General features: G+C 32.0%; 4 protein-coding genes and 1 pseudogene across 5 annotated transcripts; 3 read left to right on the forward strand and 2 right to left on the reverse strand.

The window, feature by feature from the left end:
* The first annotated feature begins 3,395 nt into the window (after positions 1–3,395).
* LOC143075173 (uncharacterized) lies at positions 3,396–121,280 on the forward strand. Of its 2 annotated transcripts, none has more exons than XM_076250511.1 (15): positions 3,396–3,435; positions 82,061–82,121; positions 87,216–87,287; positions 92,717–92,835; positions 93,213–93,423; positions 94,078–94,226; positions 108,450–108,510; positions 109,010–109,056; positions 110,072–110,343; positions 113,502–113,623; positions 114,598–114,679; positions 115,092–115,201; positions 117,204–117,416; positions 119,241–119,431; positions 120,715–121,280. In XM_076250511.1, exons 3-15 carry the CDS (start codon positions 87,216–87,218, stop codon positions 121,157–121,159), a joined length of 2,094 nt encoding a protein of 697 aa, XP_076106626.1. In that variant the 5' UTR covers positions 3,396–3,435; positions 82,061–82,121; the 3' UTR covers positions 121,160–121,280. The 2 variants fall into 2 exon arrangements, with proteins under 2 accessions (XP_076106626.1, XP_076106625.1); XM_076250510.1 differs by having other exon boundaries at positions 3,411–3,435; positions 93,210–93,423.
* LOC143075174 (uncharacterized) lies at positions 8,870–23,094 on the forward strand. Its single transcript, XM_076250512.1, has 11 exons — positions 8,870–9,522; positions 11,786–11,893; positions 12,776–12,883; positions 13,484–13,591; positions 14,276–14,383; positions 14,847–14,954; positions 16,375–16,482; positions 17,355–17,462; positions 18,066–18,170; positions 19,301–19,452; positions 22,808–23,094. Exons 1-11 carry the CDS (start codon positions 9,069–9,071, stop codon positions 22,970–22,972), a joined length of 1,632 nt encoding a protein of 543 aa, XP_076106627.1. The 5' UTR covers positions 8,870–9,068; the 3' UTR covers positions 22,973–23,094.
* On the reverse strand, positions 37,413–46,820 carry LOC143075175 (carbonyl reductase [NADPH] 3 pseudogene; annotated as a pseudogene).
* On the reverse strand, positions 69,891–74,378 carry LOC143074334 (carbonyl reductase [NADPH] 3-like). The gene is made up of 2 exons (XM_076249838.1): positions 74,229–74,378; positions 69,891–70,906 (listed from the first exon to the last, which is right to left on the reverse strand). The coding sequence occupies exons 1-2, from the start codon at positions 74,250–74,252 to the stop codon at positions 70,049–70,051; spliced, it is 882 nt and encodes a 293-aa protein (XP_076105953.1). The 5' UTR covers positions 74,253–74,378; the 3' UTR covers positions 69,891–70,048.
* On the forward strand, positions 95,329–107,665 carry LOC143075171 (uncharacterized). Its single transcript, XM_076250502.1, has 9 exons — positions 95,329–95,768; positions 97,556–97,656; positions 98,960–99,067; positions 101,141–102,284; positions 102,539–102,646; positions 102,967–103,142; positions 103,615–103,810; positions 104,312–104,646; positions 105,587–107,665. The coding sequence occupies exons 1-9, from the start codon at positions 95,375–95,377 to the stop codon at positions 106,358–106,360; spliced, it is 3,336 nt and encodes a 1,111-aa protein (XP_076106617.1). The 5' UTR covers positions 95,329–95,374; the 3' UTR covers positions 106,361–107,665.
* Positions 121,281–121,896: the final 616 nt, after the last annotated feature.

Here is a 121,896-nt window from a genome sequence, read left to right on the forward strand (position 1 = left end):
TGTTTGAATTACAGACAACAGTTCCTAGATCCCCAATGTGTGTTCTTCTATTTATGCTATTAAAATACCGGGTCTAAAGAATTTTTGTTTGTTTTTTTCTTATTGCCAAACATTAGACTTTTTCAGATATTGTCTCATATACCTTTATCTGGAACGCTCAGACCCTAAAATAAAAAGAAAAAGAGGATTTTTTAAATAATATCTAAACCCGTTCAGAGCTATATGAGCAAACGGGACCTAAAAAAATACCCAAATTCTCAAAAAGACAATTTAGCCTGAGGGTGTTTGAATCTTAGTTTCTCCATTATTTCTAAATTTTATCAACGGAGATTTTAAAAATAAAAACAACACGTTACATATTTGATGAGTCAGAAGCGCTTTTCTGATATTACCTCAAAGCCGAATATTTGAAAGCCAATGATGTACATAGAGGAATCCAGGGATGCCAACGGTCCCCCTTTTCTGTGAATAAATCGACTCTTCCCGGTCTGCGTTTGAACTCTCACGGTCGATTTCTTTAACAAAAATAATCAGACAACAAGCTGGATTCAAACAACTAAGCTGTAAAGTGCGGGTGTAAATTACAGCATATACAAACCATATATGTACATTGCCGAAAAATATTAAAAGCAAAACGATTTATGTTAATGTAACTGGTTTACTCATGAATATGAATTGATTAATGTCTCTGCATGGTGGGGAGAGAGTTAATTTATTGAAAATCATACAATATCTTGATATGTATATGATTGTAAAATGTATGTATTATAAATAAGTTACATTATGTGCACATGCATATCATATGTATAATTTATGCAAATGTTCAAAAAGTGATATTTACATGTACAGGTGCGGATCAAGGATTTTAAAAATTTGAAGGGGCTGACAAGCAACGTCTGGGGTGATACTTGTAAAAAGTCTTTGCATTAATCATACACGAATTCCATAAGGGGCCTCTGATTTCGATGAGATTATCTCGCATATACGACCAGCTAGACTTGCTACATGTCCCTTCCTTATTATTTGTTTTTCAATTTTGCCGCTTTAACAATTTTACTGCTATATCTAAGAGATTACCATGAAAACTGACAGAAAGGGCATTGCCGCAATCAGTAAACTGGCAGTTTTCAGTCAACATATAAATTAGTAAGAAAGAAATAAGAGAAAGGGGAGTGTAGCAAGTCTAACGACCAGCATGTTCCGTTTAGCTTTAAGTTTCATCAATATCAGTTCCAAGTAATTTCAAAAGAATGAACAGGTTTCATTAAATATGGTAACAGGTAATTTACAAGTCTGGTAGTTGAAGAAGTTGTTCCGTCGACTTTGTTTTCAATGCAATAGTTTTCATACTGTTTTTACACCAGTATTCTATAGTTTTGTTAAGTTGAAAGCAGTTGCCAAAAAAATGATATTTAAACGTGCAAAATATATTAAAAGGAATAGAATTATATAGATAACTTTTCTATCTCAAATGACAGTAATTCGTATCAGTCGGAAATTATTACAGGTGTGCAAATAAACGCATCAAAGATACGAGAATTAAAATTGTATATTACGTCAGACGCGCGTTTTGTCTACACAAGACTCCTCAGTGACGCTCGTAGTTTATCTATATATTTTCTCAAAAAAATATTAAGCATGTGACCTTATTATTTTCTTATGCAATGAATGGCGTACTGTTTAAATCATGCTATATCAAAATCGCCCAAAAAGAAGAGGAAAAAGAAAGGGAACATAAAATAATGAAACTGTTATTTCTCAAAAAGTAAATTATATTTTCCTTTGTATATATCACATGTACATTTGAAAAAATAATGTGAAAAGATCTTCTCTGTATCGTTTTCCCTATATATTGATTGATATTTGTTTGCTTTAAACGTTCAGCGGCAGTTTATGCTTAAGTTCTATCTTTCATATGGGGAAACAAAATACTTGAATATTTAATATACAGAACATATGACGTAAACTTACTTTGACTGTGACAGTTTTTGACATTAACACGTGTATTTGACACATCAAATTATCATTATAGATTCTCAGATACTGCTCAATACCTGTATTTGTTTCGATAAGTATTGGTCCCATACAACAGTACTATACCGGTCGATTACCATATTAGTTTTAAAGAAGTAATAAGAATTAAAATAATTTACCACTGACACTTTCAATCCACCCATATTATCTCACCTTTTCAGAAGGCTGTTATCAGGTACGATAACAAAGTGTTATATGTTATCAATTGTGTAACAAAAGTACGCAAGATAAATCTTTGGTACGAATGACACAACTAGTGCAGTAAAATTGATACGTTTATTCTAAGCAAGATTCTAAGCCAGAGTCAGTGTGAATCTAAACATCGATCGGTCCCAGTACGTAAAATATTTGAATCGGTTACGGAGGATTAAACATATAATTAAAATTCAAAAATAAGAAAGCAATGCATAATATTTTTTTGTTTTATTGGGATTAAGACTACTACATCAAAATAACGTACTGTTTAGTAAAATGAAATGACGTCATACTTACGTAGTTTCTCCTCATAATGCTACTTATTACATGTATATCGTTTTCTCTAAATATTGATGGATTGCTGTTTCAGTGTTTAACGTTCAGTGGCAGTTTATCCTAAAGGTCTATCTTTGATATAAGGAAACACAATACTTGAATATTTAATAATATTATGAGTTTATGAGTTTATGAGTTTGAATGTCACTCTGCCGGGTATATATACAAATGATATATCGCCCGTCTTGGATAGCAGGGACAAAAAGTCAGCCCAACAACAGTCTATCAATGGTCCCTAAGATAGTTGTTGTGATGTTGCTTTAACAAACAGAAATCATATGCCAGCAAACACAATTACGTCAGTTCAAATAAATAGTTTGAATATATAGATTTTTTTATTTTTTTTTAGCAATTTTTTGGCCTTTAAATCTAAAGTGTTTTCCTTATACTCTAAACCGTATGACTGACATGTCAGTATGCTACGGTGAACAGCGGTATACTACTGTTGCCTTTATATGTCCCTCTGTGAGAGACACTTTGCTCTAAACCTATTTTACACAGTTCAAAATCATAAAGTTACAACAACCCTTGACATCTGCAATGATACCGGCATAATCTTCAACTATATGATTATTTTTTCAACTTATCAGATACACACGTATTTCATTCTGTTGGTTTATTATAATCACAAAAAGACATTTCTTGTTGTATTTTCTATTCTCATAAATACGTATTTCAGTAACGTTACGAACACAAGTCTACAACTCATGATTTGTGATCGTATATCTATGCAGGACCTTAATTCATAGCCGGGACCATAATTACCCATTTTAGGTAATTTAAACATTCGGAAGTGCATATGTCGGAACTCTCGCGACTTTTCCAACAATATCAGTTCAGTGAGAGAACGAGAATAGAAAATACCCCTGAAAATACTCATCATAATGTTTGATTACTAGCAAATTTAATTTAAATTTAATTATTAATTGTTTTTGGCTTTTAACTAGCTGTCAGTAACTGCGAGTACTCTCAAATCGTATTTTCTTGTTAATTCGACCTGTTGATACTATTTATAATGTTTTTTTGTTATTTTATATTAATATGGATCTTGTCTATATACATTATTTGGAATATCTTCTAATTTTCACTTCTTCATACAACATTTGTATGAACTTCAGGATTAATCTCCTTAAATATATACAGGGACGTTTTAGCTTCATCTTCTTCTTCTTCTTCTTCTTTTTCTTCTTCTTCTTCTTCTTCTTCTTCTTCTTCTTCTTCTTCTTCTTCTGATATACAGTTACAGCTTCATTGATTGAAGATTACGAACTGTTGCATGCGCGGAGTATATGATTAAAAAATATGAACAACAAGAATGTGTCCACAGTACACGGATGCCCCACTCTCACTATCATTTCCTATGTTTAGTGGACCGTGAAATTGGGATAAATTCTCTAATTTGGCATTGAAATTAGAATGATCTTATCAAAGGGCACATGTATACTAAGTTTCAAGTTGATTGGACTTCAACTTCATCAAAAACTACCTTGACCAAAAACTTTAACCTGAAGCGGGACAGACGGACGAACGGACGGACGAACGAACGGACGGACGGACGAACGGACGGACGGACGAACGGACGGACGAACGGACGCACAGACCAGAAAACATAATGCCCCTCTACTATCGTAGGTGGGGCATAAAAATTTATCTTTAAATTTGTGGAATACTTGGTGATATTTACATGAAAGAAAACAACAAGTGATTAAAAAGTATGTACATTGTTATTTATAGAATTAAATTATGTTGTGGAGAACAGTTGGAGTCAACTGATTTCTATAGGTTTCAATGGTTTGACATGCTACGACAACTTGTGGTAACAAGTTCCATTGGATGATTGTTTGTGGAAAGAATGACCATTTGTAGCTGTCTTTAGAGGTGGATATTTGCCGAAATGTTTAGGTATGTAATTTTCTTGTTCTAGTATCGGATGGTATGAGGACTAGTGATGGGATTGCAATGAGTCCATGGATGACCTTGTAGAAAATGATAAGTCTGGTTTTGAGGCGGCGCTCAGTGGGTGAGGGCCATTGTAGTTCGTTTAACATGGATGTAACACTACTGGTGTTGTGGTAATTGATACATGCATATCGGGCCGCACGCCTCTGTACCATTTCAAGCTCATTTTTATATTCTGCTGTGTGTGGATCCCATAGACTACAGGCATATTCAAGTTTTGGTCTCACTATTGATTGGTAAGCACGGGATTTGATACTGGTGTTAGAAATTTTTAAGTTTCGCCTCAGAAAGCCAAGAGATTTATTTGCATTTGATATGATGTTGTCGTAGTGATTGTTCCATTTTAAGTTAGACTGTAGGGTTACGTCGAAATATTTTGCAGATGTTACTGGTTCTAAAATATGGTTATGTAGGATGTAATCGTGTTTAAATGGTTTCTTTTTTTGTGTGATGGTTAAGATTGTGCATTTTCCTGGATGGAAGGCCATGAGCCAATCAGCCTCCCATTTAGCTGCTGCATTAAGATCTTTTTGTAAATTTGTGCAGTCTTGTTGACATGTAATTTCTCGGTATATAATACTATCATCAGCGAAGAGTCGTAATTTGCTGTGTTCGAGGTATTCTGGAAAATCGTTAATGTAAATTAAAAAGAGTATAGGCCCAATGACGGTTCCTTGGGGGACCCCTGATGTTACTGGTGCTGTATTTGATGTTATTCCGTCTATTACCACTGTTTGCGTACGGTCTGATAAGAAAGCCTGAATCCATTTTAGAGTGTTCCCTTGAATGCCATAGTATTTTAGTTTGTACAGTAGACGTTTGTGTTGAACCTTATCGAAGGCCTTGTCAAAATCCATAATAATGAGGTCTGTTTGTATATTTGTGCTGTTGTTGTTATGAAGTTCTTGTATAAATTGAATTAGTTGTGATTCACATGATCTCGATTTTCGGAAACCATGTTGGAAGTCGTAGAGTATGTTATTTGCCTCTAAATAGTTCATAATGTTACTTGTCACAATATGTTCCATCAATTTACAACAAATACATGTGAGTGAAATTGGTCTATAATTTTCAGCCTTGTATCGTTCGCCCTTTTTAAATGCTGGTGCAACAATTGCATGTTTCCAGTCTTTTGGTGTTATTCCCGATTCCAGAGATTTTCTAAATATGGTGGTAAGGATAGGTGCTATTTGTGCTTTAAGTTCTTTTAATAAACGTCCACTGATGTTATCTGGACCACTTGCTTTGTGTGGATTTAGTTTATGTAACAGTTTTTCGACACCTGGTGTAGTGATGTTCTAACAAGTCCAAACAAAGCCATGGCAAGGCATCAGTGTGAAACCCTTCGAAAATAATCACTTTTGAAAAAGAAAACAGTTTTAATAATTTATAGCTAAATGAAAATAACTTTGTCGTTTTAGGTATACTACGTATGTGTATAAAATTCTCCCAATAATTAGGAATACCAAGAAAGTTCTGTCATATAAATAAATAACTTAACACTAGATACAAATTAGGGTGAATATCAACAATAAAACTATACAATTAGAGCTAGCTAAAACTTCCCTGTATATATTTAAGGAGATTAATCCTGAAGTTCATACAAATGTTGTATGAAGAAGTGAAAATTAGAAGATATTCCAAATAATGTATATAGACAAGATCCATATTAATATAAAATAAGAAAAAAACATTATAAATAGTATCAACAGGTCGAATTAACAAGAAAATACGATTTGGGAGTACTCGCAGTTACTGACAGCTAGTTAAAAGCCAAAAACAATTAATAATAAAAAAAAATCATGCATCAGACACTATAATCAACTAACACACATCCCAGGGATTTATTATTTTAACGTCATAAACAGTCAGAGAAGACATGACTTGTGCAATCTAAATATTTAATATTTTATTATTCCAAAATCATATCTTTGGGTGGGCACACCATGAAGAGTATTTCACTCTCGGTCGATTGATGTTGTTTTACCAAATAATGAACTGTTCTATAGTCATGACCAAATCTAGACGCGCAAACTTACATTTCTTATAAGTGTTGAACAGCTCCATAACGCAACACACCATATAGTAAACACACATATAAATTTTGTACGTAATTCTAGCAGGCAATTCAACAAATGCTAGGGTTTCCCCCATCTATTTCATATAACAAGGAAGATGGAAAACAGTACTTCAAATAGTTAAGTATGCAAAAACGTCTGTAAATTAGGTTAAGTGTATGACACAAGTCACTCCACTTAGTTTCTTTTTCAACTTCGTAAATTAAAAAGTAGCCAGCGTTAAAGTTTAAATAGATCATTTTTTGTATTATATAATGAACGTGTTTCAACAGAGGGTTATTGATAGCTCACGTTTGTAATTTGTCATTGTTTAAACATAAGTTGAGGAAAATTCTGTTTAAATATCGGAACATTTTTAAAAATATCTTAGCTCCATATCTATCTTACATTCGATTAGCTAGACAATTTAGAACCTTATTATCTGTACTTTGTGTTTTGTCCTTTTGTCAAAATGACTTCAGTCGAATGTTAAGAATTAATATTCCTAAATAATTCATCACTTTATCAAAATAAACTTCTTGGTTGTTGTGGAATGGAAAAAATGTATGTTCATTATTGAACAGAATTTCCAATCACGCTATAAAGTTGTTACATCAATGCAAATCTGGGGCCGGTTTCACGAAGCTATCCTAAGACATGTCATAAGACATATCTTAGGACATGTCTTATGATCCTCTTATGACTATCCTAGGATATATCTCAGACCTCGTCTAGAAGCTGTCTTAGGATCATCTTAGCTAAGACATCCTAAACCTGTCGCAAGTTCTTTAAATTTTCAAATATAAATATGATCTACGGGAAAAAATCATGTAAATGTAGTATGACTTACCATAAATTATTCTTAAGGTATTGATTAATATAATGACATAATTTGCAAAATAAATATAAAAAATATATATAAATTATCTTTAAATAATACATCAATATAAATATGAAATTGTCAATGCAAAATTAAGCAAAAAGAATATAAAATTATGACATTGTTTTGGTACAAGTGAGTTGAATTCAATTTCGACTTTATTGGTTATAAAAGGTTAAGAGATAAAATCGTGCAATTTTTATATCAATACATCGAACTTTTATTGTTGACAAATCCTGATAATCCGTCAATGTATATATGTTTTAAGCAGGAACAGGAGAATAGATAATTAGATATAAATAATAAGATATTTTTTTTCAAAATTAATATAAAAAATGAATGTAATTCATATAAATAAACGTATAACTACCTAAGACCATCATAAGACACCTCTCGCGTTGTCCTAACTTTATGACCAACTTTAAGAGATGTCCTAATTTAGGACCGCTTTGTGAAACCCATTTAGGACTAAGATATGTCGTAAGACCATCCTAAGACATGTCTTAGTCCTAAGACAGCTTCGTGAAACTGGGCCCTGGTCATATCGGCAGAATAGCTTGACAAACCACGTTTTCTATACTAATGGCTTATTGTCTGACATTTTACATCTTTCATATGCATTTTTGCAGTACACACATTTTGTAATAACTACTTAAATATACCATTAAGATTTGTTCACGCATGGGTAAGTTCATCAAATTGTATGTGCATAAATTTATGAATCTGTATTCATCAATGTTGCGGAATTGGTCCACTTCGTGTTATGCGGAATTGGTCGACTACATATGGTGCGCAGATTTGTGCAGTTGTATTTGTTGAGAATAACATGTCGTCATTTTAAGGTTATGCAGTCATGGTATTTTCCTTTTTACTTATTGTCTTACGACCAACGATATTGCAGTCATTTGATCTTGATCCCCTTCTTATGGTTCAGTCTGCAAATTAAGTGTTCGTGCGTAGGTCAGTTTTCAGATACATGGTCTATTTATATGTAAGAAATAAGGAAAGGGGTTATCGATGTCTTACAGTTGTTTTCCATTCTTTTCTGCATACTTTTATTTTACTTTTTTACTTATGTATTGTAATTTTGAAGTTCTAAATAGTAACATAATATAAAATGTATTCAGTAAAAGTGTTTCACGGAAATATAAAATAATTGTGATGTAATTTCAACTTAGCTATGAGATTTTAATTCTGTCATTTAATTAAAGATTTTAACTTTGAAAGAGTTTTTGCTCAAGATTTCGGGTTTTCCATTCTTTTCTGCATTGTTTAATTTTACTTTTTTACTGTTTTTACTTATTTTTTGTAATTTTGAAGCTCTAAGTAGTAACATAATATCAAGTGGACTCAGTAAAAGTGTTTCACGGAAATATTAAATAATTGTGATGTAATTTCAACTTAGCTATATTGTGATCTTAAGAGGGTAACGAAAATTGGATTTTTTGCAACGTTTTGGCTTATCAAGTGTAATATATATTTCTGTACATGATAGGCTCATTATTTCCTCATGCAACGTCTTGTGTGCAACATTCTACTTGCAAAGAAAGAAATTATCTCGTTAATGTGAATTTAAGAATCCTTATTTACAAGTTTAATTGGCTGAAATGGAAATGCAGTTAGTTCTTATAGTATCTTTAGTCTCGTGCTACTGCACCAAATATGTGATTGGTGTTACTACTCAAAATTCGGAGAATGCTGTAGTTAAGGTGAAAAACCTCATAGCGGAAGTTACCGTGATGAAAAACAATTACCATGAATTACTTAAGAGAGTTATGAATATTGAAATTGAAATTGTAGATTTGAAAAATCAAGAAACATATTGGAAAAATGAACTTGAAAACATTAAGAGATACATGACATGTCAAATGGAAGAGTTGAACGATATTAATACAGAGAACAATGACAAGCTGAATGAAACAAAAGCTGTGTTGATGAAAACTATGATTTCATTCAGTCACTCATTGGCGTTAATGAATGAAACAATACAAGAACTGAGTCATAGTTTACCGGAAAAGGTTCGGTGTGAGGAAAATCTTACAGAATGTAGATCTACATCAGGTTCGTATGTTTATCATGTTGTAAATATAGTATGATTGTCTTACATATTTATCTGAAACCTAAGAAAACAAACACTGATCATTAAACAAGACATGACAATTTCTATTATTACTATGTGAAGAATGAGTATCAGTGTGCTTTACTTATATGTGTGCTGTACAATCTGTGAAGTATGCTTTTAATTTATTATTTGTTTGTCAAACTAGCTGGCGACAAGAGCCGGGTTCCTATAGCCAGTTCCCCATGTCAATTGTAATGGGTATGAAATTGATAAGTAAGTAAGTAAGTTAGTTAATTTTATTTATTTAGAGTCGGGCATGATATGTACAGATTAACATAGTAAATATGAGCTCTACAGAGCTCTTCACCGACTTAATATTTAAAAACAAATAATAAATTAAAAGCATACTTCACAGATTGTACAGCACACATATAAGTTAAGCACATGTATTATACAATAGATAAGCATAATGCATACATTTACATCAAAGCAAGCAAGCTACAAAAAAGCAGCACATTTTTAATAGCTGGGTAAGATACAAATGCACAAATAAATAATTGATAAAAAGCAAACAATAAACAGAACACTTCAGCTGTGGGACAGAAGAGTCAGTGTCTACATGAGCTACGACATCCGTTATTTGAAGAACACCATGTTGAAATAAAATGTTTGAATAGTGCCAAAGTTGAGAGGCTTCGTGCATGGTTAGGCAGAGAATTCCATAAATTTGCTGTCTCAAAGCTAAAGCTTGACCGAGTATTTATATTGAATTATATGACTTATCTTAAAATTTAATATATTGTGTAAGAACTCCGGACTGGATTTTGTCACAATTTTGTAGGGTTCTCATGGTGATGTGATGGGGGAAACCAGGATCAGGCCTATTGCCTCTCTCTTTATCACGAGAAACTTTTTTTCTTCTCGTTGTTTAAGTCAAAGTGTTTTACATATTTTAGAATAATTTTAAATATAGTTTCTAAAATAGTTCATCGCAATCATAGAAAATTTCGTAATAACAATACAAATATTTAAGACCTAATTTCTTTTTTTAAAAACAACGATATACATTATCTATCAACCAAGCTCCGTTCTTTACCTGTTAATAAATTAAATCAAATTTTGGAGGAATGCAACACAATTCCATATTGCAGTCCTAAGTATAAAATCGTCCAGATTATTATTGCATATTGTTATTATAAATTGTTTTACAAAATTGATCGCCCTGAAGATCATAGAAACTAACTATTTGATAACAACTGCCATATTTCTTACTTGGTATATGACATATTTTTTTTAGAAAAAAAGGGTTGATTGAACCTGGTTTTATTGCTAGCCCAAATGACAATCTTTAAAATACCGTTAAGATGACAACATTACCTCACAGAACTAAGTAAAAATAAATTCAAGAACACTCAGGACGGAAAATATATAAGTAAATAATACAATAGTACATTTCGACATGTAAACAACAGAATAACAACGAACACCTAAAATTAATTTACGACAATACACAAATATAGCAAAATAAAATTATGAATATATGAAAAGTAAATGAAGTAAAATAAGGAATTTTGAATAGACGTTTTAAAGCAGTTTGAACAATGCAAACTATTTCAAAGAATATGTGGTCTTTTTCATGAGCGGGTTGTATTGCAAAAAGGAAGATTGTATCAATATCGATCTAAAAATAATAAATATTATATTTATTTGGATTCTAAATCTTTCAATACAATTAGTATTTATTTAGCTGTAAAAAGTGTTACTATAAATGAAATGGATCTATATTTAACGGATAATTACTACGTGATACAATTAGATTGTTTTGTTTAGTTTTTTTCCCTTGCTTCAGTGACGACATGCAACAGTAGTATGTGTGTGAATTCGGAATCATGCTTAACTGTAAATGACATCTACATGAATCTTTGTTTTTGTCCTAAGGGATACTCTGGAAAATTTTGTGAAAGTACATTACTATGATTGTATTAAATAGAAATAGCATAGAAACCAATATATACACAAATTTATTTTGATATAAGTTATAAATAAACTCATCATAGATACCAGGATTAAAATTGTATAATTACGACAGACGCGTTATGATATCATATATATTTGAAAGATCTCTATTTGTACAGTTCTGATCAGCATTAAAATGAAATCTTATTATTTTTTATTTTAAATTCTTCACATTAAAAACAGAAATTAGTGTTTAGAAAGTTATTGCATATGGGGTTGGGCTACCTATTATTATCAATTTCACAGTTGATCTGTGTGACAGCCTTCCTTGTGGAAATGGAGGGACAAACACTTTATTAGGAACAACTTGTCAGTGTTCATGTAGAAGTGGCTTCTCTGGATTATCATGTGAAGGTATGTTTTTCTGTGGATTTTTTGTTTGCTAACTATTGCAACCATTTTAATTCTGTTATACATGAAACATTTCTCAACCAGTATGACTTATCAACCACTTTTTATAACGATGAGCGATACTAGGATATATATTTTATACTCATCGGGATGACAGGGCAAAGATTTTATAATTATAAGAGTAATCATTTTATCACATTAAGGAAATGAATATTGATAGTATTTTAACATAAAGTAGTATAACATGATATACATTATATTCATTATATTCATCGTTCCGTAAAGCGATAACCTCTTCGAAGAAGCGAGGCTGCGAATAAGTGAGGGGTCTTCTCCAGGATAGATAACCCCGGAATATTAATACACTTGGATAACATTACATTTATCCTAAATCACACTTTAGAAAAACAAATAACTCAATACATTTTATTTTAAGATAGGGTAATACCATTCGACTTACGCGATTTGTTCATTGTTCATTATCGATAAAAAAAAAAAGGATTACGTCAGACGCGCATTTCATTTACAGAGACTTATCGGTGCCGCACGAAGTTAAAAAAAAAACGTTAGAAGACAAAATAAAATACAATATTAAAGAGCATACTACATTTGTCCTCATTTATGGCAGAGGGATTTTGTTTTTCCCCTTTAGTATCAATTGGCACAACGATATACACCAATGTATAAGATTTACTTTAAACATATTTTATTTGCTGAATTAAAGCAAAATGGATTAGACACAAGTAAATCATACTTATGAAGTGTTCTCCATTAAGATGACATATAAATGAAATGTTGAACAATATAGAGTCTTTGAATAATAATGCAAATGTTTCTTCTAAAGTAACAAGGGAGACTGACATTTATTTTTGAAATTGTTTGCAGTAACACCATGCACCAGCCAACCTTGTTTATATGATGGTAGTTGTTCGATATCAGGAGACAGTTATAGCTGCAACTGTTCAAAGGGATATTCTGGCAACTCATGTGAAGGTAATTTTAACGAAATATATATGAAAATGAAACTCATGACTGGAAAGAATACAAAAAGTTGACATACAGGAAAGTCCCTTATCAATGGCATAATCAATAGCTTAAGACTTTAAATGAAAGAAAAAAAAACTGTCATACTCAAGACTTGGTTTAGACAGTCTTTATGATTTTATCTATGTTACTGCTTTAGACTTTTTTCAGAAATCAATGCGATATACTAAACTAGAGATGAAATTTGTATTCTGATCAAGGATAAGTTGGTGACATTTATTCTGTATAAACAATCTTCAGTCAGATTTGCATTTACTTAATGTCAGTAGTACTATATTTGAACGGAGTATACATCGGATGTATACTTAAATTAGAGAAGAAAACAAATCAACAATAAAAAAGGCAATTCAAAGAAAATGCCAAATTTTATCGGTATGCATGTAGGTTACATCTGTAATTTCGAGACCGTATCATTATTACGATATGTTATGAATTCCCACATTCTTATCCATGCAATGTTCTAATCAATGTGAATAATGAATAAAGTTAATCTATATAAAAATTTGGAAATAACTACTTAAAAATATCAGTAAATTAATTTTGCTCTAGAGACACCATGCAGCAGTAGTCCTTGTGTAAATTCCGGGTCATGTTTGAATGTCAATGGCAGCTTTGTGTGTGTTTGTTCATTGGGATACTTTGGCAAATTATGTGAAGGTACGTATTATTGATCAATACAATAACTTAATTTTCTAAACTAATAATATAAGACTAAATTTATCAACATTTGTTTCGGTATAAGTAATATTGCTGAAACAAAGAATATTGCAATTTCTATGTAAATCAAATTATGGTCAGAGTTAACACAAAATCGTAAGTGTTGTTCAGGAAACGATGAAACACAATAATAAAGGTTTTGTATTGGACAGGCAGGTTAAAATGGCTATTTTACATGCTTATACATATGGTACAGTACAACTGAACACCAGTCGTATCTGCAAATTATTGTCGAATAATACCCTTCAAATGAGTGCAAACCACAACAGCATCAATTTACAATGGCAAAGGGTTTTTTCCTTGATATTACATTTATACAACAAATGGATATAAAAAGATGTGGTATGAATGCCAATGAGACAACTATCCATGCATGTCGTGAAAAATAAACTTTCAAATAGAAAGGGGAAAGTAAAAATCTGGTATCAGCAACTTCATGTTTCTGTATATATACTTTAAAAAAAAAAAAATGAAGAATTTCATTCAAACAGTTCATATAATATTCTATAACGGTGGGAACATTATATTGCATGAAATTTGATTCTCTTTGCGTCTGGCGTAAACATTAAATTTTATTCCTGATATCTATGATGAGTTTATTTGATATTTGTAATAATTTTACAGTTGATCCATGTGACGGGTTTCCTTGTGGAAATGGAGGAACAAAGACTGTATCAGGAACAGTCTGTGAGTGTACATGTAAAAGTGGCTTCTCTGGATCATCATGTGAAGGTATTTCTGTTTGTTGTGTTGACATTTCTGTTCATCAGAGTTGCTACCATTTCAAATGCAAACAATTGTTTTAAAACGTTTTCAAACAGATTGAATAGAAGATCATTTGATGATGGACACTGTGTATAAAACAATTCAACGAGATCAATTCGGTTAAAATTATGAGACTTGTTAATAATAGCATGTCTACCAGTTAGTGATAATAAAAATTCACCGATCATAAATTTAGGTAGCAAACCACTCAAACGGAGTACACAACAAATTTTTACAGTTTTCATTTAAAAAAAAAGAGTGATATAGGTTACACAAGAGGGTTTTCTTGTGTATTAATCCAAAAGAACGCTAAATCACATTCTCCGGTATGATATACCAGATAAATAGAAAACACTGTTAAAGTCTATGAATACATTTTAAAGAAATAGATACGCAACAAAAGATGTTGATTTTATTATGTTGCTTACAGTGACGCCTTGTAGTAGCCAGCCTTGTTTGCATGATGGTAGTTGTTCTATATCAGAAAACAGCTACAGTTGCAATTGTTCAAATGGGTATTCTGGCAAATCATGTGAAGGTTCGTTTACCATAATATAGTTGACAAAGAACAGATTTAATTGAAAAATACGGTCGTATCTATACCAATGCTTGGAGATATTTCAAAACAAATTTTTCAATAAACTGAACATGATTTTCTTAAAATTTCGAATAACAGTACCTTAATTAAAAATATCGGATCATCCATACATATGCATTCTACCATAATGCTGATACTTGCATAGTTTGCAAGTTTGAGTCGCATTTTTACTTTCTTTTTTGAAACAAATTTGAACAATACAAAAAATCGTTTCAAGGTAAGTATAATAATTTCTTTGGCAGCTTATATTTTCAATATGAAACAGTAGCTATATAAAGGCAATGAATAATGAATAATTCTCATATGACTTACTTATCTACAAATATTTGAATAGGATTGATCAGTTTGAGTTTTACACCTCGATAAACGGTGTTGCCAAAACTATTTTCGTAACTTATATAAACACTAGGTCAATGTTTACTGTTATATTTTCATGCACGATGAGATATACACATGCTTAGAATCAACAGGTTGCAAGAAAATCAAAATTGAAAAAAGGTACAGAAATATATTATATCCTTTTATAATGCATATGAAAAATTCATAAAGCATTACAGCTAGATTTATATAATTCTGTTTCACACGAGAAACTCTCCAAAAACAATTACGCCAAATTGGAATTTGTGTTCCCTTAATGGGTTTTTTTTACGGACGGTAATGTTTCTATTGTAACATTTCATGCTAGACTCGTTCGCTATGCCTGTGTCTTATTCGAAACCACAAATTACTAAAAATCCTTTACTAAATTATAAATTCGTTAGATGTGTTTGATCTTTTCGTATTGCCATTTGCTTTAGAATTTTGTTCTAATGTCTTATATAAGACAACTATGAGGTGAAAACTTCATCTACTTAATCTAAAGTTTTATTTTCTTGATATGATTTTAGTGACACCATGCAGCAGTAGTCCATGTGTAAAGTCAGGATCATGTTTAAATGCTAATGGAAGCTATGCATGTTTTTGTCCCAAAGGATTTTCCGGCAAATACTGAACTCCGATGAAAATTCAAGTCCCTAATCAAATGGCAACATCAAATGATAAAACACATTAAACGAATGGACAACAACAGTAATATTCCTGACTTGGTACAGGCATTTTCAAATGTAGAAAATTTTGGATTGAACATGATGACTAAAATATTTTGCACTAGACTTAAACTTAGCATCAATCAATCAATCCGTGATAAATCATCTGATCCGCAGATAACCCATTAGATATACTGCTACCGCAAATAAACTCATCATAGCTACCAGGATTTAAATTTAATATTTTAAAACTATACAAAGTGATAATCTTTACATATAGTATTTTTCTGTAATTAATCCATTTGTTTTCATCTTTCGAATTTTGTATATTTCAGTAACGCCATGCATAAGTAGTCCTTGTCTTAACTCAGGAATATGTTTCAATTTGGATGGCACTTATACATGTGCATGTCAGCCAGGATACTCAGGCACACGTTGTGAAGGTACAAGGCTATTTTAGATCTATACATCAAATTCAAATTGTCTAAAATACACAGGTATTGCTTGCACTTAACGAGCAATAAGATATTTTTTTTCTATTTTTCAAGTTATATTTATATCTCAGACAGATCATTTCAGGAATGATTTCAGTACTCTTAAAATAGGGGCGACGTTACCAGAGGGACAGTCAAACTAAAATATCGAAAATAAACTGACAATGCCATTGCTAAACAAACAAAGACAAAACGACATATAACAGTACACAAAACACAACATAGAAAACTAAAGACTAAGCAACACGAACCCAACAAAAAACTGGGGGATCACATGTGCCCCGGAATGGTAAGCAAATCCTGCTCCACATGTGGCACCCGCATATTTTGCTCATGTTTATAACAAACCCGGTAATTTGGTAAGTCACATTCGTTGTGATAAGTTAAGTGCATTGTAGTTACGACATAAGGAACATATCCGATATAATGATAGCATTAATTGTAGTTAAAACAATTGAAGTTTCAATGCAGATTAATTGCAGTCAATAATGATAGATCATAAAGCTTCAAAGAATTGAGCGATAACAATCCCGACTAAACTGAACGTGAACACAAGTCATCAGGAAACAATTTCTGATTCATTAAAAGAGGACCGAAAGATACTAGAGTGACAGTCCAACGCAAAAATTGAAAATAAACTGACAACGCCATTGCTAATAATGAAAAAGACAAACAGACAAACAATAGTTCACATGACACAACATAGAAAACTAAAGAATAAGTAACACGAACCCCACCAAAAACTAGGGGTGATCTCAGGTGCACTAAATGATAGAAAAGAATGAAAACAAATAATGTAAGGATAACTTTTTGTGTTCCAGTTACACCTTGCAGTGAAGACATCTGTTTGAACCAGGGAACTTGTTCCATTGTGAATCGTGACTTTAGATGTACGTGCAAGTCTGGGTTTTCAGGGAGATTTTGTGAAGGTAAACTTTTCACCAGATTTGTCATTTATTTCTAAGTGTCTGTTTCAAGTTATGTAGCATGACAAAACGAAAAGTCACAGAAACATATATCGTGTTCATTGCAATAGCATTCAATAACAGAAATTGTACCTATCGTAAATCGAGATATAAAGCTGTATCTTGCACTACATGATACTGTATACTCATTACCGTGGGAAATTGATAGTTTGCCTCTCAAAAATGAAAATCGACCATGCAAATATGACATATAATCGAATGAAACTTATCAAACCTGATGTTTACGTATACTTAACAGCGTTATCGATGAAACTTGTGTTGTGTCATTTTTATTTTTATCATTGCGTTGTTTGAAGAGCTATGGTGTACAAATTTAAACTCCTTTTTGGTATCTAAATAGAAACGTCATATTTACTATAATGGTAAACAAAAAATTGTGTATCCACAAGACACTGACTTTCAATTTATAACGAATACCTCTGTGTCATTTTGAAATATCCATTATGTATGCAGATGAACATCACAAATTAACAAAATTAACAAGTACGCAAAATTATGCTCAGTTAATTCTGAAAAAACTCACCGTATATTTTTTGGTATTTTCAGTGACACCCTGTACATCAAACCCTTGTAGATGTGGAACATGTTCTGTATCGGGTAGTAGTTATGCATGCAGTTGTCCATCTGGGCTCCAGCGTAGTCGATGTGAAAGTAATTTGATAACCTAGTTATAAAGTGGTGAATGTAGATTATAAACAAGTGGCAAATTTATAAAAGATTAGTGTCCATCATAAATGTTTCGTTTCTTTTAAAAACAAAAATCAAATCAAATTTGAAAAGTAAATGTATCAAGGAGAATATAAATGAGAAAATTTCGTAGGACAAATTTTTAATATAGTTGTACTTTGATCTTTAAAAATGTTTAATGAAGGAAGTATTTTAAGTTATGTCGTTATTTACTGGACAACAATCAATACTATCACTCATTAAAGGTATCGTGTATTCAATTATGACGTTGCAGGGTTTTAAACAATATCAAAATTGTAATATTATTTTCCTCTTTCGTACTCAGATAAACATGAAATTGAACTTAAAATAGTTAATTTGTTGTTTAACAGTTTGGCTGTACTTTTTAAAATTTGAAGAATTCAGAGCAAAATATATGTTAACACTTCAAAGGAAAAGCTTTTAAACAAAGACAGGGTGTATGAATAAAAAGTGGATTCATCCACATATTATAGGCTTAGCACAAACTATGTATAATTGTAAGAAAACCCCTGATGAAGTCTTGAATGTATGTCAAACACTACGCTTAGTATTTGTTAAAAAAGGGATACATGGAAAAATTTAATCAAAATATACAGTAATTATGTTATGAAAATGAAATTTGATTGCGTATCCGTTATTTTGACAGTTGTTGTTAAGTCTTCAGCGTATATACCATGCATCATGGTAAAAATTCACATTAGCAAACATATTTGTTCATTGACAGGTAGAAGATCTCAAAAAAATTTGTAATGATAGAAATCACAACTTAAATTTATAAGGATCAAATATAGATTAGACAAATCAAAATGAGTAAAATGACATGCAAATAAAACCCTTAAAAGCATGTGGATAGAAGCATGTTAAGCCAAAGGTTGTTTTACAGTTTTGATAACTAGCAAAATTCCTTGTTTGTATCAATTGCTTTTTAAATGCATCGATACACTTCCTTGGAACTAACTTATCTTAAAAAAAAAATAAAGCACATAGAGTATTCTCTTACAATTGAATATTCCACTCTCATATATGGGCATTTCTATATGAACATTAAATGTTCTTTTTTAATACAATTGTAGTGTTGTTTACTGAAACGATTACTTCTCCTGACTTTCCTTTTACCTATGCCGATAATCTTAACTTAGCTTGGACTATCGATGCTGGCAGTAGAAACAGAGTCGAAATAAGTTTTACCAGTTTCGACCTTGAGGCCTGTTGTGATTATGTAAAGGTTGGTAGATTAAAAATCAAGTTTTTCATATACAATTTACAAACTGTTAAAGGTCAGAAACAAATCACATTGAGAGTGTTTTTTTTTTTTTTTTATATATATACTTTATTAATTTATCAATTCGATGATTTATGATTTGAAATGTTTGTCACTCCACAATTTTGTTATCAATAATCTCTTTTAAAGGGTATTACGAAATCAAATTATTTATTGCCAAATCATACTATTCCGGGTTTTCTTCACAATTTTTAACTAGCTGATAACTATAATGAGGTCGACGAAGATGCATAAAAGATCACTTGAATTACTATAAAATCAGCCCCTACAAACCAAGCCTGCTTTGTCCAAAGATAATAATCTGTGAAAACTGTTGATTCAAATTAAAATTCTTTACATTCGTCTCAGCTTGTTCAAATTGATGCGATTAAAGCAATTATAACAGTAACTGATTTGGTTTCATTTGAAAGTTTTCTGTCAAATTAGATAGTTGACTGGCAAAAAAAATTGCAATCAAAATTTAAGTCAAGTTTACGTAAACTATGGTTATTAATTACATGTATCAATATATCTTGAAAAATTCTAAATATATCCAATGCAAATATGTGTTAGGCCAAGGATAGTTTTTTTAGCACTTGTTAACATTCCAAACATGTTCATTTTGTTGTGTTCGACTCAAATCATAATTGTTTTTCATCTATTATGTTTACATGAGGGCAGGAATGTCTTTTTTTCCGTCAAACGTCACAAAGCCCTTTCCATGAAAAAAATATTGACAGCAACGAATAACTGCCTCCGTACTCAAGCCTCGATATTGGACCCATAGAAACCTACGACGCGAAATGCGTAAGGAGCATTTGAAGAGTTGATGGATAATCCGGATTCAGAAAAAAAGTCATAGATTAATCAGAATGAATCAGGCAAACTGCAATACCCAACCTTCTTTTATTTGAATTCCCCATTTGTTTAACATTTTTACTGCATTGTCAAATGATGATTAAGTGACCTTGGTGAACTGAGTATCAATCAAATCGTGAATACTTTCATCCGGATGGTTATTAAAATGAGTTATCCAATTTCTTGGGAACTAACCCAACAGGAGATCACCGAAGATTTGAAACCGGTTGATGTTTTGATGGGCCTGACACTTGACCTAATATTATCTCATTATTCAATTACTTTTTGTACTTCAGTAGGTTTTTGTTTTTAACAGACAAGTTCAACCGCACTTACATTATTAGGATAGAATTCCAGAAGCTTCGCGAGTTCATTAAATAAACCGGAGATGTTCGTTGAGCAGAAATATTAAACTGGTATAGGTATAGGAAGATGTGGTATGAGTTCAAACGAGACAACTCTCCATATATACATGGTCTGGATATTGCTCTGAAAACTGTAAATTATCTTTTGTTAAAACCTCCTTTGGGGTTTTGTCTATAAGCAGAGTTGGTTAGCAAAGTTGCTATGTTATTCCTCTAAAAACCTTGATGGATCAGTATTTACTTCAATGTCCATAAATCGACAACATCTTAAACCAGGATGATTAAAACTACATTTGATACATGCATGCCTGTGTTAGCAATTGCATTAATTTCAAAAACCACTTAAATTAAAAATCGTAGCATTTATAACCAACGATACCTTGTTGTTGTTTTCGAGTAATGGTAGTTAAAATGCGTAACCATAAAAAACATTTATGAATTACCCTTTTTGTGTATCATTCCTTGATACCCTCAAACGAAATTGTTGGTTATTAAAATACTATTTTTCAACAGGGTGATCAGCCACTGCGCTCCTTATTATAAACATATACGAGAAAAGTCACTTTGTCTTTCCATGATACCTTTCAAGCCCTGTGTATAAGCAATAAAAGAATCAGTCCAATCTTTAACAGAATTAATAGCATGTTTTTTTTAACAATATGTTTTGAATAACCATCATATCGTCATCAATGCCAATTGTGTTTTCATTATTTGTTTGGCTGTTAAAATTGTTACGATGCAAATCAATTTACTTAAAAGTACAAATGTTATCATTAAACTTTTGGCTTATAAATATGTAAACTTTATAAAGCGAGGTAACATAAGAGGTTCATCTAAAACTTCATTAACCTCACCTAAGGCAGCTAATTGCGGCTCATTCAATTAAATGACTACATAAGGTACACGGCCACTAACTCATTTTCTTTCTAAAGTACTTCTTCGTTTGCATCAGCTAGAGGACTATTTGCAAGAAATAACTTTCTTTTACAAATTACAGAAATTAAAATCATCCGAAAAATACAAATGTATAAAATATATATAAGTATCAATGAAACATATGTACTTATCTTATGTCTGAATCAGTCTGTTCTTTTTGTGTTCCTTCAGTTGAAATCATGAAAAGCATGCAATTTTGTATCAAATAAAAGCGGTTAAACTGATTATGAAATTCTGTTGGTAAAAGAAATACTCTCAAGTCCTTCAAAATTAAATAAAAGTTAACTCTAGTTGAGCAGACGATAATATCAATTTATTAAATTGATTTAATGCTCAAATTAAATCTTATTAATTAAGTAGTATTGCTTATTTGTAGGTATAACAAAATTATAAGTTTGTTTTGTTTTGTGGGTTTTTTTATTTTGTTTGTTTTAGCTTTTTATCATGATGAACTCTTGCCTATATTTTGTATATAAATAAAGCTTGAAATGTATACGTAGATAAGATTTTATAATGTCAGTTGGAATTGGGATATAATCACACTAACACAAAAAATATGATATGGTCATTGTTAAGCCAAAAAAGGTTTACCTTTTAAAAAAGGCAAAGTAACTGAAATAGTATTTTTGATAAAACAATCATAATAAACATTGAGAAATACAAGACCAAAAACATACACCTACACTGTGTCGTTTTAAAGACTACATAGCATGACTCACTCACTCTCCGTATTCTGAATGCTTAAGAACAATTTTCCCCTAGAAATTATTTGGATAATTCTAACCTAGCACACATTTTGACAGTTCTACCCTAGAATTGATTATAAAAGTTCTACCTGAGAAGTTTTGGACAGTTCTTAAACCAATATAACTTTTTTACAGAACTACAGCATGTACAGTAGACCAGTTCTATGGCAGAATATTCTGACAGTTTTATGAAAGATGTATCTGATAGTACCAACGAGAGTTTAGATCTCACTAAGACGATTAGGTTAATGCGGTTAATGTATTAATTTGTTTTATCTTCGTTGAAATCATCAAACTATAAACGTACTAAACGTTTTCAATATTAATAGAAAATTCAAACAAACCAGATAATATTTGTCATTCTTCATATTAAAAAAAAACAATTATTAATAATTTATGCATTTTTCTTTCAAGGTATACAATGGAGCGTCATCCAGCAATCTCCTTGGATCTTATAATGGAAAAAATATACCATCAAACCACATAACGACTGGCAGATATATGTACATTACTTTTACAACAGACAGTTCGGTTGTACGTAAAGGATTTAGTGCAAATATTTACAAAATATTAACATAATAGTATGTTATAGAAGTTCGAGGGCATATACAATACACTTCAAACTTTAAGATATACCAATGTCATAGATCTTACCATTTCTTTATTAATATCTGTAGTGGAAACAATAAGCTTTAAATGTTGAGATTATTGATTATTTCCTATTAGCTGAAGAACCGTAGCACTTAAGAACAATTGCTGGCAACTTCCGGACAATAGAACTACATAAAATGTGCAATGATAAAACTTTCGGAATTGCTACCAAGGTTCAGGACACAATTATTTCACAACACAACATTGTTGGTAGCCCAGGTGTAGCTTGGCAATATATATAGTTTTTTTGTAATTTATTTTTATTTCATCTGAAAATACACCAAGTATATATTGTGATACATAATTATATAATTAATTCATAATACATATAATGATATTAAATTTTATTTTAAATTTTTCAATAACAGTCTAAAATTAAAAAGTTAGTTATGCTAATTGTTCTAAATTTTCTACTGGATCATACACATCCTTTATCACTCTGGATTAGAATACCTGAATATGCTGATAAGGTTAATGATTGCATCAGCTCTCTCCCATAGCCACATGCATCACTGCCTATACAGTGATGTAAAACATGAGAGGTACCATGAGAGGCCACCAGAGATCATTAACAGATAACATATTGGACAACATGTTGGACAGAGTCACATAATAAATGTCAACCTAAGTCAAGGGGAGATAATTCAAATACAATCGAACAAAAACTAGTATATCAATATATATATATATATATAACAATAGCAATAAACATAGATAGTACTTTTAAGATGCACACAAATCACTGTCCAGTTGTGATGTGCATCAGCATATTATTAATTCTACATGAACTATTATAAAGCCTTAAGTAAGTACATAAATAGAAAGATCTCTCCTCAAATGTGAACTAAGTTTTTAATTAATTCCCATTTACTATCAAATTTCTCTCTTGCTCTAGGGGATCTGTAAAAGGAGGTAGATATTTTTTCTATTTGGTAGGAATTTTTAATCATAGCTATGACACCTTTAAGAGTCGGTAATTAAGTATTAAAGCGACATGTATAAATATAATATTTAACTAGAATAGTGAATAAGTTTAGGGAAATATCCCAAGACTCTGACCCAAGAACAATATTTTCCACATTAAGAATTAAAGTTAAATTATTTTCAACTAGAAAAAGTGCTGCAATTTCTAACCACAAATTTCTAACTAGCATACATTCCCAGAAAAGGTGACTTATAGTTTCTTTAGTTTCATTACAGAAACTACATAAGTTAGTTTCTTTTAACCCGTATTTCTGCAATAATGCATTTGTAGCGAGAGTTCTATGTAAAATCTTAAACTGGAACATACTAAATTTGTTGTTTTTAGTGCAACAAAAGGGTAAACTATAAAAGAAATCCCAATTTTCTATATGAGTGCCTAGTTCCTTACACATTTTGTCTTCTTGTTTTGTAGGACGTTCTGTATACATTGACAAGAATTTTTTATAAAAGAACTGACATGACTTTTTATTGTTTTTTATAAATTCAAATTTATCGTTAGATATGTGAGTAATTTTCTCTGAAGTAGTGATTAAATTTTTCCAGTCTTTTGGTATCATATGCAGCAAAGAATGGTATTCCAAGAAATTAATATTAAGATTATATTTTTCGCAGAATTCTTTTAAAGTAAAAAAAATACTGTTTTCAACAAGTAAATCACCTATAAAGAAAACTCCTGATTCAACCCACCTCTGGTAAAAGACAGTTTTATTATTAATTTTCAAACTCTTGTTTAGCAATATGGATTGTTTCATGATTCCTTCAGCAGTGCCATTAGTGACAGTGTTTAGGATATTCCAGTTTAGTAAAATATCTTTCCAGAAATTATTAAAATTTGAAGAAATCTGTTGGATACCATCAGGGGTCATCAACCATATTTTGTCTGCTCCTAATCTGTTGTATTGATCTATTAACAATGTTTTCCATGGGGATATATTCAAGGGGTCTAAAAGTTTATTTATCCATGTCATCTTTAATGAATAACAAAAGGATCTTATATCTGGCATTTTCAACCCCCCACCCCCCACCCCCCCCCCCCCCCCATTTTCAAATAACCCTATCATAACTTTTCTTTTAATCTTGTCTGGTTTTCCTGACCACAAGAAACTAAAAAAAATATTTTGAATTTCTTTTATTTTATCATCCGGAGGATGTGGCAAAACTGTCAATGATTGAATTAGAATAGGTAGAGCTAGTGATTTAATGACAGTGATCTTTCCCATATATGTTAAATCTCTATAAACCCAGGAATTTAGCAGGCTCTGTATTTTTTTTATTTTTTCTTCAAAATTTACAAGCGTTTTATTTTCACTGAACAGATCAAATTTTATTCCTAAAAGTTTAAATTTTCCTGAATGATTCCAGTTCAAATTTCTTGTAGTTTTTAGTTTATCCCTTGAGTGAATCTTTGACCCAATCCATATGGCTTCTGTTTTATCAAAATTAGCCCTAAGTCCCGCACACTCAGAAATTTTTTCTAAAGTATATAAACATTTCTCATCCTCGTCTAATAAGAGACATGAGTCATCTGCATACTGGCTTAGTAGATACTCAGAATCATTTATTTTCATACCATTTATATCTGGGTTATTTTTAAGTGCAGCACTCATAAGCTCTAAAGATAATATAAAGAGATATGGAGATAGAGGATCACCTTGTCTAACACCCCGACCAATATTTAAAAATTGAGAGCAATGTCCATTATTTATAATACAGCTCTGAGATTCTGAATATAAGGTCTTGACCCATCTACAAAAAATAGGACCAAATCCTAGAAAAGACAAAGCCAAGTATATAAATGACCACTCAAGAGTATCAAAAGCTTTCTCAAAGTCTAATAAAAGTAAAAGACCTGGTAGATTATCATCTTCTGCCTTTTCCATAATGTCAAAAATAAGCCTGGTACATTCTCCAGTATACCTCCCCTTTATGAAACCTTGCTAATGCAGCTGATGCAATTTTTGTATCAACATTTAATAAAGTGATAGGTCTCCAGTTTTTTAATTGAAATTTTGATTTACCCTCTTTTGGAATGCATGTTATTACTCCTTGTTTCTGACTAACGGAAAAAGATCCAGTTTCTAAGCTATAATTAAAAGATTTTATAATAAACTCATGGAGGTCTATCCAAAAAAATTTATAAAATTCTGTTGTAAATCCATCCATTCCTGGAGATTTACCATTTTTTATATTTTTCAATGTTTTTAAGCATTCAATAGTATTCAAATTACCCTCTGCCTGTAACCTCTGTTCATCAGAAAGTTTGTGGATAAAAGGATTATTTTCATCAAAAAATAGATTTGTATGTTCTTGATGAAGAATAGGATTTGTTGAGGAGTACAGTTTTTCATAAAATGATTTTTGTTCTTCTAAAATTTCACTTTGGTTAAAAATTTCCTCCCCATTATCTTTAATTAATTTTGGAATTATCTTTTCATTATAATTTCTTTTTTCAAGATTACAAAAATAGTTAGTGCATTTTTCACCTTCTGCTACCCATCTTGCCTTTGCTCTTGCCATAATACCTGTTACTATTTTCTCTCTTTGGTGAACAAGTTCATTTTCTAAAATTTTAATTTCTGAATTTAATAATTCTGAGGGGTCTATTTCATAATTTTCAAGTAATTTAGCTAGCTTGAGTTCTAAATCATTTTCAGTTTTTGTGTTTTTCTTTTTTATATAACTGGCATATGATATTGTTTTCCCTCTTATCATACATTTTTAGAGTTCCCAAAACATGTGTGGGTTTACTGATAATTCTGTTTCTAGGTCATTCCCAGGCAGAGAGTATTGATTTATAGTTTCCCTAATGCAATTTTTTATTTCAGTTACATATACCATATCATGTAGTAAGCTATTATTAAACTTCCATGTGCCTTTACCTTTAATTTGATTGTAAAACTGTAAGGTACATGTAAGGTACACTGGAGAATGATCAGACCTGTAACTTATATCCATGTCTACATTTTTTACAAATGGTTCAAGATCAGATGAAATCAAAAAATAATCCAAACGGCTTTGCTTAAGCCCAAGACCACGCCATGTAAATTTTTTTGTATCTGGATTTAATGCTCGCCATATATCAACAAGGTCCAGGGACTCTATCATATCTAAAATTTTATCATGTGCTCTTATATTGTTTTTAGCACTATAATTTGAGGTGTCCTTATCAAAGTCTTGCACCACATTCCAGTCTCCAGCCATAATTATGGAGCTATTTTTTATACCATATACTAGACCTTTTATATTTTCAAAAAAAGTTGGAGAGTCCCCATTGGGACCATATATTGCAACAAGAGAAAGTCGATAATCTTGAATGGTCATATCTAGATTGATAAAATTGCCTTCCTGATCCTTTTTTTCTTGGTGAATAGTAAATGTAAAACTATTTTTTATTAGAATTGCTACCCCTCTTGAGCGGCTGGAACCAGAGCTAAAGAATGCCTTATACCCCCACTCATGTGCCCACTGCTTTTCTTTTTCTTTAGTACAATGTGTATCTGTTAATATAATTATATCATATCTTTTCCTATATCTTGAAAAAAAATCTCTTCTTTTCACCTCCTCTGACAGACCCCTACAGTTAAGAGATCCTATTTTCAAACTAGTCATTTACCAAACAGTTCAATAGGTGTGATATGTAACTCTATCCAACAGTCAAATGTTTTAAGTATACTATGATGGTATGTCATTCCTGATTTTTTAACATACTGACAAATAAAGAATATCATACATTTAGACATCTGTAAAAAATATATAAAGTAAACAAGATCACAATAAGCTTGGTAGCAATTCAGGGTTTTCAAAATAATAACTCCCCGTCCTTTTGAATTCCCTCCCTTTTTACTCCCCCCCCCCCTTCCGGGTCATTATAAATAGTAACCAAATTTGCAAGACCATGAATAAGTTGTTCAAATTCATTAAGTAATAGTTAAGGTCCTGGTATAGTAAGAATTTTGATAACAGATCTGCAGGTAAATCATTTTCTTTAGAAAACTATATAGCCAAAATTAATTAAACATATATACAATTCCCCTAAATCCCTAATATTGTTGGTATAACATAACACAAAATTCACTTTATAATGAATGTGCAAATTTTACAAGCCCCTTAAGCATTTGTTAAGGCCATGATTTAATAACTTTTAAACTAAACAGTGAATTTTTGACAAAGCAAATACATGTAAAATATGGACAACACACACATGTAAACAGAACTTTACTACTACTCGTCATGCATGAGCAACAAACAGTTAAATAAATCATAAGCATAACATGCAGCAAGCAAATAAACATATCAAGCAACATGCTATCACAAAAACAAAGCTTAAACTAAAGCAGCAGAAGCAGAATGCAGTAAACAGCTCAGCGTTTTGTCAACATGAAAACACAAGATAAATAATGCATTTAAGCATCAAAAGCAGTCAGCATGCTCAACTTTGGTCTAAGCTGCCATTTAATGTAGGAGTTGATTTTGAGAAAGTTCTAAATGTTTCTAGTTCCTTAAAACTATATATTATGGTTTTGCAGCTCACTCCAAAATTGGTAGCATAATGCGTAAATAAACGGAGACCATACTTTGTTACCTAGATTAAGTTTTATCCGTAATCTGATTGTATCTAAAACAAATAGATATTTTTCTGTTTATTATAGTATTGAACAAATCATATAAATATAATTAACACTTATTGTATGAATTCGGGATCTGAAATTTGAAAAAAAGAAATAAATCAAAAGATGCATGTGTAGGACTCAGGTGGAAGGGTAAACCCTGTTCTCATTGTTTTTACCTGTAAACAGCACTTATGTGACGAGACTTGTCATATATATGTAGGACTCTAAAGTGCGATGGTACTCTAAAGTGCGATGGTCACGCTAAAGTGCGATGGTATACGCTAAAGTGCGACGGTGTCTCATGCTAAAGTACGATGGATGATTGTTTGCTAAAGTACGATGGTATAGCACGCTAAAGTGCGATGGAACAATGGGGTTAGCTTCGAGGGCTTGAAAAATTATTAATATATGGATATAAAAAAAAAAGTATTTTTGCAAAACTTAGTATGCTAAGGTATACCATAGCAAGCGATAGGCTTTATCTTGTGGAGAGTTGTCTCATTGGCAACCATACCACATCTTCTTTTTTTTAAATTTATGCTTCACTGGTACGTTTATGTGATTGTTTCTAAATTTAGAAGACTGACCACGTAATAATTGCTAAAAATGTAATTTAGATGTCAGAAAATAATATAATTCCTGTAAATGATTTTTTAACAATTCGGAGTACATGTAGATTGCTGTTCACACAGGTTTTTTTTTAATATAAATGTAAACACCTCCCTTTACAGTCGGCAGATGCAAATACAAAATTTGGTCATTGTCGGAATAAGTAAAAGGTTTTTGTGGGAAGCTTTAATTAAGATGCGAGAGAAAGGCGGAGTTCGTTGAGCTTTCTTTTTTTTTCGTAGCGAGTACAAAAATATGTTATATTTTCCAACAATGTACAAATTGATGTTTTAGTCGACATTTTATAATTTACGCTTCAAATTTTATTTAACCGACGTAACTTTTCAATAAAATTGACAATACTTTCAATGGGAAGACCAACGTCAACATTCTCAATTTTATCTTCTGGCATGTTTAAAAATATTGTACATATTTGGTTTGTGTAAACGACTGTTAACGTCATAATTAAACTACGTTTTTTACGTCTTTACTTTGCGGACCATCGGACTTTAGCGTATAGAGGCATTGCACTTTAGCGCAGACCATCGCACTTTAGTGTGGCCATCGTACTTTAGCGTCCCCATCGCACTTTAGAGTCCTACATATATATAGTTGGTTTTGATCTTTTTATGATATAATCAACCTATTCAGGTTCATTTTCATTTCATTGACACTATTATCAAATTATTACCTTTTCAATATGTCTTCGATAAATTCGTTCAGCCATTTTAAATCTCGTCATGGCGATATGCATTTCAAAAACAGATATCAGACAACATGCAGTTTTTTGTAAATAGCCGTTTACCTAGCTGAACAGCTAGTCATGCTTTACATGTGTTGAAAACAGGTTCTATTGTAATTATGATGTTTTCATTTTTTGTATCCAGAATTCGTGTATTTGGTTTTGATGTTATATTTGTTATTCTCATCGGATTTTGTCTAATGCTTTCTGTGTGTGTTACATTTTTATGTTGTGTCGTTGTTCTCCTTTTATATTTAATGTGTTTCCCTCAGTTTAAGTTCGTTACCCCGATGTTGTTTTTAGTCCATGGATTTACGAGTTTTGAACAGCGGTATACTACTGTTGCCTGTATTTAAATGATAAAACAGAATTAAAGTTTGCAAACTGATAAAGAATGTAATATTTTGGTTAAATAATGTAACATAAATGTCGCCAAACATTCTGTGTTTATTTATTAAATGGTGATGAAAGATATCAAAGGGACATTAAATCTCACAAGTAAAAATAATGATAACGCCGTTGAAAAAAAGGAAAAGGACAAAAATTAATATATAAAGCATAAAATAGAAAACAGACGTTTGAGCAACACGAACTACACCAAAACCTAGGGGTCATATCAGTTGTTCAAGAACGGTAAATAAAGACAACAGTAGTATACCGCTGTTCAAAACTCATAAATTCATGGACAAAAAACAAAATCGGGGTAACAAACTAAAACTGAGGGAAACGCATTAAATAGAAGAGGAGAACAACGACACAACATTAAATGTAACACACACAGAAACAGACTAAGAATTAAACAAAATCCTATGAGAATAAAAAATATAACATATATAACATCAAAACCAAATAGATGAATTTGGGATAGATAAGTACCGTGACACGTCTGATAATAATGTGAATTCACACTCAAAAATAAGAGAAAACAAACGACACAACGGAAACACAACGTTAAAATGTAACACACACAGAAACGAACTATAATATAACAATGGCCATATTCCTGACTTGGTACAGGACATTTTTAAAGGAAAAAATGGTGGGTTGAACCTGGTTTTGTTGCATGCCAAACCTCCCTCCTTTATGGCCACGTGAAATATAAAATTAAAATGACAACACAACATTACAGGACTACAACATAAATAAATAGGAGCACAATGGACAAAGAAACAAACGAATAATAGCTAACAAAAATCAACAAGTTTAAAATTTTAACACGCCAGAAGTGCATTTTGTCCAAACAAGACTTACTAGTGAAGCCCAGATACAAAAGTTGGAAAGCCGAAACAAGTACAAAGTTGAACAGCATCGAGGACCTAAAGTTCAAAAACGGCCAGGTTTTTCAGGTACCAAAACATCCCTATTATTTTCAATAATTTTTACTTTTGCAAACAGTAAATTTTATAAAATGACTATACAAAAGATATACATGATAAAACTGAAGTATTTACTAATTACAGGAAACAACCGAAAAACATTATATAACCCGACCAAATGCAACACAAAAAATAGACAAATCCGAATAAGTGAAAACCTCAACGCCAAGTGACGTCGACGTCACATTTGAATTTGTAAAACAGATCATCAAAAAATGAAAAATGACGTCACATTTGAATGAATAAGATAGAATTAGGATTGATTTAAGATTATATTTGAACTAAATACTGATATTACATTTAATAACAATGCACATTTCAATACTTCTTAATAGCAAACTAAGGTATCAATTAACTATATTAAATAGCTAAGTTCGGTTTTTTTTTAATCTAACTTCAAACGTAAAATATCGTACAGATTACGTTGAAATCAAATCTAATAAATGAAGGCGGTGATTAATTTTCTTTACCATAACAAATGAATATAATAGAAAAGACGTCAACATATTGACAAAATCCGATGAGAATTACAAATATAACATTAAACATTTAAACTAAATACATGAATTTGGGATAGATAAGTACCGTAACACGTCTTAATAGTAATGCGAATTCACACTCAGCAAAACGGTCACAATCGGGAATAATTCACGTTTGGTAATTAAAAGATAAGACGACGTAATGACAAACCACAATCTTCCATGTGGTAAAAATGTCCTTAGCTAGTTTGGTCAAAGACACATCGTATGGATCCACCAATTCGTGATGGTGTCCATAAAATTTACGGAGTGTCAATTTTAATCTGTCCTTCTCATAACTTTGTTGGAGCTGTTTCTGCATAAGGAGCACACTCCTGTATATGAAGTCCGTATAGTGTGAACAAGCACTAGAATAACGTATCAATTGTGATATGTAAATACCATACGAAGCGGCAGAGGGTATGTTACTGCTGAGAAATGGGAAATTGATAATTGGGAAGTTGAAATCGTCCCGTTTATCATAGATTTTCGTGTGAAAACGTCCATCTACATCAAAAAGCAAATCCATATCAAATATGAAAAGCGTTTGAACAACCAGTGGCATCCATACCCTGGTTGTCAAAAGACTTAACATACAGAAAATAAAAGTTCACAAAATCAGAAATATATCACGCGCTCACATGGTAATGACGAAAGTGTACATACGAAAGAGGAAGTAACGAGTCCTCACTATCAAAGAAATGTACATGAAAATTTCAAGAAACGAACATCTTGTTCATCATTAATTGAACGAGTAACGATAACTGTTAGAAATTATTCTAATTCTACATAAATAAAACTTAAAACTTTTAAGTTCTTTAAAATAAACTGACTTTCCATGGCAAACCTGTGTTGTTTGCATGCCTCCCGTGTGTATCTATACAAATGTATTCTATTTTCTATGAACAAAATACCAACATTGTTCTCTAAGAACCATTTACATGGTTTTTCTATGTATACATGAGTCAAATACTTGTTTCACTTTTTCAAAGGCTAAACCAATTTTAATGCAAAATTTAAAAAACTACATAGTTACTGTGAAACTGCCTATTCTAGAGGTGGAGTGAATCAGATGTGGATACAGATCTTTTAGAATACATACAATCTAAGACTCTTTCATCTTGTAATAGTATTAAAACATTTGACTTTTCTACACTGTACACACGTATTCCCCATTCCAAACTAAAAGACAAACTGGAAGTGTTGGTATTGCTTTGTTTCATAAAAAAAGAATGGCCAACGAAGTATCTTGTCTCTGGGAGAGATAAACCTTTTTATATAAAAAATCACTCTGATTTAAACAAAAAATTCTCTGAAACTGACATTATCAAGATGCTTGATCTCTTGATTGACAACATATTTGTTACGTTTGGAGGAAGTGTTTTTCAACAAACCATTGTCCTTCCCATTGGAACCAACTGTGCCCCTCTTCTTGTCGACTTGTTCCTTTATTCTTATGAGGCTGACTCCATACAGGAACTTCTTAAGAAGAAAGAAAAAAGTTAGCAGTATCCTTTAACTTTACTTTCTGCTAAATAGATGATGTTCTCTCACTAAATAATTCAAAAAAAGTAGGTTCGGTAAGGGACGATTTTGGCCCCAAATTTCAGGTTCTTCTGATGAGATTGTGGACACTTTTTAAACACTTAAGTGTCTACTGCAGTGGATTCAATTAGTTTATGGGAAAGATTTGTACTGATGCTAGCTGATGAAAAATCTATCAAATATGCCATAATATGTCACTTTTCATATGTTTTTGTCAAAAATGCAAGTGGCTGCACCCGTGTTCATTCTCAACCTTTACATTTGTTATGTATTATCATCAAATACAACTTACATTTTAATATTAAGAATGAACACGAATGCGGCCACTTCCATTCCAGACGGAACCCGTCTAAAATTTAGCTTAAATGCTAAAATTGTGAAGATTTCAGTAATTTAGCATGACTTAATGATGTTAGTACCCGATATCTGTGCATTGTATTGTCAAAAACAGCCCATATTTATGTAGCAGAAGTATTCTACTTTCCAAATTAATAGCTAAAAGTTTATATTTTAACAATTGTGTAAACTTGCTATAGTTTGGGGCCAAAAGGGGGTCTTACTGAACCTACTCCATTGGTGACTATGTTGAACGTATCTATCCCATCGAATTAGAGATAAAGAATACAACAGATACAGTTAAGTCTGACTCATATCTCTAGAAAATGACAATGAGGTTCGGTTGAAAACAAAACTTTACGACAAAAGAGATGATTTCAGCTTCGTAATTGTGAACTTTCCATTTCTATGTAGCAACATTCCAGCAGCACCTGAATATGTATCTCTCAATGGATACGATATTCCCGGGCTTGCATTTCCTATCATGCTTTCCTTGATAGAGGGTTGCTGCTCACAAGAAAGCTATTAAACTAAGAGTTCCAAAGGATGAAGCTGGAATCATCCTTTCGTTAATTTTACTGACTCCATCACGAGTTGGTTGACCGTTATGGAATATCCGTTTTACAGATAATAGCGAATATGTTCCTTGTGTTGTTACTACAATTCCGTTCCTTTTTCACGAATGCGACCTACCGATTAGACTTATTATCGGGTCTGTACTAACATTAGCAACACGACAGGTGCCATATGTAGAGCAGGATCTGCTTACCCTTCCGGAGAACCTGAGATCATCCCCAATTTTTTGTGGGGTTCGTGTTGCTAAGTCTTTTTTTCTATGTTTTGTGTTGTGTTCCTTTGTTTATCTGTTTGTCTTTTTCTTTTTTAGCCAAGGCGTTGTCAATTTATTTTCGTTATATGAGTTTGAATGTTTATACACAAACATTAAAAAGACATGATAGAGTTCGGGAGTTGTTACATATCATTTATAGGTTAAAAAAATCTACACATTTTCTTTTAAAAGTACCAATATTTTCACCTAGTTTTATTTCATTTGGTAGTATATTCCAAAGTATTGAGGAGCTATATGTGAATGATTTTTTTTCATTTCATTTGTATTAGGCCTCACTACAGCTAGATTATTATTTACAGAAGATCTCAAATTTCTGCTGTGTAGGTTTATAATTGGACAACATATGTTTCTCGGTTTTTTTTATAGATTAGACCGTTTGTTTTCCCGTTCGAATGGTTTTACACTAATAATTTTGGAGCCCTTTATAGCTTGTTGTTCGTTGGGAGCTAAGGCTCTGTGTTGAAGGCAGTACCTTGACCTATAATGGTTTACTTTTATAAATTGTTATTTGGATGGGGATTTGCCTCATTGGCACTCATACCACATCTTCCTATATCTGCATAGTTCTTTAAGGTAATTGCGTGTTATTATTGAGAACTTTATGAACAAGAATCAATATGATGAGAGATCCTAGATTTGAAATTTAACCATTTTAGCTCTTTAGATAAATTAACAGTAGGTGTTAGTATTTGTGCTTCCCGTTTAATTCTGGCAGCTCTTTTTCTGCATCTTAACAATTCTTTGAATTTCATCTGCATCACAATTTCCCAATATTGAGCAAAAAAAATCAAACATGGGCTAAATATAAGCATTTTCTACTACTTGTATCTAGATATTTCCTTATTCTAGATAACAGTGCAATACGACAAATTATGCTTTAACATACATGATTTGAAATTTCCAGTCTAAATTTTTGTCAATATATATACCTATAAGCTTTTGTGTTTCAACAGATGTTATTTGGATATCTTGTATTGATATATTTAGTTTATGACCTATCAAAGCTCGTTTTTGTATCCGTTCCAACCCGCAAAGAAGTTGTTTTTAAAGGATTCATTACCTTTTTTGATGTTTAAACACCATTTTGTTAGTATTGGCATCATGGTTTAGTTTTCTCTCTATCTTGTCCTTGTTTTTACCATGAGTATGGGGCCTAAATAAGATCCTTGAGAAACCCAATATTTAATAAAATCTTAATCTAAAGCTGTATTACCTGAGCACATTTTTGTGTGGTCTATCAGTATGACTCTAACCATTCACTGAATGATCGGATACTTTGTATAAATGTAATTTATGGCAGAGAATGAGACAACAAGATCAAATACTTTTTTCAGATTTACAAAGACTGTTTCTACAACATTGCGTCATCAATATGTTTAAGCCAGTTATCTATCAATTTGTTAAGGGCTTTTTGACATGCCGAGTGGTTTGATATAAATTCGAATTGTATATCTCGTGTAATAGTTTATAAAATAGTTTATATTTTGACAGATAAAGATCAAATGTTTTGCAACATGTATTTCAAATACTTAAGATATAGTAAGAAATATTGATATAGGCCTGTAGTTTTCTGGTATATCTTAAATATTTGGCTATTTTTGGATTTTCTGGGAATACACCTTCTAGTATACTAAAGTTGATAAAATCTGTTATACTTGGTGCTAAAGCTTCTTATCTTAAGGAAAAATGAGCCAACATCATCTAGGCCAGTTGCTTTGGGCGTTTCTAGAAAGTAATTTTTTAGTTTCATCCGTTTTGATAAATGTAATCTTAAATTTAACATTCGGGGGGATTTTATCTTGCACGAAATTATGTAATGTATTTGCTTGAAAGGATTTATTAGTTGTAATATATTTATCTCCTATTGTTAAGTTAAGTTTGTATTAAAGTGTTTTACTATATCTTGTATATTATCATATTTCTTATTGCTGAAAGTCATGGTAGATGGAATTTCATTTTTAACTTTAGGTTTTAAATCTTTGAGTAAACCCAGATTTCTTAAGGTTTTTTTTTTTTTGTATTTTCTATTGCCTGCTTGAAATAGAACTGTTTAATTTTTTTCTATCAAATTTGTACATTTATTGCACCAATAACGGAAGTTTATCCCAGTCCCTTTTGCTTTGGTAAATATTTTTTTCCTGAGCTTCTTTCACCTCATCTGTAAGCCAATCTGATTGCCATACATGTTTTATTCTGTTCACTTTAATGGGTGCATGTTTGTTAATTACTGACAGAAATAATTGATACCACATTTCCATGGCAGATTGAACATCAATAATGTGTTATATTTGTATTCTATTTGTTTTATTTAAATCTTTAAAAAACTTGTTTTCATTAAAGTTTTTAAAACATCGATATCATGTTTGTTTATGTCATAAGCTTGTCAAATCTTTTTATTTAATTTTCCTGTCATATAATATACTGGAAAGTTATCATTAAGGACTATTTTGGAGACATCTGTCTCAACTATGTTAATAAAACGATCAGCTGGATTCAGTAGATAGATAAAAACAATATAAATACTAACCATGATATTTGTTATATTGTTTCGTAATCAATCGTGTCAATTTTGTGATATAACTCTTCAATGTTTCGGCTCTTATATTCATGCCTTTCAAATATTCGGCTTTGAGCGTTCCTGATGAAGGTGAATCCAGATAAGCGCTTTGAACACATGAAATGTATAACGTGTTCTTTTAACTATATTTTTTTTATCATATTTTCATTCACATTACTCGACAGAAAGCAAAAACATAAAACTTTATTGTAAAAGCATTTGTTGTATAGATAAAACAATATTTTCTTTTAATCATTTATTTAAAGACATTTATTTATTTTTATTTTTTTTTATATAATAAGTTCATTTTTTTATTCGTTATAATCATTTAATCGTTTTGTAGCTAAAGTTTCATGCGGTTGAATCATATTCAGTAGTTATGCTGGTTTAATATTGCCTGCGGTACTGTATTGACATTTTATTTTTTGCATAGGATACAGTCATGATAAACTTTTCATTGAAGGCACCATAGACTTTATCAGTGGATTAGGCTGTAAGTTCCGTTCATCCCACTTTACTACCACCCTTTCACAAACCATTTCACCTGCTATGGATTTCTCGTCTGCTGGCAGAAGTGCAAGATAGACTGGAGTGTCAGCTCCTTGATCTACCGTCAGGGGGCCTTTATGATCGGACATGTCTGTGTCAACATACCCAGGACAACATGAATTAACCAAAATTTGTCTCTGATCTCCAACACATTACGCTGTAATATACTCGTCAACCGGTTGAGTCCCAATTTGGATACGCCATACGCAAACTGTCCAATATATAATTTAGGATTAAAGTTAGGACAATCAAAAAGATTGTAGTATTCCCATACAAGACTTGTTAGTTCTTTCACTGTAAGATTTTGACTGGCAAACTTCATTTTTGTCTCTTCTTTCATATTAAAAGCTGTAAAGTTGCCCAATCTACTTGAAACATTGACGACTCTAGCATTTGGTCTAAGGAGAGGAAAAAGGGCTTCCGAAATGTTGACAGCGCTTACATAGTTCGTCTCGATGACTTGGTTGCCTTCCTCCTTTGTATGAAATGGTATCATTATTCCTGCATTGTTTACGAGTATATCTAAGCCACCGTAAGTTTTCTCAAGAAAGTTTTTAATTATGTTAATGCTTTTTTTGTCTGTTACATCTAATTGGTGCAACTTTGGTGATAATCCTTCTTTCTCCAACTCATGAACAGCATCTCGTCCCCTTCGTTCATCTCTAGAAGTTAGGAACACGTCTCCGTGAAATTTCTGGCATAGTGCCCGAACAATACCAAATCCAATTCCTTTATTTGACCCAGTTACCTGTAAAAATATATGATAATCTAAAAATAAAAAAAACATGTTTTCATTACATAGTTAAGCACATACGCACCCATTCTCATCCAATGGGAACCTTCTATTTCTCATAATACATGGCTTTCCATGCACTCTAAAATGCTATACATGACTGATTTTTCATTGTAAACTAATCATAAAAGTGAACTCTTAAAAACTGCTCTAACTAAGTGTACAATTCCCCAAGGCAATTTCCAGAGGAAAAAAGCAAAAAAAATCATTTTGTTTGTCTAATTATTATAATAATAATAATTTATTGTATTAAAGTGTCACATACTTGTCTACAAAGTTATATACAAATTATATAATATACATTGCACAATAAATGAAATCAAATATAACTATAAAACTATAAAAGCATTTTAAGAAGAGATTTTAACATTATAAAAATGATATTTAATGGTACATATATAGTCCCCCCATAAACAAAAAAGTGGAAAAGGGGGAAAAGGGGTGGGTAAAATGCATGTAGTATTTAATCTAATTTTTATAAAATAAAATAAAAACAATATACTCATCAATAAATAAAACAAGCATCTGATGTTGAAATAATTGTAAATTAAAATTCATTGATGAAGTTTTTTCATTATTAAAAATTATACAATTTAAGAAAAGATGATTTATATACACTGAAAACATTGTGTGCTTTTTTTAAATGAAGGAATTCTAGATATATTAGATTAAATTGTACCTGAAGAAGAAAACATCTTCATTTTTGAATAATTTATCTTTTGTGTTACCACAAAACTATGTCATTGCTCTTTCATTCCATTAATAGAAATGGCCATTAGAAATGAAACACCCATTTTACTAACCATGTTAATATTTAAAGTGAGCTAATATCAAAATTTGATTATTACAATGAGAGACTAATTTTGTTATGTCACTCAAAGGTGTGAATATGTTCTAAATTGGTCAGACAATACTTGGTCATGTTTTATGAACATTTAAAACCCTCGGCTACGCCTCCCGCTTTAAAAATTCATAAAAAATTATCAAGTATTATCTAACCTATAAAGAAAGGGTTTTGAAATTTTTATTTTTTACAAACTGAATTTGATTAGTAAGGTCGATCATTTCGATTTTCCAGTAACGGAAAACATGTGTTGTCTTTTATACACAATTTTTTAAATTGTACACAAACACTAGTACAGCGTTTACATATCAATGACAGATGAGGATGATGATTAATGAAAACTATGACTTTTGATATCAGAAAACCCTCTTTAAGGTGGTATGGGTGTCTTCCTCCATCTTGGATTGTAAAAAACAGAGAATCAAGGGTCCAGATTTTCCATCAAATTTGATACAGGAATGCAGATGTTTAATGTACATTTTCATTTAAAAGTACCAATTTATAAGAATATAACTTCTAAATATTGATATTTTTGCAAATGTTAATTATTTTTGGTTGTTTTTATTTATTTTTTAAATTGGCATTTTAAGGGGAGGTAACTCTAAAAAAGTGCATTTTCTGAAGGATTCTGTATGGAATTTTCCTATTGAGTATTTTAGCCGGAAAAAACGTACGGTGACCCTATCTTTTCTTTTGATATTCTAAAAGCAGTGTCTGAAAGCTATCTTTTCCTGAAGTATTTAACAATTCTATCATTTGGTTTAGTTTCTAATCACAAAATGGTGTTTTTTCCTGTATTATCCATACAAAATGTGTGCTTTTGTCCCGTCCTGTAGCTTGAGAAAATGCGCGGTGACCTACCATTTTTATTATATTTTTCAACATGTATCAATAGATACAACGTTTTGGCAAAGTATGAACAAATTCTATCATTTTTATTTTAGACTCCCATACCACCTTAAAGTTTCAATTAGGATTCACAGTAATGTGCTTCCTCGAGTACGGAAGAACGTAGGGTCAAGCCTTGATTGGGTTGGGAAACCCAAAAACAATTAAGTTAACGCTTGCTTCATATCAACCAAGCATGTCGCATTTATAAATAAGGACATATACTGGTCGGCCAACAGTCAAAGAAATGTCTCCAGGTATAGTAACTATGGAATGCACTATCTCGTTAGAAATGATTTTCAAAGCCTGGCTCAACGTGTCCAAGCAGGATATAAATAGAGTGTACAGGTGTCACGTTATAATTATATAATGCGTCTGAGATTTAATTTGTACTAGAACACACCCGCGAAATCGCGGGCATTTAGAGCGTATTTGAAAGGATGTAAAGTGTTGTAGGAATAATTTTGTAAAAGATTTAATAACTTGAGAATTTCAGGAAAAGTATCAAAAGTCATAGGTACCTGGGGACAGGAAAATGTTTTTTTTAACCCTCCTCCTTTATTTCCAAAATTCACATTTTTTGTTTTCTATTAATTTCATTATGAACATACATTTAGTGTACATGTATTATGAACATTCCAGTCAGGAGCCTGTAATTCAGTGGTTCAGTGATATTTATTTTTCGTTCATTTTTTGTACATAAATAAGGCTGTTAGTTTTCTCATTTAAAGTTTTTTACATTGTCATTTCGGGGCCTTTTATATCAGACTATGCAGTATCGGCTTTTGCTTATTGTTGAAGGCCGATACCACATCTTCTTTTTTTGGTAAAACATTTAGTGACTTGAGTATTTCAGAAAAGGTATCAAAAGTCATCGGTAATTTGGGACAGGATAATTGTTTTTCTAGCCCGGCTCCTCCTTTTTCCACAAAAAAATCCTTTTTTTTTTGTTCTCTATTAATTTTAATGACACATGAATAATTTTAGCGCTTATCTGTATATTATGAACATTCATTAAAGGGGGGGTCGGGGCAGAGGCGAATTTAGGGCCCCCCCCCCTTTCTGGAAAATAATTGGTTGCTTATACAGGGAATCACTGAAGCATGACCGGAGCGGGCCCCTCTTAGGCAGTCAACGGGCCTCTGCGTATGAAAATTTCTGGATCCACCACTGCGTAGGGCCCTGATCCCAATATCCCGGGCTTGAAAACATGAAATCCCGAGGTTATGAATTTATTATACAAATTAAATATCTCGACATCCCGAAATTCGAAAAAAGAAATCCCGGATCCCGAAATGGTCAATCCTGAAATTTCGATCTTAAAAACACCCGTTCGAGACGTCCCGAAAGTATATTTTCTTTTTACAGTCAATTCTCAGTGTAATAATTGATCCACAGCGGTCATTGATATATTATTCAGACCCTCTATATTAAATAAACCCTGTGACTGCCGTGGATAGTAAACTTGAAAATGATATCAGACATAAAATATACACTTTATTCGTAGTATATGTATTTGTTTCAAAGTAAAAAGAAAAACGCAAACCGGAGGTCTAATCTGACTTAAATTTCGTCCAATGACGGATATAAGACAGAAAATACACTGTATTCGTAGTATTAATGTATGTTCAAAGTATGCAGAAAAACGCAAACCGGAAGTCTAATCTGACTTAAAATTTCGCCCAATGACGGAAACATATCCGGACGTCTTTTTTCTTGTTTTTCACCCAAAATAACTCAATCTGAATAATCATATGAATGGATGACAAATATGGTTATGCACTGTACCCATAGGACACAGAGGCATGATGATTAATTTATTGTGGAAAGAAGAGAAGCGACACCCAAAATGAGGTCTTCTCGTTTAATAGTATAGATTTGTAACTTAATCGTTCATCAGATATTTATCAAAATGACTGATCTTTAATTTCAGATCAATTATGGCGCAATATTTATTTCATTCTTAATCAATTCAAATCCTTCATTATTTCAAGAAAACATATACACCCCATCTTAAAAGGAGAGAGAAAACATATACATGTTCTCTTTAAAGGAGAGGGAAAAACCAAAATAAACATATACACCTTATCTTTAAAGGAAAGAGAAAAAAACTTTAAAAAAAAACATATACACCTTATCTTAACGGAGAGTAGAAAAAAAGAAAAGAAAAGCCGATATACACCTTTAAAGTTGAGGGAAATAACAAAAAAAACATATAAACCTTATCTTCAAAGGCTAGGGAAAGAACCAAAAGAAAAACATATAATACACATTATCTATAAAGGAGGGGGAAAACATACACACCTTATTTAAAGGAGAAGGAAAATATATACACCTTATTTTCAATGGAGAAGAAAAACATATACACCTTATCTTTAAAGGAGAGGGAAAACATAAACACCTTATTTTTAAAGGAGAGGGAGAACATATACACCTCATCCTTAAAGGCGAGGGAAAATATATGCACCTCATCTTTAAAGGAGAGGGACAATATATACACCTTATCCTTAAAGGAGAGGAAAAACATATACACCTTATCTTTAAAGGAGAGGGACAACATATACACCTCATCCTTAAAGGCGAGGGAAAATATATGCACCTCATCTTTAAAGGAGAGGGACAATATATACACCTTATCCTTAAAGGAGAGGAAAAACATATACACCTTATCTTTAAAGGAGAGGGACAACATATACACCTCATCCTTAAAGGCGAGGGAAAATATATGCACCTCATCTTTAAAGGAGAGGGACAATATATACACCTTATCCTTAAAGGAGAGGAAAAACATATACACCTCATCCTTAAAGGAGAAGGAAAACATATACACCTTATCCTTAAAGGAGAAGGAAAACATATACACCTTATCTTTAAAGGAGAGGGAAAACATATACACCTCATCCTTAAAGGCGAGGGAAAATATATGCACCTCATCTTTAAAGGAGAGGGACAATATATACACCTTATCCTTAAAGGAGAGGAAAAACATATACACCTTATCCTTAAAGGAGAAGGAAAACATATACACCTTATCTTTAAAGGAGAGGGAAAACATATACATCTTATTTTTAAAGGAGAGGGAGAACATATACACCTCATCCTTAAAGGCGAGGGAAAATATATGCACCTCATCTTTAAAGGAGAGGGACAATATATACACCTCATCCTTAAAGGAGAGGGACAATATATACACCTCATCCTTAAAGGAGAAGGAAAACATATACACCTTATCTTTAAAGGAGAGGGACAACATATACACCTCATCCTTAAAGGCGAGGGAAAATATATGCACCTCATCTTTAAAGGAGAGGGACAATATATACACCTCATCCTTAAAGGAGAAGGAAAACATATACACCTCATCCTTAAAGGCGAGGGACAACATATACACCTCATCTTTAAAGGAAAGGTTAAACATATACACCTCATCTTTAATGGAGAGGGAAAACATACACACCTTATCTTTAAAGGAGAGGGCAAACATATACACCTTATCTTTACGAGAGAAACACTTATGAACCACATCAACAAACGACAACTATTGAACATTTGATTCCTGACTTAGGACAGGTGCAAACAAATGCAGCGGGTTTAAACGATTTTAATAGGTATCAACCTTCACCCTTATCTGAAACAATAGTGTAACATCACAACATAGAAAGACACACTATAAAATATTAATTGAAATGGCTTTACTCAATCAAAGGACATATTAACACCAAGTGAACATATACTGAACGTATTAATTTGATCTATGACAAAATGTAAATACAAAATCAATATTCTTATATTGTATATCTCTAATGTTAAAAAAAATGGTTAACTTAAAAATTGTGTTCTCCTCGCCCCCTTTTTATTTATCCTAACGCAATACAATGTATAGTCTTACTAACCTATTTACACGACACTAGTTTTCTATCTATTCTATTCACGTGATTCAAGATATAAACCCGATTATTATCATGTTAAACAACTAAATATATAAATATGCATGTACATGAATTAGATTTAAGTCAATGAACAGTATGAAGTTACTTTTATGTATTTTTTTCAATTCATGAAAAAATAATATTTGATAGAATCTTTAATAAAATCTTAATAGTTCCTGAACGGAACTGAGTGGAGAATAGAAATATTCAAAATCAATTGCATTTGGATATTGACATAATTAACGTTTATTCATTAGGCTATTCTGGATTTAACTTTATCTGGAACGCTCAAATAAAAACAAAGCAAGACTGTTTGAATACCTAAACCCGTCAAGAGCCACATGAGCAAACGGGGCCTTAAAAAATAGCCAAATTCACCAAAGGTAAACTTCGCCTGAGGAGGTTTGAATCATGTTTCTCAATTCTTTTTAAAGTTTATCAACGGCGATGAAAACGACATGTTATACATGTCATGCGTCCAACTGAAAGCGAAATTGTCGAGTTTGATCGTCCCTGATTAATGTAAATCAAGAAAAGCGGGACGCACGAACTTTGTGAAGTGTCCTTTTAATTTTCAAGTATATACTGCTATTATCAGGATTTTTTGCAAAACTATCGGAATCTTTTGAAGATACGTTCCCTAAAAGTGAACCATATTAGACTAGGTATATATAGTCTATTGTTCAAGTTTGTACGGTGACCTATAGTTGCTTTACGTCATTTCTGGTGGAGCGGAAAGTTATTGCATTAGAAATCATATCACATCTTAATATTTTTATAAGCATTGGTAGAATTTATGGATAAGTTGCTTTATGTGCACATGCATAAAAAAAATAAGCCTGTGACCCCTATTTTTTTTTCTTTTGCAATGGTTGGCGTACTGTAATATTTTCATGTTTTGTAAATATTGACCTCTGAGAATTTGCTCAGAGAATTTGGCTTGATAACTGTTTATTTGTGTACAGAGAAAATTAATGACGCAAGGCTAATTTGACAAATAGCTAGTTTTATTATCTGCAGTTAAACTTAAGCTGTCAGATGTAATTAAGACAAGTAACGATGTCAAGGGGTAATAAAATTAGTTATGCATATTGTTTAAGTCTTGAGTGAAAGTAATTAAACTTTCTGATAAAGGTCAGTTAGTAAATATACTGGCAGCTTGTGTGTCATCTATGATACTGTAAGATGTGATTTACTTGAAAACTTGAATCAGTTAAGATTCTGGAGGACCTGTATTCAAAGTTTATATGTTTAAACTTTGTAGTTAATTTGTCAATAAGTCTGAAGTAATGTATATTGGTGAATAAACTTGTAAATATATATCGTATTATTTAGTTTTTATTTCATATCGGTTGAGAATAAGCTTCTCTTATTGGATAAAAAGGGACCACCTGACATTCATTATTCTTCAGTAATAAATTCCATTGGTCATTAACAGAACGAAACGGACCAGAAAACCGGTCGTTAACGGATTTTCACATGATAATGGTTCCATCTGGTAATGACCGCTGGGGCGTTGTTTCTCTGTTAATGACTGGTGGGGCGTTGAATCTCTGTTTAGAGAGATGTCCCTTCAATAAAACATTTTCCTGTTTTCAATATTATATTTAAGTTGTTAAATTGTTTACTATATGTTTTGGTAAATTATAGAATTATAGAGAACTTAGTATTCATATATATATACTGAAAAATTGCACTAAAATGAATGGCATTATTGCTACGACTGGTTTTAACTCTTTGCCATAGAAATCGTACAACTACTCGAGTTTGCTTTAGACATTTTGAATCTATGAGAATTTTCTGAAACATGGTTCCTCAATGAAATAAACATAATAGTTTTTGAATAACTGGTCAATTTCGTGATATATGGACTGCCCGTAGGATAGTGGTATTGACTGTGACAGCGATAATGACCTCGCCTTCGGCTCAGTCATTATCACTATCTTATTTAATACCACTGTCCTGTGGGCAGTCCATATATAACGATAATGACCAGTTATTCAAGAACTATTATATAAATAATGTTCATGGGATTTACCACAGTATATATTGTTGAGTCATAGTATGGCTATGTCCGTCCGTCTGTGTCGTTGTCGTTCCTCCCCTTGGTCACGTTATAGTACTGATAAAAACATGGTATATAAAAATCGCACAAAATGGAAAGGAAGAAGGTCTATTTTCCTTTGCCTATTTCGAGATTGCATATCACATGTACATTTGTATACAAATTTGTCACAGTTACAATGTAAAAATAATGTGAAAAGATCTTCTCTGTATCGTTTGTACTAAATATTGATTGAATGTTTGCTTAACATTCAGTGGCAGTTTATCCTAACGGTCTATCTTTCATATGAGGAAAGAAAAAAAATTAATATACAGAACATATGTAAACTTATTTTAATTGTGACAGTTATTGACATTAACAAGTGTATTTGACACATCAATAGATTTGCAGATACTACGCAATAAAGGTATTTTTCTCGATAAGCATTGGTCCCATATAAACATACAAGACCGGTCAATTACATATTAGTTAATGAAGTAATAAGAAATAAAATAATTTACCACTGCCACTTTCCTTTCACCCATATTTCCTCACCTTTTTCAGAAGGTTTTTATCAGTTGTGATAACAAAGTGTAATGTGTAAACATATGTGTTTAATTGTGTTACAAAAGTACGTAAGATACATCTTCGTTACGAAATACACAACAAGTACAGTAAAATTGGTACCGTCAATGTTATAACGATATACGTTTATAATAAATGGAAACAGTTGTTTGATTAATTGATTGATTGATTGATTGATTGATTGATTGATTGATTGATTGACAATTATTTCATGCATGTTTCGGACGAGAACAGGTTAACTATCAATACAATAAGTACGTTCTGCAAGGTATGAGTGGACCGAAATGAAGGGTGGGAAATTATGACTGAATATGTTGGATATGGACCGAAATTCAGCCCATTAATATGCAACCAACGGACCCCTTAGAGTATTGTTGTAAAAGTGCTTTCATGTACAGAGAACACAGCAAACACAATAACGTCAGTACAACAAAATTAAGATAGTCGGTAGGATAAATGTGTTACATATTTAATTAGTGACCTTATACGATCTAAACATATATACGGTGTCAGTAAATTCAATAGGGGACTCGAACTTCATTCTCTCTCTCGTACCATATGGACTTTACTGCCCCGTATGTATATCGTTTACGTTACTAGCCCACTATGTAACTAATATTGTGCTACGTTTTGTACGGGTATATTCTTCTCGTCAAGCATTTATGCTATACAGCAAAACAAGATATGTTCCTTCACAATGCTTTTCCATCAGTAGGCTTGATATCTCTAGCCTGTTAATATAACTGTATTAAATACCAAATATAGGGACTGAGATCGACATCATACGACAGCAAGTATTGTCGCTGCGGACAATGGCAGTCAACTGTTATCGTCAAATGTCTAATCATTTACTACCTTATAGTAAACAAAATGTATTTCACAGTGATGAAAGAGTTATTCCCAGAACCAAGTTTGTTTACATTATCTCTGCGGAAAATAGAAGACCACTCAATATTTCACCAATGTCCTCAAATCTAAAGTTTGGCTGATTGACCTTGTATTATGTCAAATTGCCGAAACACAGGATACGCAACTCTTCACTATGAAAAAGTCGACATTATAGGAAGGAAAAAAGTATATCAAAAATACCAAACTCCAAGTCAAATTCAAAAATAGAAAGTCCATGAAAGCTGACAGAATCAAACGCAATCAATCAACGGAAGAGATGGAAAACAACGGTCATATTCCTGACTTGGTACAGACTTTTTCCAAAAAAAATGATGGGTTAAGCCTGTCGGTGAAGGAACAGTATTAACTCTTATCATAAGACATTATAAGTTTGAACTATACTGATAAAATAATAAATTTCTCGTATCGTACATGATGTTTCGTCCTCTTTCTTCAAACCAAACCTTTGAGACAGCAAAATTGAAAATGAATCAAGCAACCGGTGTTATTCGCACGGAATTTGCATCATATGTTTTTGTTTTGTAACTACCAGTGTTGGTACGTAAGGCTGTCTATTGGCCCATTATTCTTAAAGTCACCATTTGTCAAAATGAATGTTTGTTTTGATATCGGGCTAAGTTCAGGATATATTTGTTTCTGGTCACATGATTATGTAATTGCTGTAACAATAAGTTTGCAACATTCTCATATATCATAGACAGTTGTCGTTAACTTTTAGTTTTATCTTCTTATATTTAAGTCATATGAAACTTTAAATTTTAAAAAAAATTAATACATTGTATATACGTGAATGGCTATTTTACTATAAAACAAGTGTACGTGAACTTTCATTTAAAAAAAGTCCCTTATATTATCAAAATCTTCATAAATATACCGCTATTGAATTATTGTCTTCCCGTACACTAATTCGCCGATATTTTCCCGTACGCAGTGATCTTAACTACGAGACCTCTCGTTAGAACTTCGGCCACCGCACAGCACATGCGTGAAAGGGTAACCGTGACGAAGGAATGTAAACAAACGTGCACTAGAGGGTAAATAGTAATAACAGATTCTTGAAGAACATATTTAATACAAAAATTATTTAACAACTGTTAAGGAAAAGTATAAATTAAGAAATAAGAATGCAAGGAAAATATGAAAAACAAATTATGGTTCTATCAATTCACTTCATTATCACGTGCTCTACGTGCTCTGTGTAGATTGTTCATCAATGTCACGATCCGGTAAACTTCGGCAAAAAAGTTAATTAGCTTGCGATCAACAATCACTTAATTAAATATTATTTGTCGATAATATGTTATAGATTCGTCATATGAACCGATTATCATGCAGGTTGTCTGCATATTGATAATTGTAAAATATCAGCTGCAAGTCACAATATCAAGTTTTTTGTCGAGTGAGTTCAGCGAACGAGTTCAAAAAGTGTTTTCTTTGTTATACCAGTAAATAGTTATCAAAAGTATCAGGATTATAATTTCATACGCCAGACGCGCGTTTCGTCTACATAAGACTCATCAGTGACGCTCAGATCAAAATAGTTAAAAAGCCAAATAAAAAGAAAGTTGAAGATCATTGAGGATCAAAAATTCCTAAAAGTTGTGCCAACTATGGCTAAGGTAATCTACTCATGGGGTAAGAAAATCCTTAGTTTTTCGAAAAATTCAAAGTTTTGTAAACAGAAAATTTATAAAAATGACCATATAATTGATATTCATGTCAAGACCGAAGTGCTGACTACTGGGCTGGTGATACCCTCGGGGACGAAACGTCCATCAGCAGTGGCATCGACCCAGTGGTGTAAATAGTTATCAAAAGTACCAGGATTATATTTGTTTACGCCAGTAAACCAGATGATGACGTGATAAGTTCGGATCGAACTTATCAAATTCGGTTCATTGATTATGACGTCGATGATATTTTTGGGTCAAAGTTATTAAAGCCAGGTCAATGTATTTGACGTCACAAAGCCGTGATATGCAATTTTATTAAAAGCTGAGCAGAGTGGTACAGACAGTGGGACGACCGATAGATATAAAAAACAAAGTGCATACAGAACTAAGTTTAGTAAATATGCATGCATTGGTTCAATGATTCCGATAACATCAAAATTACAAGATACTCGTTTAGACTTTAATGGACCAGAATTACATGATATATCATATCTACAGAACAACATAACAGTCACGTCGATAATAGAAAAAAATGTCTGCTAATATTGGAGAATATGGACCTAAAAATATTTTAAAGTTCATTTTCTTCCGTTATTGGTATCATATTATAATAAAATAGTATGATAACCTTTTGAACATATACTCTCTTGTTTAGAGCTCATTCAGTGTTGTCAATTGAAAGCAATTGAATGTTTCGTGCAAAATGTATTAAACGACTTTACAACTAAGTCAACTTTCGCCAATTTTAAATACATGGTGCATGATTATATTTTTATCACATAAAACTTGTCTCTCAAGAATTTTTAATAATCAAAGTACATTGAAGTATTCTGATGATACTCATTTTGTCTATGCTTCAAATTGTTTTTGTCAATATTTTTGACGTCTAAGTATAGAAAAAACTTCAGCTCGTTGTCGTTAAAACTATATTTTGCCATTAAAATTAGAAAGATCATATCATGGGAAACATGTGTACTAAGTTTCAAGTTGATTGAACTTCAACTTCTTCAAAAAATACCTTGACCAAAAACTTTAACCTGAAGCGAACGGACGCACAGACGGACGAACGGACGAACGGACGAACGAACGGAGGCACTGATCAGAAAACATAATGCCCCTCTACTATCGTAGGTGGGGCATAAAAAAGAAAATAAGTTAGCCGTATCCTTTAACTTTACTTTCTGCGATATAGATCAGGCATGGGGTAATCGTAATAAGTAATCGTAATCAGCTGTAATCGATTATATTTTTCAGTGTAATCATATGTAATCAGTAATCATGCCATTTCTGATTACAAGTTATCGTAATGTAATCGATAACATTGCAAAAAACAGGTGTAATCATGATTAATTTTAGATTACTTTAAGATTACATTCATATGATTACTTTTTAATTACAAATCTTGTATATATATGAAAATAGTTTTTGATAGACAAGATGAAAATAAGAAAATGTAAAGCTTGAATGAAAAATCATGAAACTAGTATTCACAATGATGAGACCTTGTTTCATGTGATAAATTGTATCATCTATATAAAAAAAATTATATAACCAAGTGTTTTATTTTGTTAACAGTTTACTAAAGGAAATTGCCTCTCCAATATTTCATTGTGAGATTGAGCTCTTATGATACAAGAATATGCCTTGAAAGCATTTGTTTTCCTTGAATGAAAAATCTGATATAAACTCCAATTTCATATAAGTTTACCCCATTCTATAACATAACTACATTGAAATTGAAATGCAGAAAATATTTAGTTCCAATTTGACTTGGATTGTCGACATAAATATATGAGCCCACTTAATTCAAAATGATAGTTAAAACCAGATTTCAATTATTGACAATCATCAGTATAAACAAGTACATGTACAGTGTAAACATATGGTATAATATTACAAACAATATGCATAGTAAACAATAGGTGACGTCAGAAGTTTCGTCAATACAAAATGTATATACTTTCCTAAGTCACAAAGCTGTTTTGTGTTTTCACCTGACAATAATTTTATTAATTAGATCAAGTATTAAAAATTTTCAAACAAATAATGACAATCAACCATTTCTAACTTTATTGATATTGTTATTAAGACAATAAAATTTTAATACCCAAGCTCACCTATTGTTTGTAAAAAAAATGGAAGTAGTGATTAACACCTGTAAAACATTAATGGATGTGTCAATTATGTCCCAACAGACAATAAAACTATACTTAATTAATTTTTCCTTATTTGTTCAGCTTTTTTGTTAATTAGACAGTTGGTTAAAAATTTGTAGAAAAAATAAAGTTATATCTTTTACATAGAGAAAAGACATGTACACTTGTCTATGGCTATTTTTTTTATCAAATTACACTAGTTACACTGTACTTGTCTATTTATTCTTTTTAAAAAATAATTTTTGAATAAATTAAGGCTTTAAAAAAAATCACCAAAATTAGCTTTTTTGTGAGAATAAAAAGTTATAAAAAAAACTTTGATATTGCAATATACAATGTAATCATAAGTAATCTAAAGTAATCATGATTACTTTAAAGAAAAGTATAATCGAATGTAATCGATTACATTTAATTAGCAAAGTAATTGTAATTTAATCGATTACATTTTAAAGTAATCGACCCCATCCTTGATATAGATGATGTTCTCTCACTAAATAATTTAAAATTTGGTGACTATGTTGAACGCATCTATCCCATCGAACTAGAGATAAAGGATACAACAGATACAGTTAAGTCTGCCTCATATCTCGACTTACATCTAGAAATTGACAATGAAGGTCGGTTGAAAACAAAACTTTAAGACAAAAGAGATGATTTCGGCTTCCCAATTGTGAATTTTCCATTTCTATTTAGCAACATTCCAACAGCACCTGACTACGGAGTATGTATCTCCCAATGGATACGATATTCCCGGGCTTGTATTTCCTATCATGATTTCCTTGATAGAGGGTTGCAGCTCACAAGTAGGCTATTAAACCAAGAGTTCCAAATGGTGAAGCTGAAATCATCCCTTCGTAAATTTTATGGACTCCAGCACGAGTTGGTTGACCATTATGGAATATCCGTTTCACAGATGATAGCGGATATGTTCCTTGTGTCGTAACTACAATCCCGTTTCCATTTCACGAATGTGACCTACCAAATTAGACTTATTATCGGGTTTGTACTAACATGAGCAACACGACGGGTGCCACATGTAGAGCAGGATCTGCTTACCCTTCCGGAGCACCTGAGATCACACCAGGTTTTTGGTGGGGTTCGTGTTGCTTAGTCTTTATTTTTCTATGTTGTGTTTTGTGTTCCTTTTTTTATCTGTTTGTCTTTTTCTTTTTTAGCCAAGGCGTTGTCAATTTATTTTCGATTTATGAGTTTGAATGTTTATACACAAACATTAAAAATACATGATAGAGTTAGAGAGTTGTTAAATATCATTTACAGTTAAAAAAAATCTACACATTTCTTTTGAAATACCAACATTGTCACATAGTTTTATTTCATTTGGTAGTTTATTCCAAAGTATTTAGGAGCTATATGTGAATGTTTTTTCAGCGAATTTTATTAGGCCTCATTACAGCTAGATTATTATTTACAGAAGATCTTAAATTTCTACTGTGTAGGTTTATGATTAGACAACATAGTTCTTTAAGGTAATTAGGTGCTTTATTATTGCGAATTTTATGAACAAGAATCAATTTATGATGAGAGATCCTAGATTTGAAATTTAACCATTGTATCTCTTTAAATAAATTAACAGTAGGTGTTAGTATTGGTGCATCCAGTATAAATCTTGCAGCTCTTTTCTGCATCTTAACAATTCTTTGAATTCCATCTGCTTTTCAATATACCCATATTGAGCAAAAATAATATAATATGGGCAGAATTTAAGCATTTTCTACTACTAATATCTAGATATTTCTTAATTCTGGATAACAGTGTAATACGACAACTTATGCTTTAACATACATGATCCATTTGAATTTTCAGTCTAAACTTTTGTCAATATATATACCTACAAGCTTTTGTGTTTCAGCAGATGTTATTGGGCTATCTTGTATTGCTATATTTAGTTTATGACCTATCAAAGCTCGTTTTTTATCCGTTCCAACCAGCATATACGTTGTTTTCAAAGGATTTGATAGCATTGAAATGTTTAAACACCATTTCGTTATAGTGTTGGCATCATGGTTTAGTTTTCTCTCTATCTTTTCCTTGTTTATACCATGAATATGCAGTGTTGTATCATCAGCATACATGTCAATTACTGAATTTGATGCCTATAAAGTCAAATCATTTATGAGTAAAACGAACAGTAGGGGTCTAAAAAAAGATCCTTGAGAAACCCCATATTTAATAAAATCAGAATCTGAAGCTGTTTTACCTGAGCACATTTTTTGTGGTCTATAAGAGAGGTATGACTTTAACTATTTCACTGAATCATCAGATACTTTGTATAAATGTAATTTATGGCAGAGAATGAGACAACAAGATCAAATGTTTTTTCCGATCTACAAAGACTGTTTTACAACATTGCCGTCATCAATATTTTTAAGCCAGATATCTGTCAATTTGGTAAGGGCTGTTTGGCATGAAGGGTTAGATCTAAATCCGGATTGTACCTCGTGTAATAGTTTATATTTTGACAGGTAAAGATCAAATGTTTTGCAACATGTATTTCAAATAATTTAGATATAGTAAGGTATTTCAAATACTTTAGATATAGTAAGGTATTTCAAATACTTTAGATATAGTAAGGTATTTCAAATACTTTAGATATAGTAAGGTATTCCAAATACTTTAGATATAGTAAGGTATTTCAAATAATTTAGATATAGTAAGGTATTTCAAATACTTTAGATACAGTAAGGTATTCCAAATACTTTAGATATAGTAAGGTATTTCAAATACTTTAGATATAGTAAGGTATTTCAAATACTTTAGATATAGTACGAAGTATTGATATAGGCCTGTAGATTTCTTCTTTTAAATATTAAATTCACTTTGGCTATTTTTAGATTTTCTATTAATACACCTTGTAGTATACTTAAGTTAATTAAATATGTTATACTTGGTGCTAAAGCTTCTGCTGATATCTTAACTCTTTACCATTCGGCAAAAATTGCACTATTTTTGGCGCTGAGGAACGATCAAATTTCAATCAATCATAACTTTCTTATTACTGTTAGTAGACTTATCAACTAAGACTTTTTATAGAATAGTTTTTCAGTAATATTAATGACAGGTTTGTGAGGGCCCTCATGGGGTTTTTGATTATGTGATTACTTGGCCGTTTTTTTAATGATTATTTGATTATTAAGCCAAATATTTCATGATTATTTGATTACCTAGGACTGTATTTTTAGTTTATGATTATTTGATTACTAAAGATAAGCAAATATGTAATGATTATGTGATTATATTGGCAAAAAAATGGTGATTATGTGATTACTAGGACCCCCCCCCCCCCATGAGGGCCTCGTTTGTAAAAAAAAATATCATCCTTGATCACGTGATAATCAGTCCAGTGTCACGTGAAAAACAAACAAAAAACGCGGAAAATTTCGATACAAAATGTCCTTTTTTGAAGTTTATTTATGGAAATAGTATCAACAGAGCATTCAAATGCAATATTAGAAATAACATCTCTAAGAAAAAGAACCCTGCATGGTCTATTTATGTGAGAAACAGCAATTGTTATAGCCAAACATGCTATGTGGGTGATTTGAATCAAAATTGCTATTTTCGAGCTTTCTGGGTAAAAAACGTAGTTAAACTGTGCAACTGAAGTGCATCCACACTCTAATCCCTACAATCATTTAAAAGACAGAAAAACAAAAGTCTTGCCGCTTCAGAATCCCTTAGTTATCGATTTGTAATAGATTATCTTAACATGTATGTCTCTATTATACTATAAAAAGTTAAAATCACAAAAATACTGAACTTAGAGGAAAATCAATTCGGAAAGTCCATAATCCCATGGCAAAATCAAATAACAAAACGCATCAAAAACGAATGGACAAGAACTGTCATATTCCTGACTTGGTACAGGCATTTTCAAATGTAGAAAATGGTGGATTAAACAACGTTTTATAGCGCTAACGCTCTCACTTTGATGACAGTCTCGTCGAATTCCGTTATATTTACATTGATGCGTTAAGTAAACAGACACAATAAATAAAATAGTCAAAATATGGGTACATCAGTCATTATCGTATAACAATTTTGAAAGGAACAATTTAAAAGAACACAAAAACATCTATCTACAAACACATTCATTGATTTGTGTGTCTGACGTCAGACGATTTTATACGTCACATAGATTTGTCGTTCAATGTGCAAGCAAACAATTTTAAAATTTACATAGGTAATGTTAGCATATAGGGTTAAAAATCAAAAGTATGTAAGAATAAATTTCAGAAATACACCGAGATTGAAAATAGTCCAAAAGTTATATATAGAATTTATAAGAATCCACAAATAGTTAATTCCACTACGCGATTGAATGATTTTGGCGTTTTAATGGTTCAACGTATTTTGTAATTCACAATAGAAATATATCATACTGACGGGATCTTTTAAAGTACAGGGGTAAATTCAGTAAATAAACATACGTCATCAGGGACCGCCCATTTGGGGGAGAGCTTTCTGTCTAAAACTGAAGTCATGTGCTCTTCTGATTGGTAGATAATGTTTGTAATAAATATTTTTTGGTAGATGGATCAAAACTAGAGTTGAAAAAAAAAATGCTGAATGTACTAATATTTTTCCCTCGGGTTTGAAAAGTAATGGGGGTCAGTCTAGGAATTCATTGAGAATCTACATTGTTTGTAAACAAGGCCATGTGAATGCCCGAAAATGCCGCATGACCCTATGTTTTTATTGTTGCAAAAGATAGGGCTACATTTGTACTTTCATGAATGATATATGAAAGTTTTTAATTTCTAAAGGTAGATCAGGTATAAATTTATTTCCACACATAGATTTAGGTCAATGGGAGATTTTTTACTGAATTTACCCCTATAGGAAAATATGCACTTTTTCACTGTACTTGTCCAAGGCCACACAATAATCACAAAACTCATTTCCAGTAAATGTTAATGTAATGGAAGGATTTTGGAACCATTGTTCTTGCACAAATTTCTATCTTTAACTGCGGCTATCCTGGATGCACTCAGTGTACTGTGAGAGAAGCATGGAGTATATGGTTAAAATCAGTTTTTGTGTCCAGATTGAAAGAAACAATATAAATTACACTTGAGAGTTATGATATCAATGAAAGCATAAATATTCTCCCCATTTACATCACATTTTGCACATATTTCTCCTCATAATGTATATAATCAATTATGAAAAAAATGGATTACCTCCCTTTGACATAGTGTTTTTTTTTAGCTGTGTTCCCCATGTTAAGTTATAGAACAAGTGATAAATAAGCACCTTTCTAGTATTTAACACTCGAATAATCTGACCGCATGAAAAGTGTTCATTTATTTTTACATAACGCATTGCGTTTCTTTATTTAAAAAATATACTAGACAACTTTTCATGACTACATGTCCTTCATCTATGAAACAAGTGTTCAAATGTTTGTAATTGGATTTTTATGTTAAATAATTGCTTTTAAATATTCTAAATTGTTACTTTCATCTCCCAAATGTAAAGTTTGGTCATATCTAATCTTATTTTTTCATGTTTGCCACTTTTTTCTACTTCAGTTCTGGCTGTCTAGTTTTGGCGAAGAACCCATCCTGATGTTGGGGTAACAGGAATTTCTGCAGAGTGATTGTCAATGACATTTTGTGAAATTTACAAGTAATTAAAAGACAGATTTAGTATAATGAAACATAATTGTTGTTTTATTTGGTATGAAACTGCTTAAAAAAAGCCTTTGAAAAGTCTTTTTGTGGTCTTTTTATGGTATTTAATCAAAAACTTCCATATAAGGAAAAAACTAACTAAGAGTACACCAAGACTTTAGTTTCTATATGTACTTGCAATACTGGTCAAAGCAAACACAGAAAACAATTCATATTTATTGAACATAGTATTTTACACCATTCTTTTAAAAACAGTCAATTCGCAACTTTATATACCAATTATATATTGGCCGCAGTATAAGCTGTAGTATAAATTTTGCTCTATCTTTACAAATTCAGCATTTATGAAGGTTGTATTGAAACTGGAACTTGAAAATTGGATACATTACCTGTTTATTGCAAACAAAGTGGGAAAAGAAGTAAAAAAGTCCCTTATAGGGGTAAATTCAGTAAATAAATATACGTCATCAGGGACCGCCCATGTCGGGGAGAGCTTTCTATCTAAAACTGAAGTCATGTGCTCTTCTGATTGGTAGATAATGTTTGTAATAAATATTTTTTGGTAGATGGATCAAAACTAGAGTTGAAAAAAAAAAATGCTGAATGTACTAATATTTTTCCCTACAGGTTTGAAAAGTAATGGGGGTCAGTCTAGGAACTCATTGAGAATCTACATTGTTTGTAAACAAGGCCATGTGAATGCCCAAAAATGCCGCATGACCCTACTTTTCTATTGTTGCGAAAGATAGGGCTACATTTGTACATGAATAATGTATGAAAGTTTTTAATTTCAGGTATCAATTTATTTCCACACATAGATTAGCATTAAAGACAATGGGAGATTTTTTACTGAATTTACCCCTACAGAGTCACGTTATAAGAACCAAAGAAATACAAAAAGTCGCATATACAAAACACGCCACCAAAAAATGAAAGACAATACAAACATATTGACGAGATGTATAAGTACCGAGCCACGTCAAACGGATATCACATAAAACCATTCAACAGTAAAAGTAATATTAATAATAGAAAAAAGACAAATCAAATGAAAGAACTATAAAACACGTTGTTAAGATGATAAACAACATCAGTACGCAGAATCTATACATCAAGACCATCGTGTATTATTTGTGAAGTTGAAACGGAATATTTATCAACAAGGTCTTGGTACCTTCCGATGAACTTTTTTTAGAAAAAGGACGAGACTTTCTTTGACATACCCCTGGTTCATCAACTTTCTACTCAGACACTGATGACGTTTTACAAAGTCTGAGTAGGAGCTGCAAGCTCTTGAATATCGAATAAGTTGGGAAATATATATCCCATTTGCAGGTGAAGTTGGTATATTGCTACTAAGGTTGGGAAAATTTATAATTTCAAAATTAAAATCGTCTCGTTTGTCATAGATTCTGGTACTGAGATGACTGTGTAAGTCAAATTCGAGATATAAGTCTAAAAATGAGACGGAGGAAGCCGTGTCTGTTGTTTCTTTAATCTCTAGTTCTGGGGGATATATTAATGGAACCCAATCAGAAAAGTTCGGATTGTTTATGGAAAGAACATCATCAATATATCTGAAAGTGAAATTAAATAATCTGGCTTCTTTGATCCTCTTGTTTTTGACAAGTGTCTGGAGGAACTCCGATTCATAAGAAAAACAGAAAAGGTCGGCAAGAAGAGGCGCACAGTTCGTTCCCATAGGAATGCCGACAATTTGTTGGAAAAGTCTATCTTCAAACTCAACAAATATGTTGTCGATAAGAAAATCCAGCATACTGACCACTTGTTCTTCTGTGTAACATGTTTTACCTTTTTGTTTGTTACTATAAACGAAATATGCCTTATGAAATCCCAAAGTAATAAATTTATAGCGTATGCTACCATTTTTATGTTGAAAGGCATTGTGGATTATTTCTTTAAGGCGATTCTTCAATTTCACATTGGGAATGGTGGTTTACAGGGTTGAAAAATCAAAAGTTTTGATAGAACTAATTTCAGAAAAAGACCGAGATTTAAAATTGTCTAGAAGTCCTTTAGAATTTTTAAGAATCCACATATGGTTAATACCACTACGCGAGTAAACAGTTTCACAGTATTTCTGAAGACCCTCTTTCACTGCGGACAGAATTTTAGTCAATCTAATGGACAATTCTTTAGTGGAACATGAAGATGAGCCAGCAATATACCGTTGTTTGTACGGAATTTTATGAAGCTTTGGTATCCAATACAAACAAGGTAAGTCCTCCGATTTGGTGTTCAATGTAACGTTTATTGACGCCATGAAGGACTTATGGTTTGCTAAAATCTCATCCTTGTCAAATGATATGTCTTTGTATGTCGGATTACCTGATTGCTCCTTTATACCCAATTCTTTTACAAGACATTCGTAGTAATACGATTTACATACAAAGACAATATTATTTGAAGTTTTGTCCGCAGGAACAACAACATACTTATCATGAAGAGATGATAGACATTTTATGGCCTCTTTGTCTCTCAAAACAGACTTTGGTCGATCGTTCACGCAGTTTTTTAACTTGTGAATGCGACGTTTTATCAGAGACCTGATAGTTTTAACCCATTCTGACAAAGTAAAATTGAGAAAGGAAATGGTGAATATGTCAAAGCGACAACCACCCGACCATAGAGCAAACAACTGACAAAGTGTCCAGTTCAACTTCTTCTCGCTTAGTCCATGCTCTGGCGTAGTCCTCAATGGAATCCATAATTATTTTGAAGTTATGGTTCCAACTGATGTGTTGGAGTTCTCTAAACTTAGGACCATGAGAAATCACATTCCGGAGATTTTCATGTTGAATTATGTTTAGATCCCCAGTTATAACATGACCAGAGGGGCTGTAATCATAAGGCGAGTTGGAACAGTCACATGTCGGAGGGTTTTTTTATGTATTGTTGTAAGTCAAGGTCCTGCTATGCTTGTTTATAGTTAAATATTTTAGATGGTTTTGGTGTAACTGTAGGATACAATAGGAACAGACTGATTTTGAAAATAAATAGGAATTTTAGATGTTACCTCCTTGTGATGTAGAACGTTGCAGATATTGATTGCATCAATTCCTCTATTGGCAAAATCAACAGGAAGGAATTTCCTCTTTTCCTCATGTAAAAGAGGGACGAACGATACTAAAGGGACAGTCAAACTCATAAATCTAAAATAAACTGACAACGCCATGGCTAAAAATGAAAAAGACAAACAGACAAACAATAATACACATGACACAACATAGAAAACTAAAGAATAAACAACACGAAACCCACCAAAAACTAGGGGTGATCTCAGGTTCTCCGGAAGAGTAAGCAGATCCTGCTCCACATTTGGCACCCGTCGTGTTGCTTATGTGATAACAAATCCGGTAAAAAGTCTAATTATATGGAACGCCAAAACTGTCTTGTTATGACCATTTTCATTATATGATGTGCATTTACCTTTATATGATGTGCACTTGTCATTATATGATGTGCAGTTACCTTTACATGATGTGCACTTGTCATTATATGATGTGCAAACACCTTTATATGACGTGAAAATATGCTTATATTATGTGCAAGTACCTATATATGATGTCCAAACATTTTTATATGATGTGCAAATATACTTATATGATGTGCATATATACTTATATGATGTGCATAAATACTTATATGATGTGCAAATGTTCTAATATGATGTACAAACATACTTATATGATGTGCAAACATTCTTATATGATGTGCACATATACTTATATTATGTGCAAAGATACTTATATGATGTGCAAACATCCTTATATGATGTGCAAACTTCCTTATATGATGTGCATTTTCCCTTATATTATGTGCAAACATCTTTATATGATGTGGTTATGTCATTATATTATGTGCTTGTAATCTTATACATTAATGTATCATGTGGTTCGGTTTACTCCATTATATGATGTCGAAACGTCATTATATGATGTGCTTTCGTCGTCGTTATGGTCAATGAACATGATTACGATTAGAATGATTACTGTCTACGTCATAACTGATTCCGATCTGCTTCTGCAGAATTAATATAAACCCGGATCAAATCTGTACCAGATATTATTGGTAAATGGTCAAATTGTGAATTGCAAAGTTTAGTTTTAATCAATGGGTCTACAATAATGAAAATACGAGGTCTGCAATAATGGGTATACAGTTAAAGTTATTAATTTAAAGAAATGATTTTTTATGCCATGCTCTATGTTCATTGTACTAGGCTTATATTTGACAAAAGTTAGTAAGTAGTAATATTGAATTGAGGTGTGATAAATAACAATGAGATCATAACCGGCATATCCAAATTAAATTCCAAGTCGCAAACAACTTCCACATTTGAAGTTCTAGATCCACTATTGAAGTGCTATTTTAAACTTATATAATGCAAAAGGAATTTAATGCGGTTTTTTTTGTTGTTATTACGAACAAATGTATTGAAAAGGGTGTGTGTAATTGTTCTCTGGTGGGTTTTTTTAGGGGGGGAGTGAAAAGTTTATGTCTTTGGAATGATTGTTTTTTCCCTATTTCACGGTAATGACTTGGAAAAAAATTAGAGGAATTCCCATCTTTCCTACCCGTCCGCACCACCAATGATGAAAATGACAATAATTACAATTTACTTATTTTAAAATCTGTTCTAATAATATGAGAAAAGAAGATGTGGAATGATGACAACTCTCCACAAGAGACCAAAATGACACAGAAATTAACAACTATAAGGCCTTCAACAATGAGCAAAGCCCATACCGAATAGTCAGTATAAAAGGTCCTGAAATGACAATGTAAAACAATTCAAACGAGAAAACTATCTTGCTGCGAAAATGTTTTTCTATAAATAAGTATCAAGCATGATACAACAATACAGGCAATAAAACAACAAAACTCATAAGAGCCAAAATTGCCCAAAATGGGACCTTAATATTTACCATTGAATATATTCAGACACATTGCAATAATTTTTTTTTTTAATCTATTTGTAGTTTTAAAGATAAACGCAAAATATTAAAAGTCACCGCCGTAAATCTTCACTTAGAAAAATTTAAAACACAACTCTCTATCTGTTAGAGACCACCAGGCCTCAGTAAACAAAAAATTAATACAGTGTTTTTATGTTCATTCACACACAGATATTTTGTGTCCAAGCTTTGCTTACGCGGATCTGAAAACGCTCCATTCTATTTTCTGTTTAAAGACCATTGGGATTCTTAGTTTTGTCGGATTTCTATACACCTTCAAAATGTGAAGGCTGAATTTCATTGGCTGATGTAGTATTTACTAGAACAGAAAGTATCAAAGAACTGAAGTACTGAACATCGGATGACAGCAAGTTCTCGTGGATGGTCAAACGCACTTGTCTAAAAGAAATTCACATCTCAATACCTGAAAATGAGGTTAACTTACAGAGATATATTTTTTTCTGAGACAAGTTCGTGCGTGGATGAATAAATGACAGTGAATTCAACCTCACAGTAATCACAATTATATTGTAGTGATAAAAATCGTTATACTCTGGTTTGTTGTTATATATTAAATTGTCCCAAATGCTATACCATTCTATTCTACTATTCTAATAATAGTACAGTGCAAGTGCATGGTAAAAACTCTTTTTCGAATAGTTTGAATTTATGTAGGCATTCATTTTTCCCGCATAAACATTTTTGAGATATTCTTCCGCATGTGTTAACAGAATTGTTCAGTACGTGTGCATAAATATTACTTACAAATGTATAAATATATTCCTAACGACGCAACATTTTCATATTATTAATTTAATATGTTTAAAAAAAAATGTTTTTATGAGTATCACTTGAAGCGACAAGGAATGTTATTATGTCTGTGTTTTTATACGATCGGTTACATGTACCAGTCAAAATCGAAAGTCAAATCTCTGTTGCGACAATACATCGGAAGGCCCTCACGGTCATCGTGATGTAAACATGAAGTGTTGGTAGGAGGACATGTACTTCCTTGTTCCAGGACAAACATATTTTTCGACTTTAATGAAAAACTCATTTTTAAAAATAATATTATTATTTTTCTAATTTTATTATTGTTTTATTGTTTCTCGAATTTTCAATGGAAACAATTATTTTGATTCCCTTCTGAAAAAGATAAAATATCTATCAAGAAACTTGTAATCAAACATTTACAAAAAAACATGCCCCCCTTCCCCAGCAATCACCAAAAAAAATCAATGGTCAGTATGTTAACCCTGTTTAGGCTTTCCTTTTATATTTCGGGTAACTATCTAGTGGCGGTGCTTTCATGGTAGCATGCTAGCCTCTAGTGTTGCTGGTCGTAGGTTTGAATTCCGGCCGGTTCAAAACCAAAGAATTTAAAATTGGTATTTGCTGCTTTCCTGCTAAATTAAGGAGTAAAATCAAATACCGGAATCAGAATAATCTGTCAGGATAAGGTGAAATGGATTTCTATGAAGTAGTATGATAAAAATCCAACTCAGGGTGTCAGTCTATTACAAAACAGGGTAAATATTCATTTCACATTAATATGTTCCCGTACGAATATGCACTTGTTCCAAGTCAGGAGCCTGTAATTCAGTGGTTGTCGTCTGTTGTTGTGTTACATATCGGTATTTGTTTTTCGTTCATTTTTTGTACATAAATTATGCCGTTAGTTTTCTCGTTTGAATTGTTTTACATTTGTCATTTCGGGCTATGGGCTTTGCTCATTGTTGAAGGCCGTACGGGTACCTACAGCAATTTAATTATATCATGAGTTGTGATGAAATTTCATTTTTAATAGCTAAAACATTGCATTTGATGTTTAAGAGGAGAAAGATAAATTTATAACTTTTAAAGAACTTAAATTTTTAATTATTATTTATTAGCATATTATTTAAGATTTTTAAATCAATTCTACCTTTTTTGTTCTTTTAAGGGAAAAATTGTTGATATACGAAGAAATTGTTTTGTATTTTGAAATATTTTTTTTTTACTTTTGAAAAAATGTTTTAAATTGTGTATGCATTTAAAGAGCATGAGATAAAAGTGTCTACTATGTCTTTTAAGGCAGGAATCAATATATTTTTATGCTGTTTTTATCTGATGTATAATATATTATGTATTATGTTAGATTGTGACAGTAATAAACTAATTACTTACTTACGTATTTACCTATAGTTGTTAATGTCTGTGTCATTTGGTGTCTTGTGGAGAGTTGTCTCATTGGCAATCATACCACATAGTCTTTTACATATATATACATGTATATATCAATTTTCCGCTGGACGTCAACCATGCATTCATAAGCATGTAAGTGTGCAATAAATGCATGAAAACATAATAAAAAGATGCAAGCAAATGTCATGCACCGAGTTGAAGGTCATCCCATATCTCCTTTAATTCCTTTATATTTTTTTTTTGGGGGGGGGGCTCGGTGGCCGAGGTGTCCAAGTATCTAGCCTGTCAACACTTACATGTAGGTTGGTCGAATCCCACACGTGGTAGGAAAGCTCGACTCCAATCTTAATTGAATACAATTATTAGTTTTTCCTACTGAAAGTCGGTGGTTCCCCCCGTGGACTTCGGCTTCCTCCATCAATATAAACTCACTGCCACGAATTAGCATGATGGTGTTGAAAGTTGCGTTAAACAGCAATCAATCAACAAATTAATCGACCAATCATAATTATATATGCAAGAGAGGATAAATTTGTAGCTATCGTTATAAAACATTTTTAAAATTGACTTTCAGTTCATTGGTGTCTTTTGCAATGAATAGAAATAAGAAGATATGATATGTGTGTCAATGAGACAATTCTACATCTAAGTCATAATGTGTAAAAAGTAAACAATTATAGGTTGAATTACGGCCTTCAACACAGAGCTTTTACTCAAACCGAACAGCAAGCTATAAATAAGAGCCACAAAATTTGTTTTATCATATTTTCGCCGCTGCCGGGAAATTCTTCAACTAGTTCCTGTATTAATTGATCTTAATCTTCCGCCGAAATGTTTGAAACGTTATTTTTTGTTTAAATGCACTGTCTCACTTTATCTTAAAAATGCACTTTCGCTTAAAAGATTAAAGATCTATTTCTAAAACGTAATAAGTTAACTGTGTGCTCATTATTGTAGATCCCGTATATTCATTATTGTAGACCCATCGATTAAAATTCAGAATTTGACAATTCTCCATCAATATTAACATAACATAATGACACAACCACATCATATTAAACATGTTTGCACATAATATAAGGGAAAACGCACATAATATAAGGATATTTGCACATCATATAAGTATATTTGCACATCATATAAGAACATTTGCACATCATATAAGTACATTTGCACATCATATAAGGATATTTGCACATCATATAAGTTTGTTTGCACATCATATAAGTACATTTGCACATCATATAAGTATGTATGCACATCATATAAAGATGTTTGGACATCATATAAAGATGTTTGGACATCATATAAAGATACTTGCACATAATATAAGCATATTTGCACGTCATATAAAGGTGTTTGCACATCACATAATGACAAGTGCACATCATATAAAGGTAATGCACATCATATAATGACAAGTGCACATCATATAAAGGTTAATGCAAATCATATAAAGGTTAATGTACATCATATAAAGGTTAATGCACATCATATAAAGGTTAATGCACATCATATAATGAATAATTGTCATAATAAGACAGTTTTGGCGTTCCATATAATTCGGTAGGTCACATTCATGAAAGGGAAGGGGATTATAGTTACGACGTAAGGAAAATATCCGATATCATTTGTGAAATGGTTATTCCATAACAGTCAACCAACTCGTGATGGCGTCCGTAAAATTTAAAGGTTCCGATCTTACTGGTTTGAAAAGACGGCAAAGAGCTACATCACAAATAATATTGACTAGTCTGTATATTGCAGAAAATGGATTAGTGCCTCCTTTGTCAAGTGCATAATCTCTCAAACGTTTTAGAAAATTAACTGGCAGTGAAAAGAGAATAGTTCTTATGTAATGTAATCTAATGGATGATGAAGATGTGAAAGAAGGTCATCAAAGCTCCCAGAGGGTGATCTAGATTTGGAAGACTTTTTTACATTAGGCCGATTGTAATGTTTTTGCCCATGACTACGTTGTTGTCGTAAGGTAGTTTTAAATAAACTCATTGCATTAACATCACTGCAGGCAGGACTTAACAAATGTCCTACTCCTTTAATATTATCATTGCAACCATATGGCATTGCAGTCCCTAACTCCCTTATCGAGAAATTTTCTCTATCTTTGCGGAAAGGAGTACTTAGTACAGGTCTATTTGTGTGGTGATAAATTTTCTCAATGATGCGTAGATAAAGAAGGATCATGGTCCGGTTGATTAAAATGGTTATAAAGAACCCTAAATTGAGGATCTTTATTATCAGACCAGTGTTGATTCATTCTTTTACGCAAAGTTTGACTAGTTTCACCAACATAAAGTAGTCCAGACAAAGTACATTCGATTCCGTACACGACATTGTCCGTGGAACAGTCCAGAGGCTCGAAAGATTTAGTATAATATGTTTTAGATGTTAAATTACTATTAAAATCAGGAGTCGTGATTAACATATCACACGTCTAGCACGTGCTCCTTTTTCCTTGTTTATGTTTACAAGAAGAAATGATACTAGTAGGTGTTGTTTAACTTGTAGCAGGTGTCTTTAAACATTCGAAAACATTAACGAAACAAGGCTTTAATTTATGAAAGGTATCTGAATTTTTGAAATAATAATTACCTTCTGGCTGAACATAAGTCAAATCAGGGATATCCCGGAGATTATTCCGTGGAACACACAAATCAAATGCTACAGTGTTCCGTGCAGCAAAAGAGGACCTTGGTAACCCGGGCGACGTCCCAGCCGGTTTGTTCTTCGTATTATTTGTATTCATCATGCATAAAGCTAACAAGGCAATGATGCCCTCGGGGAATAATCCACCAGCAGTAAAGTTTCTTCTAGGAAGAAACTTGATATTGACTTCGTTGTAGAAAAAAGTAAAATCACAAAAATACTGAACTTAGAGGAAAATCAATTCGGAAAGTCCTTAATCACATGGCAAAATCAAATAACAAAACGCATCAAAAACGAATGGACAAGAACTGTCATATTCCTGACTTGGTACAGGCATTTTCGAATGTAGAAAATGGTGGATTAAACCACGTTTTATAGCGCTAATCCTCTCACTTTGATGACAGTCTCATCAAATTCAGTTATATTTACATTGATGCGTTAACTAAACAGACACAATAAATAATTATATAAAATAGTCGAAATATGGGTACATTAGTCATCATCGTATAACAATTTTAAAAGGAACAATTTAACAGAACACAAAACCATCTATCTACAAACACATTTATTTATTTGTGTGTCTGACGTCAGAAGATTTTATACGTCACATAGATTTGTCGTTCAATGTGCAAGCAAACAATTTTAAAATTTACATAGGCAATGTTAGCATATAGGGTTAAAAAAATCAAAAGTATGTAAGAATAAATTTCAGATATAGACCGAGATTGAAAATAGTCCAAAAGTTATATATATAGAATTTATAAGAATCCACAAATAGTTAATTCCACTACGACTATATACAAAAGACAAACAATTAACTTTGTCGCAAGGAAAAAACATTTTCAATGCTTTAATTAGAATTAAATTAAAGTCAAGTCAAGTTATTTAATATCGGTATTGGTTGTTTTAAACCGTACATTCATTTTTGCGGGATGCGAACCCGGATCGCGTGATTACTAGCCTCAGATGCATCCCCTGAGCTACGGAATCAGACGGTTAAAATTGATTAAATTCATACTTATTTTCAATGTTATTTGTAATATTTATTTTTATGTTGACCTTTCACATACAAATATTAGATTATAATAAGATATTCAGAAAGACGTAAAAACTTCATTTTTTTACATCTTTAAAAGAACACACAATGAGGGATGGTCTGTAAACCACGGGGGGGAGAGGGGGAAAAGGTGGGGGGTAAATATGATTTTAATTCAAAAACAAGTAACACAAGTATAGTAAGAAATGCATTTTATTTATACTATTTGGCCTCTGAAACCACAATATGCACGTTTTTACTGGTATGGGCAGAAATTCTAAGAAATAGTTGCTGAAAATTACTGACATGTTGACAATGTTCACTGTTTGTATTCGTTTTTCGTAGAAATTAATAATAAAAAAAATAACTCAATGAACCTTCATTTTGTAAAGCTCAACACAAACCTGAAAGAAAAAGATCCATAACAGACCGATTTTTGCGGTTTATAGCAACCAAACACAATATTTTCATAATTTGAGATTAACACAATTCTAAAGTTTTTTCTATTAAATTTTAGCTGAATTTTTTTAAAACGATGATAGCTTAATTGCTTTATTCAACCACAAATATCAACCCCAAAATACACAACTGCGATTTTAACGTGTAGCTTAAACTCACAGGTTTCATTTAAGCCCTTGGTGAAATTCGTTGATAGTCAAATGGCAAAGAACTTAAGGTTTGAATCCAAATTTTACGCAAAAAAGTGCTTATGACCCGAATTCGGGTCAAAGGAACGGTCACGAGTTAAGGAAAAATGAGCCAACATCATCTAGGCCAGTTGCTTTGAAAGTAATTTCTTAGTTTCATCCGTTTTGATAAATGGAATCTTAAATTTAACATTCGGGGGAATTTTATCTTGCACGAAATTATTTAGTGTATTTGCTGGAAAGGATTTATTAGTTGTAATATATTCATCTCCTATTGTTTTAAAGTATGTGTTAAAGTTGTTTACTATATCTTGTATATTATCATATTTCTTATTGCTGAAAGTCATGGTAGATGGAATTTCATTTTGAACTTTAGGTTTTAAATCTTTCAGTAAAGCCCAGATTTCTTTAGGTTTTTAGTTATTTTCTATTGCCTGCTTGAAATAGAACTGTTTAGTTTTTTTCTATCAAATTTGTACATTTATTGCGCCAATAACGGAAGTTATCCCAGTCCCCTTTGCTTTGGTAAACATTTTTTTCTGAGCTTCTTTCACCTCATCTGTAAGCCAATCTGGTTGCCTTACATGTTTTATTCTGTTCACTTTCATGGGCGCATGTTTGTTAATTACTGACAGAAATAATTGATACCACATTTCCATGGCAGATTGAACATCAATAATGTGTTCTATTTGTGTAAAATTTGTTTTATTTAAATCTTCAAAAAACTTGTTTTCATTAAAGGTTTTTAAAACATCGATATCGTGTTTGTTTATGTCGTAAGCTTGGCATCTCTTTTTGGTTAATTTTCCTCGTCATATAATATACTGGAAAGTTATCATTAAGGACGATTTTGGAGACATCTGTCTCAACTATGTTAATATAACGATCAGCTTGATTCAGTAGATAGATAAAAACAATATAAATACTAACCGTGATATTTGTTATATTGTTTTGTGATCAATCGTGTCAATTTGGTCATATATCTCTAATGTTTCGGCTCTTATATCCATGCCTTTCAAATATTCGGCTTTGAGCATTCCTGATGAAGGTAGGTCCAGAAAAGCGCTTCGGGCACATGACATTTATAACGTGTTGTTTTTATTTTGTCTTGGTTTTTTTTTTATCATATTTCCCATTTCGAGACAGTCACATTACTCGACAGAAGGGAAAAAGCTAAAAATATTTTCTTTTAATCATTTATTTTAAAACATTTTTTTTCATATAATCATTATAATCGTTTTGTAGCTAAAGTTTCCTGCTATGCATCCTATTCGGGAGTTCTTTTGGTTAAATAGTTTTGCGATACTGAATTGAAATTGTAATTTTTGGATAAGTTTCAGTCATAATAAACTTTTCAAAGAAGGCATCATAGACTTTATCAGTGGATTAGGATGTAAATCCCGTTGATCCCACTTTACTACCACCCTTTCACAAACCATTTCACCTGCTATGGATTTCTCGTCTGCTGGCAGAAGTGCAAGATAGACTGGAGTGTCAGCTCCTTGATCTACCGTCAAGAGGCCTTTATGATCCGACATGTCTGTGTCTACATACCCAGGACAGCATGAATTAACCAAAATTTGTCTCTGATCGGCAGACATATCACGCTGTAATATACTCGTCAACCGGTTAAGTCCCAATTTGGAGACACCATATGCAAACTGTCCAATATAAAGATTAGGATCAAAGTTAGGACAATCAAAAAGATTGTAGTATTCCCAAACAAGACTAGTAAGTTCTTTTACTGTAAGATTTTGACTGGCAAACTTCATTTTTGTCTCTTCTTTCATATTAAAAGCTGTAAAGTTGCCCATTCTACTTGAAACATTGACGACTCTAGCATTTGGTCTAAGGAGAGGAAAAAGGGCTTCCGAAATGTTGACAACGCTTACATAATTCGTCTCGATGACTTTGTTGCCTTCCTCCTTTGTATGAAATGATTTCATAATGCCTGCATTATTAACGAGTATATCTAAGCCACCGTAAGTTTTCTCAAGAAAGTTTTTAATTGTGTAAATGCTTCTTTTGTCTGTTACATCTAATTGGTGAAACTTCGGTGATAACCCTTCTTTCTCCAACTCACGAACAGCGTCTCGTCCTCGTCTTTCGTCTCTTGAAGTAAGGTACACATCTCCATGGAACTTCTGGCAAAGTCCCCGAACAATACCAAATCCAACTCCTTTATTTGACCCAGTCACCTATAAATATATATATATATATATATAATCGACAATGGTAGTCAGAGGGGTTTAAGAACATCAGTTGTTCTACCTGGCTGTTAGTCAAATGCATTTTGTTAAAACATACTTTTTACTCTTTTTGTCTTTTTGGAAAATGTTGTTTGTGCTGTATTTAGACCCTTATACAACAAAGTGTTATACATGCACACGTATAAAAATTGCAGTTTTTTTATCCAACTTAATCATAGGTTTGAACGTTGTTTTCATTTAAGACTTGTTCATATTTATTTCGTTTGGGTTTGTATTATATTTTCTCTCCGGTTTATATCATCCGTTCATCCTATTTCGAGTCTTTAAAATTTAAGAGTCTATCCTAAATTAAGGTAAATTATATGGCCTTCTAAATACTTTTTCGATTCCTAACATTACTGAAGAGACATTAACTGTCGAAATCCGGATATGGTGTAAACAAAATTTAAGCGCCTCTTGTTTGTGGTTTATTATCTTTCCACGATGTACAAAAGTTGCGGTTTTTATCCAACGCAATCATAGGTTTGAACGTTGTTTTCAATTTAGACTTGTTCATATTTATTTCGTTTGGGCTTGTATTATACATGTTATATTTTCCCTCCGGTTTGCCTTACAGCTTGAAGGCATTTGTCCTGCAATCACCCAGCTATTGTACATATATCACGAACTTGTGCAAATAAAGTCTCTTGTTACTCCGTTTCCATATTGAGCAAACGGAAATGTGAATATTTATTTTTGAATGATCTTTCATTTTTGGGTCTTCATCGTGTCCGCGTTTCAAATCTGTCAATTTCTTTGAAAAATCAGAGACAACTATTTGAATTAAAACAACAAAACCTTTAAAGTGTCGGTTGTTCAAAACAGGATAAAAACAAATATAATGGAGTTATCGTCGTGTAAATAGGTAAGTAAGACTATATATGTACATTGATTTGCGTTAGGTTAAAAAAAAAGGGGGGAGGGGTACAACGTTGTAGTTAACCATCTTCAACATTAGATATATACGATATATGTACATTGTCGGAAAATATAAAATGTATTTGTACTCACTACAAAACAGAAGAAAAGTTCGTCGAGCCTTGCTTTTCGTCCAGTTTCTAAAGATCGTAGGCCTACAGATAAATGGTATATATTCCTACAATGTACATATATTGTATATATCCAATGTTGAAGATTGAACAAACAAACTATATAAAAACTTTTACTTTTATGTATTTTTTTCAATTCATGAAGATATATTAAATCGCATCTTTTAATAAAGACATAAAATTAACTATTATGCAGAGAGCTATTCTGGATATACCTTTATCTAGAACGCTCAGACCCTAAAATAAAATTAAAAAAAAGGATTTTTTTTTTAATAATACCTAAACCCGTCCAGAGCTATATGAGCAAACGGGGCCTAAAAAAATAGCCAAATTCTCAAAAAGACAATTTAGCCTGAGGGAGTTTGAATCTTAGTTTCTCTATTATTTCTAAATTTTATCAACGGAGATGTTAAAAATGAAAAGAACACGTTATATATTTGATGAGTCCGAAGCGCTTTTCTGATATTACCTCAAAGTCGAATATTTGAAAGCCAATGATGTACATCGGGGGATCCAGGGGTCCCCCTTTTCTGTGAAAAAAATCGACTCTTCCCAGTCTGCGTTTAAACTCTCACGGTGGATCGCGATTCTTTAACAAAACAAATCAGACAACAAGTATGATTCAACTAAGCTGTAAAGTGCGGATGTAAATTACAGCATATACAAACCATATATGTACGTTGCCGAAAAATATTAAAAGCAAAACGATTTATGTTAATGTAACTGGTTTACTACAAAATTGACCCCCCCCCCTATTTTTTATCATGACGCATAGGTGTAGTCTTACTAACCTATTTACACGACACTACATTTCTATCTAGTCCATTCACATGATTCAAGATATAAGCTTGATTATTATCATGTTAGACAAACAAATTATATAAAAACTCATGAATATCAATTGATTAATGTATCTGCATGGTGGAGCAGAGAGTTAATTTATTGACAATAATACAACATCTTGATATGTATATGATTGTAAAATTTATGTATTATAAATAAGTTGCAATATGTGCACATGCATATTATATATGTATAATTTATGCAAATGTTCAAAAAGTTTAAATAAAAGTGATATTTACATGTACAGGTGCGGATCCAAGATTTTAAAAATTTGTAGGGGCTGACAAGCAACGTCTGGGGTGATACTTGTAAAAGGTATAGCCATTTATCATACAAGAAGCTCCATAAGGGGTCTCTGATTTCGATGAGATTATCTCGCATATACGAACAGCTAGACTTGCTACATGTCCATTCCTTGTTATTTGTTTTTCCATCTTGCCCCTTTAACAATTTTACTGCTATAACTAAGAGATTACCATGAGACTGACATCTGCAGAGAAAGGGCAATCAGTATACTGGCAGTTGTCAGTAAACATATGAATTAGTAAAAAAGAAAGCTTAAAGTTTAATCAATATCAGTTCCAAGTAATTTCGAACGAATGAACAGGTTTCATTAAATATGGTTACAGGTAATAAACAATCGATAGTTAAGAAAGTTTTTTCGTCGACTTTGTTTTCAATGCAGTAGTTTTCATACTGTTTTTACGCCAGTATTCTACAGTTTTAATAAGTTGAAAGTAGTTGCCAAAAAAAAAGGATATTTAAACATGCAAAATATATAAGGAATAAAATTATATAGATAATAAGGACTGTTAACTTTTCTACCTCAAATTTAATTCCAGTTCATGACATTAATTCGTATCCGTCGGAAATTATTACAGGTGTGCAACATATGCAATTTATTTATATATTTTCGCAAAAAAGAATTTAAGCATGTGACCTTATTTTTTTCTTATGCAATGTATGGCGTACTGTTTAAATCATGCTATATCAAAATCGCCCAAAAAGAAGAGAAAGAAGAAAGGGAACATAAAATAATCAAACTGTTATTTCTCAAAAAGTAAATTATATTTTCCTTTGCTTATTTCGAGAGTGCATATCACATGTACATTTGACAAAATAATGTGAAGAGATCTTCTCTGTATCGTTTTCCCTAAATATTGATTGATATTTGTTTGCTTTAAACGTTCAGCGGCAGTTTATCCTTATGTAAACTTATTTTGACTGTGACAGTTTTTGACATTAACACATGTATTTTACACATCAATTAATATAGATTCGCAGATACTACTCAATACCTGTATTTTTCTCAATAAGTATTGGACCCATACAAAAATACTAGACCGGTCGATTAGCATATTAGTTAAGAAAATATTTACCACTGCCACTTTCCTTGCACCCATATTTCCTCACCTTTGTTTGAAGACTTTTTATCAGGTACGATAACAAAGTGTAATGTCTAATCATATGTGTTTAATAGTGTAACAAAAGTACATAAGATATACGAAATACACAACTAGTGCAGTAAATATATATACAATATAAATACGATTTACGTTTATAATAAATAGAATCATTTAAATTGATTGATTGATTAATTAATTGATTAATTGATTGACATCGCAATGTTTTTGGCCATTTCTGCTTTTTCCTTTTACATTTAAAGGGACTTTCCTAATACGCGTATTTAAACGATAACTGACTTAATTCTTCCGGTAAAGTACAGGTCTGCCTCCCAGGGGAGTATTTTCGTATCGTTGAAATAATTGCGAGGAAAACATTTTGGAAAACGCCGGTGCACATTATGTACTGTGCAGTTGTTCTCCATTAAAATCTGGCTAAAACGACGTCAGTATCTGTGATATCTATCGTATCTGGACACCCTACACACCTTGTTTGAATTACTCAAGAGTTGTGATTGTAACTATGCACGCTGGTAGTACATTCCAGATTCGATAACCAAATAAAAACATATACACCTTTAGTTATCTTTCAAGGAGAGGAAAAAAACAAAGAAAAATATAAACACCTTATCTTTAAAGGAGAGTGAAACCCCAAGAAAAACATAAACACCTTATCTTTAAAGGAGAGTGAAAAACATAAACACCTTATCTTTAAAGGAGAGGAAAAACATAAACACCTTATCTTAAGAGGAGAAGGAAAACATACACACCTTATCTTTAAAGGAGAAGGAAAACATATACACCTTGTCTTTAAAGGAGAAGGAAAACATATACACCTTATCTTTAAAGGAGAGTGAAAAAAACAAAGAAAAACATAAACACCTTATCTTTAAAGGAGAGTGAAAAAAACAAAGAAAAACATAAACACCTTATCTTTAAAGGAGAGGAAAAACATAAACACCTTATCTTTAAAGGAGAGTGAAAAAAACAAAGAAAAACATAAACACCTTATCTTTAAAAGAGAGTGAAAAAAACAAAGAAAAACATATACACCTTATCTTTCAAGGAGAGTGAAACCCCAAGAAAAACATAAACACCTTATCTTTCAATGAGAGGGAAAAAACAAAGAAAAACATAAACACCTTATCTTTAAAGGAGAGTGAAAAAAACAAAGAAAAACATAAACACCTTATCTTTAAAGGAGAGGAAAAACATTAACACCTTATCTTTAAAGGAGAGTGAAAAAAAACAAAGAAAAACATAAACACCTTATCTTTAAAGGAGAGGGAAAACATATACACCTTATCTTTCAAGGAGAGTGAAACCCCAAGAAAAACATAAACACCTTATCTTTCAATGAGAGGGAAAATTAAGGGTAAGTGACCATATTTTGGAAATTGAAAGGTGCAGATACAAAATATAAAAAGAGAAGAACGTTAATGTCAACATTGTTATCTAGATAAAATAGATGGCGAAGAACAAAAAATGAAGATTTGAGACTTGAATTTTTACAGAAAGTTAAAAATATCTCTTCTAATATAGATAATATAGACGATTTTGATAAATTGTTTTTATGTCTTTCGTCAATTATGCAGTATGCTGCTCCATTTGTTAAAACGTCATGGTCACTGTGGAGGGTGGACTCAACAACTGCAAGATAGATACATATGTGTATAATGTTTTGTTCTTTTATTGGTTTTTTTATGATGTAATTGTTTACTTATTTTGTTGATTTATGTATGCCTTCAACCACCAGGGTGGGGTATAAATGTACATTATTCAATAAACTTTAAACTTTACAAAGTGTCCTTTTAATTTTCAAGTACATTTATTACTGCTATTATCAGGAGTTTTTCAAAACTATCGCAATCTTCTGAAGTTACGTTCCCTAAAACTGAACCATAATAGACTATGTAGGTATAGCCTATTGTTCAACGTTGTACGGTGACCTAAACTGGCTATACGTCATTTGGTCTCTGGTGGAGCGGAGAGTTATTGCATTGGAAATCATATATTATCCATGTTATCTTAATATTTTTATTATGGTAGAATGTATGTTTTATACATAAGTTGCTTTATGTGCACATGCATGTTACATGTATATGCAAATGTTCAAAAAGTTTAAACAAGAGTGCGGATCCAGGATTTAAAAAAAGGGAGGGGCCTGGCAAGCAATGTTTGGAGTGAGTGATACTTGTAAAAAGTCTTTGCATTAATCATACAAAAAACTCCATAAGGGGCCTCTAATTTTAATGAGATTATCTAAGATATATACGACCAGCATGTTCCGTTTAACTTAAAGTTTCATCAATATCAGTTCCAAGTAATTTTAAAGAATGAACCGGTTTCATTTAAAAATATGTTGACAGGTATAATAAACAATTCTGATAGTTGGGGACGTTTTTCCGTCGAAATAAGTATCATACACTTTGTTTTCTATGCAAATTCAATAGTTTTCATACTTTTTACACCAGGATTCTACAGTTTTGTTAAGTTGAATTAAGTTCCAAAAGAAAAGGGATATATTAACGTGCAAAATATACTAAAAAGGAATAAAATTATATAGATAAATGAGAACTGTTAACTTTTCTACCTCCGATTAAATCCAATTCATGACAATAATTCGTACTGATGTATGTCGGAAAGTACGTATTACAAGGGTGCAAATTTGTCTATATATTTAAGCTAAAAAAAAAAACCTGTGACAATTTTTTTTTCTTTTGCAATCCATGGCGTACTATTTAAAACATGTTATATCAAAATCACACAAAAAGGAAAGAAAGGGAACATGAAACAATCAAACTGTTATAGCTCAAAAAGGAAAACCATGCATTCCCCAGGAATATATTTTCCTTTGCCTATTTCGAGAGTGCATATCACATGTACATTTAAATACAAATGTGTCACTGTAACAAGTAAAAAAATAATATGAAAAGATCTTCTCTGTATCGTTTTCCCTAACTATTGATTGATAACTGTTTGTGTATCGTTCACGGTGGCAGTTTGTTCTTAAGGTCTATCTTTTAGATGAGGAAACAAACACTTGAATATTTAATATACAGAACATATGTAAACTTATTTTGACTGTGACAGTTTTTGACATAAACACATGTATTTGACACATCAATACACATGATACATAAGCAACAAGACGGATGTCAATGACATGTGGAGCTGGATCTGCTTAATTACCCTTCCAAAGCACATGAGATCACCCCCAGATTTTGGTGGGGTTGGTGTTGCTTATAAATAGTCTTTAGTTTTCTATGTTGTGGTTTGTGTACTATTGTTTGTTCTGTTTTTCTGTTTGTCTTTTTCTTTTTTAGCCATAGCTGTTACCTTCTGTAGATCCCTCCTCTATCAGGAGAACCTGGAGTTCATCCAGTAAAATTTTGTTACTTTATATTTACATCTGTTTCCAGTCACTATACATTATCTTTAAACAATTTTTATCTATTTACAGCCTATGAGTTTGGTAAACCTTACTACTTTTAAATGTTTATTTACTTTAAAGGAGCGCACTACGCTTTTCATGGAGCGAGTAACACAGGCTTCTAGTGATTGATTCCACCAAATTTATGTCATTTTTCTCTAACACATAGTACCAATCAAAAAGACTACAGTCCAAAATTAATTGTATCATATTCGAGTTGCTAACGCATGTGTCAGTCCATGAAGCGGTCCCAATCTTTGGTACAACAACTGCATAAAGCTTTGAGATAAAGATGTCTCTAATACTAGTTAAGGCAGAGCATACGACAGTATAGCTCAAATTTTGGGCACCATGATTGGTTAATAAAATTATCTTACGACAAGAAAATGTTCTAAATTTTCAGTTCCTTCCTCACATAGCGGACAAATTGAAGTTTTTTGACCATTTGAAAATTTTGAACGGTGGTACTGTAGAATATATGTATCCAAAAGCATTTTGATCTTATAACAGGCTTTTCGTATACACATTTGTTCTGAACCAGCAATTTTCCATATAGAATTAACAACACCAATTTTACAGTTTTTGATATTTAAGTACCGTAATGACGGTTTTGATTTGGCTTCAGTAAACAGTTTTTCGGACCAAAAGCCATCAACACACTTTTTTACTTTCATTTTCCACTTGTATTTTGTCTCTGGTTTAAGTAAAACCTCTGAGGCACACGGTAAGTTATATTGTTTCAAAATCTTGTCAGCCCTAATAAACCAGCTTTTCGAGTTTTTTCCTTTAATTTGTAGACAGTTGACGCTTAGCAAGATCATTTTCGACAGAGTCACTTCTAGCTATGGTACCAAACGTTATCAGAATCTTTTTATGTAGAAGTGCAATAATAGATAATTGACCTAAAAGTAGATAAGCTCCAGCATTGGAGGCTCTAGCGGGTAGATTTTGAATTTGTTTCAGAAAGTTATTACAAAAAATATCTAAGCGGGAAATATCTTTAGCACTAAGATTTACAATTTCAAGTCCAAATAACAAACGTGGAACCATATACGTTGACCATAGTTTACATGACACCTCTGGGTTAAGTCCATTTAAACCATGCAGTCCTGAGCCCAAAAGTGCATATGATGTCTGTCTTGCAGTTTTTAGACGATTTCCAATAATTGTTCTTGTTGCCTCTACTTCACGAGAGTCTCTATCAATTCCTTTATGTTTATAATTTTCTACAGTTTCTAATGTTTCTGAGCCAATGTGGAACTTTTCCATTTGATTCCAAAGGTTGCAATTTAAAGATGAGTTCCATATCATAACTTTAGTTTTTTCCTTACTTATATTATATTCTCCTGTCTCTGCAAAATGGGCAGTATAGCTAATCATAGTCTGGAGTTCATCAGGTTTTGAAGAGATAAGTAGCAGATCGTCTGCACACATTGGAGTACCCACAAACACATTTCCAATTTTAAAACCCAAACTGTCACTTTCTAACTTTTTTATTAGCGGATTAACGTAGAGTTTGTAGACAGAGGGAGACCATACGCTGCCTTGACGGACGCCTTGGAGTTCAGCAAACGAAGTAGATAACTTGCCTTCCCATCGAACTGCAGAGCTCATATTCGTGTACCAATCATTTAAGATTTGCCAACTTTGTCCAGAAATTCCACTTTGAAATATACTTTTTAGCAGAGAGGCATGCCAAACAACATCAAGAGCTGATGACGCATCAACAAAAGTAGTATATAATGTTTGTCCTAATTCTATTGCTTCTATGATTGCCTCAGTAAGGGGAAGTGCTGCAAAAGTAGGATTGACCCCGGCAGTAAAGCCACGTTGAAGTCTGCTCTGTACCTTTAGTAGTTTAGGTTCCTCTAAACAAAGATGTACCGATTCCATCAGTTTTCCCATTACAGGAGAAACTGTTATACCATGTATACGTCGATAAGATTTTGGCATATGTTTGGTAGGCAGATAGGTTTTCCATGACCTTTGAACAACGGTGAAACAATACCTTCTTTGAAACACTGTGGTACACGCTTAAATTTGAATGCTTCATTTATCAAGTTTGTAAGTATTTTGGCTGTTTTTTCACCTCCATATTTAAAATGCTCAGCCGAAATTCCAAATTGGTCAGTAGCTTTTCCCGTTTTTATTTTTGAAATACATTTTTGAATTGTTCCAATATCAAATTCAATAGTTTTTTTCATCTTCATGTTCCAATATGTCTTGAAGCAAAATACGGTCTAGCTCAACTTGAGAACGGTACTGTTGATTCTGCGGTTTTTCAGACGGAGTAGATAAGTCAGTGAAATAATTTGTCCATGCCTCACGAATAAGATCAGGTGTATCAAAATGCACATCGTCAATGATCAGACAGTCGAGTAGGCGTTTTCCACCCTGTCTCTGACGGCGAATAATTTTATAAAATGTGGCATTGTCACCAGAATGAGCATTCATTATGTTCTGATAGAGAGAATGTCGCTCTTCAGCATTCAATTGTCTTTGTAGTTTTCTAAGTTCTCTTTTCATATCGAGACGTTTTCTGTTTGCAGGGTCGTTTATGTCAGACGGACTCCCCAGATATTTCCATTTCCAATGTGCATCCTTGCTTTGTTTACGGAGTTGTTGCAGCACAGAATTCCATGAACGTTTTCTTTTTCCAACAGAAATTGTTGGTGCACATTCAAAGGCAGTTGTAGTCAAGATATTAAAAAGTTCTTCACAGCTCATTTCGATAAATGAGAAAATACTATTATCAATAAACATATAACTTAGTCTCTGTTGAAGTAATTGTTCATATTTTTCATTGTCAAGTTTTTTCCAGTTCACTTTCTTCAGTGTTGAAATCGATTTTCCAGACTTAGTAGTTCTTGTTGAAAAGAAACATGACAAAGTTGCCTGAACTGACATATGAGATGAAGTGTTAAGCGGTTCATCTATCACAACTTTTATATCTGAGATTTTATTTATTTGAGTTGAGGATATGAGAATGTAATCAATCTGGGAAGATTGTTTACCGCCATGGTGGTAATACGTATGCGCTTCTGGGTAGTCCTTTGGCACGGCGTTGTCAGTTTGTCTATATTTCGTCCGTCTTGGATAGGGAAAAGTCAGCCCAACAACAGTCTATCAATGGTTGCTAAGGATAATTGTTGTAGTTTTGCTTTAACAAACAGAAAACATATGCCAGCAAACACAATTACGTCAGTGCAAATAAATAGTTTAAAGCTTGGCCTTTAGTTTGTTTTTGCCTTTCTTTTTTTTTGCCTTTAAATCTAAAGTGTTTTTCCTTATACTCTTAACCGTATGACTGACATGTCCCTCTGTAGGAGAAGCTTTGCTCTAAACCTATTTTACACAGTTTAAATATTATAAAGTTACAACAACCCTTGACATCTGCAATGATACCGGCATAACTTCTTCAACTATATATGATTCTTTTTTCAACTTATCAGATACACACGTATGTCATTCTCTTGGTTTATTATAATCGAAAAAGACATTTCTGGTTGTATTTTCTATTCTCATAAATACGTATTTCAGTAACGTTACGAACACAAGTCTACAACTCATAATTCGGGATGGTAGTCAATGCAGGACCTAAATTTGTAGCCGGGACCATGATTACCCATTTTAGGTAATTTAAACATTCGGAAGTGGGTTACACTAATAACTGGACCGAATGACAGGACCGAATGACAGGACCAAATGAAAAATGCTAATAACTTTTTCGTTTCTCAAAGGATTGATCTCAAATTTGAAATATAATAAGATTTTATCATTTGATAAATAGATTTAAGAAAAAAAATAAAAAGTTTTGTAAGAAACTTTAGAAAACGTGACATGACCAACTCTGATAATGACAGGACCAACATCGAGAATGACAGGACCAAATAAAAATTCTAATAACTTTTTTATTTTTCAAAGGAATTATCTCAGATTTGAAATATAAAATGGTATGTCATATTTTGAAACCTAAATGTTATAAAAAATATAGATTTATTTTCGAAAACTTTCGAAAACGTGACATGACCATCGCTGACTGACAGGACCAACAACGACAATGACCGGACCAGATGAAATTGCTCATTTCTCTTTTATTTCTCAAAATATTTTTCTGAAATTTGAAATATAATAAGATTTCATCATTTGATAAATAGATTTAAGAAAAAAAATTAAAAAAATATGTAAGAAACTTTAGAAAACGTGACATGACCAACTTTGATAATGACAGGACCAACTTCGACAATAACAGGACCAAATAAAAATGCTATGATAGAGATCAATCCTTTGAGAAACGAAAAAGTTATTAGCATTTTTCATTTGGTCCTGTCATTCGGTCCTGTCATTCGGTCCAGTCATTAGTGTAACCCTTCATAAATACTCATCATGATGTTTGATTACTAGCAAATTTAATTCAAATTTAAATATTCGATCAGATGGGGAAGGTCTAAAACGCGGAAGTGGAAAACGCGGAAGTGAAAAATAGGTGTATTATAACTAATATCTCTGGAACCGCTTTAGCTAAATCGACAAATAAAACTGATTCTGAAAGCTATTATAATAGGCTATAAGATAAAATTAAAAACATATTTATTTAAATATGCTTTGTTACCGAAAAGTTGACCGGAAGTCTTTCTTAGTGTGACTCTGGCAACACATTTTTGTACATTAAAACTTAAATTGACGAAAAAGCATATAACCCGGTCAAAGTCTGTAAATTGATTCTTGTAGACATTTAAATGACAAATAATATGATATAAAGAAAAAAATAAATATATTACTATAAAAGGGCAAAAAGTTGACCGGAAGTCACCCTTGTACACAAATGTTGAAGTAAAATTTTCAACTTTGAATTAAAATTCACAAAAATATAAAAAGCCCGGTCAAATTCTGTCAATTGATTCTTAAAGATATTTAAATGACAAATAATATGATATAAAGAAAAAAATAAATATATTACTATAAAAGGGCAAAAAGTTGACCGGAAGTCACCCTTGTACACAAATGTTGAAGTAAAATTTTCAACTTTGAATTAAAATTCACAAAAATATGAAAAGCCCGGTCAAATTCTGTCAATTGATTCTTAAAGACATTTAAATGACAAATAATATGATATAAAGAAAAAAATAAATATATTACTATAAAAGGGCAAAAAGTTGACCGGAAGTCACCCTTGTATACAAATATTGAAGTGAAATTTTCAACTTTGAATTAAAATTCCCAAAAATATAAAAAGCCCGGTCAAAATCGAGAACAAGATTCGAAAAGACAATTTAATAACAAATGATTTGATATAAATAACAATAAAAATATATCAAACTAAAATTGCAAAAACTTGACCTGTTGCCTAGCTTGTGTTTTAATCTTGACCCCCCTTTTATGGAAAAAAAATAATGACTAAAACTAGATATAAAATACTTGCTATTTTTATTTCATTTAATCACATTTCAATAGTATATAATTTCTGATATTTCATGTGTTCCATTTAGACATTAACAACCCTCCTCCTTTTTCACCCGGGTTTGGGACCGGCGTTGGCGGAGTTATTGTTTTTTTTTCTTTCTTATTTTGCTTTATTATTTATTGATGCACTACACTCAGTGGCTTTAATTTATCTATTTATTATCTCTTTTATGTAGGAAAAATAATGTTCAAATTAATTTCAAGAATAGGTATTGTTAACATTTTTAAAATTTATTTAAAATTTATCAAAACTGTAAATTGCTATATAATTTAAGTTAAACTATCTATATGTACTTCGCAGAACCAGCTGTTTCCTTTCATATTTTTTAAGCACAAGACCGATGTGTCCAGACATCACACATTTTACGCCCTGTTTTTCCTTCACAACCTACCATATCCTCTATTGTATCAGGTTTTCCACAGTGACAGTTTGTTGAGATAATGTGGGTTTTAGTTTTTAAATTTTTAGGAGTTTTACCGAAATATTTTTTTGGAAAATGTGTGAATTTACCATTTTCAAGACCATGAATTAAATGTTCTCTCATATATTTTTGCTCGTATGTGATATGAGTACCTCCTTTAAACCCAGTTTGACAAAATTCAAGAGCATTTGCAATTGCAAAAAGTCCACAATCTATGCTGTTTTGTTGTTTTTGGTATTCTTATTATTAATTTTTTCTTGTCTTTACCGTAGATTTGCGTTAACTGATATTCTAATGAAGTTGTTAAATTTAATGATAAGCTGTCTAGAAGATATATGTTTCCATCTCTAGTTTGAAGAGACAAAACCCAATGAGCATTACCATTATGGTGTATTTGTACACTTGGTGACTCTTGTGATTGAAAACCCGGTACGTCTAAACACTGCTAAGGACTCCTTAGTGCACTAAGGACTATACAATGCCACTAAGGACTAGAAGGACTACTGTTATACGTGTTATATTTAGATGTTATGTTAGAGATTGATATTTAATGACTAAATTTCAAATTTTATAGAAAAATAATCATATATAAAAAAGATATTCAACATTTTCTAGACACGTGCCCATTTTTCTTTGATATACCGAAAATCAATGAACCGATTGACACGTGCCAAATAATATAACAACTGATCAAACAATCATATTCTTTAATTTAAGTAATTAACAATTGTATCGAAAAGATTAATACTTGATTATCATTATAAAATGTGTTGTTCTTGTTTAAAATGATTAAAAGGACAAATAATTTTGCTTTTGTTTTATTTATTTCCCGACAAAGTTACATTTTTGTGTTGTATTTGCCATAGGTTTTATCTTTGATGTGCGCCAACTAATAAGTAAGAGTGTGGTCAGCTTGGTAAAATGTTTATGTGAGAGACATGAAGACAAAATGAATAAATATATTTATAACTTTTTTGTTTTTATTTTAATTCCGTCAAAGATGCGTGTATATACAAATGGCTTCACTAAAACTTGAGTAAATTCCAATAAACTATAAATCATGATTTTTATTTTTCCACTGTCTATTACTGCTATATACATCATATACGTAATAGTACGAATAACGATTGAATTGAAAAAAAAAATCATTTATGGACAAATAACAATTGTGAATCAATAAATCATGTGTTCAAAACGGCGATAAACTGGAAACCAAAAAGCATACCAGAACTTGTGAAAATTCTCCACGAACTAGTCAAGCTGGAATTTGCCGACTTAAGACGAGCACTGTACAGCCAAGGCAATTACCTGCTGTTTGGATACTATAAGCGCCACCAATTATTGTATCAATGCTGGCTTACAAAATCAGCTGATCAAAAAGATCGTCTTTTTCATAAACTTATGAAAGACAGTGACAAGTCCAGATTGACTGCAGAAAAAGAAAAAACTGTGACAAGTACTCTGTATGACTTTACCATGCCATTACCCCCAAACCCCCAAATTTTTTTTTCTCATCTATAATATGTGTTTCCCCCGCATCTTCTTCGATTACACTTAGTTCAAGTTTTTTTTAGATTTAGGAGTTGAAAATTCTGTTGATATTTTAGGCGTTTTATTAGGTTTTATGCTACCATTCGTTTTGGAAAAAGAGTTACACAGTGTTTTCCTTTCCTGCCATTTACAATAAACGCACCTTGTTGTGGAACCAAAGTAATTAAATGATTATCAACAATAAACCGTGCCAAACTTTGTTGACTGCTATCAGTCGGGTATTCTATGACAGGTTGTTGATTAACTATTACCTCATTATTTTCTAATTTGACCTGATTAGTACTAGTGTTCTCACCAGAGTTTGTTTGTTTTATGATTTCCTGTGAATTTAAATTGCCTAAAGGATCAGTGTCAGATTGGAAAGAATTAGACTGTCGTTTTTTAAATATTCAATTTACTTCATCAGGACTTACAATTCTTTTTGGAAATATAGCATCTGATGGTGAAATAAATGCTCTACTAAACTCTTTTTTTCAAATTATAATTTCCTAAACCAGAACGTCCACGTAAAATTTCATAATTCTCAAAATTTTGTATGTAATAAAAACCCAAAGCCAGTGTAGCTCTTTCCAAACATTTTCTCTTTTTAAAACGGTATTCATACTTTCGGAAAGATTGTTTGTTATTCCAGAATAAGGATCAAACATGCCGGGATATTTTTCAATTAACCGTTTACCAAAGTGATTTTGAATTGCCGGAGATATATGTTTATTGAAATGTTCTAAAACTACGGGAGTCCATTTTATGTGACACGTGCTCAATTGTGACAACATAATTAGTCCACACGCTGACATTCCTTAAATACTATGATGTGAGCAAAAAAACCTAATTATTAATCAATTAATATAATTCATACTTTAATAATGCAATCAAACATAAATAAAATAGAATAATTAATAATCATTACCTTATATGATATAGTGTATAAGGTTGATTTAAAAATCTTTATAAAATTTAATATTTAGGAATAGATTCAAAAGCATTAAAGAGACTGTCGGTCTAGGCTTTGCTATTTTATTTTAATGTTTTGCTCATTAATTTTATTACATATTATTTAGGTATTTGATATCTCCTTTTTTTTATATAAATTTTAGCATTAGTTCAGTTCCATTTAAGTATTTTGTACGTAAATGTTAGTTTGAAGTTGAATTTTTTACTTATTCTTTTACACACAAGATAGGGTTCCGGGCAACATTTTTTTTCTATTTTGAGATATGTATTTATATATTTCTATATCATACCATTTGTCAATGAATTTTCTTTCTAAATCATTTTCAGGATTTTGACCGGGCTTTTTATATTTTTGTGAATTTTAGTATCAAAGTGAAAATTTCACTTCATCATTTGTATACAAGGGTGACTTCCGGTCAACATTTTTACCATTTATAGTAATGTAAATATATTTTTCTTTATATCATATTAATTGATATTGAATTGTCTTTAAGAATCATGTTTTCGATTTTGACCGGGATTTTTATTTTTTTGTGAATTTAAGTTCAAAGTTGAAAATTTGACTTCATCATTTATATACAAGGGTGACTTCCGGTCAACTTTTTGCCCTTTTATAGTAATATATTTATTTTTGTCTTTATATCATATTATTTGTCATTTAAATGTCTTCATGAATCAATTTACAGAATTTGACCGGGCTTTTTATATTATTGTGAATTTTAATTCAAAGTTGAAAATTTCTTTTCTATATTTATGTACAAGGGTGACTTCCGGTCAATTTTTTGCCCTTTTATAGTAATAGTTTTGTTTTTTTGTTTATATCATATTATTTGTCATTTAAATATCTTTAAGAATCAATTTACAGACTTTGACCGGGTTATATGCTTTTTCGTCAATTTAAGTTTTAATGTTCAAAAATGTGTTGCCAGAGTCACACTAAGAAAGACTTCCGGTCAACTTTTCGGTAAAAAAGCTTATTTAAATAAATATTTTTTAAATTTTATCTTATAGCCTATTATGATAGCTTTCAGAATCAGTTTTATTTATCGATTTAGCTAAAGCGGTTCCAGAGATATAAGTTATAATACACCCATTTTTCACTTCCGCGTTTTCCACTTCCGCGTTTTAGACCCTCCCCACAACATGGATATTTCAAAGGCGCTGAAGAACACACCTAAAGGAAGCTTAACATATGACAGAAGACCTCCTTCAAAGGTTCATCATCATTATTTTTCCAAAACAATAAGACAACTTTCACAAATTATTAACAATTTCGTTTTCCTCTTCTTGTTTATTTCTTTTATTCCTGCATGTCGATTTGTCTTCAGGGCAATGTATAAGACCTCCAAAACCTAGAAAGGGGGGGGGGGGGGGGGGGGGGGGCAAGGGGTTTAACTGTTATGCTGTTATGGGGCAATTTAATTCTTTGTTATCTGTTATTCTGAAAATGTATTTGCTGTTAGATGTTATTGTCTTATTCATTGTTAGCTGTTATTGGACTATTAGGTTTTTTGTTATCTGTTATTGTGATAATATATTTGCTGTTAACTGTTATTGAAAATTGGAATGTTAGAAATTTTTTTGACAGCCCATATTCGGTAGAAATTGAAGATTATTGGACATTGGGATCTAGAAAAAAATGTACCACTAGTAATATGGTGGTCCCGTATTTTCGGCGAAGGATTTCATTAATATATACCCATCACAGATCAACACATAAACATATTAATATCAGTGAAATCCAGGACAATTACAGTATATCTTATGATTATCCTTTGTAATAAAATCCCATTTTTTATGAACATGTAGCTTGCTGTTCGGTGTGAGCCAAGGCTCCATGTTGAACGTTGAAGGCTGTTTTTTTTTTTTTACCTACAATGGTTTACTTTTATAAATTGTTACTTAGATGGAGATTTGTCTCATTGCCACTCATACCACATCTTGCTTTATCTATGTATTTAGAATTTTTTTTTGTATGGGGATAATGTTCCTTGTTTCCCGTACGTACATATTAAATTCGAGCATTTCTTAATATAACAAAAAGGAAAGTATATGGCCAGGGATATCTGATGAGGATCTCAATTAAGAACTACATGGAGGTCTTTACTACTAGTTAACATTTTATATAATGAAGTACACATACTCAGATCTGTGATTCTTTTCAAAGCAGAACCAGATACATTGTACAATGAAATTTCAAACCATGTACTGGGTTCCGAAGCTGCACATAACTCATTACAAACAAAGATATATTTCGTCTTTAAGCCATTGTTCCACTACTAAACTATGTATTCTACTTACTAGTACACTTGGTACACTCAAAAACCGGATATTAAGATGTTCAAATGAGGCATTTGAAAATAGTGGAATAATTGAAATGTCAAAATTATTTTGAAGTACTTGATAAATTGCATGTTTATAATTTGTGCTATTGATTTTTCTACCCTATATACATGTACCACTGTGCCTCGTATTCTTATTAAGAAAAAAAAAATCCCACACCTCAAGCATTGAACGTGCATTTAAAAAAAATTCAGAATACAAATATATATATTCAAACTCTTTCAGGTTATATTCAAATTTTAATATGTTGTTACTAATGACAGAATGGAGGTCAAGTTCAATAATGACGATTTTGACTTTTACCGTTCAGGAGTTATGGTTCTTGAAAGATTGAAAAATGGTGTTTCCCGTCGTGTCCGTGCATTTTCTCATGAACCATTCAACCAAAGCTTTTGAAATTTTAATATGTTGTTACTGATGACAAAATAGAGGTCAAGTTCAATAATGACGATTTTGACTTTTACCATTCAGGAGTTATGGTTCTTGAAAGATCGTAAAATGGCGTTTCCATTCACGTTGTTGCATTTACTCATGGACCATTCAATCTAAGCTTTTCAAATTTTAATATGTTGATACTGATGATGACAAGATGGAGGTCAAATTTGATATTGACGATTTTCACTTTCACCATTCATCAGTATACGTATAATGGTTCTTGTGATATTGCCAGGAAACAAATAAATGTTAATAAATCCGGTTTGCTGTCGTTGTGACAGCCTCTTGTTTTTGTCTGCTATGGAGTTTACGTATATTGTCAAGCTATCAGAATTCCAATGGGAAATAACTGTGCACCACTTATTGCTCACCTGTTTCCGTTTTGTTATGAGTTACAATTAATGAAAAAATTCAGCAACGGAAGGGATTGTGCTTGATTTTCATATGATGGAGACATAATCTTTCAATCAGTCCAGGACCTGACTTATTTTAATATTTCATTTACTGTTATCTGTTTTTGTCCATTTTAATTCCTTGTTATCTGTTATAAGCCAAATCAATTTGCTGTTATGCTGTTATTGGGACCCCCCTTGCCCTCCCTCCTAGAAGTATGGGCCAAAAACTGGGGCATGCGCTTCAATGCAAAGAAGTGCTATATACTTAGCATCAAGAACAAAAGCCAGAAGATGTACAGCCTAGACGGACATGTACTACAACAAGTCCAACACAACCCATATCTAGGCTTACAAATATCAGAAGACCTAAAATGGACCACGCACATCTCAAATGTAGCCAAGAAAGCCATTTCGACACTCGGCTTTCTGAGGAGAAATCTACACTTCTGCCCAAAAGATTGCAAAAAGACCGCATTTATATCATTAATACGATCAACTATGGAATATGGTGCCATAACATGGGACCCATATACACAACATGATATAAATCTATTAGAAAGAATACAACGCAGAGCAGCTAGATTCATTACAGGCGACTATAGGTCTAGAGAAGAGGGGTCAGTCACCAAAATGCTAGCCAAGTTAGAACTAGACAATCTACAAACGAGAAGAACAAGTCAACGGCTGGTATTTCTGTACAAAGTGGTTGAGGGGTTGGTCCCAGCTATTAATCCTGACGATTTTCTTGTTAAAAGTAAACCTAAGAGAAAAATCAAACCCAAAACATTTGACAATTTTGTAAGTGCCAATATAGTGACAAATTCAGTGAAGAACAATTCTAAGGCACTAGAAACTATTCCTAGCAACACCGATCCATATAAGAACTCTTTCTTCGTCAAGAGTATTCTACACTGGAACCAACTGGAAGACCGTATTGTATTTGCAGATACAGTTGAGAGCTTCAAGGCTGCTCTCCAACACTGCCAATAGGTGTCTCTCTTTCCCGTTGAGTAAAAGCCAGAATTGGTGTCTTCAACGTATACATACAGATACAGATATATGTTTCAATGTGTCTACATTTGCGTGTGTCTGTGTGTTTTAAGTGGGTCTCATACACCTTATCGCTATTTGTCCGCCATTACTAGATATCACACAGGTTCCCATAAATTTTTGACGTCACAAAACATAATATCTGACTCCACAATGGAAAAGTGATTGTTGTATGCGTTTAAAGCGACCGGGTCACCTGGGATTAGCGATAAGGTGCATGGCGGTCTAAGCGTGATGCGGTATCAAGTTCGTTAGTGCCCAATACACTTTCGCACCCTAAACGTTCGCACCTCGCACGTTCGCACCCAAGGTCCATTCGCACTCTACACGTTTGCGCCCAATTTTAATTCAAATTCCAGTTGAATAATTGGAAAATCATGATTGTTGTTATAAATTGCTTTAATTTAATGTAAGTAAAACATTCAAGATTTTAAATGAAAAACACTAAAGATAATTGTTTTTAACGGCTTGGTCCCTTTGATCTGAAACAATAAAATATAGCAATACACTATTATAACATGTACAATGTATAACCAAAACATGATAAAGTTTATTCAACACACAAAAAAAAATGTAGTCAGAATCTCACTTTATTTTGAAACAAGTCAATGAAACAAAGTTATAGCAATACACTAACCAAAACATGATTAAGAGTTATTCAACACAAAATAAAACGTTGACAGAATCCCACTTTATTTAGAAAGGATTATTTTAATTTTTTTTAACAACACAAAAAAAAATGCTGTCTCACTTTATTTTGAGACAATGACAACAAATATAAGAATACACTTGCCAAAACTTGATTACAAAGCGATAGTTATTAAACACAAAACCAATTAAATATTGGGCGCAAACATGTACATGTAGGGTGCGAATGGACTTTGGGTGCGAATATGTAGGGTGTGAAAGGGGGCGAACATGAGTGGGTGCGAACGTGAATGGGCGTGAATAGACCTGGATTCGCGTGATGCGTGATTGCCGATTTTTTTGTAAGCGTGAGGCGTGTAAGTCAAAATTATTATGCCATGAAAACCGGATATGAAATCTATCAGGACATGGGAAATTACAAAAAAATGAGTATTGCTTACGTACATAGTGTAAGAGAAATACGGGAATCTGACAAAACAGTAAGCAGGATCTGGGATCAGAACCCCCCCCCCCAATGAGACCCCCTTTTAAGTGTCTATGTGTTGATGCCTAAATGTGTCAATGTGTCTATGTGTTTTAATTAAGATTTACTAGGTCTATTGATATTTTAATTGTTATTCCCCAAGGAACTACTTGTTCCACATACCATGTATGCTTCAAATAACCTGGTGTGAAACAACAATAACTGTTTAATTACAACATGTACAACATCTGATTTGTTAAATTTTGACATGTTTGATGAAAAAATTCGGAAGGAACTTTTGTGATTTTTAGTAATTATAACAATTAATTAAAATTGAGAATGGAAATAGGGAATGTGTCAAAGAGACAACAACCTGACCATAGAAAAAACAACAGCAGAAGGTCACCAACAGGTCTTCTATGTAGCGAGAAATTCCCTCACCCGGAGGCATCCTTCAGCTGGCCCCTAAAGAAATATATACTAGCTCAGTGATAATGAACGTCATACTAAACTCCAAACGGCCATAATAAATAATAGGTTTGTTTGCCCAAACGCTACCTACCCAGAAAAAAACTGCCTAGTCAAATTCTTTTATTGTCCTGATTTGAAGAAGTTTTTTTTTAATCAAATAGGCATGAAGATTAATAACATCTGATACTTCAATTTCTTTGTGTTAAAATTTCACTGCAGATATAAAGTGTTAGTATATAATATACACAATACCTAATGTCATGAATTTTAATGTAGTTGTTTTTTAATCAAATAGGCATGAAGACTAATAACATCTGATACTTCAATTTCTTTTTTTGAAAAAAAAAAAGAAAATGTCTACCTACCTACCCACTGTCTCAACCTTTGGGTAGAGTTTGGGCAAACCAAAATATTTTTAAGTACACAAGAAACTTAAATTAAAATATTACAAGACTAACAAAGGCCAGTGGCTCCTGACTTGGGACAAAAATGCGGCGGGTTTAAACATGTTTATGAGATCTCAACCCTCCCCCTATACCTCTAGCCAATGTAGAAAAGTAAACGCAGAACAATAATTACCTGCACAAAAGCTATGAAAGTATGTCTATGTCCCAATTTAAGCAAATAACAATAATATATTCTGTCTTTTTGTTCATTTTTGTGAGTAAACAGGTAAGGGGAGGGGGGCAGGACCTTTTCCAAGCCCTCCCCCTTTTTCAAAATCTGTTTTGATTTGTTTTATATAAATGAACACTCAAATAGAAAATAAATGTCAGTAACAGTCAGTTTGTCATATTCAAATGTATATTTAGTGTATTGATTTTGTTGTTATATTTCAGGAGTTCTTTGAGCATTGTTCTCCTCCTCCAAGTATTTCCAAGAGGTTTGATAACTCACCCAATAACAGACTTACAGACCATGTCTTGCACAAACATCGTAAAGGTAGCATTCCAGACAGGTAAATATGTGTTACAATTTTACTGCAGTTATAAAGTGTGTTAGTATATAATATACACAATACCTAATGTCATGAATTTTAATGTATGTAATAGTGAATACACTTAGAAACACAATTTATGGATTGAGAAATAAACTCATCATTGATACCAGGATTGAAATTTATATTTACACCAGACAAGAATTTTGTCTAAAAAGGACTCATCAAAAAAAGATTTTCTGTGGATTTTTGATAATTTTGTATTTAATCTATAACGTTTTGAAGTTTTCAAAGCATTATTGACTATAAAATATACAAATTATGCTTGTAAATTTGTTCTCAACTTCTGTTATGAAATTGGATATTCTCATTATTAATATGTAATAATTGTTTAGTAGTGCCAGTGAATCATCATATGACAATGTTGTCCAATCAACCATCAGAACAGACTCTTCATCACCAAGGATAGTGGAGATTATCTCCCCTACATCACCAATTGAGATTGTCTCCCCTACACATAAAAAGAACATAATTCCAGTTTCACCAGAGTACACAAAGAGTATACTAGCAGTTAAGGAGTATGAAAACTCTCTTGACAAGGAGATCAAGGTCAGTATTGGTATTTACTTGGGTATGTTTAATGGGTAATGAAAACCATGATTTCAATTAGTCAACAAAATTCATTTCAATATCTTCATTGAAAAATTTCCAAATTTTACTTCAGCTACTATAAAAAGACCTCTATCCAGGTTCTGTTTGACAAAGTAACTGATGTGTAAAAAAAATATATTCTCAGTCTAGGACTATATCTAAATTAGTAATTGCCAAAAAAAAGTGTCAAACATAAGAAGATGTGGTATGTTGGCCAATGACTGGTAATTTGACAAACTTTCCCCCAGTGACCAAATGACAAGGATGTAAGCAACATTAGGTTGGGGCCTTCAACAAAGAGCAAAACCAATACCATATAATGAGCTACAAATTACAATATTGTATGAGAAATTGCTGCAGTCACAGGTGAAATAAAAATAAAAGTTATGAGATGAATGGAAAAAGTGCAATATTTTAGTTTATTTATAAACGGAGTGTACTTGTGTTGTTGTAATTCATCTTGACAGTTCCTCGTGAGTTAAATGTTTAAACAATGAATGGAATGAGTCAAGATGGCTTTTATGTCTAACTACATTAGTAACCAGCTAGCATTCATCTTTATTTTTTAATTTGAACTTTTCAAACATCATGAACATAACTTTATTTCATTAGATTAAGGTATACAACAAACAGCAAAGGTTTACAGAACATACCAAGAAACTTCAGAATGAGGCTGAGAATAAGTTGTCAGTATTACAGAGAAACCAACAGAACAAAGCTGAAGAACAACAACAGGAAACAGAATTACAATTCATGCAACAGTATGCTAATAATACATGTATCTTTAAGTTAGGAATAGAAGCTATTACATATTCTGTATATGAATATTGTCCTATTAATTTAAGCATTTTAAAGTTCAATTATATAGTTTTGAAGCAGCATTTTGTAAAATAAATAAATAATCTAGTATCACTGTCCATTGTTCACCAATGCACACAGACATTTCTGAATTTAAAATATTTTAATTTTTGTTATGCTCTAGAAGCAGGACCAATATGTAAGTGTAAAATAAAATTTTGCTGTTATAATCAGTAGCGGCCTATTTGAAAGCAGAAAAAAACAAGTGTCCCAAAAACAAAAAAAAAAACAAAAAATCTACTTTTTTGCATTTTTTTCTTCAGTTGAAAATTTGTCATATCTTAGTATAAAGATTGCAATATTTTGGTACAAAATTGAAAAAAGGGACCTAAACATGCCAAAATGTATGATTTATTTTATGTGCTTTGACATGTTTGAGAAGAAGTTTATAGGAAATAATGTTAAAAGCTGCACACTTAAGTACAGTTCTTGCTAAGGACCATGCAAATTTAAAAAATTATGATACAAGATGTTCTGTAATTTTATTATATGCATACATTTTTTTGAAGAAGAAATATAAAAAATAATATATTTAAAATTGTACTGCAATAAAAATGCACAACAACTACTTTTTACATGAGATTTCTTCATGGTATTTGAGCCATTTTCCCATAGGATTGTACAGTGAAACTTGAACTTAAATATTGCAGTTGATGGACAACCATATAATTCATATTTTAGTTTAATACATCTAAAATTGATCATTTTCATAATTTATGAAGAGAAAACCGTGTGATAATGTCTAAAAGTTCTTTTTTGTAAATGACCGTTTTGAAATTTGAATTTCCCTCCAAACAAACTTCCTACAGTTACCTCCCTTTATCAAAAACGAAAATCAAACACCAATTTCTTATCTAAACTGATTTTCAGAACTATTTTCTAGACAAATCAGTCATGATAATGTATTTTATGATAAATCCAAAGAATTTTTTAAAGTATTGGACCTGACAACAAATATGTAGCAGGTAAATGGTGTTTGGTTAGAGATTATTTGTTTACATTAGCAATCATGGCGGCAATTTAGAAAATCAACAAGCTGACAGCAGAAGATATGTTTCCCCGTTGTAATATCGGGATATTTGTAAAAACTCAGTGTGGAACTTCCTCTCATTACCAAAATGAGTTGTCCCTTGTAAAACTATTTGATTGTAATCGGGATATATCAGGTCATTTGCATTCCCTGAGACTACCAACTGGCCAAAATCAGACAAAATGTGACACCCAAACAGAGGGTCAGCTGATTTCAAGAAGGGCAGGTGTATTTGATTATACGAATCTAAGCATATGTCCGAAACATAGGTATGATTTGGGGATCTATTGGAGGCCCAGAACAACTTGCCAGTTCCCAGGTCATGTTGGGAAGGGAAAACCAGTTCGAACAGTAACAAGTCCTATGAGTTATGGAATATGGTGTACACAGACACAGCTTGTGCATGCAGGATCAGGTATGAAATTTGGTAAAGTGCTAGTTCAAACATGAGACATCCAGGTGGACATAAATTTGGGGGTTGAGGGTCCCACAAAATAAAACTGTCAGGTTTACAATTAACAGATTAATACCGTATGTTTACATTTTATCAGATACATGTATTTTATGGAAGCAGGACAAATCGCCCCACTGGCAAATCGCCCCACTTTTTCACCAACTCGCCCCACTTTAAATAAACATGCCCTAAACTGATTTACCAAATCACCCCAGTTTTTAAATAATCGCCCCACATGTGAAATGGGATAAATCATGTTTAATATTACTTCTGCCAACTCGCCCCACTTAATGGAAAACGGTAATGTCTAGATTAGTATATAATTTTCATGTCTGCCAACTCGCCCTACTTTAATGAAAACTATCTACACAGAATACAAACAAAGTTAACCAAAATTTATTTAATTCGGTTACTATTATTGATATACTGAAATTATAATTCTAAATATAACTTTTGTATTGTTGGAGAATAACAGTATTCTTGTAAGCTTAGTTATTTGCATAACAATTGAAAAGAAACCTGTTAATTGTATCATAATGCAATATATATAAATGTATTTTATTTATTTTTATTTGATGACCAAACCTGAAGTCTAATCCTTGATTTGCAATTTTTCATGGCATTTTTTTTGAAAAAGTCAGTCTGATGATTTATGAATGTTTTGTTCATCAAACTTGTTTAAAAAATGTTATTCAAGAATCCTTAAGATCCTCTAGAGCGTTTTATGCAATAAAAAGGAGATATACATGTATATATGCCGGACTTGATTGGGAATTTTGAAAAAGGGAGTTTTATTATCATTTTATCTTTTCTTCTGACATGTCTGAATCTCCCCCTTCTACCATGGACATATTGTCTGCCATCTCATGTGTGAATCTATACATGTGGATGTTTCCTACCTAAATTAATGTTAGGAGTTTGGTTGAGGTACAAATGACAACTCAAAATTGGCACATGCCCATCCCCATAAATTGGGGTATGATGTTAAATTTATCGTTTCATATTTTCTCAAAACAGACTTACAAGGTACATTTAGCATGATGAAAATTTCCTTGTTATATTACTAAAATGTTGTTCTCAAGTCAAGTGAAATTTGTTTATAAGTACATTTTACATGAACGTTGTGTACATACAGAAAACAATAAACACCAATTCTGATGTGATTTTAAAACAGACATACACAAAAATCTCCAACAAGAATAAAAAGTTGGATAGTATTCGTTTAATTGTATGTATACACACTCCTTATACATGTAATAATATAACTCACGTCTTCAATTTTTTTTATAATGGAATGAATGGCAAAGTAAGGAAATATTTGTATGATGTGTTCCTGAGGTTAATATTATGTACTAAAACAAAAGAAATATTTTCGTTACTGTGTCAGGTGTAAATCAACCATGCCTGCTTGGTTAGTACGTACATGTACATGTATATACGCTGTACCGATAATATACCATTATTATATTGTTGAACATGAAAACAAAGAGTTTTAGCATGGAGTTATTCACACACATACACAATGATACACTTTTAATGTTTTGCACTTTAAAAAGCTCATACAACATAACAACAAGCGCACTAAAAGTATAGCAGTTTTGCAATAATTCTATACATATATACACATGGAATAAGAAGCGCATCATTTTTTTTTTATTGGGTGAACATTATTTAATAACTTTTTATTGCCTATTAATTTAGATTCATGTACATGTCAATGCTATTCACAATTTAAATTTGCTTTTCAGGAATATGCAGAAAATGTATAGATGTTTTCAAGGAGATTGTACCAGACATTACTGTATACCAGACAGGTTTAAACAGTATCACAGATAGTAATGATAGTGAGGTAACCAAAATACTAACCTCAAAGTCTTTTTGTGCTCAAATTTATTGTATCATCATTCTGACATGTAACCTGAGTATAAAACTTATAAAAAAAGACACATTTTTTTATTTCCTTCATGTCCTTTAACTTTAGTAAGCATGTTTAAATTATAAATATGAGCTACGGCCTAAATTGACCCTAAATTATTTAACTCTTTCTTGGCTTAAGACCCTTTTATACTTATATGGTATACTATTTGTATTTTTTTTTCCATTGAAAGTACATTCAATACACATATAAGAATTAAAATTTATACAAAGTTTAAATTGCTGAAAAATATTACATCTTCATGTTAAAGTACATGTACTCTTTCATTGGAAAACCTTCATTTTTTGGCACCGACTCATATGAATATGACCTTTGAATAATTGTGATAAGTCTGATAAATCAAATGAGTATTCTATTGCTTTGAATACATGATATGTTATATATTTAGGCATTTAAAAAGTATTTTTATGCAATATTTTAATTTTTTAAGCCTCAAATGTTGATAGTTGAAATTTTTCTATTTGAAAATAGAATTTATGATATTGTCTTTAATATACATCCTAATGCCATGAAACTTTATAAGCAGTCTCATAATTTATTAAGGCTTTGGTCATAACAAATTTTATTAAGATTTGACAGCTTTTTCTATCCTATTAGGTCTGAATACACAGTTATTGTCCTTTGATTTTTGTTGTTCACTAATATATTCCTAAGTGTGGACAGGGTGTTACTTGCCATTTTTTTTTATACCCCTTCCAAATGTATGTCTTTGTTTTATGCCCCAAATAGCAAGTAGGGGAATTGATACTATGAAAAAAAAAGGAAATTTTAAAGTAAAGTAGTGATTTTGTCCAGCAGAAAAGGTTAAAAGTTAGCACTTCGGAAGCTTGTCAAAAGATGTCAAGACCCTCTCACACAAAATTATCCATATTTTGAGTTAGAGCCAATGAAGTTTTCCATAATTTTGATATGTTTTGTCCCAAAAGTAGTAAAACACACTGTAAAAATATTATTGAATTGGTTGGATTTTTTAGTTTTCTTTTATGGTCCTAAAGAATTGCAAATAACTGTGTACTCGGACCATGTACATGTATATTTATGTGATACTGTATTGAAATTCTGTACAATACAATATTTTTTTAAAACTCATTTCAAATTGGTCCTTAATGAAAATTTTAACCTGTGTATATCATTGTATATGCCATTTTCTTTCTAAGGCAAATTTAAAACAATTGAAATTTGTTACAATGATTCTATGCTTAATGTATATTTATAGAAAGAAGAGGCAGCTGAAGAACATAGTTTTAACTTTACCAGTGACAGTTCCGACAATTTTTACAATTTGAGACAGAGAACAAATGTATCATACCACAATGAGTTGGATGTGAGTGAAACTTTTTTTCAAGAAAATTATAAATTTGGTTAATAGATAATGTGAACTCTGACTGATCTAAACAAATTGTCAATTAGCATGAATAGTAATTACGTCCATCTGTAACATAAACAGGTCACATCGACCTACAGGTATATTGCCCACATAAATGACTTTGGTTAAGGTCCATATCTCAGCAACTACAACATGTACAAGTCATAGAGGAATAATCTTGGGACTGTGGTAGGATTGCAAATGAAACTACTCTTTACAAAAGACCAAAATGACACAGAAATTAACATCTATAGGTAACCATACTGCCTTTAACACCATATTGCCTTTAACAATGAGCAAAACCCATACACCACAGTCAGCTATAAAAGGCCATGAAAAGACAATGTAAAACAGTTCAAACGAGAAAACTAACATGTAGGTTAAAGTTAATCACAGTCAAGGCGTTAGCCATTGTTTTTTTTATTCATATTTAATAAGCATACATGTATCAAAATTAAAAAACAACTATGACCTAGATTTACTGAGATTATGAATAACTGATTTCTTCTATATTAAAGAATTACTGAATGTACACCATTAAATAAGTCTGCCAAACAAAGTTTGGATACTTATTGTTTTTGCTCAGTTTTTTTTTTTAATATTCTTCTTCTTCCTCTTCTTCTTCTTCCGCCACTTTAAAAATAAAGTTGTCCCCAGCAGTTCTCCAAACCCGCTTGTCAGATTTACTTAGTATTTCATAAAATGTTAGACTATTATAAAGAGGTATTTGGGGGGGGGGGGGATAAAGAAGGGAGGGGTTTACTATAGAACCCTATGGGATTTGATTTTTTTTAATTTTCAAATGACTATAACATGAAAACTGTAAGTGATAGACACACCTAGTCTTCAGAAACGATCACAGGACAGGTCCCCACCCCCTTCAATTTTAGAATATACTATGTATTATCTTGTAAACGGTAGAGATCCCCACCCCTAAACCATATATATTCGTGTATGGGACAATAAAACAATTTAAATGAAATAATGAAATAAAAGGGAAGTACCTTTGGGGGGGGGGGGGGGGGGGGGGGCTCTTGTTTGAAAAATTGTTAACAGTCGAGATCCCCACCCATAAACCATATATATTCATGTATGGGACAATAAAACAATTTAAATAAAAAAGAAGGGAAGTACCTGAGGGTCACCCCCACCCCTCTTGTTTGTAAAAATTTGTAAACAGTCGAGATCCCCACCCCTAAACCATATATATTTGTGTATGGGACAATAAAACAATTTAAATGAAATAAAAGGGAGGTAACTGGGGGTCACCCTCGACCCCTCTTGTTTGAGAAATTGAAAACGGTTGAGAACCCCACCCCTAAAACATATATATTCGTGTATGGGACAATAAAACAAATTAAATGAAATAAAAGGGAAGTACCTGGGGGGTCACCCCCAACCCTCATGTTTGATAAATTGTAAACAGTCGAGATCCCCACCCCTAAACCATATATATTTGTGTATGGGACAATAAAACAAATTAAATGAAATGAAAGGGAAGTACCTGGGGGGTCACACCCAACCCTCATGTTTGATAAATTGTAAATGGTCAAGATCCCTATAATTTATTTTTTCTTGAATGGGACAACAAAACAAATCAAATGAAATATAGGTTAAGTCCATGGGGGTCACCCCACCCCCTCAATAAATGGTCAAGATTCCCATCCCTAAACCATATATATTCTTGTATAGGACAATAAAGCAAATCAAAGGAATGGGAATAGCGAATTATGGGAGCTTTGTTTGGGAGACTTCATAACAGCATCCTGTTACAATTACTTCTTGTTTTATTTCCTTTCAACAGGCAAACCTCTTTGATTTCATTTAAAAATGCAGAACAAAAAAAAATTGAGTTCGTTCTAGAACAACTTCTTGCTAAGCCTGGAGCTCACTCTCGGGAGACATTGCAGTTATGAGTTGTCTCCAGTCTGTGGAAATGTATAAATAAAAGTTTATCTATAATTGCTCCCTGTTTTGTATTCTTAAAAGATACTTTGCAAGCTATACATGTAATAATACTTTATTTTTTAGGACATTCTAGAATGTACATCAGAGTGTACCCAAGCAACCAACTCACAGACTTCCAACTGGAGTGACAATATCCAGACACCGCTTAGCGAAATTAATCAAGCCCTGAGTACTATTGGAAGAGGATCTATTAGTCCACTAAAATTTCAGCTGTCAAAACCTTTAGATGATGTTAAGGAGAGTACACTACGATATATCAAGAGGAAAGCAACAGAATCTATTGATGTGTTGTTAGAATCAATTGCACCAGGTCAATCTTCAGATTTAAAGAAATTGATTTTCTCAGAGGGTATTAAGAATTTGAATGAACCAGAGCAAGACTCAGAACTTACAAAACTCATACTCACTTTGTTCAATGATACAAATAATAATACAGTAAAATACCAACTATTATCAATGATTGCTGAAAAATATACCAAAAGAGAACTTCAAAATATGATACCTGGATTAACAGTATACAAGATTGACCAGGCTAGGCAATATGCTTCTTTACATGGACCAGGTAGTACCATGAACGAAAAGGCAGAAAAATTCCATCGTTCAAGAATGGAACCTGAAAAGCTGGAACATGCCTTAAGTTTTTTCTTTGACCCACAGTTCATTCAACTGTCATCATTTGGAACCCGTGAACTCAAGTTAGAAAATGGGGATAAAATAATGATTCCAGAAGTGGTACGATCAACATGCAGCTCAAATTTGGTAAACATGTACATTTCTTACTGTAAAGAGAATGAATTTGTTCCATTGAGTTCTTCTACACTCTACAAAATTCTTTCTTCCTGTTCAGCAGCCACAAAAACAAACCTTCGAGGTTTAGATAATACTGCTGCAGATGGTTCTTCAGCTTGTGATGATCTAACAGAGCTAGTAAAGAATATTGCCAGTAAATCTGTGTTGACTAAAGATGAAACTGACGAAATTTTGCTGCAAATCAAATGCTCTAAACTTTACATGAAAACAGATTATAAATTGCATATAAAACAAAATGATGAGTGTGCAGACCACTGTATTAACTTGGCACTTAGTGACCCTAGTGATGCACTCTTACAAAATCCATGCCAACACACACACAATATCAAGTGTGACAGATGTGAGCTGTTCCCTGATCTTATTAAATTACTGAAGGAGAAGATTTCTAACACTAACGGTATGTACCAAAATTGAAAAAAACTAGCCAGTTCTTTTTTTGACTTGTAAGTAAAACAATTCATTGTAAAGATTTTTTTTTTAAGTGCAAAAATGAACATACATGGTATAGATATTATGCCATATCATGGGACACCTATTCATCGATATCTGTTATCAATATTAATTTTGTTGACTTTGTATTTCTGCATAAAACTTACAAAATTTTTGTCATACTGCTGTTCACAACTTTATGAAATTTATGTTCTTTTTCAGTGTATGATCAAGAACAGAAATGTGATCTGCTGAAAGAAATGGAGATAGCTGAAAGTAAGGTGACTGATTGGAAAAGCCATGTTTTAAGAACAATTAACCAAGATGAAGGTACATATTATGTAGATATCAATGCTAATTTCATTTTTTATGAATTGAAAGGGGCATAATTATAAAAAGTTATTATAACAAGATCAAATCAGTCATTATAAACTGAATGTTTATGAATATACTGTATATTCCATATTTATGTTTAAAAGAACCAAAGAAAGACTTGGAACTTACAAAACTCATAGTTACATTTTTACTTTGTTTAATTTAGTTGTTTCTTCTTGTTATATATAAATGTGCTGAAAAGACCAATAGAATATTTTTTAGATATGTGATTTTTAATCCAGAACACTCATTTCAGTTTTAATTATTACTTGCAGGCAGAATGAATCTCCTGGAAAATTTGAATCCAAACCAGATGTTAATAGTGATGGATTGGGCCATGAAATTTTTACCATCACTACACAGAGAAAAACAGTCAGACTTCTATGGACAGAAAGGATTCAGTTGGCATATTTCAGTGTGCATTTTCAAGGACACCAATGGGAAACTAAAGGTAGTTTATCCTTGCTGGACTTTATTATTATAACGGTATTGAATGTAAACTAAAGCAAAGAAAGTTAATGTGCTGACAACAGTTTTTAATTTGGCAACATTCATGCCCCAAATTGTGTATCCAGGGGCTCTTAAGTTTTCATGTTGTCCATCAACAATTAATCTTTTTGTAAATTTAGTCAAATGTTCATATCCCAGCAACTATACATGGGATATATACAGATGCATCAGGAATAAAAGGTCAGTCTCCATGCAACATTGATCAATGTGACCTACATTTGCCACTTAATTGACTTATATTAAAATTTATGTTTGTATCTCAGTAACTTTACATGATAGGATCCCATAACCTAGTGTATGGATGCATCAGGGATTGTAGGTCAACATCAAGGTAAAATAAGTTCACTTTGCCTTTCTCATTTTAATAGTATTCTACTGACCTATAGGTTAATTTAATGTTGTTTCTTTTTCAGCATGAGACTTTTGCCCACCTGTTCAATTTAGTGAAACAAGACTGGTTTGCTGTGGCATCAGTTTTAGAAAATGTTTTGGTGAATGTCAGGGTCAGAATGCCAATTATCACTGAAGTATTTTTAAGATCGGATAACGCTGGATGTTACCACACCGGACTACTATGGCAGGCTATTCATGGGATCAGTGAACGGACAGGTTTGTGCAGTTAATCATTTATGAATACATAGTATGATCATGGAACCGGTCTACTGTAGTTTCAGGGCCAACATCAAATATGCTTGATTGACTGGGGATAATTTTATTGAAACGGTTTTATATGAATTACAGGCATGACATTTAATGTAAGTTGGATATACATTTTATCATCTAGTTTCATATTAATGATTTATTAACAGTGAAATTATCCTGCATCTACATGATGACCTTGAGCTGCCCAGATTTTTCTTATAGACTCCTGGTATTCCATTCCTCACATTCATTTGTGTAAAGAGGGGGATATGACCTTTATTGGGACTCCGGGATCATACAATTTCTAGTTCAAAGTATACATAAACGCTACATCACAGACACACAAGGTGATAACAATTTCAGTGATATACAAAATAATCAGCCCAAACAATTTCTTGTACCACACTCCTTAAACTAAATTATAGACTTTTTATAGTGCAATATATTTGATCTTGTCATTATTTTCAGATATTTTCATCCAAAGATATGATTATAGTGAGGCACAGTCTGGGAAATCGTATTGTGACAGCAAAATCGCGCACATGCGACGAAAGATGAGGATGTATGTCGCATCAGGTGGAAACATACAAAACCCTGTAGATATGAGAGATGCGATTTTAAGTGGAAAAGGGGTAGTAGGGTGCAGAGTAGCAGTTGCTGAAATAAATACAGAAAAACAGCAGATTTTTAGCCATAAATGGAAAGGGGTCCAAAATATAACGAACTTGGGGTTCATGGCAGAGAAAGTTATAATTTGGAAAGCCTATGGTATTGGCAATGGAAATTCTATTCCTATGTCAGAGGTATTATATCTTTCATTACATTATTGTCTTACCATTTTAGGCAGTTATATAGAAGTCATCAAGCCCCTTTATATTGATTTTATAAACACAACTTCAATTACACCTGTGGGGGATAAAATTTGTTTATAATAACCATAGAAACATGTCTATTTGAAATTTTTGAGGTCTGAAATAAATTTCTTGTGTACCCTGAAAAATTTTCCCTACCAGAAATATTTTATTGCATAATCTTGTTTTGAATTATTTTTTTCATTATGAAAATTAAGGACTTTCAAATTGTTGGATTTATATACCCATCATAAACAGATATAATTGTCATCCTATTAAAATATGTAAATGTCTGAATTGGTAACAGCACACATTTTGTTTAAATGTTGGTCAAGATGGAGTACATTAGATGGAATGCTATAGGGGAGCAGGGACATCTTGATTGCATTAACACATTCTGTCTTTATTTGTATTTTTCTGATTTTCAGCTTATTATATATATATCAAAAACTGTAATACATAAAAAATGAATTTAATTTTTAAGTTATATATACTGGTTATTGGTATGTCAAAAACTTGTGCTGTGTCAAATTTACCAGGATCTATTAGTATTTCAAACTATGATATAGTGTCTATACTTGTTCATGGTTCAGTATTACAGCTGTGCTCCACAGAGCATTACCTTTTGTTTTTCGTAAAGATTCTCACTAGAATATTAAGAAAAACATTGTGACATATATATGTCAGCTTCATTATGATGTCACTTACAAAAAGAATTCAGTTTCAGGCAGAAATTCTCTAATGTATCACAACTTTTCCTATATACTCAAGATAATTTTTGACTTGACCTTTTTAACTCCCAATATTCTATTTATTTTCAATTAATTGTATTTATACTACATATTGCGGAATTCTCAGAAAAAATTGCATTGAAATGTCTCTTTCTTTTCAGGTTAAAAAAATGTCTTGTGATCAAGAAGAAACAGCTTTGATAATCACACATGATTTTAATGATATTATACAAACAGGCAGTGTTACCTTACCAAAGAAAAGAGCCAACCCAGTCCAATCAGAAGACAACGTAGAATTAGAACAGGAAGCCACAAGAACTGAGGATTTAGAAAATTTATCTAACTCAAGTTCTTCAGTTTTTAATTGCTCTGAAATCGGCTGCACCAAACAATACCAATTCTTCTCCAAACTACAAAATCATATAGAGTTTGGTCGTCATGTTTACAAATTGGAAAGAAAATCAACGTATGATGACATCAAATTAAAATGGGCAGATGTTTGTAAAGATGTTGATATCAGACTGAGAAATTTAGAAAAAGTCCAAGAATCATTAAATGAGATAAAGGAACACCAAGTAGATTGTGGATGGGCTCTTAGAAAAGGGAAAAAAGTTATTAGGCACTCAAAAGCTGTGAAAGATTATCTTTTACATCTTTTCACCATTGGACAAACTACAGGGAAAAAAATTAGTCCATCTGAAGCAGCCTTGTTGATTAGAAATAGTCGGGATGAGGAAGGAAGAAAAATGTTTCAACCAGAAGAATACCTCCTTACATCACAGGTGGCCTCATACTTTTCTAGACTGGCTTTATTATCCAGGCAGAATCAGCTTTCAAGAAGAGAACAGGACAATTTGAATGATGAAGACTTGGCTGCTGTGTTGTCATCCATTGAGGAAAATGAAGTTCGCCAAAACATTCTTCAAACACATTGACACATTTCTTATTTTAATGTATTTTTATATAGGTTGTATGGACTTTTGTTATGGGGGGGGGTTATACTGAACAAAAACATGAAAAGGGTTTAAAAATCGGTCATTATCCCTTTTGAATGAAGTTTGGGAGAAGATTTTATAGTTGTCTTTTGTCCATCCCAATTATGCATGGTTCTCAATAAAGATAAAATAAAAATAAATCCCCTCTGAAACTATGTAACAGAATTTCATGAAACTTTGACAGTAATAAGAACACAAAAAAGATATTTCAAATCCCTGAATTTTGTTCGGGTTTAAGCTTTTTGAAAATTCCATAAATCTTCAACTGAAACAATTTGTCAGATCAAATCCTGAAACTCTGCTCAACTCCTGAAACAACTCGGGAGAATTTCATGAAACTTAGTAGTTATTTAGGACACAGCTGTGCATATTATCAGAAAATTTTGATCCCATGAAATTCTTTGAAGATATATAGCTCTTTAAAAGTAAAAAAAGATATTCCACATGCAGTTTGACAGAGCAACTTCTTTGAAGCCATAGAACAGATTTTGCAAAATTTGATGATTTGTTACAAAAATTATGTATATTGAATTAGCTTTCTGTGACTTATTGCATAAGTAGGTTTTTTTTGTCCAAATGAAACAATTGAATAGTGGAAAAGTTGCATTTCTACACAAGAAAGCATTCTGAAGACAACTTTTTCCCCAGTAAAGCTAGTAATTACAATGTATAGAAATAGATATAAATTCATAAATTTGGGACCATTTAAGGAATTGTCTTATAAGAAATTAAAAATAATTTACTTCAACACAAACATATATAAGTATATTATTAGTGTGCTCATTTCTAAGTAAAGACATTAAAATTTGGCGGGAAATTAGATTTATCTGGATTTTCATTGCCATTGTATTGATAATTTCAGTCTTTCCATAGAGGTTGAAAATCTAACTAGAGTTGTGTTATTTGGTAAATGCTTTATTAAGATATATAAATTTAACTGAGAAATTTTGAAATTAATGTAAAAAAAATTCTGGTTTAGTGATCGATATAACCAAAGGGTTTCCAAAATTTCCAACCAAAAATTTATCAGCAGCATCCTTAAATGTTATTAAAAGTGGGAAACATGATATATAATAACCTTCTTAGCATTGTCTGATCACTACTATTTTCATATTTGATTGTTTATGATGTATAGTGTAATGAAAACAATCACAGTTAATCTCTTCAGAGGAATTGTAATTTTGATATTTTTTCTGAAATATTGATTTTTTATGCACAAAATAAATTATTTCATGATAAAAGTCACACGGTTTTCGTTATTTTTTATTACAAACCAATATATGAACTGTATAAAATTCAAAGGTTTGTAGATGTACTGGCTCCATCAATTTTTTTTTAAGACTTTGAAGTTCGGTGAATTTCATGAAAATATAGCCAAATGGCTTTTTGAAAATCAACAGATATTAAAATCACCAAAGAGATATAAAGGCAAATCTTTAGATATCATCTATTCACTTGAATTTCATTCTTTTAAGTTGTTAAATGATATTATATCCTAAATCAGATTAATATTTGAGATATAAATTGATTTTTTTATGTTTAAAAAGTGATGAAAAACAAGATTTTTCAATGAAAAACGGCAATTTTTGGATTTATGGTTTAAACACCGTTACCATGGCAACGATTTATTTGCAGATTTTTTTTTAATGATAAATCATAATTTTACACTTAAATAGATATGAAAACCACATTTCTTTCTAAATATTAAAATTTAACTATATCACCATTTGCTTGATTCTTAGGAAGACCTGTACTTAATATGACATATCTATAGAATACATATAAATGCATTAGATCTATCACAAGACTTTGTACTCTGTCTGAAAACTAGATAAAAAGAATCCTGATCAACAGACTTTTGTTTACAGATGAGAATTAAAACACACATATTTTTATCCTGGATGTCAAATAAAGGAGTATATTTAAAATTCAAATTCAGGAAAAAAGAAAAGTAAAAAAATCAAATTCAGAAGCACTTAACAATTTCATCGGGTTTATGTACAGTTGTAAATTTTACATTTTGTTTCAGAACAATTGAACTACAGGAAAAACAGAGAAAATTAAAAGAAGATCATCGAGAGCATGCTCAGGTATGATGATTTATATGAGTGGCTTGAAAAAGATCACTTCACACTTTTGTTGTCTGATTCAACTAATTCTTTTATGATTTCTGTTAGTTTTAGGTATGAGTTTGGATTTTTTTATTGTTCAATTGTATACATTTTTAGACATGTGCCCTAGTTACTGACAATAGACCATTGATGTTTGGAAACTGATAATATTAAATATAAAATACATATATTCTAATGTCTTTAGTTTTATGTGTCTAGTCAGAGTTTTTCACTACTTTTAAAAATATACTGAAAAAAGAATAGACATTTCCATTTAGTTGCACTAACATCAAAGTATATCCAACTACTGTTATTTCTATTGCAAAGCAGGGTAGACATATCTCTATGCCAATTTTTATTGAGTTTGTATGTTCGATTAAATATTTTCTAAAAACCTTTAATTTTTTTTTATTTGCAGTTAATTAAGGAAATATATGTTTATTATTATACTACATGTATCTATAACTTATGATTATAGATGTTACAGAAGAAACATGAGAAATTAAAAGAAGAAATAAAGAGAAAGTTAGTATACATATGATAGTTCATGTATTTAAATATTTTAATTTCAGTTAAACATGTTAAATGCTTGTTTAAACTCAGTTGCTTGACATGTTTAGAGATCTGTTTAGTGATCATTAAAACAACCTATTGTCATGCTGGAGGAGTGACTCTGGTACCTCTAATGACTTTTGTTATAGCACCATTACAGCTGAATGCATTGAGTGTGTAAGCAAAGGTAATATCTTTGGTTAACTTGCTTGCTAGCTGAACCCTGAAGTCATTATAAGATAAGGTATTCTACCCTCTTTTGGAAGTAGTCTAATCCTATAGACAGATAGATTGGTTATCTGTAGGACTTGTCTATACTCTTAAAGGAGGGTAGTTTACCTAACTTAATAATGCCTTCACGGTTCAGCTAGCAAGCAAGCTAACCAACAATATTACCTTTGTCTACACACTCAATGCAATTGGCCATAAACTTATTATCTATATGTCTTACATGCAAGAGATTATAAGACAGATGCCTCATTTTTAGATATCATTCTGAAATTTAGGCCATACTGTTAAGAAATGAACAAGATTCAAAATTCCAAATAAGTTTTTGAATTATGAAAACTTGAAATTTTATTTAATTTTATAGCTAACAGGGGGGAAAATATGAGGTATCCATCCATGACAATAAAATCAGAACTTGCACAATAAAAAACACCAGAAAAAAACAAAAGAACAATACTTTTATTGTTATTCTATCTCAAAGTCACAGTGAGGCCTTCAACACTGAGCAAAACAAATTCTCACCTTACTGCAAGTTTAAAAGACGGGTGAAAGATACGAGAGGGACATTCAAACTCATAGATCAAATATTGACTGATAACGCCATGGCTAAAAAAGAAAAAGACAGACAAATAATAGTTCACAAGACACAACATTGAAAACTAAAGACTAATCAACACGAACCCCACCACATACTTAAGACCGCCCTGCCACTAGTTTGAGCAGAATTTTTGCAATATGAATAAGTATGTTTTCATTGTAGAGAAAAAGAAAGACAGGAAAGGATCCAGATAGCCCAGACTATAAGAAATGATATAGCTACTTTACTGGAGAGACTGAAAACTATGTATGAACAGTTTACACCCAAAGACAGGCTACCTGAATCTCTGAAAAAAGCACTTAATTTAGTCAACAATAAACTGGCTGAAGTCTCACAGATGGCTTCGAGAGATGTTGATACAAATGAAGTTGTTAAGATGACAGAAATTCTCAAGCTTTGCCTAAATGCATATGAATATATGAGAAAAGAATATGGTAGGTTTTTTTCAAGCCTGCGACCTTTGTCGCAGAAAGCTCAACATAGGTATAGTGATCCGGTGTTAGCTAAGTTCTTAAAAGCTTTATGTTTTAGAAGGTGGAAGACCTCGATGCTTCATACTTTGTATATAGTGTTACAAAGTTTTCGTCAGTCACAAGTTCAATGTCCTTGACCTCATTTTCATGGTTCAGTGACTCCTTGAAAAAAAAGTTAAGATTTTTTGTAATGTCAAATTCGCTTTTATTATAAGTAATATGATAACTATATTTGGTATGTGCATACCTTGCAAGATCCCTATGCCTGTTAGACAGTTTTCACTTGACCTCGACCTCATTTCATGGATCAGTGACTAAGGTTAAGTTTTGGTGGTCAAGTCCATATCTCAGATATTATAAGCATAGGTCTAGTATATTCGGTGTATGGCAGGACTGTAAGGTGTACATGTCCAACTGGCAGGTGTCATCTGACCTTGACCTCATTTTCATGGTTCAGTGGTTAAAGTTAAGTTTTTGAGTTTTGTCTTTTTATGCCCCACCTACGATAGTAGAGTGGCATTATGTTTTCTGGTCTGTGGCTCCCTTCGTCCGTTCGTTCGTTCGTCTGTGCGTCCGTTCAGGTTAAAGTTTTTGGTCGAGGTAGTTTTTGATGAAGCTGAAGTCCAATCAACTTGAAACTCAGTACACTTGTTGCTTTTGATATGATCTTTCTAATTTTAAAGCCAAATTAGACTTTTGACCCCAATTTTACAGTCCACTAAACATAGAAATGAAAGTGGGAGTTTCAGGTTAAAGTTTTGGTCAAGGTAGTTTTTGATGAAATTGAAGTCCAATCAACTTGAAACTTAGTACATATGCTCCTATAGTATAATCTTTCTAATTTTAATTTCAAATTAGATTATTACCCAATTTCATGGTCCATGAAACATGGAAAAGGATAGTGCGAGTGGGGCATCCGTGTACTGTGGACACATTTTTGTTTTATAATACTATATGCAATAGGTCAACTATATTTAGTGTATGGAAATATTTTATGATCTATATGTCAGTCGTGCAGGTTTAATAGACCTTGACCTCATTTTCATGGTTCATTGCTCAGTGTTAAGATTTTGTGTTTTGATCTGTATTACTTAAACTATAAGTAATAGGTCATCTTTATTTGTTGTACGTAAGAATTGCCTGGCATGGTTCATCTGGCCTTGACCTCAATTTCATGGTTCATCTGACCTTGACCTCATTTTCATGGTTCATTGGTCAATGTGTAGTTTTCTTGGTTAATGTTAAGTTTATGTGACAGTTGTAATCTATACTCTTAAACAAGAAGACCTCATTTTGTGTGACACTTCTCTTCATTCCACAATAAATTGATCATTATGACTCTGTGTCCTATAGGTATCATGCATATTCACAATTGTCATCCTTTATAATGATTATGAAGTTTGAGCTGTTTTGGGAGAAAAACAAAAATAATGACGTCCAGATATTGTTTCTGTCATCCGACGAAAACTTATAAGTCGTAGACTTCCGTTTAGGGCTGTTTTACTATACACAGCATTTTTACTTAGGGACAGGCCTGCCGACAACTATTTTAACATTTTTTTGCATACCTTGAATAATTCATACTTATACTTAAACAAAGTGTATTTGCTATTTACTATCAATTCTAAGTTTATCCACAGGGGATACTGATATATTATATAGAGTTTATCTTTATAATATATCAGTGACTGTTGTGGATAGTTAGTAAACTTGGAATTAGTAGTAATTTAAATAGCAAATACACTTAATTTTTAGTATATGTATGTTCATAGTATATAGAAAAACAGAAAACAAAAAATAATGGACTTTGGGGAAAAAAAACAGAGGGCAAAAAAACAGAGGGCTTTTTTTCCTGTCACTACGGTACCAACAGGCTTAGACTGTTGATACCTCAGTTCCCTAAATTCTCCATTCATAAAATCTTTTTTGGAAAATTCATTCTTCAACAATTTATATACTTCATCACTGACTAAATGCCTGTGATTTCACAGGTGTGTTCTAGTAAAGCTTTATATTAGGACTATCAACATTATATCAATGATTAGTAAAAAAGGTAAGACATTTCAGCGTGTTCACTCTTGTTAGAAATGACTGTCATTAACAACAATATACTCTGATTGGCTACAGCTTGATGTGCTTCATGCTATGACTTACTAACAGTACAGGGTTGAGTTCAATATCGTAGCAGCTAGTATAGCCGCTATATCTTAGTTGAACGATATGCTATATATTAAACTAGCCTATCAAAATGAAGTCGTTAGTAAGAACCTTTCCGACACCATTTTTGATTTTCTAGACAGCAAGAATATTTGTCACAATCTACATCTATTTAGCAGCTAGACTAGCAATATGTTCAATAGCCAAAGTCTAGGTAGTGCTACAATATTGAACACCACCCAGATTAATTATTGTATTTCTGATGGTGTTAGACTGTCCCTTGTCTGTTGATTGACTCCTTATTTTCTAACCATTGCTGTTTCTTAACCATAAGATTGTTTCTGGTAAATAGGGAGAATAGCTACAATCAAATCAAAGGGTGATATTATCTTTCTACTCTACCTATAAAAACTGATATCACTCCATTAGTTTAATATGAGAAATTATTACTAACAAGAATGTGTCTTAAGTACATGGATGCCCCATCCGCATTATCAATTTCTATGTTCAGTGGACCATGAAAATTAGGTAAAATCTCTAATTAGGCATTTAAATTTGAAAGATTATATCATAAGGAACATGTGTACTAAGTTTCAAGTTGATTGGACTTCAACCTCATCAAAAACTACCTCAACCAAAAACTTTAACCTAAAATGGGACAGAGGGAAGGACGAATGAACAGACAGACAAAAAGACGAACAGATGGACCCACAGACCAGAAAACATAATGCCCATAAATGGGGAATAAAAAGATCAAAGCAAAATGTTGGAAATTGCAATAAAATGTCAAATTGCATGTTTTTTATTGTTCAATTGTAATGTTTCTTCACTATATGTAATTATAACAAAGTGATTTGAGTAGGTATGTAATATAAATGAAGAATGGCCACTGGTATTGTGAATCTAATGGTTTATGAATCAAACATACATTTATCATGTTTATAATGATGATTTTTTTGTAGATGAGTTAACAAAGAAAATAAAAGAAGAACAATCTAAAGAGGAAGCTGAAAAGAAAGCCAGAGCAGAACTAGAGGCCAAGGCCAGGGCTGAAGCTGCCGCTGCTGCTGCTAAAGTTACAGTTGTAAGTCTTATAATAATTAACTTAAGGTGGTACCCAACACTTTGACTAAAATTGATTTGGCTCGTTTAATTTTCTTTAAATTTTGACAAAGTATTTACTTTGACCCTTTGAAAAAAATATAGAAATTTCAAAAAGTTTGAACCAACCGCTTTATCAGAAAAATTACACTAGTTATATAGCAGTTTGATGAACACTTATTTTGATCATTGAGAAGCTTGATATTCCCTTAACAACACAACGTAATCAAAACGTTTAGCTGATTTTACAGAGTTATCTCCCTGTAGTGTTAGGTACCACCTTAAAGCAGGTCTCTTATTTTGTCTTGTCTCCCATGAAATACTCTATGGACATGATATAGTATTTTATTCAAGTATTGAGGGGCAATATGAACAATATTTAAGCTATGATTTGATCATGTTTAGTACAATACAAATTGCAAAATAAGTAGCCTCATTGTATTTTTGGAAACATTTATAACATTTAATCAATTTGTATGGAACAAATAGCATGCCCTAATAAATAAAGACTCTTAACCATCCAAAATATACAATATTTACTGAATTAGAGCACTTTTTCACAGCATAAGGCCTAGGTATCCAATGAAAAGTTATATGAAAAATTAAATTTAGTGAAAACTGGTATACACTTAGGGACGACATCAAAAGTTCAATGAAGGATAAAAAACTTAATTCATATAGTTTTTTCACAGACCTCCCTACCCCTGTCTTAACTTAATTTGGGAAAAATTGATTGACCAATAAGGATATATGTAAAATTGATGTCAATTTATACAAAACTTGCAGCAATTTGACACCCCACCCCAAACTATTTGAATTAAGTTTTTTAACCTTCATTGATTTTTTTATGTCGTCCCTTATAAGATTGAATCATTACTTAGTTTTAAACCTTTTTCAGATTTTGTGATTTTTATTATTCTATATGATTGTGGTAAACCTTTTATTCATATTTTGTAGGTCCCTCCAACACCAGGAGTACCATCCACTCCTCTTGCCACCTCCACACCAGCACCATCATCAGCATCAAGACCTGCTACAGGTTTGTATCTACGACTTTGTGAAAGGATCAAAATATAAAATATCAATAAGTCATATATTTAGACATTCTACCTACATTTACTACTACAAAACATATTCATATAATTTATTCAAAATTTTGCAATCATTGGAATTTTTTTAAATATTGTATTGGTTAAGTTATTGAATTAATCATTTATTGATGGGTTCAGTGAAAATCTAGTGTAGCTATCAAATCATATCCAACTTTCCCAGAAGTCCTTGATTATTGTTCAAATCCTTGAAAGTACAATTTATTACTTCAGTCTAATCGTTACTAATAAAATAAGGCAACTTTAAATATAAAGTGATGTTTTACAGGATATTTAGTTGATTAAGGTATAGTATTATGTCATCATAGTATCTAACAAGTCCATATGTTTGTGATTTTACAGAGGCTGTGTTAAGATGTGTAGATCAGAATGCTTTCACACAGTATACCAACCTCCAGGTGCTGATAAAGAAAGCTGAAGAAGAATCTAAAACATTGTTCAATAATCCACAGGTACTTATCAGTTATGTTATCAACCAATGTCAGATTGCTGTCTCTTTGACAAATATCCTGTTCATACCTGTCAACCTGTGACGATGAAAATGCAGGTCATGACCTGCATTGAAGAATCAAATCTCAGGTCATAACGCGTACGAACTTTTTCGAGCTGAATTTCAGTATTTATGGTACATTTTCTTGTAATGTATATCAAAGATACCGAAACATCAATGCATGTTCACTTTGTTAAGTCATTTTAAATCTTATTGAATATTATTCCATTGCACTTTTAAAAGATTTTTATAAATTTGTGTAACTCAGTCTTATGTGCTTTACTTTATGAGTAAAAATACTACAATCATCAAACACTAGAATTTAATGTAATTCTTAAATGTTTGAGACTAATGACTATGTAGCCTTTAACCATAATATTTTACCTTTAACAAGGAAATTAGACTATAATAAAATACAGTAATACAGTTAAAGGAAGTATAAATGTAAAAAATAATTTTCAACTTTTTAAAAAAAATTGTATAAAGGTATAAAAATAATGAAAAATTATTTTTCAATATGTATATGAATTTTATATTTTTATGATTTAATCTTTTTCACCCATAAAACGTAAATATAAGGAATAATTTTGAATGGTGAAAATAAGGGGAAGTAACTCTAGTTCAGTTTGTAAACCTTTACGACCTAAAGCTAAGAAAATTGGTGTTAATTAACAGTGTGTTTGACACCAAAGCTGTCAAGTGAAGCCATGCACTTAATGGGTCACTTAATTTGACAGTTTACATAGCTAGATGAACTTCCTGTTCATGGAAGAATTACGAATTTGCCAGTATTTCAAAGGAATATTACTTATGAAATCAATCTCAAGGCTAAGAAATACGGGTGAAATCGGGTCATTTTCGGAATTCCCGGGTTATTTCAATGACCCGTCGGGTGTTCCAGGTGATCCCTCAGAATTGTGAAAATCTCGGGTCACACCCGCAGAATACGGGTCAGTTGACAGGTATGCCTGTTCCAATCTCAACTTTATCTGACATCTGTTAAGTTTTTTGATGTTTTATTTTAATACCTATAAACCAGCAATACCTTTTACCCTTAGTTTTCCTACTTTTCTATATTTTAGCAGTTCGTCTTACTTTTATCATCATAGGCGAATCCAGGGGTGGCCATGGGGGGCCAGGCTCCCCTTTTGTGGGAAAAAATTGGTTGATTATATAGGGAATCACTGAAGCAGGACTCGAGACACCCCCCCCCCCCCCCCCTCCTTTAGTAAAAGTTCCTGATATGCCACTGATCATTTGATTCAACTGTGGTGAAAACATTGATTTTTGACATAAAATGGTTTTTAAGTCTGAATAAGATGTCGTTAAATGAAATGGGAGCCTTATATACAAGACTGTGACAACTTGTACAGAAATTACTTTTATAAAACTCAACTTTTATCCTTCAAATGAAATAATTAAGAATCTAGAGAATTCCAAATACACATATATTTTTTAAGAATGTGTACATTTCACTTCAGAAAAAAGGCATTGCATACAAACTCTATGATTAAAGTGCAAAAACTGACATAAAATGAACTTTACTAGATGTACAACAGCAACATATTTTAATGCAAAGATTATGAATAAAATGTGATGTAGTGTACATGTCAATGAGACACCAAGCCAACAACACTAATTGAAAGGCATATGAAGGTCAACATAAAGTCTTCAACAATAGATATGAATTATTGAATTTGGATATTGTGATTGTTGCCACTTTATTTATGACTAGGCCATCTTGAAATTGCACTGGGGTGAGAGATTGAATTCCATGTTGACTGCCTAAGTCTGACTTTGAGATGAGAGGGAGAAAAGCAATGAAAGCATGAATTTTTCCTTTTGTCCATTCTTGAAAAATTGCAGTAATAAATGCACACAAAAATTTCTTAATCAAATTAGTATATTTTGATTCTGTTGTCCAACTTGTGAGACATACCTCTTGTAAACACTTTCTATTTCAGATGAAGAAGATGAAATTCGACATCCAGAAATCCATTAACACTCCTATCAACAACATATCACCAGTGAGTGGTGACCATCTGAATGACCAACTGACCAGACTATTGACCTTGCTAGCTGGACGGACAGTAGATTTGTCAGGAAGACGATTCTCCTTGTCTGTCTGTCCTCAGGCATCACCATTCTGTAAATACTTGATCGCCAAAATGGTTGTGGTAAGTATAGTCATTGTGCTAAAATAAAGAAAAATGGTATATTCGTTAATGTTATGGTCTAATGGAGAGGGTTGTTTTTCTTGCACTGAAAAAAACATGAAATATGACATAATTTCACTTAAAACATGAAATAATAACTGTCATGAACTTTGCACGAAAAAAAGACCTTGATATAAACTTTTTGTGACTGATTCACAGTCTTCCTGTATATATATTAACTCTCTGTTTTACTTGATATTTCTTATTAGGATACACATTTCTGAAATAAATGACTTATGGCTTCTTAAAAAGTATATAATGATCTTTTGAACATTTAAAATGCAAATATTCCATGGACAAGAAAGCAGTGTTTTCCTTTTTTCACTAAGGTAAGGTGGGTGTTGAAATAAAATCACTTGCAACCGGGTGGGTTTTTTTTAAATATCCAACCGTTTTTTTTTATTTACTGTGGGTGCACGTGGGGGTCACAAATTAAAGATTAGTATAATATTCACATTTAATGGAGTTGAACAAACATAAATAGAAGTAGTCATATTAATTGTCAAATATTCTTTGATTGATAACAGATGGCTCTTGCAGGACTCCCTCCTCCTGCAAATGCAAGTCCTTTCGATCCAGGTTTCTGTCCTGTTTCTTGCTTTTGTGACATATTTGTGGCACACCGAACAGTAGTATCCTTCCTCTGTGACTATAAACCATTTAAAGTCTTGCTCATATTTGTCTTCACTCTCATGTCTTTTCCGTTGTTTGGTTGATTTTTTTTCAATTTCCACAACTTGAACATTACTATCAATTTTATTTACCGTAACTTATTTGGTCTGATATTTTTTTTATCATCATCGTCATCTGCCTTTCTTTTTCCTCGATTGATAAATGAAAACATTGAAATTTGACGATTGGACGCTATCATTGTCAATGCAAACAAATCAGCGAGGCGCGATTAGTATTCAAATTTTAACGGTACGGAACCGAAAAAATCCGGAATTTGAAAAAAAAGGCGACCACCTCCTAAAATTGAAAGGTGGTCGGCTTTCAAAAGAAGGTGGTCGGCACACCCGGCTTAAATGCCAAATGGAAAACACTGCAGACGTGAAAAGGGCTCGTTATTCACTCTTTGTCTTGAAATTGGTAAAAAGATCAACGTGCAATCAATTTTTAATTGTTCTTTTATCGTTCATTGGCAATTTTATTTCGCATTCTTCTGTGCAGATACACCCCCCTTTATGCCCCTCATACTTTGATGACTATGTGAACATATTACATTAAACAAAAGAGTATTACCTTTATGTAAACATAGCAAGAATCCTATGAAATAAAATATTTATTTTAGTGATGTTTAATTCCTAAAACTGTTTTTCATTAAGAAAAGAATCAATTTATACATATTTATTTCTATCTGAAGGATTCACTGTGTATCATATGATAGGTTGTTTCTTTAATTTATGTTGTTTCTTTATATTACATTTTATAATTTTATTTTATTAAATATTCCAACTTTTTCAATACAGACTTGTTCTGAATGCTGTATTACATACATCAAAGGTGAATATTGGGCCAATATTTCCAATACGGACTGGCAATGATGTGAATATAGGGCAATATTTCCAAAACGGACTGGTAATGAATCCTGAATTACATGCACAATATATGTTTACATGTAATTTAGGATTCATTTCAAGTCTGTATTGATAATATTGGACCGGGCCAAAAATCAATATAGATCACATGATTTATATGACCAGGACAAAATCACCAGTATGACACATGGCTGTTTAATCTTATTATATTACATTTTATAATTTTATTTATTATGTTCTCTTACAGAAAAAAGGAGAAGAGCAGGTATCTGCTTTGCACAGTTCAGCTTTTGCTATAGCAGCCGTTACTGTTGGGTTGTTAGCTGAACATCCTGACATTCTCCCCATGCTACTGGGACATTTTCACCAGCTGTGTCCTTATACAGTACCGTACCATATCAGTAAAACTGATGGACAATCTAGGGAGGATTTTTATAAGTAAGATACAAATATAAAATTGAAATAATTCTATCTTTCTGATGAAGCAAGCCCTTTTGTTTTATTCAAGTATTCTTACTGTAAACACAGTTAAAAAAAACAGAATGATTTGAGATAAAAACTAATAAAGTACATGTATTGCACACATAAAAAACATATTAGTCGTTTTAAGACATATAAAGTGCTTCAATTATAAAAAAAAAGCTGTGGTATCATGGTATGATTGCCAATGAGACAACTCTCCACAAGAGACCAAAATGACACAGAAATTAACACCTATAGGTCACCATACGGCCTTCAACAATGAGCAAAGCCCTTACTGCATAGTTTTTTAACCCCATTTATTTCCCAGAGCTCTGTAGTCATGATAGACTAGAAACAAATAAGATAAGAAAACTATATTTTGATTCAGTATGATTAAAACACAAACATTATCTCTTTAGAGCTTTGTACCGAATATATAAAACAAAAACACATAACATAAAACAGATATACATACACATATAGACATAGAATGAATATGAACTTTTTACCGAATATATAAAACAAAAACACATAACATAAAACAGATATACATACACATATAGACATAGAATAAATATGAACTTTTTACCGAATATATAAAACAAAAACACATAACATTAAACAGATATACATACACATGTAGACATAGAATGAATATAAACTATTCATACCTGCCAACTTTTCAAAATGACCATGGGGATTTACGTGTAAGATGGCTTTCATTGTCCTGAAAAACCTTCATGGGGACCTTCAAATGTATTTTAATGTTGAATTTTGGCTTCTTAATTCATATTTTTAAAAGCCTAAAGCCGTTGTAAGATTAACTGTTTTGTTATAATTGTGGACACAATTGTTCTTTTAAAATTTCCATTTTGGAGCTTTAATGGGGGAAATCCCCCTGCAAATAGTGACAGTTGGCAGGTATGACTATTTACCGAATGTATAAATCAAAAACACATAACATAAAACATAAAACAGATATACATACACATACAGACATAGAATAAATATGATATACATGCAAGGCAATCAAAGCATACATGAAAATATCTCTTGTGTGTAATTATTGTGTAAAGGTGCATCTGTAAAACTATAGAACATTATAGGAAAATGTATGAATGAAAATTCATGTGTAAAATATACTTTAATGAAAAAGCAAAACAATAACACAAAAAATACAGACGACATGTAAAGTGCAACACTAATATGCATGTATAATAACTGGATATCTGTAATTTTCATTATACTTCATGTTTCAGGTCTTTAGGATATAAGTATGATTCTGAAGGAAATGCAGAAAAACAAGATCAGTTTCTCAAAAGAATGTCAGGATTAATGAGACTTTATGCTTCAGTCATGGTAGCTCATCCTCCAAGAGGTCCTAATCCCTATGGCACTGAGCATGCCTGGGAATGGTTGTCAATGGTGATGAACATTGAGCCTCTTCCTGATATCACAGCAACTATGACATTTGACCTGTTAGAGGTCACAGGACATGCTTTATACAGAGATTATAGAAAACAGTTTGTAAAGTTATTACATGTTTTAGCAAAGGAATTTTTCCCAAAGTTAAAAAGAATGGCTTCTCCAAGTGGAGGTGGCCCAATTTCAAGGTTAGAAGACTTTTTGCAGAATAGTCTTAGAAAAAACGGAAACATACGACCACCAGAGGGCTTATTGAATCAGCATTTTTGGATGACTTGATGAATGTTAATTTAGTCAGATATTGAATTGTTTAACATAATCATGACATTATCTTGTTTGTATCAAACTTTAAATCATTCAGAAATTTATGACAAAATTTAAGAATACAATAATAATTCATTCTTCTGTTTTTGATAATGTGAAAAAGAAAATTATTTGTTTTTTAAGATGTAAATCAGCATGAAAATGCAGTAAAAAAACCTATCTATTTTATTTATATTATAATGTTTTTTCATCCTTGAAGTTTGAATAAAACTGAAGTAAATTATGAATATTATGTAAATTGTTTGCATCTAATTATGTAGTCTCTCAAACCAAAGATTATAAAATTTGTATATTCTGCTGCATTTATAAGTGAGGGGAATTAAGATTAAAAGCAAAGACGGGTTTGGCTTAGAGTAATAGAATAATATGTGTAAATGGATGACATTATACCTTCAGTCTGCAACCTTGTGAGCTAACACATTAAATATCTGTCTGGTTGTCAATATAGGACATCAAAGCTAGTAAAACAAATATATTTCATTAATGAAATTTTTAAGATACATATGAATTACTGCCCTTTGATGTAAAACGTTAGTCATATAATTGAATTTCTGTCTAATTTCAAGATAATAAGCAGATTGTTACGTAGAGACATTTTTCAGATGGTATTTGTTAAACAAATAAAGTTCTAAAAGTTATTTTACAGAGGAGGATATTTATAGTGATATTTGCAGATACAGTATTAAATGGCA

Source organism: Mytilus galloprovincialis, chromosome 5 (assembly GCF_965363235.1).
Source record: "Mytilus galloprovincialis chromosome 5, xbMytGall1.hap1.1, whole genome shotgun sequence".
Lineage (NCBI taxonomy): Eukaryota > Metazoa > Mollusca > Bivalvia > Mytilida > Mytilidae > Mytilus > Mytilus galloprovincialis.

Excerpts from the sequence above, each read along its gene's own strand:
- LOC143075173 (XM_076250510.1), top strand. The coding sequence starts at position 87,216 with ATGGATATTTCAAAGGCGCTGAAGAACACACCTAAAGGAAGCTTAACA. Across the intron at positions 87,288-92,716 it reads ACAGAAGACCTCCTTCAAAG|GAGTTCTTTGAGCATTGTTC; the intron begins GTTCATCATCAT and ends GTTATATTTCAG. Across the intron at positions 110,344-113,501 it reads ATATATGAGAAAAGAATATG|ATGAGTTAACAAAGAAAATA; the intron begins GTAGGTTTTTTT and ends ATTTTTTTGTAG.
- LOC143074334 (XM_076249838.1), bottom strand. The coding sequence starts at position 74,252 with ATGGGTGCAAGGAAAGTGGCAGTG. Across the intron at positions 70,907-74,228 it reads GTGCAAGGAAAGTGGCAGTG|GTGACTGGGTCAAATAAAGG; the intron begins GTAAATATTTTC and ends ATATATTTATAG.
- LOC143075174 (XM_076250512.1), top strand. The coding sequence starts at position 9,069 with ATGGAAATGCAGTTAGTTCTTATAGTATCTTTAGTCTCGTGCTACTGC. Across the intron at positions 9,523-11,785 it reads AGAATGTAGATCTACATCAG|TTGATCTGTGTGACAGCCTT; the intron begins GTTCGTATGTTT and ends TCAATTTCACAG. Across the intron at positions 14,384-14,846 it reads CTCTGGATCATCATGTGAAG|TGACGCCTTGTAGTAGCCAG; the intron begins GTATTTCTGTTT and ends TGTTGCTTACAG.
- LOC143075171 (XM_076250502.1), top strand. The coding sequence starts at position 95,375 with ATGTTTCCCCGTTGTAATATCGGGATATTTGTAAAAACTCAGTGTGGA. Across the intron at positions 102,285-102,538 it reads GAAGATTTCTAACACTAACG|TGTATGATCAAGAACAGAAA; the intron begins GTATGTACCAAA and ends GTTCTTTTTCAG. Across the intron at positions 103,811-104,311 it reads TGGGATCAGTGAACGGACAG|ATATTTTCATCCAAAGATAT; the intron begins GTTTGTGCAGTT and ends CATTATTTTCAG.